This window comes from Talpa occidentalis, unplaced genomic scaffold, assembly GCF_014898055.3.
Source record: "Talpa occidentalis isolate TD23 unplaced genomic scaffold, MPIMG_talOcc4v2.1 talOcc4.11, whole genome shotgun sequence".
Taxonomy (NCBI): Eukaryota; Metazoa; Chordata; class Mammalia; order Eulipotyphla; family Talpidae; genus Talpa; species Talpa occidentalis.
The window spans coordinates 48,320,083-48,464,261 of record NW_023601104.1 but is presented as its reverse complement, the minus strand read 5'-3'; the positions used below and the strand labels follow the sequence as shown (position 1 = coordinate 48,464,261).

General features: G+C 37.0%; 2 protein-coding genes and 2 non-coding genes across 11 annotated transcripts in view; 1 reads left to right on the top strand and 3 right to left on the bottom strand.

Annotated features, from left to right (window-relative positions):
* The window catches only part of AKAP6 (A-kinase anchoring protein 6), a 529,429-nt gene extending 506,217 nt beyond the window's left edge, over positions 1-23,212 (bottom strand). For all 3 annotated transcript variants that reach the window (XM_054689765.1, XM_054689756.1, XM_054689754.1), the window contains exons 1-2: positions 23,007-23,212; positions 19,594-19,643 (exon numbers count right to left, since the gene is read on the bottom strand). The gene's annotated coding sequence lies outside the window, so the exon portion shown is untranslated. The remainder of the gene's footprint in view (positions 1-19,593; positions 19,644-23,006) is intronic.
* Positions 23,213-23,524: 312 nt separating this feature from the next.
* LOC119239709 (U6 spliceosomal RNA) lies at positions 23,525-23,631 on the top strand. Its single transcript, XR_005123975.1, has one exon. It is a non-coding gene; the product is annotated as a U6 spliceosomal RNA (small nuclear RNA).
* A 988-nt stretch (positions 23,632-24,619) lies between these two features.
* Positions 24,620-24,726, bottom strand: LOC119239708 (U6 spliceosomal RNA). Its single transcript, XR_005123974.1, has one exon. It is a non-coding gene; the product is annotated as a U6 spliceosomal RNA (small nuclear RNA).
* Positions 24,727-40,486: 15,760 nt separating this feature from the next.
* Positions 40,487-106,868, bottom strand: ARHGAP5 (Rho GTPase activating protein 5). Of its 6 annotated transcripts, none has more exons than XM_037503191.2 (8): positions 106,821-106,868; positions 91,344-95,231; positions 70,097-70,244; positions 52,682-52,759; positions 49,125-49,256; positions 47,638-47,743; positions 44,231-44,547; positions 40,487-41,075 (listed from the first exon to the last, which is right to left on the bottom strand). In XM_037503191.2, exons 2-8 carry the CDS (start codon positions 95,061-95,063, stop codon positions 41,020-41,022), a joined length of 4,557 nt encoding a protein of 1,518 aa, XP_037359088.2. In that variant the 5' UTR covers positions 95,064-95,231; positions 106,821-106,868; the 3' UTR covers positions 40,487-41,019. The 6 variants fall into 6 exon arrangements, with proteins under 6 accessions (XP_037359088.2, XP_054545698.1, XP_054545711.1 ...); XM_054689723.1 differs by lacking the exon at positions 106,821-106,868 and adding an exon at positions 106,444-106,545; XM_054689736.1 differs by lacking the exon at positions 106,821-106,868 and adding an exon at positions 106,444-106,545 and having other exon boundaries at positions 70,097-70,241.
* Positions 106,869-144,179: the final 37,311 nt, after the last annotated feature.

Sequence of the window (144,179 nt, the reverse complement as noted above, 5' to 3'; positions counted from 1 at the left end):
TTAACGCTTAATCAGCACTGTGGGGAGTGGGATGTTTTGGGAAAGAGGACCTTCTTGAGACTTGGAATTTTCTCTCTTTCCTCCGCTGGGAAAGCAGGCGCTGATGTTATAGCACCCACCTATAACCTCTTATAGCAAGCTTTTTACAGCACCCGCTGCCTATAATAGGAATATAAGTTTCCTGATGCTTCTGCCATTGTACTCTTCAGTGGCACTCTAAATAGACTTGAAATAGTACAACCAATCACAGCAAAGAAGAATCTGCTTTCCGAAGAGTAAAAGCAGCACCCATTACTTCATTGTCAAAAGGTTTTAAATGCACATCAAGATCATTACTCGTCAAACATCCCCTATGGGAACAGATATCTGCTTCTCTTTCTAAGGTCAAGGGACTATATGCTACCTTCCATTAATATTGCCTGTCACTCTTCTGTTCCATTTTCACCATGTTAGACCACAGCCAAAAGATAACTTTTTAAAAAATGCACTTAGTTTAATGTACTCAGAGTATTTATAGGTCAATTTCCCTGCTGGCTCCTTTTAATATAGATGGACAAAGATGATTTCTTATTCTTTTAGCATTAGGTAAAATCCTTGGAGGAATCAGAGCCTGTATGTTTAAATGAAACAGAACAATGACTGGACTATATCACTCATATTGCAGTAGCTAGGTATGATTTCCCCCTCCCCGCCCCAGCTAGGATTTATTAACCAAAAGTTATTTGGGATATTTGAGAACCTCTAAATCGAATAATTTAGAGGTGAGGAAGTTTCTGTAAATTTTAATTTGCTTTAAATTCTCTTTTCCCCTATGTACAACTCTTAGTGTTTCTCTTCCACCTCTCTGACCCACTCATTGTTAGGTTACTTCATGAGCCTCTCTCTGTCTTAAATGTTGGTATTTTCCTGAATAAACTCATCTACTCTGATGTCTACATCATGTATTCCCAAATCTATATACCTGAACTGTTATCTCTCTTTTGAAATTAAGATTTTGAACTTAAGTACATAGAAAGCTGAACTCATTGTCTCTCTCCTCTACCTTCCCACACTGATTTCTCTTTCTATGTTCTCTGTCTTGTCAATGGCAGCACCTTCTATCACTGCTCAAATCAGAGTCCTGGTAGTTATCCTTCATGTTTTACTTCTCAGTTTACACAAGCCTTGTATCCAATCAATGTCAATGGCTGTCAGTTTCTTCTGTTGAGTTCATCTAACTTTCTCCATTCTCACTGCCACTAGTCTAGTTCAGTGAGAAATCATCATTTCTCGAGTTTGAGATGTCTACCAACTGATGCTCCTGTCCCTATCTGAACTCTCCCAATTAATTCTTTATTAAATCCAATGCTCTTTCATTGCTCATTTCATATATCTATCTATCTATATATCTATATCTATATCTCACTATATATATATCAAAGCATGTTTTATACCCCACGTTAAAAAATTTTCCTATACCCCTTTCTGCTTTTAGGATAAAGTCCAAATGCCTTAACCAACTGAAGTTGGTTAATGCCTGAACCAACTGTATACCTGAGCCTCCACAAATTTCTAGCCTCATCTCTCACCAAGATTCCTTCAGGTGCCATGTTGCACACTGAACTCTTTTCAGATCGTCAAACCTGCTGCTTTCTCTTGCCTCCCAGCCTTTGTAGAATCATAGAATTGTACAGATGACAGGGATCAGGAAAAAAACAAACAAACAAACAAATCAGGGCTTCCATTAACTTCCTCCTTATCTTCAAAAATCTCAATCTAATTCAAAGCATATTTATTGAGTACCCACCAAGGGTAAAACACTATCTTCCTAGCTGCAAATCAACTAGTAAGACATAGTCCATTGCTTCTCTTAAACCTGAGTTTAAACGTTCAATTCCTGAACTTTAGTTCTTTTCCTCAAACTTAAAGTTCAGGCCACACTAAGAAACTACCTGTCCCTGATACAGGTAGTTTTTAACATATGTTCATTTGTAAAAGAATATTCCACCCCATTCTCTACCAAACCAGGGTTCACATATCTTTTCCCAATCTCTGCACTTACAGGAAGCCCTAACTGGCTGCTTATGCCTAGACTAGAAACTCTGAGGTTCTGTTGGCTTTCTCAGTTGTTGCTTAAGGCACTCCAATTGGCATTGATCGCCAGGGATTCCCAGAAGCCAGAAACCATACTTTTAGTAGCTATGTGTAACTATGTGTAATACTGCATCAGTCAGGACACGATTTTTAAATTTAAGATTCTGGGGCCCAGGAAAGGAATAAATGGAAGAGTCATCCTGAATAAACTGCATAGCCAGCATTTCTAGATTACCCCAGTCACATACAGAGCAAAATGATGACGCTAGGCAAAAAACACCTATGCAGAACTTAAAGACAAACTGTTTGTCTTTGCCGAGTTAGGAATGTGGTTTGATAATGGAGACACAGACCTTGGCAAAAGTTTTTCTTCTTAATAGGAGGCTAGACTAAGGGCTTCAGACCTACTTAAAAAGAACATCCAGAGGATGACTAGAAGGCTTGGTATTACTAGAATTGCAAAAAGGCATCCTGTCTGGGAAATGATAAAATGATACCACTTCCTCCTGACTGATTTCAGGCAAGTTTTATGCAGGGCACACACCGAATGTCCACATGCGGTTGGCCTTGTGTGGCACCTCTTTGCCTACCAAACACATGGCTATCACTGCATAAATGTGAGGTTTCTCATCATCCAATCCTGAATAAGAGGAGATCTACTTTCCAAAGAGAGAACATGGCTATACTACAATTTTCCACAGTTCTTTACTTGGAAACTCATGTGAAGTTTCCTAATACCTTGAGTACCATCTCTCCCACTGAGGCAGAAGTTTGAAATGTTCTCAAATACAACACAAATAGAATCCTTGGCAACCAGAGTTTTATCCAGTGACAGTAACTGAAGCATAACCATCCCTGGCTGACCAAAATGAAAGTGTCAACTAGGTTAGAGAGCATACTACAGCTGAAATGAAACATTAAGTAATTCGGAATAGGGTTCAGAGAGTCAAATGAATATTTGTCCTGTTTTATTCTCTATTTCTTTAGATTGGATCAACTCCTGTCTAGTTCAAGTTGCGGCACATACTAGCCTAATTTGATTTGGTAGCCAATAGAGAATTCTGGGTGCTCTTTTCAAGTAGGTCTCAAGTTGAAAATTCTGCATTTGGGATACCCAAACCTCCCCACAGGATGGCATATAAAATGACTTTCATATTTTCCACAGCTTTGGCATGGCCTTATTACTCAAAAGTGTAAAGACATTAACCTCTGCATCTATCAGTTTAGAGGAAGCATAAAATAAGGAAATTACTGATTTACAGCTCAAAGGTACTTGTTGTTTGAAAACATTTATCAATTAACTTCTCCTCGGAAAACAATGGGTTTAGAACTAGGGAGAGGTATGGGAGGGTAAGGGAAAGCTTAAAAGATGACAGACACAAGAAGCTTCACTTCCAAGGACCTTAAAAATGAATGAAATTGACATTTACATGAAATAAATAACACAAAAGAGAGACAGAACCCAGGTGTCTGGGGTTGTGCTTGCTGAAAGAGAACCAAATTTGGAACTTGCCATACCATCAACATCTTTTAAATATGTTTTCATTCCTCTCAAGTAAAATCTTATCATGTCTGCCAAGAGGAACTACAATAAACAGAAATATACTCCTTGGGGGAGATTTGTTTATACTCTTCTGCTGTTCCTGAAACAGAGGCCTATTTTCAAGTTAAATTGATTTCGAAGAGTATGGATAATTTGGTCAGTATGATAGTAAGATAGTTAAATAGATCAAAAGAATTAGAAAGGCACACTGAGGCAAGATTATGATTCATTCACCAGCAAGTATCTGAGCGGTGCAGCAAGGTTGGGACACAGACCGACCTACTGATCCAAGTGGATACCACCAAAACTGTGTGCCCCAAGGGCCTTTCATATCCTAGGGAGATAGTAATTGTGGTCCTAGCAGGCAGGTCTGTAAAACCAACTGCAGTGCTCCCCAGTAAACACGGTCAAAATAGGAGGCTTGGCTGATAAAGAGAAGTGGAGCATTAGAAAAGTAACTCAGGATACTGAAAATGCTCAGTCAGATCCACTTCAGTTTGATTATAATTCTTGACTCCAGGCCTATTTCTGAAAGACATCAAACAAACAAAGAAAAAAACTTTGAGAAAAAAACACAGCTTCTTCCATTTGGAGCACAGAGTATGAGACATGTAACAGATGGGATGGGGAAGGGCAAAGGGCTTAATAAGATTCACTACAGGATTAGGCGTTCATTTGATTAAAACTAGCATATGCAGAGCAGAGGCAGAACAAAATCACACCACTCTGACTCATCATGCTTCAGGGTGTGTAGCCACCACCATACAGGCAAGACCAGGTGGAAGCCGCATACACACAAGTCCTGCTAGGAGAATCATAATTGGTGAACTGGACTGTGAAGGTCTTGCCTTGCTCTTTGGTATCCAAAAGTCTCAGCCACAGAAAGAATGACTCATCTGGTACAGAAACAGAAGGGCTCAGGTTTGTATCCAAAGTGTCTAATATGGCGCCAGACACATCAGCGCTTAGTAACTATGCTTGAATGAATGAAAGGGCTTAGTTATGTCCATAAGAACTAGAAGAAATATAGGTACAATCCCTGAGAAAGGCCTGATAGTCCCAGTTTACTTCTACTGTATATCAGCATACCATATAACCCTTTTACTTGCAAAGGGTATCAGTTTAGACAGCAAATTATATTTTACCTTAGGTAGACAGTCTATCGTTAAAATGAATGTTTTCCATTAGTTAGATGATCATAAATAAACAGGGGGCCCCCTTTATTTTTTTCACTCTTCAGTCCTTGCACAGCCTCTTTGGTGAACTTTGGTCTCCTTTTCTCTCTGGTCTCCATTATTTTCTCTTTGCCCATGTCTCCATTATTTCTTCTATCCCTACTTTCCCTCAAAAGTCCTGGCTATACCCTGGAGGAAGGCATGTGAATAAATTCCCAATATATTTGTGTCCTGGTCTTTTTAAGTCTGTCAGAATCTCAGAAGAACATAATTTAAAACACCAACTTTCCTTGCTAGTATTCACCAGTTTTTATCACATAGCATCAGTATCCTAATTTGCTAACAAGTCTGTCACTATTTTTTCTGATTGAAAAAAAAAAATACCTCTCCAAGAATGAAAGATAATAAAGGGATGGAGGGACTCCCTGGTGGCACAAGGGATGCTGGCCAGGGATGCTGGCCAGGGGGCTGATCCACATGGCGCAGCAGACCTCTCCTGTCTCACCCGCTGCTCCCCTCAGCAGTCTATTTCAGTAGATCTGCCTGTTCTGCCCCTCCACCTCTGGCCTATACCCCGGTTCTTGTATGCACAAATAAATAAAATAAATCTTTAAAAAAATAAAGAGATGGAAAGAAGGAAACCAGAGAGAAAGGAAACTGTCTTGTAACAAATGAATAAATTAACAAATAGCTTGAGTGAGATCCTACAAGGGCACGAGATGGACTTTTAGCCTGTGGGTTTTTCTTACATGCCAGAAAGAAAGGACTAAATTATGTGCTTGCTTTTTTAAGCAAGAAGTCTGATTTATTCTTGGGGCTTATATTTATTTCCATTTACTTAGCTTAACGTTTGCACCAGCAGGATTCAAAAACAAATTCTGTTTTGTTCAAGTTAAATCATCATTCACTCCAGGAAGCCCAGAACCACCATAAAAATAAAAAGAAATAGGAAGGAAAATGAATGCTAGCAAAAATTGGATCCATCAACGACTTCGGGATTTTGATATTTCTTTATGTATCCTTTTTTCAAGAGTTCTCTCAGACCATGAGGGCAAGTTAATTATCTGGAGTTCAAACTTCTTATGAGCTTCCGACATCACTACTAATAAGGAAATAATAGTGGACTTATTGTCTCTTCCTTGATTAAAGTAAGCAAGAGATTCATTTGGCCATATCAGGTGCCAGGACTAAATTAGGAACCTTAAAAAAATAAATTCAGTTTCACAGAGTGTGATATAGAGTGTGAAAACATGAATTGTAATTCCATTCCTGTCCATTCCTAGTTGTGTGGCCATGGACAAATTTCTCATCTACACAATGAGGGACCTGTTTGCTAAAGCTCTACCCACCACTCCAGCGCTATGACTGTGACTTGATCATTTGGTCATGGAGAATTTTTTTTTTTTAAAGATTTATTTATTTATTTATACAAGCACTGGGTATGGTCAGACGCGCGGGAGGGTGAGAGAATTTACCAAAGCCAGAACGGGGAGCAGAACAGGCAGACTGATGAAGTACATAGCTGAGGGAAGCAGCGGGCGTGGCAGGAGAGGTCTGCTTGCCACGTGGGACCCTCACAGGCAGCCGGGGATCAAACTGGTGCTGCAGAGGCTGCGGGCAGCTTCGCAACCCAGCACTCAACCGCTGTGCCACTGGGGAGGCCCAATGGAGAATTTTTTTTCTCTCATCAGTGCCATGTGAAGGGCATCAAACTTCACTCCATCTCCTAGTCCCATATCCCACTAGGTATCTTCTGACATCCCTAACAGGAGTCCCTGGGACATCTATACTCCCTTGCTGCCAACTTTCCCTGAATCTGATGCTTTCAATTCTATAACTTTATGAAGGGTGAATTCTTTTTTTTAAAAGATTTATTTATTTATTTATTTATACAAGCACTAGGTACAGTCAGAAGCACGGGAGGGTGAAAGAATTCACCAGAGCCAAAGTGGGGAACAGAACAGGCAGACTGACGAAGTACACTGCTGAGGGGAGCAGCGGATGCAGCAGGAAAAGTCTGCACACCATGTGGGACCCTCACCAGCTGCCGGGGATTGAACCAGCGCTGCAGAGGCTGTGGGCAGCTTTGCAGCCCAGCGCTCAACTGCTGTGCCACCAAAGGAGGCCCTGAAGGGTGAATTCTGATAAGTAAAAAATGTCTCTGTCAGAGGAATAGTAAAGAGCAACCTCTGAACTGGTAAATGACATCCTCAACAGACTTCACCCCCTGCCATCTCTCCACCCTCATCTCAACACCACAAACATCTCAGCACCTCATCCCACTGTATGTGGCATCACAACTTCTAGTATGCCCAGAATAGACTTCCTGAACTGGGGGCTGATGGCAAGGAGGAAGGTGCTGGTGGCCATGTTGAATGGAGAAAGGGAAGGAAGACATATCTGAGTAGAAGAATTTCTGCCCAATTTCTGACTTGGGAGTATTGCTGCCAGGAGGGAAGACCCAAGAGGCATCTACAGGGTTTCCACAGCCAGGATGGGGACCCCAGTTCTGAGACTCATACTCCCACTTGCCCCATTCAGCTGCCCTCTTCTGTGGCTGGCAAAAACCTACACTAATTGCTGGTAGGACAGACTGCATCCATACACAGACCGGAAAATAAATATCCTTTTTTCTTTCCCTTTCTCTCTCCCTCTTCCTGCTTCCTATGTAAATAAACCCTTTCATTAAAGTCCGTTTTATTTCTCTGTTTTGGGGTCTTTTCCATTGTTTTTAAGCATACAGGTAAGGACTCACAAAGGGGCTTTACTCCGTTTACTTCCAGTTTTGCTCCAATTCATCTCTGCTAACAGTGCTTGGCTGTCCGTTGGCTGTTAACTCTCTAAGCACAGCAAAACATTTCAGATCAAAGAGTCTACCTCTCTGTAACTGGAAAATAGAGTTTGAATAACCTAGTTTGCTACAAATTGGCCAGCTCAGGTCCAGCACTGAGAAATCAATTGCACAGTCTTCCATGTTTCTTCTGAACCAGTGTACATTCAGTGGATTCAACAATAAAATAATTTCAACCTCTGCTCTTCCTTGGCAAGGAATGTTATTTCATTACACCTACCTAAAAAGGTACCAACATTCTCTTACTTGCAATTGACCCATACAGGGTACCTGGATGTGTTTATTAAAAAGAATATAAGCAAAGCTTGTGCTATTCACTTTTCCCTTAGTGAGAAAACATTTTTGTAGGACCTTCTTGTAGCAACCCTTATAAATCTGATTTTAAAGCAGTGATCACAATTCTCTAGTATCCTCTGTTCTTAAGAGATGGAAACACCTTTACATAGTCAGGTACAGATGTCTTAAAACTCATTTGGAAATTTCTTAAACATTCCTTGTAATAACTACCTCTTGGAATTGCTGGAATCATGAAATGACATGATACATATGAAGGGCACAAAGTCCAGCACATTAGTAACTCTCTCCTGTGGATAAAACAAATGCCTTAGAGGAGGAAGCATTGCAGGTTCTCTGTTGATGATGGTAGGGAAGAATTGCTGTAAATAAGTGGTCAAATGGTAGGGGCAATAGAGAAGGAATGGATGCAGAAATCAATAGAAAAGTTAAACTGATGTAGAGTAAATCATGAGCACAATGAGGGAAAGTTTCCCTGGAATCTGTTTTTCTGGTTGGACACATTCATGGAAACCCTGTTTTCTGGTGGTTCTCAGCTTCCATCTTCATTACAGAGTCTGTAATCCACCTAAAAACTTTTACTTCCTGTTCTCTGAATGCTGCAGTCATAAATACACTCTCCCAATACTACCACTGCCATTCATATATGTATATTTATTTCTCATGTCTCAATGGAAACAGGTACCTGAGAGTGTGTCTTACAAATAATTTGATCAGCTCCATGATATTGGAAACCATGCCTATTCATGTATCTAAGAATTTTATCTTACCCTGCTCTCCTGTATTTAAGGGTTCATGGTTGATATTTTCTTTACAGCAATCACAGAAGCCATATATAGACTTCCAAATGCACTTAGTGCCTAACAGATCCTCACACAAGGAAGAGTGTCCTTCACCAAACTGCAATATTACCCTCCCACCACTCACCTTTGGTCAACTCTGTATAGCTTATTAAAATGTTTCCTAAAAGAGAAATTTATCAAAAGCTTCTATAGTTCTAAAGCTAAATCTTGCTAAGCTGACTCCTCTACCCCCATAGCCTGTCTGCAAGACAGATTCCTTGTAGTCCCTCAATTGCATTCTTGTGTCCCTGCTAGTGGGTTCAGGGACAGTGGCTGGCATGAGACATTCTTGAATTGAGATTTCCAACCCACATCTTCCAACCATGAATTGGACTTGTTTCCAGTCTTGATCTGATTTTCCTTGATTTGCTTTCTCTAGCTTCTTCTGTCCTTTTCATAGTTACTACTTTTCCTCTTATTACAAATGAACTTCTCCTTTCTTCTGTCATCTCCTAAACCTCCCTAAAGGAATTCTCTGGCAAGTTCTAGAAATTATAAAATGTAGTGAGAATGCTAAATACCAGTCCAAAAAAGAAAAGAAAGAGAAAAAAAAGGAAGAAAGGAAGCATGCCTTTGGTTCTGGAAACCACATGCTTCTGTGCTATCTTAGGCACTAGTACAGATGGGTCCCTGAGGAGGAGTCAGACTATTGTATTACTTAATATTGAGTATCTCAGCAGGTGATATTTATCATGCCTTTAGGGGGAAGGGAACTGGATTTCCAGCAATTCCTCCCATGGGGCCATTTTCTAGACTGGAAGTTACTGCACAGCTGTGAGGGCTGGGCTAGGGGCGGGAGCATGAACTAGACTCAGGCTCATGGGGTCAGTGGCACTGTGTCCAAGAAGCTGGCCCATGGAGAAAATAAAGGCCAGTTGGTAATTTGGGAGTGCCACTAGATTTAGAAAATGTCTGAGGCCTCAACTAGATAAAAGAAGAAACTGGTAGCTCATCTGCTACTACTACACTGAAATAAGGAGAAAAGCCCAGCCTCTAGAACTTCTTGCAGCAGTCAGTGGGAGGCACAAAACCTGGTGCCTGTTAGTAGGGCCCTAACCCTCCATTCAGCAACACTCAATTTATAAAATGACAAACAAGGGGCTTATAGCCTGGCCATCTGAGCTGAAAAGAAACCTAGAGGAGGCTATAGATGTGTTCTTGTATGGTGACCACAGTCTAATCAATGTCTTTGTGTAAATTAGAAGGTCCTTGCTCTAGGTAGACACAGCCCAGTGGGTATATAGCTTGGGTAGAAATCAGGCTGGATTTCAGCCTTCACTGCTTCCTGTGCCCAGGAACAATGCACAACACAGGTACACAGAGTTTTCATAGTCCATAGCTCAGGAGCTAGAAGTAATTAGGTTCAAAGCTCAAGAGTGTCAGAAAAGGTGGCAGTTATCATGTCTGGGTGAACCCAAACCAAAGGCAGCCTTCTTGTACCTCGCTCCACACTGGGATATCAGTCTATGGCAGACTATCTGAGGATAGAGGTGCTAGAAGGAGCAAGGGAGAGAGAACATATGGCTTTTTTTAGGGCTCACATGCAAGGCAGCCATGTCCTAATCTCACTTGACAAAGATACTAAGACCCAAAGTGCTGCCAATGTCAAGTCTACCTCTGAGGAAATTATCAAGAACAATACTTTCTTGCTCTGCGTGCACTTGAGGATCCAACAATGATATGAGGTGTCAAAGTGGATCAAGCAATGTGGTCATGAATGAAGGAATCAGAAAATGGAAAAGAAAGTTCTCAGATCAAGGTGGATTGATTTCTAAAGGAAAAGGAAAGGCCACACTTCTCTCACCATTACCTCAATATAAAAATAAAAAATATAAAAAGGAGATATTAAAATGGTGGGCTCTAAAACAAGATAATGAGCTCCTTGGACTAACAGATTTAAGCTTCTGGGGACTCAAGACTAGAGATGTTCCATATATGGAACCTGAACCAGGTTCACCATGAAAAATCAAGGCTAAACAAATACTCCTAACAACCCTACCCACGGCAGGAGCTACTGTAACTGCTTCCCGAAATTAAGCCTCTTGTGAAGTTGCAAACCCAGGGAGACAAGAGGAAACTAGCAATGCTGACACCAAATTGACCTGAGCAAGGCTTCCCATAAATGTAAGGATTGGACCTATGACCTATTCAATAGCACACAGGGCAGGTTTATGCATTTCACAGGAAAAAAAAAAAACAAAAACAGAAGGAATAACATTCACTCAAAAACAAAACCAGGCACAAATAAAACTAAAGGTGATGAAAAATATAATAACAAAGAAATGAAAAACGTAATGTATGAGATCACTTCTATACACATTCAAAAGAGTCTTAAGAAATCGAAAAATTGCATCAAGAACACACCGTTGAGGGCCTGCCCGGTGGCGCAGCGGTTGAGCGGTGGGTTGCGAGGCTGCCCGCAGCCTCTGCAGCACCGGTTCCACATGGCGCGCAGACCTCTCCCGCCGCCCGCTGCTCCCCTCAGCAGTGTACCTCGGTCCTTCTGCCTGCTCTGCTCCCTGCTCTGGCTCTGGTGAATTCTCTCACCCTCCCGCGCTTCTGACTGTACCCAGTGCTTGTATAAATAAATAAATAAAAATCTTTAAAAAAAAAAAAAAAAACTCACTGTTGAGGAGAAAAATATTATGAAAGAGCAATTAAGAGACATGGAGATTACATTGAAAAGTCACAAAATAGGGCCTCCCCGGTGGTGCAGCGGTTGAGCGCTGGGTTGCGAAGCTGCCCGCGGCCTCTGCAGCACCGGTTCAATCCCCAGCTGCTCCCGGGCTCCGGAGGAGGGTCCCACATGGCGCGCAGACCCTTCCCGCCACCCGCTGCTCCCCTCAGCAGTGTACCACGGTCCTTCTGCCTGCTCTGCTCCCGGCTCTGGCCCTGGTGAATTCTCTCACCTTCCCGCGCTTCTGACTGTACCCAGTGCTTGTATAAATAATAAATAAATAAATCTTAAAAAAAAAAAAAAAAATCTGAGCTAGTAGAGCATTAAAAAAAAAAGTCACAGAATATATCTAAGCAATTTCATAAGAGCAGTGAGTTAATGGAAGTGAAGTAACACTTAAAGAATTAGTGGCTAAAATTTTTCAAGTTTTTTAAGAAATATGAGTTCACACTTTGAAATTTGAGAAGGTAAGTTAATAAAAATAAATCTACAACAATAGTATGTAGTCAAATTATAGAACATGATAAAAGTTACTAGAGAAAAAACAAATTTCTATGAGGATGATAATTAGACTGACAACAGACTTATCCGCAACAATCAATGACAAAAGAAAATTGAGTAATATCTTCCACATACTGAGAGAAATAATTAACCACCTTGAATTCTACACCCAGCTATTCAGGGATAATAGATGAGGGAACTTACCACCCACAAACTCCCACTGGAATAAAAAAAAAGCTAACTGAAGAATGCACTTCAGCAAGAAAGAATGCAGGACAATAATCACAGAAACTGATAAAAATATAATAATGGTATATTTCATTCCTAACCATAAAAATAATTACTATTTTTGTGTCTTTTTTAAGTTGACATAAAATTCAAGATCTGAGATGGGTGACAGAGAATCTTGAGTGAATGACATGATGAAAATAATGTTTGTACAAAATGGTAGTCAACTATATGAAAGTGCCATTAGAAGTTAGAACACTCTGGGTAGCCCAAGTGTGATGTGGTGAGGGACAACTACAGGGGTGGTCAACAAGGAGATGTGAATGTAAAAGAAGACTCACAAGGAGGAACCAAGTGGACTTAGCAAATGATTAGTTGTGTGGAGTGTTGGGAATTAGGAAAGAGGAGAGAGAGTTGGGAAGAAGGGTGAGCAAAGACTATGCTGATCACATGTGCAAAGTTTTGGTCCAGGTGCAGGACGGGAAAAAGAAACTGGCATCTGTCTGTGGAATGTTAATCAGTTTTATGCTCATTGAATTTAAAAGATAAAAGCCTGGCCTCCCCAGTGGCGCAGTGGTTGAGTACTGGGTTGCAAAGCCGGTTCGATCCCCGGCTGCTCCCCGGCCACTGGAGGAGGGTCCCACATGGCGCGCAGACCCCTCCTGCCGCCCGCTGCTCCCCTCAGCAGTGTACTTTGGTCCTTCTGCCTGCTCTGCTCCCCGCTCTGGCTCTGGTGAATTCTCTCACCCTCCCGCGCTTCTGACTGTACCCAGTGCATGTATAAACAAACAAACAAACAAATAAATAAATAAAACATGCCTCTATAAAAAAAAAAATTTAAAAAAAAAAAGAGAAAAGTCAAAGAGAAAAATCAGACCAGAGATTCTCAAATACTAGATCACAGAGCCCTGATTCAGAAGTCCCCTGGATGCCGATTCAAATGCATATTCCAGGGCTCCTCCCCAGGCCTGCTGAATTGCAATCCCAAAAATCTGGAATGAGTTCAGAGAAGGGAGGTACTGAGCACAATGGTGTGAGTCCTCCAGATGCACAGTCTATAGACTGATCCACAATTAGCTGAGTTTGCCCCTGAGTTACTTAAAAAGCAGCAGGAACAGGATCCAAGCATTGAGGTTTGGGGAGGATCTGAACAGTCAGGGGTCATAGACAAAGAGTAGCCAATAAAAGATACAAAAAAAAAAAAATCTGTAAGCTCAAAATGTACCAGAACAATATATTATCACAAGAATGAGGGATTTTTTGGCAAAAACACTATGGGGTCCTTGGGTTATCTTTATCCTCAGAGACCCTAAACAATGGTATGCTTATAGCTGACCAAAAATATAATTTCAACTGACTGATACCATCCAGACATTAAGAAAAACCAATAGGATAATAGGTACAAAGTAGATACAAGTAGTAAAAGACTTTTTAGTGTTAACTTTGCCAAAATGACAACATATCTTATCTCTCATTTTCATCATGTATTTAATAAGAAGGATCCAAATGTATATGGCCTTTGGGTTTAAAAAAATGATTAGGAAAACATGTTTAAACAGGTGCCTAATATGTTAAGCTTTGGAGAAAAAAAAAAAGGTGATTGGCCCCAAGTGTTTTCTCCCAGTTACAGTTTCCTTTCCAGTGTTGTTTTTAAATCGTCCTAGTTTCCACGGTAACAGTCAGTGGCTATTCCCTCACTCAAGAGTTATAAGCAGGTGCTCTTCAGATGTAGTGAGGACCTCTAATACAAATATCCAAATGTTCTTCTTGAATTAATGAGTAAAACAGCTAACCTTAAAGTTGAGAAAGCTTCTCATGGCAACAACAGTAATGTACATGCCTGCAGAGCTCTGCAATGCACAAGCATTTTCCCAAGCCTTTCTCACAGGAGGGCAGACATCATTATCCTTATTTCACAAGATGGTATGGGTTGTCCAAGGGAAGGGGCTGAGATATAAGCTCTGACCATCAGACCCAGGGGTCTTTGCATGATACTCAAAACACACAATTTAAAAAGATGCGGGGGGGTGGGGAAGGCTACCACTTTAGAAATAAATCTGAGGGAGGTTTGATAAATGTTTTATTTACAGTTTACATTATCAAATATTACAATGGGGCAGGCTGTTTTTCTGGTGGATTTGAAACTTAAATTTCTTGGAGAAAAAAATACCTTCAGTTGTATAAAAGAACAAAGCTGATGGGGGAAGTGAAACCACAGTGTGGATCAGGAGATACAGAATTCAATTGCTTTGTGCAGCTGAGGTCTTCACATTAAAAAAAAAAAACGTCAAAGTCTTGGCGTGTACCTTACCTGGCATAAAAAACCTCCTACTCACCTTACAATCCAGAGATATATAGAGATATTCCTAGAAATAGTGAGGCTGGTCCAAACAGAACATTCTATATGTGGGTCTAAACAGCCTCCTGAAGGAGGAAGGTGTTTATAACAGGTATCCAAGGTGAGGTACTAGGTCTGGGTGTATATGGCTCAAACTCATCATTCTGGAATGATTCATGACTAACTCCTAGATAAATTAGAAGTGGCCATGACACAAAGAGCATGTTAAAACAAAGGATTATCTCATTAACACCTGCCTCAGACTCTGAAAAGCCAAGGCAACAGTTTTGTGGTACTAGCTGTGCTGAAGGGCAGCATAATAGCACATTGGGGTGTAAAAGTTATACCTGAAATGGCACCAGTGTGAGTTGAGGTCATCTTACTGAAAGAGTACCAAAACAGTGCAAAAGAGTACTTAAAACAATGTTACAATAGTCCTTAGGGACAGTACCAAGGTGTGGAGACAAGTCAATGTCAGTGGGTTCTCATCCACGTGCACAACTGAAAGACCACTTAGGCGCAGGGTCAAACAACAGGGTTTATTTAACAAACAGGGGATTGGGGGAAAGGAGTTTTTAAGGCCACAAGTGGCCAGCTGTCTCACCCCAGAGAGCATCCACAGAATCCCTAAGTACCAAACAAAGGCTGTACATGGAGGATGAGGTGACACTGCAGCAGCCCACAGCAGCAGTCTGAAGGCTGGGCTGGACAGACCAGACAGCAATGGACTCTACAACACCAGAAAACAGTGCAGGAGAACCAGAAGCTCTTTGAGAAGTATAGCCCTACTATGCTCTTTGCAGGCCAGGTCAGAGGCAGGGCCAAAGGCAAGGCCAGAGGCAGATGTGATGGCCAAGTCTCTGCGAAGGTATACAGAGGTCTGGAGATCTGGAAGTCAACTAGAAGTCCTATGGAGACTGCTAGAATCACACAGAAGTCAGTGCTTCTCTCTCTTCAGAGGCTGGAAGCAGAATCCTTCAAAGGCGATCCAATAAATCTTTCTTTCTTTGGAAGCCAGGAGCAGAATGCTTCTTTCTTCAGAGTTCAGAAACAGGATCTTTCTTTCTTCAGAGATGGGAGCAGAATGAACTAAGCTGGTTCTTTCTCTGCCTTATAACCCCTTTGGGGCCTCCTACATTATAAGCCTGATTAGAGCATTTTCAATCCCAGGCATCTGATTGGACCATCTGCCATCAATCAACTCATTTTCCATTTTCAATCTAAATAAACTAAAGAAGTGTGTTAGTCTAGTCACACCTGATTGGCTCATTTAGCTCAAACCAGATTGGTCCATTTAGAATCCTACAGCCAGACACAAAAGGGGGCAAAACTCAGCCCAGCCTATATACAGGTCAGTGCATGCTCATGGGGCCTGTTGGCTCCAGGGAGCCATAGCTGGAGCTGGCCTCACTGGGGCAGATGGAGAGAGAACGTCCATGGCTGGTGGGCTGAGGCCAGAAGGCCTCAGTGCCAACAAAGCCACCTTGCCCTGTAACCTCTGGGCACTATAAGGATCCAGTTACATTACCATGGAGTAAATAGGATAAGTCATGGAAATATTATGTTCTTATGGCTATTGTAATTTTATTATACATTAATCCAATTCAGAATGTATTTACTGATGTCATATTTTGGACAAGTAGTTGGGATACAGCTGTGAACAAAATAAATCTTACTCTTTGTAAGTTTTATTCTAGTGGGGGAAGAGAGAGAACAAACTTTGTTGGAGATAGATGCCATGGTGGAAAACTAAAGCAAGATAAAAGGAATGTGGCCTTGGCAGACACAAGTATTTCCATTTTAAATATTTTCATAAATTATCAAATATCCATGTGATTATTTTAAGTAGTTGTGATAATTGAGGACTATTTCATAATGGTAACAGAATCAATTCCTCAAGATGGTATAGCATTTCTAAATGTATTTGTATCTAAAAACAGAACTTCAATATACATGAAGCAAATACTGCTGGAACTAAAAGTTCAAACAGAGAAATTAATAATAATAGCTAGATTTCAACAGTCCCTCTTAATAATGATGGGAGAAGTACAAAAAAATCAGTAAGAATATACAATATTAACGGCAACAACCACACAATCTGTTACTGTGCACATTAAGTATTCACTAGACTTACTGTAACTTGAGCTATAAAACAAGTCTCAATAAATGTAATCAAAATTGTACCACAAAGGAATTAAACTAAAAAAATATATAGATACCTTGAAAATTCCCCAAATATCTGGAAAGTAAAATAAGTTCATGAGACAAAGGGGAAAAAAGGTAAACAGAAAATTAAGTATCTTGAACTACATGAAAATGCAAACACAGCACATTAAAATCTGTAGACTAGTGGGGGCCTCCCTGGTGGCACAAGGGGTTAAGACACAACCTATGAAGCTATCCGCAGCCACTGCAGCACAAGATCGATCCCCGGTCAGGAAGCTACCAACCTAGTGCAACAGACCTCTCCTGTCTCACCTGCTTCTCCCCTCAGCAGTGTATTTCAGTCAATTTGTATGTTCTGCTCCCCACTCTGTCTCTGGTGAATCCTCTCAACCCTCCCCCATCGCTGGCCTATACCCCAGTTCTTGATGCATAAATGAATCTTAAAAAAATAAAATAAAATAAAATCTGTAGACTAGGAATAAAGCAGTACTTACAGACAAATTTATAACTTCAAAGGTTTCTATTAGAAAAGAAGAAAGGTCTAAAATTAATAATATAAATTTTTGCTATAAGGAGCAAGAGAAAAAAGAGAAACCAAAAGTAAACAGAAGGAAATAACAAAAAGTAGAAATCAATAACATAGTAGTAAACAAGCAATACCAAAAAAAGTGGATTTTTGCAAAATACAATACAATTGATAAAATTCTAGTCAGGCAGATAAAGGAAATATGAGAGAGCACAAATCAACATCAGAAATGAAATAGATCTCACTGCAGATACTAGAGATTAAAACAAAAATAAGGCAATATGAAAACTTATCCTGCTGCTTTAAGACAAACTAGTTTTTCTGTGAAAAAAAATATATATAATTAAAAGAATAGAAACACATACAGTTCTATTTCTCTGAAACTGTTGCTTCTCAGTATAGTCTCAACCATTTGCAATAATTACTTTTAACCAAAGTAACTTCTAATTTGCAGAGAAAACTGGGGGACAAGGGTTGTAATATTGTAAACTGTCACACCCCAACACTTCATCAGACTAACAGAGTTTATGAATAAAGATACTATAATGTTCTACAATCACTAATATTTTATATGAAACTTCTTAAAGTGGCAAAAATGAACATGTTCACCTACATGACTCCAAGATACAGCATTTCTAGAGTATATAGAAATAAGAGCAAAGGTTTATAAAGTTAAAATTATATTTAACAATAATTTACCAACCTTACTTAGAAATAAACTAGGTAACCAAAGATTTTCCATTAATTAATTCAATTTAATACCAATGCAAGATTTTAAGTTACTAAAATCTTAGAAATGTGTCTTTATGCAGACATATTACAAAACAAATTACAAGAAATAAAGTTCATCAGAATAAGGATTCGATTTGGTGAAACACAAATTTACATTTATCATAATAAGCAAGCAGTAACTAGAGGTAATGCCAGTTTATCTGTTCAGTAAACCTATATACGTATTGAAAAGTATAGCAAAAATGCACATTTGGGGGCTCCCTGGTGATGCAAGGGGTTAAGTGTCAGCACTATGAAGCTATCTGCAGCTAATACAGCTGGAGTTTGATCCCCAGCCAGGAAGCTAACCCACATACAGAGCAGCAGACCTCTCCTATCTCACCTGCTGCTCCCCTCACCAATGTATTTCATTCAATCCGCCTGTTCTGCTCCCCACTCTGTCTCTAGTTAATCTTCTCACACACCCCCACCCAACATCTCTGGCTTATACCCCAGCTCTTATATGCATAAATAAAATAAATCTTTTTAAATTGCACATTTGTAATATGTAACATCAATAAATCAGAGATATCACTGTTTTTATTAAACCAATTTTTTTAAAGATTTATTTATTTATTTATACAAGCACTGGTATTTATTTTTTTATACACGCACAGAAGCACAGGAGGGTGAAAGAATTCACCAGAGTCAGGGCGGAGAGCAGAGCAGGCCGACTGATGAAGTACACTGCTGAGGGGAGCAGTGGGTGGCAGGAGAGGTCTGCTTGCCATGTGGGACCCTCACCTGGGGGCTGGGGAGCAAACCGGCGCTGCAGAGGCTGCGGGCAGCTTCACAACCCAGCACTCAACTGCTGTGCCACCGGGGAGACCCAGTTTAAACCAAATTATTAAACTAGGTTAGTTCACTTAAATTATATGAACTTGAATTCTTAAAATGTTTCTAAGCTGGTTTATTTAAAAATACTTTTTAAATCTAGCACATTTTAAATCTTAGTTCTATTTCCTTACTATCTATGAATTACAGGAATATTTTATTTATATAAGCACTATTTCTCTCATAACCTAATCAGAATAGGGCTACTTTAATTTAGGAGAGTTTATACTCCAATTTATTAATACCACATGGATTTAGGAAAACATTACACATTCATATAATTAGAGGGAAAGACCTTCCTGAGTTATAGATAAACAGACATACAAACATAGTTGATTTCTTCAATTCTAAAACTTCACTCATGGGTCAAGAGTAAACACAGAAACACAAAAATGTGCAGGTTCAGATATAAAATGCTATTTTCTTTCTTGGTAGCACACAACATTCTTCATTGATGTAGATGCATAAGCAATCAGGACTAACTGGTTTCTCTCTTGTCCCTCACCCAACAGAGTCTAGAACTCTATAATTCGATAATCTATTCACAGAGCTCACCAAATGCTCAGACCATACCACCAAACTCCCAATTATTGCTTCTGACAGTAGGTAATATGTTTAGTGGTATAAACAAAGAAAGACAAGTCACAAAATTAAGAGAAAGTATTAAACTTATACAAACAGAGTAAGCAAAGTTCTATTGTCATTTTGAGAGTCAAAAAGAGATATATCTGGGCTTTCAGCAGCACATGAACTTTACTGCTCTGGTGAAAATACCTGATTTTCTTAGGTGAATCCATTGGTCATTGCAGTAGAAGATCTCAAAACTGTTGAAAGAATTTTAAAAATAAATAAATAAAAGTCATGCCTCTCATATAGATATAAAGTGTGTGTTTAAAATGTTATTAAACATTGATCAATAAGGAATAAGAGAGATTTATCAGCTCAAAGGTGAAAGCAAAAATCACAAATGCGTAAGAAAAGCGTATTTGCACATATGAAATGAATGTGCAAATGGAAGCAAAACTAGCTTCTTCTACAGTGGTAAAGAACAGTCCACTGAACCTCTACTGGTCAGGACAGATTGTGCAAACCTATAAACAGTAATTATTTTGCATTTCTATCAACTTCAATTGACAGAGTCATAAGATAGTTTCCATAAAATTGGAATCAGATAGGGATATAAGGGGGGTATTCTCTAGAGTCTAGGCAAAGTAATTCTTTACCCAGACCCAACTTTTTCCCTTATAAGGGACATCTCTTCCCTGAAACCAGAAGAGAGAAATAGAGATGTGTGTGAATAAGGCTAATTTTGCAGTAAGGACAAGAAAATAACAAGCCTATCTTTGATAGTCTCTCTCATGCATTTTGTTTTTTAAGTCAAGTAAAAAATGTGGTTATCTGGCACAAATTAAAAGAACTAACTGGTTGCTGTGAAAGGGCTCCAAGCACAAAAAATATCTCACAACAGCCTTATCACAGTGACTTTCTCATTTCATTAAAACACAGATAAGTCATCCAGGAAATATGCCAAATCATCCTTTGAATGTCTTAGCACCAGCCAATCCTCTAGACACTGTAAGAGATGGATCTGAGACTAGGCAAATTTGGGAAACAGTGCTCTAGCATATTCTAGTTTATGGGGTTAACTAGCAGAGCCCTGAAGAAATAAAACTCAGGAGTGGTGAGTTTCAATCCTTGGAGTTCTTTCTAGCTAGAAGGAACACTTAGGAGGAATGTGTTCCATCAGTATGGTCACTCAGTGGGACAGGAGGGAAGGGGATATGACCATAAAAGGAGATGGCCTGGAAGGGAACTCAAGACAAGCTTCCCCAGATGCATAATGTGACTGAAAAGAAAGAGCAGAGAAAAGAAGGGAGGGTGCTTACAAGCATCAAGTAGATGTCTGAAGGCTACAGAGGAGGGCTCGCCTACTGTTATTTCGAAAAGCTCTCAGTGATTACAAACTGCAGCCCAGGTTGATAATCTGTTACCCAATAGATCACCAGTTTCAGACCAGGTAAAGATGGTCATTGATGCTGTAGTTCTAGTGACTCATCTTTTCCTTGCACAAGAGGATGTGAGAATTTTTGGTTGCGTTTCTTCTTTTCAATTACAGCAAAATTCCTGAACAGGAAATGACTTGTGGTTTTTGCCTGTTTCAATTATGCTATATCACTAAATGTTCCCTTGCTGTGAAGAAAAGAAAAAGGTAGACTTTCCAGTGTTTACTATCTTACTGTTGCAGTCTAATGAGCGGAACTTAAAAAAAAAATTGTAAAATGTCAGTCTTAAAGTCTTTATTCTTATCTTTTTAACTTACTGCAAAGAGTATGAACTTACTAGTAACACCACAAATGGTACATTGGAAGAGCAATGGATTTGGCCTCAGAAGTTGGTGGGGCCAGTGCCAGTAAGGTCCAGGGAAGTCGCTACACAGTTTCTTTCTCTGAAAAATGAGATACTGTATCTCTTTAGATCTAAAGTGCCATTGATGTAAGATGCATAGTTTTATATATTACTAAGATAGGTAACAATTTTTTCCAATGCTAATTGAAATCACTGGAATGTTGGAGTTTTGTCATTTACTGTTAATAGAACACAAGTGTTCCAGAATATAAAAATAATTTTTTTCTTGTTAAGTAACCAGAGTTGAGACAAATCCTTTAAATCAATCTCTTCAGTCAACAATGTCTTTTGAGATTCTATCTTCTTCTGATAAAAGCAAATATCAATTCAAACACAAAAGATTATCTAACTAAAAAGTCACCTATCTAACTTTCCTATGACTTCTAAAAGATGTGATAAAGAATGCTATCACTCCCCTCCAAGAAAGTGATTGTGGAGATTTACACATACTAACCAGTGATAAGAGCAAGCATTGTTTTTGTCAAAATGCAAATACAGGATCTTGAGTATTTTCTAAGTTAGCAGAAGCCAATAGTGTTTTAAAGTTGCAAATGTGTAGTGTGAAGACATGAGTGTGATTACAAAGACATAAGGTTAACTGAGTATGTGTGTTTAGTGAGTTATTCAGTGTAGGTGGAGGGAGGTGCAGGATGGGGAGAGAAGAAACAGGAGGGAAAGACTGCAAAGAAACACAATTTGGACAAATTAGCATGTGTAACAGAAACAAAACAGAGTAAGGAAACCCAAGGTGTTAAATCTGAAGGCCTAGCGCACACTGTCCTTTGGGATGAGGGTTTCAATAAATGTCCAGCCTGACAGAAAACTACTTTCAGAAAAAATCCAGCAAAGGAATATCAGCCTGCAATCAGAGATGGGGGAACGTGGAGCTAATTTTGCTTATCAATTGATTCTACACAAGAACATGTAGCTAAAGCATAGCCGACCGTGAGGGAGGAGTGGACTGGAGACCCTGCATCCAGGGTCAACATTAAGTGGCTTGGGAAGATCCTCAGAGCAGCGAAGAAGACAAAAACACGACTTCGATTTAGCTGACAGAGAACAGTAACTTGTTAGCTCGTGTAATCAAACCATGGAATGTACAGAACGATCCATATTCTCAAACGACATGGACACACTTCATTTCTTTTCCTGGTTTTATTAACTTTTCTTTCTTGGGGCACAGTACTTGGACACCAGGGGTCTTGGGTTGACATCCTTACAACTCAGGTGATGGGGGTTAAAAATCAACCAACAAAAAGCTAACTACCTGGGCAACTTTCATCAGTGTATTCTAAAATCATTAAGTGTATCTTACTGTTGTAAGATTTATAGGAAATTATAATGCAGAAGTCAGGCTGCCAACCTCACCTGAACCCAACTGGCTCGGCCAGAACATCACACGCCTCCAGCTGAGGGGGGCAATAGTCAGCGCGCGCCCTACAATGCACCTCACAAGCCCAAACAATTGACCAGGATCTAATGAGGCCTCCATAGCTAACTATACATTTTCAAGAAACCTGGAGGACAGAGAAAGAAGTTAAAAGACATTAACATTAGGAAAGGAGTCAAATGCGGGAATTTTGCCATTCCCCCAATAAACCAACTACATGAAGAAAAATGGAGCGGAGGCCACTGGACAACAAAGACCTAAGGGTCATTGTGGCCAAATACAGCGTGAGACGGGGACTTTGTGGGTTACAATTCAACAATAAAATCCTCTCTCAGCCTATGTAGGAACTTCTAACGAAAAGCGAATAGATTAGGTGATATTAAGGAGTTACCTTCACTTTTCGAAGTGTTATCGGGACTGGAAATTACTTTTTTTTTTTAAGTACTAATCGGAGAAAGTTTAAGTGGGAAACCACACAGTCTAAAAGTGTGGCCCGGTCTTGCCCTCTGCGTACCGAGTCCTTCCCACAACCTCAGCGAGTCGCCCCGTCGGCCCTTCAAGGCGTAGCGCGCGCAGAGGCGTCCGCAGGGTCGCCGCTCCCGGCATCCTCCGCGGGCTGAGCGCCTCGCCCTGAGAACTCAAGGGCCCTGGTCTGCGTCCCGCGGCAGGGTCCCTTACCCAAGGTGCCCCGGGCCCTCATTTGCATGCGCCAACCGACGGGTAAATCCCGGGGGTCTTCGCGGTCCGGCCAGCACAGCACCAAACGTGAGAGCCTCGTGAGGTGGTTGCGTGGTGTCAACTTTTCTTGAGCAGTCCAAGGGCGCCGGAAGGGCGCGCAATTCGGTCACCCTAAGTAAGAGAGAAGAGAGGCCTCCGTGCCTTATATATCCTGTGGGCGGAGGTAGTAACGTGCTCGCTTCGGCAGCACATATACTAAAATTGGAACGATACAGAGAAGATTAGCATGGCCCCTGCGCAAGGATGACACGCAAATTCGTGAAGCGTTCCATATTTTGCCCCTTGCTGAAAGATTAGGAAAAACGTGAGTCAAAGCACACAACCCCAGTATGAAATAATATTAGTCTCACTAGAAAAATATTTGGTGAACCTATTTACCTGAATTACGTGCAGGTTTGTAACCCAATGTTATCTCGAGAAAGGGAAAAAATGTTTTTTTAATTCATGTGTGAATTGATAACGAAGGTGAGTTACACCTGGAAGTTTAAGTCCAAATAAATCGTTTCCTAAATACTAAGAAATGAGAAAAGGTCAGCTTGCTTTTCCGTCATAGAACTTAAAAATTCTGAAATCGACTGACTTATGGTATTGTCTCCCTCAAAAATACAAACTCTCCAGAGGTCTAGGTGAGTTGGTTCATAAGAACACAAGGTGCCTGGCACATCAGCTGCTTGTTCCTTACCAAATGACTTGCAAATTACTAATGATCGCTAAAGCAATGGATCCTTACGAAGGGAAGGCAGGAACATTAGGGATCATTTATTGAGCCTACTTTGTGATATCCTCCGGGTATTTTTAGACCTAGGTGGTCACACTCTTACACTACTAACTGCACAAAGGCAGGGCCTGTTTACCCAGGCATGGTTATATCCGAAGAGATCAGTATCAGCCAATATTGAATATTGGCTGGAAGTAGGAAGTCCATTCAGATATGCCTCCAAATCCGCCTGAGACCGGTTCTGCAATACCAGTTTTCATTTGACCTTTAAGGAACAGTCAGAACTCGGATTACTGAATCGGACGAATTCTGTGATGGGAAATTTGACTTAGGAAAAACTGCTTGCCTGCACCAAAACCAGATACTAACCAATGACAAGAAACATTCAGATTCCGATAGAAGGATCGCCTAGATAATGTACCCATAGGTTTTAAGGCAGCTGGGCGCTCGTGTGATGCCAGGGAGTCACGTACGTTCGCCCGTGGAAGCCTTAGATACCGTACTAAAGGGAAACAGTAAAACCACTCCAGATACTTGGGGGAATGGGACAAAATATGGAACGCTTCACGAATTTGCGTGTCATCCTTGCGCAGGGGCCATGCTAATCTTCTCTGTATCGTTCCAATTTTAGTATATGTGCTGCCGAAGCGAGCACGTTACTACCTCCGCCCACAGGATATATAAGGCACGGAGGCCTCTCTTCTCTCTTACTTAGGGTGACCGAATTGCGCGCCCTTCCGGCGCCCTTGGACTGCTCAAGAAAAGTTGACACCACGCAACCACCTCACGAGGCTCTCACGTTTGGTGCTGTGCTGGCCGGACCGCGAAGACCCCCGGGATTTACCCGTCGGTTGGCGCATGCAAATGAGGGCCCGGGGCATCTTGGGTAAGGGACCCTGCCGCGGGACGCGGGACGGGGTCCTTGAGTTCTTGGGCCGGCGCGCTCAGCCCGCGGAGGATGCCGGGAGCGGCGAGGCCTGCGGGCGCCCCTGCGTGCTGGGTGCACTGGAGCTTCGGTGGGGCGGCTCGCGGGCGGTGAAGACGGTGCACAGTGGGCCGGGCTGGGGCTGACCCTACCCGGGAGAGCAACTGAGGCTGCCAGGGAAGCCTACCTTGGAGCTGGCGTCTGGCGGAAATCTGAGAGCTCGAGAATTGGTTGCCCTGCTGGGTCATCGGGGCCCTGAATCGAGCACGGGGTTCCCCCTGACGTAGTGGACGTGCGCCAGCGCAGGACGCTTTCTTGGAAGTAGCCCAGTGTCCAGCCCGCCCGGAGAGTCTTCCCAACCCCTCGATCACTCAGTGCTGCACTGTCCGCACTCTACGCTGTCCCTGGCTCTGGCGGCCTCCTCACAAGTGTCTAAGGGCTGTGTCCATTCTCAGGGGCCAGAGGGGTGGGCCAGAGGAGCTCTGCGGCGGTCGCGCAGACACAGGTGTCTTCCTTCCAGGCCACTTCGTGCCAGCCCTCCGACTGGCAGAGGCTGAAGGACTTGCCCAAACCCACCTTTAACCCGAGAGGGGTAGGTCGAGGAATAACACTATTCATGTGGCGTTGACCTGAAGACTTGTTTTTGCACATATCTTCGTACTTTCCCGGACACTACCCCTAATCCTGTTATGACGCCAACATGCCCGACTGACTTGCAATAAACGCTGAGATGTTAGTGTCCAATAGTCAAACTAGGCAGCACTCTGTCTGCCCACCTGTGACTATGCAGGTGCTTCTTTTCACCAGCTCTCTTCCTCCGCAGGGCAGCAGCCTTCCTGCCTGCCCATGACCTGTAGCATGCCGGGGCTTTTCTTCTCTGACCTCCCTCAGCAGAGGCTGTTCTTCTCAAGGCCGCCTGCCTGCAACCGTGCAGGCCTCTCTTAGCAAACCTGTCCCTTTCCCTTTCCCTAATAAACATGCCCTTTAAATATAAAAAAATAAAATAGTCAAACTACTGCGAAAACAATGCTGGCTCGAGTCAGAATCTTTCATGTTAGGAAGTCAGGGCCAAAGATCAAAGCCTCTGGTATATAAGCAGTTAAAGTATTTCATATGTTGAAGGACATAGATTTGCCTGCATTGTGTTAAAAATGACACGCTGAATAAGGAATAGGGTATATTTCTAAAGTAAGTGGAGTTTCACTTCATTTTTCTCTTTCCAGTGGTCGTTCTACCTCTTCTCTGAAACTATCACACAAAATTTTGAAGTAAAAAGCTGCTAAAGATCAATAATTTTAAGAAAATTGGAACCCAATTTACTGATGTAGAAAAAGGAAATTGGGTAAAACTATAAAAACTTCTGGTGTTGCCAAAACAAAAATAGAGTAAGGAACATACAGCTCACAGGGATTACTGCTAAACCTATCTTTTACTGTGTTTATGATTATAATTCTTTCACAGCTTTTGAAAAATAACAAAAATACTATGTTCTTCCTTCCCCCAAAATATTTTTGGCAAAAACGACATGCCTATTAAGTAGCGCGATTACAAATAAAATATGCTTTGAAATAGTTCTTCCAATAAGCTATTTGTGTTTTTCCAGTAAGTCATTTCTGACTTCAAAGCTATGAAGAAACAGTAAATTGATGTTCAATTTTATGATTTGAAGAAATATATCAAAAGCTCTTCATGTTCTTGGTCTCTTTAGAAATTTTACAACCAAGCAGTTCATTAAAGAATACCTGGTTAGATAAATCTGTACTTGGAAAGTTGGTCAGAGTTCCAGGGTCATGACCCTGATGTCTCTAGGACTTACAGTGCCTACAGTCAAGTTGCATTCCTAAACGATCACTTTTAAACCCTTTATATTCAGAAAAGAGGAAAAATGGTTACCACATACAGAAAAAATACGAAGGTTGATGTATCAAATCCTTTGGTGAAAATAATTTTATAATGACTTTAAATTATGAGATATGTACAGAAAAGCAAGAGTATAATTTTACAGTTATGGCGCCACAGAACAATGTGCTGTTAAAGAACTCACACGTGATTTATGTATGACAAGGCAAGAAATTCTAGGCTTTTAAGGCAAGAAATTCTAGGCTTCCAGTTCGGCTTAAATTTCTTCTCTTACATTGCTCTTTAAAAATGTATTAAAATGTATACACATAAAATGTATACACATAAACTCCCTATTCTTACAGCTGTTACAAAATCCAAAACCAAAGCAAATTTATAAATTAAATACAAAACTACATACCCATACCATTCAAATGAGCAACATTAATGTACTGCAGTAGATGATATGCTTGGCTAAATTATTATTGTTGGGTTTCATAGTGGAAAGATGTAGCCTCTGGTTCAGTTCCATACTTAATCTGTACCTGTGTTTTCACTAATGCAGAGAATACCAATTCACATAAGTATGCTCTAAAAAATAAAAACTCCATTATTACCATATTACATAGATACTGGAATATACTTCCCCCCTCCCCCTACATTTTAACATCTTTGAAATCAGAACATAGTGCACAAAAGATGGGAGCTTAGAGGCTATAGAATAAGGTAGTTTAGTAAAATCAGTTCCCATGTTTAACACTGCTAGGGAGCAGGACTTAAATGCCAAAACATTTCTTGATGACTCTTTACAACTGTGTAATTTACTTTAACATGGACTTGGCATAACTTCATACTTGAAGTTAAATATATAATCAAATTTCATTGAAATTTGAAACAAGATTTATCCAAAAATTAGTCTTAAATTCTGAAGATTTTTTTGAAGTTATTTTCTTTTTTTAGTTTTAGCCTTGAGCTCATAAACTGTTGAAGGTAAAGATGGGACTCTGTCTAACCAATAATTCAACAACTTTTCATGTTCACAAGAAAAAAATTAATGGAGTCTGTATAATCAAAAAACTTCTACCACCCCAAAACAAGGCAGACAGTTTCCTAAAGGGAAACAAATCTGACATAGGTATCACAGGCCTTGTGGTTTTTCAGGCTCAGCACCATGTTTGCCATGAATGAGTCTTGAGAATGTAGAATTTCACAAAGGCAATTAGTAGATACTAAAAGTGACTCATTTATACCATTCCAAAATTGATGATAAATCATAATTTATTATTTCCTATGTTTTCAAGTTAGAATATTCAAAGTACCACTAAATCTTTCTTTGTATCAAATAGTCTAAAAACATTTGACACTCACTTGGTGTAAATATATCATTTATATTATTCACTCTGCCTCTGTTCATTTCTCACTCTGCCTCTGTTCATTTCTCACCAGTTAATATACAATAGTATATTAACATGACATGTCATTTCATAATGTGAAATCAAAGTGTTGATTTATTACAAACATAAGAAACTAAAAAGTCTTTGTCATTGAAAATGTTATTTGCAAGTGTATTAACATGAGGATATAGAAATTTTGCCTTTATAGACAAAATGAGTAGAGTGACATACACTGGCTATTGCTGTCATGTAGACAGTAGGACATGTCAACTTAATAGCAACTGGTTACCCATACATTGCCACCTGGATACTCTCTTAGCTCAATAAGATGAAATTATAAATGTAAACTAAATTCATATTGAAATCTCATGGCAATGCTTAGTTATAAGGTAAATATAACTTATTGTGATGTTACATACTCTGCTGGTTTCATTATTTTAAGATGATCACCCAATAAAATCATTTTAAAAGCCCTGTAGAATATCCTCTCACCCCGAAGAAGATGTCTAAAGACTCCAAGAGGTTCGAGATCCAAGTTTGAGAGACACTTTATAGACTGATACAGAAAACATAATATTTGAAGTTAGTGTAGCTTTATATGTGTTCTTTCCTGAAAGGGTAACTCAAAAATTGTTAAAACGAAAACACAGTGTTGGGGATAATATTTATTGAGGACCAACCATTTGAGAGACATTTTACCTACAAAATTATGTTTAATATTTGCAATAATTCTTTTTTTAAAATAAAAATTTTGTTTATCTTTGCGTAGAACTGGGGTGCAGGCCAGAGATGCAGTGGGTGAGAGGATTCACCAGAGACAGAACAGGCGGAGCAGAACAGGCAGATCTACCAATATACATTGCTAAGAGGAGCAGTGGGCAAAGGAATTATGTGACTTGTTAAAACTGATGTAAGTAAAAAAGATGGTTGAGGGAGAGAGTGCATTCACACTCAGGATCCTCAGTATCAAAACCTATACCAATCCTGTATTCTGTGATTTAAGAACACTAGAGACTTTCAATATAGCTTTAACCAGGAAATTCTTTAAAAACGACTTTGAAATTCTTGAGGAGTCAATGCATAAAACAGAAGATGAAAAACTTCAGTCAACTCTAGGTGTTCTGTTTCTAGTTTATTGAGGGGGAAAAAAAATTTAACCTCAGACCAGCTCACATCTATCTTCCAAAATGCTCTGGGTTACCATTTTTCTGGGCCTATCGAAATGTACTTATTAAAAAGCAATATATTTGTTATAGGAAGAAAAAAAAAAAGGAAAAAACATATGACCATAAAAACAGTAATAAAATGACCCAGCCAGGACATCTGAAACCATCTTGCCCTCCATTAAAACAAGTGATTCAGAAATGCCTTCAGTGTTGCTTTTTGAATAATGTAAATTGTTTTCTCACCACATGAAGGAGTAGACCCACAAATTGGCCAAGGGCCCGGCTCCCTTACAAATCGGTGTGATCCTAGCTCCATTATGATTTCAAAGATCAATTCTCAAATGCTTTTGTTCTCACTATATGATGAAAACACACTTTCAGAACATAAGAACTTGGTGTCCTGTATCACTGTGCACATTTTTGTATATTTTATTTACTCACACATGCTTTTAAAAATGACTGATAGGGTCTCCCCGGTGGCACAGCGGTTGAGCGCTGGGTTACGAAGCTGCCTGCAGCCTCTGCAGCGCTGGTTCGATCCCCGGCTGCTCCCCGGCCACCGGAGGAGGGTCCTGCATGAAGTGCAGACCTCTCCTGCCGCCCACTGCTCCCCTCAGCAGTGTACTTCGGTCCTTCTGCCTGCTCTGATCCCTGCTCTGGCTCTGGTGAATTCTCTCGCCCTCCCGCGCTTCTGACTGTACCCAGTGCTTGTATAAATAAATAAATAAATAAAGATAAAAAATTAAAAAAAAAAAAAAAGTTTATAAAAATGACTGATAGTTCACCAGATCATTAAACACAAACTAACAGCATATGGACTGTGCATTTAAATAAAGCACACCACATTGTTAAGATCCACCACCATCCCTCAATTTCAGTGGACACTCATTTTCTACTCAGGGCTTGAATATTTAAGGAGCCACACAAGTGACTGGAGATACTAAAAATCTGACTTTAAATGTGCCATGAAAATCAGACTGCATACCAACCCCTCATTCATCATATCACGGATGGTATGGGGAGTAAAGTTTCAGAATCTAAACTTCTACTAAAACCTGGTACATTGGAATCATTAGGGGGTCATAAGGTAGACCCACAGGATTTCACCAGTTTAAGCAACTGTTACTACATAATAGTAATAGTATTGTTGCTTTTGATCTGTTAAAGTTTATTTTGTTTCTCATCAGTGGAAGAACAGAAAGAGTCTAGCCATTAGTGTTTTACTTTGACATTGATGAAAGTTGAGTTGTAGTAGTCTCAACTGTGGCAGATCAACTCTTTTTATAAAATCAGCTTTTTCAAAACCATGTAGGCCTGTGGAAGCCAAATTGTAGTCATACTGTTTCCTATTATTTTAACTTCTACAGTGACTTATGTCATTTTGAGAAATGATGTTACCATTCATTAGCAAGCCCATTAGTACTTCTGGGAAAACAATAGGTGACAAGCATCTTTAGTCAAGAGGCAGTATGGTCTGTGCAGTGGCTAACTGGCAGAACTGGAATTAAACCAAAGAGCCCTGAATTGTCTATTTTAGTCTAATCTTTGCTGATAGTCAACTGAGTATACACATGATAAGCATCTGTATTTATGTTTATTCACTTTGTGGCTAATGAAAACAACAGCAATGAGAACTCTTGAGAAAACATAGAGCAGATATTCAAGTAAAAGCAAATAATTAAAGAGGACAACTTGGGCTGCATTGTGACCTGAACAAAAAGATAATTAAGAATCAAAATAATCATTTTATAAAAAGTAGTGAAAATAGGGCCTCCCTGGTGGCTCGAAGGGTTAAGACGCAACCTATGAAGCTATTTGCAGCCACTGCAGCATGAGTTTGAGCGCTGCCCAGGGAGCTACCCACATGGTGTAGCAGACCTCTTCTGACTTGCCTGCTGCTCCCCTCAGCAGTGTGTTTCAGTCAGTCTGCCTGTTCTGTTCCCCACTCTGTCTCTGGTGAATCCTCTCACCTCCCCCCACCCCCACACCTCTGGCCTGTACCCCAGTTCATGTATGCATAAAATAAATCTTTTTTTTAAAAGTAGTAAAAATAAGAGGGAAAAGGGATGGCCCCTACAATCAGTTTCATAGAAATGAAATTTCTTACTATTTATATAATGAGATTGAGGTTTTCTTTTCCTATTTTGTGAAAGTATATCCACAGTGTTGGTGCTCATAGATTTAAAAAAAAAAAAACTCAATTTCTTTTATCTTTTTAATAGCAGAGTTTGAAGTGATGGTAGAGGCAGAAAAATGTCTGTTGATCAAATCTTGCTCCATGCCTTCCAGCTGAAGTACTTCACATTTTTGGCTAAGAAAATAATTCTAAATTATCCTTGGGTGGCATATATAATGGAGTCTGAGGTTATCTTGAAATGTTTTATTCTCTTTATTCCTTTCTCATCGCTCCAAGATACATGGAGAGTAAAGGACCTCTTTTTGATAGATTACATGACTCAGCCTTTGGGGTTGCTAGGAACACAAGCCTTTGGGTTAGGCATAAATGAATTTGAATCTCACTAGTGTTGTTTACTAGTGCAATCCTGGGTTCGTTCTTTGTGCTTATCCCAAAATTCCTTGAATTGGGAATGAAACCAGCCTCATCACATAATTGTAAGACTGAAATAAGATAAAATATGAAACATGCCTGGCATATGAAAGGTAGCCAAACATCTATTGATTCATTTCCCTTCTGTTTATTTCTCATAGGTCTTATTACACATTATTCATACACTTAATCATCTGTTGTGTCTTATTGTTTATCCCTCTTTAAACTATTACCTCTTTCATGGTAAGAATAGCAGATCACTCCTCTGTGTCCTTAGAGCCCACTACATGATGCCTTAAACAGAGTAAGCACTTTGAAACACTGTATTGAATTTCATTTGTTGTATGTCAGCATATACTCAGCAATTTAATGAAATAAAACCATAGTCAAAATGCCCATCGATGTTTCTTTTCTCCAATATGCTGGCTGCCTTATTTTTAGAAGTGTCTTTCTAGAGCATTCACTAAGACTGATAGCCTTTTACTTCAAGCAAGCAGAGTCTTCCCAGGTTAGATTGGGCTATCTATTTTCACCATTCAGTTGAGGCCCTGCTTCTGTCCTGAATTACTTTGTGACGTGCATGTTTAGAAGAGTTTTCCAGTGAAACTGGAGAAGCCCAAGGGAAGTAAATCAGTCAAACTATTCCACCTTTTGTCAATTAAACATGCATTAGGAGCAATTTATAATATGACTATGTATAAATAAATACATTTTTAATAACATTCATCAGAATTTTAGTGACCCCTAAATGTATTCAAAATACTTTGATCCAAGGATTTTTTTTCAAATTCTCCACAGATAAATGACAATATATAAATACTTCAAAGAAGCAAATTCAAATCAGTCATACCTTGTCTTGGGTCATAGCGTATGCATTTTACCTTAGTGGGGGGAATGTAAGTAAATTAAAAGTCTTGGAATCTATGAAGTACAATTTTCCTTTCTTTTACCTTTCTCCTGCTCTTTGACCATAGAGAGGCTCAATTGTCTCATCTCATAGTGCTATTTTGGGATTAAATAAGACAAGATGTGGTGGCTGGTCAGCCATATTGTCATTCCAGGCACAACCTACATCTGGGCCTCTGTTCAGGAGAAATGGTAGTTCTCAACAATCCAATAGGGAATTTTCAGTATCCGCTTCCAGTTCCCATATGGAATTGGTGATAAGTGGAGCCTATCATGCTAAGGCCTGCCAGTGGGGCTTTGTGGAAGATGGACAGCAGGATTCCTTAGCGAATCACCAATTTAGCCTTGTGATTACAAAATATCTTTGAATATTGATACTTTTAAATTTTAATAGACTAAACCTACCTAATATCAATATGACTCAAATATTAATTTGTCAAATACAGACTATTTATTGGTAGTCAGGCGTTGCATTTCCTACTAGGAGAGATATATCTTTGAAGATTTAAAGCAGGCCAGTCTACAAAGTATCTTTCCATACATTTATACACATGAATAGGACACCAGTAACACCTTGCATTGGGCAACCAGTCACTTCACTGATGCCTCTATATCTTATATTGTCTTCTTCCACAGCCATTTCATAAGCAGGACATACTCTTTTATGATACTGTCACAGACCAAGAAAATACTAGCAAGTCCCCTAGAAAGTACGATGAACCAAAAATGCAAAACTTCTTAAATTAAAACTTTTGGTCCAAACAAGGACTATAGGACTATTAATGGTGATATTTAGAAATTACTAAACTAAATCCTAGGAAAAGCATTTTTGCCACATGAGTTATAGCTATCCTTAGAAATATATTATCCCCTCCAATATTGAGAAGGGATGGGAGAAAAGGGGTGGAAATAAGAATCATGTCACAAAGCACCTATAGGCTCTACAAAAAACATGTACTATAAAACTGTATACACACATATCCACACTTACTGTATCGGGCCTACTAACTCTTTCAATGATCCTATTTTGCAGATGAGAGAGCTGAGATATGGTCATCTAAGCGTCCTCAGGGAGGGGAATGCTGAGGATCTTTATTCTTCTTGTTCCATAATGTGATGATTCAGTATCTCCCTTACTGTCCCATCTCCCTTCCCTTCTATGAAACAGTAGTATGTGGCAGGAATAGCACAAGCTTTACCATAAGAATAACCTGCTCACCCTCTGGCTTTAAGACATTCAGCATGTCACCACATCCTGCTTGGCCTCCATTCCCTTATCTGTAAAATATAAATAACAGCTTATGAAAGATTAGTTGGAAAATCACCTTGTGCAATAATCAGTATTTCCATCTTTACTTCTCTAACCTTCATCTTCCCCATCTGCCAGGCTGGGAAAGTTGACTTTTACTCTCCATCTTCCCATCAACTGCATTGGGAGCTCTGAAACTGATGTGTCCCTTCAGAATTATTACAAATTGGGGTAGAAAGGCTGGGAATTTATAAACTACATATTTACTAGTCACTAGATGCAGGCTATTCCCGGGAAAGGCATTACAACATTCAATAAAGGGATTCTCTTTAGTCAAGGGAAATTCCTGGAGAGAATTGACAGCTGAAGTCTGACTTTCAGGGCTAATGTTAACCAGCAAAGTGATTCTAATGGGATTCTGTGTCTCTTCCACAGAATATGCTTTCTCTGTTAGGCATTAACATCCAGCAGCAAGATTTTCACATTTTAAGTCCATCTACACATCTCTACCCCAGACATCCTTGTTTCTTCTAATATTCTGATCTTTCTCCTCCAAGCCCCTCGATCATTTGCTGCTGCCCACAGGTCTGTATATATGCTAACTCTGAGTTCCTTCTCTTTCTGTGAATGATTCAATTTTTGTCCACGGGAGCATTTCCTCTCACTGCTGTCTAGTAAGGCCATGCCTAAGTGGCTCTGAGGGTGAAGCTACAGCCTATTTTTGGTTTGCAGCTACATATCAAGATAATCCACTTATAAAACAAGTCTATTTTTTTCTCTTCCATCAAATAATCATAAGTGACCCTCCTATGCAGCCTGTGTTAGTTTGCATCATCTGGAAAGCACACACCAAGACAGAGTTAGAAATGCAAGGTATTTATTGCAGGTATCCCCTGTGAAAGATAAAGAAGGGAAGAAGCAAGTTTAGGCAGAGAAAGCCTATTAGGAAAGTATCTTCTGGGTGTTATGTGATAGAACTAATACATTCCATGGCACATGCCCACTCCTACCCCTTATATTTATGCTATTTTATATGGTATTTCTTGACTCTGTCTCTTGACCGGATTTCATATCTCTTGACCAGGTAGGTACTCCTTCTCCATCTAGTGGTGCTATTGACGCTCTGGGTATAGGAAAAAGCAAACCCACAACCAGAATTGATGTCTATTCTTGAAAGAATGAACTGCTGACTCTTCTAGGACAAAAGAGGCCAATATAATCAACCTTTAACCATGTGGTTGATTGGTCTCAAGGAACGGTGCCTATTGGCGGCTCACTTTTGGTCTCTCTTACTGGCAAATTGGATATCAGGTAGTTGAGTCATCTGAATCAGAAGCTAGATCAGCCATATTAAATGGGAATTATCTATTGGGCCCTTACATAGTCTCCAGTGGCCACTCTGTTTAAGTGCTCATTGTGCAATTGGAGTGAATGATGACAAAGTTTGGCTAATGTCAGTGGCCAAGTCATTTTATCGATTTGATTGCTTTGTGTCTCCTCAATGGCTGATGATTTCTAATGGGCATTATTATGTAATGAAGTTCATATTTCACACCTATTTTTCCTATACCCACTTATATATCTCTATCCCAGTCCTTATTTCTGATTTTCTAATTCATTGTCTTCTAGTCTCCTGATCAGCCAACCAGCCTATTCACCACTACTTATAAATCCATAGATTTTCCTACTTCAGATGACTTCTACGCAAAGCGGATGGCCAGGAGCATCACTCATTTTCACCCATCTGTAATCTTTTCTCTCACCACTGTCTTTCAAGGCCATGCCTGACGTTATAGTGTAGCCATATCTATTTTCAACTTGCATGCACTTACTGAGCCATCCCATTTATAAGCCATGCTTTTTTCCTCTCCTCCTTCAGCTGGTCACAAGAGGCCCCTCACACAGGCACAGGTGTGAGCTTAGGAGGGAAACTGAGGGAACCATAGTGATGCTATAAGGCTCTGGCTTACTTGTTTATGGAGCTCACTTGTGTCTTCTAATACTACTTCAGTACAATCCCAAATATTTTATTTCTATCTTACAATGGATTGCTCCGGGGTGCCCATTTTTAAAAATATATTGATGGGTGTGACAGAACCCACTCATTATGGAAGTCCCAGATGTGTGGTCACTTGGTATCCAGTTAAATGTTCCTTTCTCTGCTAGAGCCCAGGACATGCCAAGAACTGTTTGTCACAAGACAGTAATTTTTACTCTACATGGAGTCGCCTTGCTCCAGAACCCCAGAGGCCAATATTATAATTGTCCATTTAGGGCTTTCCATAAATGTTACTATTTTTCCCATTATTGACACCTCCAACACCGTAAATCCTGCTGAGTAGTATGCATACCTTCTTTCATTTTATTTATCTAACTGCATCTTTTGCAGACATCTTTTCTATACTGGAGAATCCTTAAATGTGGCAGTTTTTTTTCCATTATTTGGTTGGTACTTGGGTCATAGTAGAATTCATAGGAATATAACAGTGGTTCTTTTTTTTTTTAACTTCTACGTGTTAATATTCTTTTTTATTGTATTTTTAAAGGAAACATCGGTTTTCAGCACTGTCCAGGATTCAGAGGCATAGGTTCACACCTCTTCCAGTGTAGGCTACCACATAACGACGTTTCTAAACAAAGGATGATTTTGCTCCTCAGTAGCCATTTGGCAAAGTTTGAAATCATTTTTTATTTTCATGACTGGAGTAGGGAGAGTGCTATCAGCATCAATTTGGGTAGAGGCTAGGATAGTATTTCCTACAATACACAAGACATCGCCCTACACAAAAAATTATCTGGACTAAAAAGCCAACAGTGCTAAGATTGAGAAAACCTGTTGTATAACCACCTTTAGAACCCCGAGAGACCTACAGGCACTGTGTCTCCTTATGGTAGAGTATGCAAGTTCCAGCATTTCTCTTTGGAGGGGATATCCTGGTATGTTCCTGATCACTGGATCTCTAAAAACTCTACAAAAGTGGCAGCTACCTTTATAGGATTTATCTACCTCCTCTTTGGTATATCATCTTATCAAGGACGCCAGCATACTAATTATCTCTAAGTTAATCTACCTAATTGGCAACACATCAATCTAGTGGATAAAAGGGATGTTTTATGAGATTTCCAGACACTCAAGAGATCTACCTTCAAAATGCATTGTAGGGCCTCCCCGGTGGCGCAGCAGGTTGAGCACTGCGCTGTGAAGCTGTCCACAGCCTCTGCAGCACAGGTTCGATTCCCGGTCAGCAGGAAGCAACCCACATGGCGAGGCAGATCTCTCCTGTCTTGCCCACTGCTCCCCTCAGCAGTGTATTTCAGTCCTTCTGCCTGTTCTGCTCCCCACTCTGCCTTTGGTGAATCCTCTCACCTTCCGCATCTCTGGCCTGCAATCTAGCTCTTGTATGCATAAATAAATAAACCTTTAAAAAAATATATCAGGTCTAACATTGTATCTATTATTAGGACTACTGATGATTGAACTTCTACTAGTCTAGTCATTTTCCTGGGTCTAGAGACAACCACCATTTGTATGTTTAAGGGTGACACTAATCTTACTTCCACCCTGTGATGGGCTAACGTAACTGGTTTACTGTTGTGGCTGGAGGTTGAAGATAAGTTTCATAGGCTTTGTTTGGCTTTCCTCATTATGTAGCTCTTACTCCACAGGCCAAGAACCAAGCAACGGTTACTCAACCCACTCCAAATGTCAATCACAATTACACACTTAGGAGTGGCCAAATAACCATGAGTGCCCTGTGGAACCAGTAGAATAACTATAAGCTGGACTTTGGACAGAATTCCATTTATTACATGGCCCCCATTTTAACAATGGGGTGATGCTGATTTTGGGGGTCTCTAGATATCAAACATCAACTCAAAGAGGGTCCCATACGGCGGGCAGACTTCTCCTGCTGCCCGCTGCTCCCCTCAGCAGTGTACTTTGGTCCTTCTGCCTGCTCTGCCCCCCCCCACCCCCCCCAGCTCTGGCTCTGGTGAATTCTCTCACACTTCTGACTGTACACAGTGCATGTATAAACAAAACAAATAAATAAATAAAAACATGCCTCTATTAAAAAAAAAAAAAAACTCAATGGCAAAGCCATGGAGATCTATGTGTAAACTATGTCACAAATTCAATTATAAATTAAAAACCCATGATTTTCCCCCTACTCTTTTCATGCATGTTTTGAAACATTGTGTTTGGGGAATTTTGTTTCCAAGTTTCAAACATATTGGCACTCAAGTTGTTTACAGTACCATCTTTTTCCTTTTGATCTTTCTGTATTCTGATATATTTTGGTGAGGTTCTTATACTTTTTTTAAAAAAAAATAAAAGTATTTATTTAGAATATTTGAAAATTCAAAGTATTTATGTTTGGGTCTAAATTTATATTTTCTTCTATTGTCTGTGTCATTTCCTTTTCAATTAAGCCTTTATTATTCTTGTCCTACTGGTTACCCACTGTTATAAATAAATCTGGGTTTATCCAGATATTTTTCACTCTCTCCTACATAATCAGTATTCATTTAGAGGTTTTTTTTCCTGCAGCTTTTAGTATAAGAGGTACTCTTTTAAAGATCTTTTTCCTGTTTTTTAACATTGCCTGCTTTCTAAGAGCTTTATGGTACTTAATTGTTGGTTTCCTTTTCTTGCTTGTTTGGGATTTATTCATAAATCTTGAATGGATTCCCAGTGGGAAAAAAGCTGGGAAGACTAAATGATAACCATCATCATCTTTTTTAAAATTTCATTTTGACATATGCCTTTTGACTCAATCTATCATAAATTATTCTATATGGATGAAATCTGAGGATTTAATATTACCAACAATTGAAGAGATCAATCAACTATTGTCAAACTGGTCAGTTTCCTGCCTCATTTTTTGTAAACGTGGTTTTGTTGAAAAGCAGTCATAATCCTTCATTTCATTGTGATGGCTTGCTGGCATTACAAGTGTAGAGTTAAGTGGTGCCAGAGCTCACATGGTCTGCAATATCTAAGATAAACATTTACTATTTATTGTTTACTATTTTGTTCTTTCGTAGAACAAAAGACCTACATCATGAAAAGAACTGAAGATTTCAAACTTACAACCATCATTTTGTAGTTAAATAACTAAAGTATTTTAGTTTCTATTTTAAAAGTATACTGCTCATAATATTGTAGTTTTCTCTCTGCAGCCAGGACATTCAGCAACTATACCTCTGCCTACCAACAAAAATGACAAATCTGGAAATTTCCAAGAAGTTAATCTGAGACTATAGTCTCTTATGGTAGCTAGGGAATTTTTAAGTATCTTTTCATCTACACATTAAAAATAACCAAAATCATATACAAATGGAATCATATTTACAGGATGATGATGTTCGCTGTAGTATGCACTACTTCTAATTTTAACCATTTCAGGGTATTTAATGTAAGTCAGCTTCCTTGAACTCCTGCAAAGACATTTTTTTTGGATAAAGTGAGATATTAGAAAACAGGGCAACTAAAGGGCTCCAAATTTAAAACTGGTAAGATATTTAAAAATCTGTTGAATACCTAGAAAATATTAAATGATTAGGACAAGTTCAAGAAAAAAATTGAGTAAGTACAGGTACATAATTAAAGTTTGGATGAATAATTCAGTTGTTAGATCTACTTATATTGGAATGAGATTATAATGCAAATCTTGAAGAAATAGATACTGAGATTCAAGAGCCATTATTAAATTGTTCAGAGTAATTTATGCCATTTGAGGCAAATAAAACTGAACAGAAAATTTGCATTACGGAGATAAACAAGTTATTGTTTCTGAACTACAATTTCCTTGACAACTACTCAGTCAAATGCATATATTGCAAGTCTTACTGATTCCTAACTATTGGTAAAACGAGTAAGCCAGAACTTGCAGGACTATTGATTGAACAGTTTAGTTTTACTCTTACTATTAAAACAGTGATAACTGAAATCTTAACTGTATTATTGATTGGCTTTTTACTGCCTGCAAAATTTCTATAGAAGACTTGTATTAAACTTTTAAGACTTGAACAAGTGTGAATCCTCTCCCCCAACTAATTTCTTGGGGTACAGGGTGGGCAGACAGGAATCATGTTTACAGGATGATGCTCAATTGAATAGCAAATATCCCCAAAGTTCATGAATTAATATATCTTAATTGTTTTTAAAAAATGGTAATTGGATCACATTTAATGACTGGATATTGGATATATTAATGCTTGTACAGTCTTCTCAAGTACAGATGCTATAAGAAAATTTCTTAAAGAGTAGTTTCTTACCTTATTAAATCTTAGAAAATTTTATTTTCGGACAATTGATAAATTGAAAAGGCTGCGAGAACTTCAGAAGTTCAAATACAGTAAAAAAATTAAATTAAACATGACCCTAAGTATAGAAACAAATTAGAAATTGCTCATCCTACAAATTAAAAGTACTTAATTAAAAATGACTAAAGATTAACACATACAAAGATTTAAGTCAATCAGACCTCACAGAATCTGACAAAATAAATACCAATAATTTGGCTTAATAACCATAAACCATGGGAGAAAACAAAAATACTATTTTCTCCAATGCTAGCAGCTTTGCTATAAAGTAGAATAGGCTTCAACATATTTCTAGTGGTTCAAAAGAATGCCTTTCCACTCCAAAATTGAGATCCAGTTAACAAGTATCTGAGTTATGCAATCTTGTTTTTGTGAACATTATTAAACTGAACTATTCTCTATAGACACATCCAGAATGAATTTTGGCTCTCCCATCATGATACGGTCAAAGCTCAATACACCTCCTTAAAAAAACTTTCATCCTATTGAGGTAAATTTTATTTTCCAATTTTATGCAAAAAAAGCTGATTTTTACCAATGAGATGGTAAAATTAGAGGCAACTATAACTTAAAATTGCACAGCTTCTTAATGTTTTATTCATAGCACTCTTTATACAGCAGAAGCTTCACTGTTAATTTACCGCAGCATCCTGTAGGTGAAGCACAAAATTACATTAATTATAAACAAAGCACTTTTGACTTTTTAAAATTATATATATTTATATCCAGTTGACAAATTAGCATCACAATTATTACTGTATAAAAAACTAAAAATCACCATGGAAGCTAAGGCCTAAGTTCTTATTCCAATTGTTTCTTTTTTATATCTATGATATCAGAAGTTAAATTCCATTACCTCAAAAAAGGTCTACATTATTTACATAGAGTATGGAAAATAAAAGCTGCTTTTCAGTTAGGTTGCTGTTACCTACAGTATTTACATTGTAAATGTTAGGGGGAAAAAGCACTTTTCCAACAAATGCCATTTCAAACGGAAATATATTGTGCCTGGAATTTTGTCCTTAAATTGAATATCCTAGTAAGTATTTCTTGAATAAAAATTGACTTTCAATAAATCTACTGAAAATTTGAGAGTACCATTAAGTATGCTTCTTCATATTGCTAATCTATTGATAGTGTTAAGTACAATATTGTAAAAACTGTAAGCACTGAAGCTTAAATGAAACAATGGCAACATGTGAATATGTGCGTAGATGGAATTTTATTTAAAATTATAAAATATAATGCCTTAATGTTTACCCATAATTATGAGACTAATATTTTTTCATCATTTAAGAAGTCTCATATGTCCCTAAACAGTGAAACCTTCCAGTAACTTACCAGAAAAAATTTAATTATATTATTCTGTTCTTAGAATTATTTTTCTAATATTTAAAAACAGCTAACCCCTTGGCAAAAACAAATGTAATCAATTCAGTGTAACAGACTGAACTACTGTACTTTAATTTTCAATTAAGGTAACCTACTGGTTAACTGAACCAGATGTAGAAATATTTAAGTGACCCACTAAGAAGCTTGTCAAATCAATTATAGAATGCACAATGTGGAGATAAGTTTTGGAGGTGTAAGGTAGCTAATGTGGAAAATGGTAAATGCTAGTTTTAATAACAAAAATGGTACTAAATGTACAAGAAAGTTAAATTAACATAGTATAAAAGAGAATAGCTTAAATAAACTGGGATTCACATATTACAACAGCAAAGTTATGACCGAATGAACTGAAGACATGAACAGTTCTGAAAATTCTCTTTTCAGTCTAGTTCCAAAAGAAATAGTCAGGCTTTTTTCCTGTACATAGTTTTGAGCTTTGTCTATACCATATATAGTAGAAAAATAAATTCTTTAGCAACCTAGAAACAGTTTATAAAACTCTTAAAGTTTAATTTTCTTTGCCAGACATGCCAATGTTAAACTGACAGCTATAAATTAAAGCTATATAGACAATAGGTATAATATAGAACAAGTTAAGAATACTACATTTACCGGATTTTTCTTTTTAAAAATTACTGTACTTTCTTAATTCCTGTGTGCTTTGCAATAGGAATAATAGGGATTTTGTTTTCTTAGAAAAGATAATAACATGTAAGAGTATAACACAAATAAGATAATTTATAATATACATGTACTTCAAACAGCAGCCTGGTTCATGTCAACATCTTGATTCTGAAGTTAAAATTAGAAGTACAATACCTAGGACATACCATAACTGTTGGGAAAGACAATATTTATTATAGGAAATAATGGAGCAAATCAAACTCTTAGGAGCCTCAAATCTCAAAATTATCTATTTACTATAATACACATAAGACAACCTTAAAATTGCAGTATGAAGATTACAATATGGACCACAGAACCTTTTCTTTACTAACACAAAAGATAACCTAGAAATAAAAGGAATGCCATTTCCTTCATCTCCAGAAAAAAATGGCATAGTTTGATAATGAATGGATTTTGAATGAAATCTAACTAAATTTACTGATGCCACCTATTCTGAAAATTTTTCACCCATAATTTAATGTTCTGGTTCTATCTTCACTAACAAAATGCTTAACCCCAAAAGCAGCAGTCATTTACAGCAAATCTGGTACCAACATCAAAGGAAAAAATTTGTTTTAAAAAATGGTGCAAAAGCCAGTTTGGATTTAGTACAACATATCACAGAAAAGAGTATGAATACAAGTTTGTAATTTATACATACACACTTCAAAGAGGCTGTCAGTACCCAAAGTATTTTTATTGCTATATTAGCAATGGATTTTTGGATATAGTTTTAAGGGCCACATAAAAATAGATTCAAGGAACAGATTAAATTGAAATCCTAGATTAAAATGTTTGGTTTAAAGAATTTTCTACAACAAATTTTATGTTTATGTATGAAAAGTTATATAACCTTATATGAAAATGTCATGAAGTATTTTCTACACTATACTAAATGTATTTCCCAAGAGGGAAAAAATTAAAATATCTAAAATATATTAGATTAAGAATACAAGACCATCAAAGATCTCTTGAACATGCATCTGTTTACAGAATTAACAGTATACAAGATGTTTATTTCATTATGGACCATAAAGAAATGAGTTGGTGACGACTATCCTTTGCACAACACTATCAACTCACTTTAGCCACAAGCATGTCGTTGGTATGTGTGTACAAGAAATATGTTTATTTACCCCTCTCATCAAATCATCCACAGGTTTACTTAGAATATGATGGTGCAGAAATATGTTAAGTGTTTATTTCCTTTCTTTCAAACAACATCCCAAGCATGGCATAAGTAGCCTGAAATTAAAAAATACTTAACTGGGCTTTTAGTTGTCTATACAGAGTGCTAAAGTGTAAATTAAGTTGCCCAAATTAGCACATCAAATAACAAAACCAGCCATAAAGCAGGCTGAAAAGCATTAAATGTTTCATATGTGAGTTTTTAAATCATTTAATTTCTATAGAAAAATTTTATTCACAATATAATGTGACAGAAAATGCCACAGGAATGATATACTGATTGCAATAAGGTTGCATGCAACAGCAGCTTTGTATTTTATAGCTATTTTTGTTTATAAAAATTAAACCTCTCCAGTCATGCTTATCACATGGTTTTAGATTTTGAATGTAAATGAGTTAGGAATACCATACAGTTCAAAGAGAAAATGTCTCATCATTTTGAATGTGAATTATCTGTAAGAAACATGAAGTATACTACTGAACCCTGAATCATGCATGTCTAGATTTGACTTTTATCCAATTTTGGGCTATTTGCAATCAATTCCTAGTTATATAATACCAAGAGGATCTGTCTGTAATTGTGGTTGTATCAACTGAGGTTGCAATGGTGGTGGTAACTGAAGCGGTACCATTGGTTCCACCAACTGTCCCGGGTTTGAAGGTGGTGGAGGAGCCACTGTGTTTGCAGTTTCTACAATTTCTCCGTTGTAAAAGAAAAACTGACACTGTTGAATGAATGTTTCAACGACAGACTGATGGATCTTAGTGGTAGACAGAAACTCTCGATTTTCAAAGTCAGGTCTCATCAAGGTTGGCCAAAAACAGATGGACAAGTTGTCAGCTGTCATAAGGTTGATTTTATTTTGCTGACTAACCCTGAAGTACAAGGAAAAAACAATTAGAAATCAATCAAAACATTACAACGAAAGAATCTTAGAGCTGGAAATTATCTCAGATGATTTACTTTTACCTTTTATCTTAGTCTCAAATTTAAAAAACATTTTTCTTCTTGTGCATTTTATGTTCAACTACATTCTAATAAGAGACAACAGTAAAATCTATTCCTTATGAGAACCAAAGACAGTCTTTTTAAAATATACCCAGGGGTTTTATAATTTACTTACAAAAGCCTCCTTAATTTGTGTGGGAAAAACCCTTTCTCTGAAAGTAAAAAGACCAAATGATGAATTTTAATGATTTTCTGGTAATAGAAATAAAATTCTAATTGCCTATCAAAATTTCCTGACTATTGTGTGAGACGAAAAGACAAACTAAAGTAAATAAATAATTAAAAAACAAGACCAAACCAAAAAGACCCAAGAGTAGAGGCAGCAGGTCTGTTGAGTCAAAAAAGGAAAGATACCCAGTCAGAGATGGGGTAACCACAAAACAAGCTTGCTTTAAGTAGTAATGTCTAAGTTGAGTCAAGGTTGATAAGTATTGGTAAAATGGTAGGAAGGGAGGTTAATTCAGTCAAAATTGTGGTTCTCAACCTCAGTGTATTTCGGAATTTCCTAGAGGGCTTGTTAAAACAAAGACTGATGATTATGTTTGGCGTGGGGCAAAGATAATCTGCATTCCTAACAAGTCCCCCAGGTGATTCTGATACTGCTGGCTTGAGGACTGCATTTTGAGAAAAACTAGATGCACTTATAAGATGTGATGAAGGATGAGGCATAAACTGATACTTCAAGTGCTATTAGTTTCATAGTGTAGCACTTATTTGTTGTATGCTTGGATGAAATGAAAAAGAGTAACTGAAGAAGTCAAAACTAGAGCCCTGAATGTTAAAACAGTCTGAATTTTATTTTCAGGATATAAGGTATTATTTAGGAAAGTTTTTTTATAGAAAGATCTTTGAGAAATATCATTCTGGCATCAGGATGGAAAGGGGATGACGAGTAAACAATGGCAGGGAGAGAGGTCAATTACAAAGACATCAGATTTCCCTAAATGAGAAATGGTACAACCTGAGCAGTGGCAAAATTAAGAATTGGGAAACAAGAGGAAAAAATTTGACACCATAACTCACTTAATATGGAAGGTGAAAGAATATAAGCAACAAATAACTCCCAGGGTTAGTTTTTTATGTACATTTTACATTTATTTATCACTTTATCTCCTGTATTATAAGGTTCCACATAACAGGTGACTGTTTTATTCACTGCTATATCCTCAGTATTATGAGTACCCAGTATTCACAGTACCCATTATTGTCTAGTTGAACATTCCTTTTAAAATGTAAGTTTGATGTTATTTCTCTGTTCTCCAGTGGCTCTCCCTGCCATTCAGAGTAACAGACAGAATATATAAATCATACAACGCTTTTTTCATTGAGAAAGTCTTGTTCCCTAAATCCCATAAATGTCAACTTACTCAACAATGTGCTTAGTGACTTGTAATTTATAGATTATATTCTGAAGCAACGTTCCCCACCTTGTCAGTTAAACTTTTACGACAAAAGCTAGTCAACAGGCTAAACTCAGAGTACACTTTCCTCCCCTTTCTCACCTTAGTCTATCCATCATATACTCCGCTTAAATCACACAGGCTTCTCTTTGCTGTTCTCAACACATCAAATGTTTTTTTGCCAGTGTTGCTAACTGTTGTAGTACCATAGTCAAACACAATGTCTAAACGAATATCTATGGTAGATCTGAGGCATACAGCAGGGGAGGAGAAGGGTTAGGGGTCAAAACAGGGCGCGAAGAGCACAAGGGACTGTGGCGATAGTGCACAGGTGCTGTTCGTGGTGGGAGAACTATGGCGACTACACATGAAGGGAAAAATCTAATACTGTCCAAAAAATTAACAACGTAAGAAAAGAGAAAAAAATTATAAATGTTTTAATGTCAAAAACAGGGTCTAAAAAATATCTGGTAGACCAGCACTGTTAATTCTTTAAATATGCTCTTCCTTTTGTCTTTTTCCTATTCCTTTTAATGAATTTCAATTTTTGCTGTAGCACTTTTTTTTATTTTTTATAAATTTATTTATGTATTTATACAAGCACTGGGTACATTCAGAGCGCGGGAGGGTGAGAGAATTCATCAGAGCCAGAGGGAAGAGTAGAGCAGGCAGATTGACAAGGTACACTGCTGAGGGGAGCAGCAGGTGGCAGGAGAGGTCTGCACGCCATGTGGGACCCTCGCCTGACAGCCTGGAACGAACCAGCGCTGTGGAGGCTGCGGGGACCCTCGCAACCCAGCACTCAACCGCTGCACCACTGGGGAGGCCCAGCACTTTAATTAGGCAAGACAATGTATGTTCATAAACCATGCCTACATTCCATATAGGGTGAAGTCTCCTATAGTATCCTATGCACACCTATTATGATTCCATAAGCCACTTGAATGGTAATTTCTGAAAGGAAAAATTCCACTAATTATGGTGAAAATACAAGGTATACAGGTATTTTTGCAGGGAGGGAGACTTCAGAGGAGGATTACTAGAAATACTAATATAATTATAGGGCAATTAATACAAAGATTAATGTTCTGCATTTCAGGTAAAATGGTAGATAGTAATATAAATTCAAGTTTCTGATAACATTTCACTGTGGAATATCCAACAAAACATGTAAGATACACAAAGTCAATAGTGTGATAGAAAAAAAATGGAAGCTTTTAATAAGACTTATGTTCTAGTCATAATATGTTACATTAATTATGTGACATTGGATATATATAATTTACTTCTTTAAACCTCAATTCTTCCAATTTCAACAGGTTGGATTTGGTTAATTACCTGTCATTTCATACCTAAAATTTTAAGTCTATAAAGGAGTTGTTAAAAAAAAGTGATAAAAAAGAAAATTTACCACATTTTAATATAATCATAGTATAATTTAATATAATCATTACATGTACTAAGAGTAATATAACTTTCTGTAAAACTATTTGATGAAAAATCCATTTTAAAAATCAAAAAGACACTTTTTTTAAAGATAACCAAAAATTAAAATACCTGTTTAGATGTGTTATTACATATCTGAATACATCATAGTTTACAGGAGGAAATTTCTTAACAATTTCTTTCAATGCATGAAGACGCTCTGTTTTATCCGGGATTTCTGTAAAAATTAACAAGGAATTTGTGTGAAGCTTATTTATTTAAAAATATTTGATAAAGCCTACTGTTATGCTTATTGTAAGGGACAATGAAGAATGTATTTAAAATATATTAGGAGGTAAAGAACCTGCTAAAAACATCATCTAATACAATAACCTCTCGTAAGTAAAGCTAACCATTGAAAGATCAAAGTGATTCAGAGATGATAAAACGTGAAATGGTGTATTAGTAACATAATCAAGCAATTTATCTAACTAGATATTGATTTAGGATTTACTAACATTGATTTAGAACTTACTAACACTTATATGTAGACTCTTAATAGCCAAGCTACCGAGAGAAATTATTTTAGCCTTTGTTGGCACAACTACTCAATTCTGAAGTTGTAACAAATGAACATAGTTGTGCTCCAAATAAAACATTCAAATCTGAATATCATGTCATTTTAAATGAAATTTAAAATTTAATTCTTTTCACCATTATCTACTTGCAAGCCACCCAAAAAGTAGTGGCAGGCTGAAATGAACCTTTAGGACATAGTTTGTCAACATCTGATTTAAAAGGTCACCCAATACTTATTTAGAATCCATGTTGTTTATCAAAAATCTTTCTTCATTAGTGGTACTAGCATTTAACTCAGTTACTCTCCAAATATATGCAAATTATGGAAACAGGACAACAATATGATCCTACCATAAATGGGAGACAAGAGAGTGCTACTGCTCCTCCTCATTCATTCCTTTTTCCCAACAGTTAACAATGTGCTCTTTTAGACTAGGCCAACATGCATACCGATTTAAGTAGTATAACCAAGAACTAAGAGATTCTGGTTTGCCAGATATTATTTCTAAATCAGTCTTCAAAAACTTCCTATGTGAGAAAGTTCTGAAGCTATTGTTTACGGTCAAGAAGAAAATCAAAGCTACCAACTGAACCATTTGCCCACTTTACATGAGAGTGTGTGTGTAAGGCAACTAAACATCTTGTAAAAGTATACTGAAATGATTTCTAATAAAAGAAAATTAAGAATTTTAACACACTCAAAATTAGAAGTAGTTCCACTTTAATATTCTGAAGACTAGTAATCAAAAGAAAATAGAAATTTAGAAATTACATTTATTTTAAACATTGAGAACACAATGTGGATTAAGCACTAAGTTACCTGATATTCAAATAGACCTTTTGTCTTATTTTTCAGAAATAACAAATATTCCTTTTATAATAAATGCATTTGGATGAATTATGCTGAAGGAGGAGTAAATATTAAGTACTATTTGACTGCTTTACTTTTTCAAAAACTGGCTTAAGGCATGACACCAAAGTTAATCTGACTTAAATTATCATCATTCCCCTCAAAGGAAAAAAAAAAGCTTTATACTTACTTGCTGCTTCCAATAGCTCTGGATGAAGAGAATATGGAATTAAAGGATCTGGCAAATCTGCAAAGAAAGCTTTAAGAGCTCCTGCTACAGCATTTACTGTTACTTCCATCGATACTAGACTGATAGCATGATCTACAAGACAAAAATTAAAATTTTAATTTATATGTATATAATAATTTTAATTTATTACAGGAGAAGTAAGCTAGGCAGGTATTTGTAGGTCCAAAGATTTTTTTTTTTAGATTTATTTATTTATGCATTCAAGAACTGGGGTACAGGTTAGAGGTGTGGGGGGGTGAGAGGTTGCACCAGAGACAGAGTGGGGGGCAGAACAGGCAGACTGACTGAAATACAATGCTGAGGGGAGAAGAGGAGAGGCAGGAGAGGTCTGCTGTGCCATGTGGGCTGCAGAGCCTGCAGATAGCTTCATGTGCTGTGCTTTAACCCCTTGTGCCACCAGGGAGGCCCAGGTCCAAAGATCTTTATTTAAATCTTCTCGTCAGCCTCCTTTCTTTATATTAATCCTTCCCCCATTGTTTTAATATGTTTGTTTAACAAACTATGAAGATGAGGAAGAGAATCAAGCAATAAGCATGTTAAATTACAATAAAAAATTGTTATATTTATTAAAATAGTAATCATAAGTTTTATGTTATCTACCTCCTTTTAAAATATTTTGTTTTTGATAGAGCTTCCATATGATCCAGCAATTCCATTCCTAGGTATTTACCCAAAGGACACAGAAACATCAATTCCAAAGAGCACCTCTGCACCCCTATGTTTATAGCAGCACTATTTACAATAGCTAAGCTTTGGAAACAGCCCAGATGCCCAAAAATAGATGACTGGATCAAGAAGATATGGTACATATATACCATGGAATACTACTCAGCATTTAAAAAAGATAAACACATGTAATTTGCAGCAACATGGATGGCGCTGGAAGGGATCATGCTCAGCAAAATAAGCCAGAAAGAAAAAGAAAAATACTGGATGGTCTCACTCATAGCAGGAATCTAGAAAACTTAAATAAGGGACCAGGAAAATGAATAACTGTAAGAAAGTGAAAATCAAAATCAACAAAAATCTATGAACCAGAGACACTTTTGGGGGGGTGGGGGCAGGAGGGGAGGGACTGGGGTCAGAATGGGGGGGTTGAAATTGTATGGGGAATATAAAAATAAAATTAAAAAAAAAAAATAAAATAAAATATTTTGTTTTTGGGCCTCTCCGGTGGCGTAGCGGTTGAGCGCTGGGTTGCAAAGCTGCCTACAGCCTCTGCAGCGCCGGTTCGATCCCCGGCTGCTCCCCGGCCACCTGAGGAGGGTCCCACATGGCGCGCAGACCTCTCCTGCCGCCCGCTGCTCCCCTCAGCAGTGTACCTCAGTCCTTCTGCCTGTTCTGCTTCCTGCTCTGGCTCTGGTGAATTCTCTCATCCTCCCGTGCTTCTGACTGTACCCAGTGCTTGTATAAATAAATAAATAAATCTTTAAAAATAAAATAAAATATTTTGCTTTTTAAAATTATTTGAGAGGCCAAAGACTAAAAAATTGTAAATAAGATTGCGTTTAGATCTTTTAATTTATACTTATAATTTTAATATAAAACAGTATGAATTTAAAGTTATCAGTGAAGTTCTAACTTAAAAAGCAAGAATGGGACATACTAAGGAGCTATCATTAGTTTTAATTACAATAAAATTCACCCTTTCCTTATATATGAATGATTGCTTATGACAGAAAATAGAAAAACAGACCAATAGAAAAAAAAAAAATACCCCCATCACCCTCTGTTTATACTTTAAGAATGTTTTCGTTCAGTTCTTTTCTGCTCATTTAAGAAAAATGATAAATCATAAATACATTTTATATTGGACTTCATTTTGGGGGCATTATTCAAGGTAATTAAAATTTCACAACCAATTTCTAAAAACATTTTTTTGGGGACAGTAACTTTAAATTTCAAACATGCTGAATATATGCTAAGAAGCCAACATATATCCCTAACCCAGAATCACCAAGTTAATATTTTACCCTATGTAAACAATTTTAATAGCTACAAAATATTGTTGCAGGTAGAATTTACATAATATTCTATTACTGAACATTAAGATGGATTTCATTTAAAAATATCATAAAGATGCTGATAAACACTTCTGTACTAAACTTTTACTTTCTTGTAATAAGAGCTACCCAGCAAACATTTAATATGGTGCCTGGCCAGAAAACTCTTCATGTGCACTCACATTAGTCCTAACAGTCTTATATCCCAATTCTAGATATGGAAAAGTTGAGACTTAGAAGATTAACCTCCCTAGGGCACCAAAACTAAGTGGGAGAACTAGAAAACAAAACCAAGGAGTCTAATTGAAGAGGCTGGTATTGACTACCATTACCCTTCCACCCCTTCGTTACTGGAGTGAAAGTGTACCATTTTGATATTATAAAGTCTAAATAGTTTTTCTAACAAGATATGTATTTTTTTTTAAAGATTTATTTATTTATGCATGCAAGAACTGGGATGCAGGACAGAGGTGTGGGTGGTGAGAGGATTCACCAAAGACAGAGTGGGGAGCAGAACAGGTGGATCCACCAAAGAAACACACTGCTGAGGGAGGCAGCGTGTGTGACAGGAGAGGTCTGTTGTGCCACGTGGGTTACCTTCCTGGTGATACTTACTTTTGTAAATGAAATACTATACAATTATATAGTATATAGTAAGGCATACCTACACACAAGTAGTACTTCCCAAAGCATACCTACAACCAACAGTTTACAAATATATTCATTTGCCTATATACTACCACAAAGATATTTTTCACTCAGATGATAAACAGTAAGTTTTTGTTTTAAATTTTTATTTCTTTGTCATTGATAGAAATTGAGCACATTTTCATGTATTTGTCAGTCATTTTCTTCTGATGTGAATTTCTTAATCTAACACAAGTATTTTACAATCTTCCCAGGCTTACAGTTTGCCTCCTCATTTTGTTTCATCTACTATCATACAAGGGCATTACATTTTTAGGGAGTCTACTTCATCCATTTGTCTATGCTCTCTAGGTTTCACATCGAGCTTAGGCCTTTTCATAATCTAAGATTATAAAAATATTCACTCATTTTACACTCTAGCACTTACTTTTTTTTTAACACTTAAAACTTTGATCTCATATAGAAGGTTCCTTTAATATGAGTAGGGAATATAACACTGGTCCAATGTTACTAATAACAAAAAAAAATTTTTTTAAATTGCATCTTTAAACAGGTGCCACCTCTGATATTCAAAAATGTTAATGCATTTCATAAGTCAATTTATTTCTTTCTAATTTTGGTATGGATTTATAGTTTCCTGCTTGACTATGGTATCTACTTATTCACTTTTAATTCCACCCAAAACTCTCTCCTGTCAATATTTAATATCCTTAGGTTTTCATAAAAAAAAAAAAAAAAAAAAAATCGATCTTACCAATATCCCTAGCTTTTCATATAAAAATCAGTCTTACCAGCAGGAAACTTTAAAAAGAAAAACAATGATTTTATTTTATATAATAATCTTACCTTGATCAAACTGCTTCTGAATATTGTCTTGATCAGTTTTGTTTCCACTAACACGGTAGAGTCCTTCAGTACATAATCCTGAAATAATAAAGAAACAGACACATTTTTACATATACATATATATCAACAATAAATATGTTTAATCTTAGTACACTGCATGGCTTACAAAAATATAGTGGTAAGATATTTTAAGAATGTCTTTGCGCATCTCATTTTAAATATAAATTCTTATCCCCCTCCCACCCTTCCTCATTTTAAGTAAGTTCTTTATGAACTGCTTTTTTATATTAAACCATTTAGGATAGTCAGGTCCATGCAAAATATGATACACTTCTCCCCTTTCCCCCCTCACTAAATACAGCCAAAATTTCTGAAAGCAATACAGGGGGAGGAGGGAGATCAATTAAACACTGAATGGTGGCGAGAAGAAGGTGGGCAAGCTAGTAACCTCAGAACTTAAGGAACAACATCACAGTGAGTTCCTGGGTTTTCTTTTGGCCTTTTCTATACCCTACACCAGGCAGGAGAAGTATATAACCCAAGATGCCAATAAAAACAAAACAACACAGAGAAAACCAACCAGAAAAGTCTGTGCTCTACAGTGAAAGGATTGGGAAAGGAACAACAGAGTGAACATAACAAAATATTTTTGACTATAAATGTCTATTTTAGCCAAATACTATAAAACCATTTCTCTTACATCAGAAGAGACAAGTGGGGAAATTAGAATTCAACCCCTATACAGCAGTAACAAAGATGTCCCCATTCCCACCTTGGAATTGCCAGGAAGGGCTAAGTGGAGAGTATGAACTTTCATCCCCCCCACCCCCCAAGTAAAAGGTATCCTCGTCTCCCCACCATGGTAGAGTTAGTGGAGACTAAATGGAGTGTCTGGAATTCAACCTCCACCTTGTAGTAATGATGGAGCTCCTCTGCTGCTGGTGCAGTGTCAGAGGAGGCCTGCTAAAATAGAACATTTAAATAAGCTCCAAAGTCTCCTACCATGATTTTCAAAATGTGCAGGATATTCACACAAAGAAAATCCCAACTTGAATAATACAATTAACAGACACCAACACAAGGCCTCCCTGGTGGCGCAGGGGTTAAAGACAGTGCTATCAAGCTATCACTTGCATGAGTTCACTCCCCTGTAGGAAGGGAGCTAACCCACATGGCACAGCCTACATCCCAATTATTGTATGCATAAATAAATAAATCTTATTTTTTTTTAAAAAAGACACTAAAAAGATGATAGTTGCAGAGTTATCTGTCAAGGAATTCAAAACAGCTATCATAAAATATTTAACTGAGCAATTATAAACACACATTAAATAAATGGAAAATCTCAGCAAAGAAACAAACATAAGCAAACAGAAATATAAAGAACCAAACAAATTTAAGAACTAACAAAAAAATATAGACAGAACAATAAATTGAAAAATGGGCTCAACAGCAAAAATGGAGATGAGAGAGTAATAAATAAGTGAACATGAAGATAAATTAACAGATCTAAACATAAAGAAATTAGATTTAAAGAAAGGAAGAGGCTCAGGAACTTGTGGGACATATCAAAAGATCCAATACTCATGTCACTGGTCAAAAGTTTATACCTACACATCTCTGTGGTCAATGGAAGTTCCTCAAAACATTCTTAAAAGAGATGCTATTTGATAAGACATTGCACTCTTCTCACCACACAAAAAAAGAGCCAATAGAAAAGCAGATTCTATCAAGTTTATTCCTGGACCAATATGAAGACCTTGGCATGGAGAAGCATATTAGTTCTTTCTAACTTTTCATCTGGTTAGAATTTTATTCCTTTCAAAGAATACATAAGGACATGAAAGTGGAACAAAGTGTATGTCATACAAGGGATAAGAAAGTCAATATCCATAAATGCACATATATAAAGGGTACATAAATCTACTGGTAAAAGTTCCATGGGCAAGTTATAGTGAAATGTTTCACTAACAGTCAACATGACTTAATCTCACAGCTACTCTAATAAATGAAAGAAACCAGATAGAAAAGAATTTATTTAGCACGATACAATTTCATTTAAATGAAGCTCTAGGGCCTCCCCGGTGGCGCAAAGGTTGAGCGCTGGGTTGCGAAGCTGCCCTCGGCCTCTGCGGCGCCGGTTCGATCCCCGGCTGCTCCCCGGCCACCAGAGGAGGGTCCCACACGGCACGCAGACCTCTCCTGCTGCCCACTGCTCCCCTCAGCAGTGTACTTCGGTCCTTCTGCCTGCTCTGCTCCCTGCTCTGGCTCTGGTGAATTCTCTCACCCTCCCGCGCTTCTGACTCTACCCAGTGCATGTATAAACAAACAAACAAATAAATAAAATAAATAAAAACATGCCTCTATTTAAAAAAAAATAAATAAATGAAGTTCTAAAACAATTTACAGTAAGAGGAAAATGAGAAAAAAGGTTGCTGTGGTAACTTTTTTTACCATATCTATTTAAACAGTGTGTCAGTTCTTCCCAATGTAGATGATAATATATTTTTTTAAAGATTTATTTATGCACACAAGAGCTGGGGTACAGGCCAGAGATGCAGGGGGTTGAGAGGATTCACAGAGACAGAGCGGGGAACAGAACAGGCAGACTGACTGAAATACACTGCCGAGCGGAGCAGTGGGCAAGTCAGGAGAGGTCTGCTTCGCTATGTGGGTTTCTCTCTGGCTGGCCAGGGATCAAACTCATGCTGCAGAGGCTGCGGATTGCTTCATAGTGTGGTGTTTAACCCCCTGCACCACCAGGGAGGCCAGATGATAATAAATTTTTTTTAATTTATTTTTTTATTTTTATATTCCCCATACAATTGCAACCGCCTTATTTTGACCCCAACCCCCCACCCCCCCCACCCCCAAAGTGTGTCTCTGGTTCATCGTTGTTTGTTGTTTTTGATTTTTTTCTTTCTTATAGTTATTCTTTTTCCTGGTCCCTTATTTAGGTTTTCTAGATTCCTGTTATGAGTGAGACCATCCGGTATTTTTCTTTTTCTTTCTGGCTTATTTCGCTGAGCATGATCCCTTCCAGCTCCATCCATGATGCTGCAAATTGCACGTGTTTACCTTTTTTGAATGCTGAGTAATATTCCATTGTGTATATGTACAACAGATGATGATAATTTTTAAGAGGGCATGTGAACAGATTGATTCAAGTGATTACTGGGAACCAGCAGGATGATAAAACTGATTCAAGAGACTGAATTAAAAGTCAGTGAAGTTAATGTCTCTTCTACCTCCCCCTTATTGAGATAACACTGGTTTATAACACTTTATATGACCTAGGGGAATAGGTTCACACAAAAAATTTTGGTGGCTGGAAGACTAATTGAGAAAGGACATAAAAGGTGATGAAAATGTTCTATACCTTGACAAGTACATGAATTTAGCAGGTGTATACATTTGTTGAAACCTAACTGCACCCTTAAATTTAGTGTGCTTTGTGTAATTGGACCTTAAAAATAAAAGAATCGTAGGTAAATATTAACTCTAGTTACGTCTCCAGTGTAGAGTGGTATGAGTATTTGTGTATTCTAGATTTGGGCAATATATTGAAGATAAGGGAGCAAGAATTCTCACTTTTGGAGAACGGAATTACTAAAAATGAAAGAACTAAAATGTGCTTTTGGTACTGGATTATAACTGGAGATAGCTTTAAGAGGGTACAGTAAAAACTATAATACTGGTTTCTATTTTTTTTAAAGATTTATTTATTTATGGATATAAGAGCTGGGGTACAGGCCAGCAATACAGGGGGAGGAGGTGAGAGGATTCACCAGAGACAGAGTGGGGAGCAGAACAGGCAGACTGACTAAGGGGAGCAATGGGCGAGACAGGAGAGGTCTGGTGAACCATGTGGGTTGCTCCTTGGTCAGCCAGGGATCGGGAATCCAATTCATGCTGCAGAAGCTGCAGATTGCTCCCCTGTGCCACCAGGGAGGCCCTAATATTGGTTTCTAAATCTCATTCTCACCAAAACAATTCAGACCTTTTAGGAAAAGAAAGCTACTTCTGAAGTTGGATCAATAAAAGTACATACCAAATCAAACCTGGTATATTTTAAGCCAGAAAGTAAGAAAAATAATTTTTTTTAAAGATTTATTTGTGTATGCAAATAAGAGCTGGGGTATAAACCAGAGATGAGGGTGTGACAGGATTCACCAGAGACAGAGTGGGGAACAGAACAGGGAGACTGACTGAAATACAGTGTTGAGGGGAGCACCAGGCAAGATATGTGGGTTTCTCCCTGGCCGGCTGGGGATCGAACTCGTGCTGCGGATGCTGCGGATTGCTTCATAGTGCAGTGCTTAACCCCGTGTGTCACCAGGGAGGCCCAAGAAAATGTTTAAAGAACAATGTGGACATATTTTTTAAAGGACACAGACGTCCTTTGGCCTAAGCTAGGCCTAAGCTAGGACAATATGAATGTAAGATACGGACTAAAACTCACCAAGCTTTAGAACACACAAGTCCATACCAATTACAATACAAATAAAGTTATTAAATCCAAAGTCTTAATTTCAGTGAAGAAGCCTGACAGACACTGCCAAATGATCACAATTATTATCATCTACATTGGGAAAAACTGACACTGGTTAAATAGATATGGTAATACGCTTAGAAGGACATAGCGTGGTCATTATGGTGGTATGTCTAACAAGAAGAAATAATTTAAACTTAATCATGAGGAAACACTAAATTCAAAAAGGAGGAAAAAGTTTATTCTTACAGTAAAATGTCAATCAGGAAACACAGGAGGAATGATAAAAATAAAAAAAAAAAATCATCAATGGAGGCAAAAACTAGGGGCTAAAAGTCTGATGATAACCTGAAAGTTAATAAAGACAAAAGAATGAGGAACTCTTCTGAATTAAAGGTGTCAAAAAAGACAGGATCATTAAATGCTAATGTATCTAGATCTGATTCTGGATTGCCCCATATAAAAAATGGGCCCAAAATACTGAAGTTGACAAACATTGACTGAAGATTAGCATTTATGTGCCAAATGAAAATCACATGGTACTTAATAATCTGTGCTAAAAACCTTACCTTTCACTAACTAAAAATTAAAATGATATAATGCAAGCAAACAAAAAACTCAACAACTCACTGAGCTAGATGTTAATTATTCAAGCTCAATTTGGACTTAAAACATCCAGAGCATCTACTATCCTAGGACTCCAAGCAACAAAGGTATTAGAAATCTACCAATACCCACAGCTAAATATAAAATTTAGAAATTTAAAATGGCATCTATAATCAAGTATCATAATCTTTTTTCTTTTACTAGAAAGGTAATTAACCCTTGGACCTTACAAAACTATTATCTGAAATTTTAAAATGACATAAGTTCTATCTGGGTTGCTAATAGGTATAAACTAGGTTTCACTACTTGTTTCTAATATACATTTAGGTTGAAATTTAAGTATTATAATGGATTAGAATGGACAAGGGAGGAATAAAAATGTGTAGATAATCCATATATTAAATAAGTATGTTCAGAAAGAGTGACAATAGCAAGAGATGAAGAAGGAAATTTCAGTGCCCAGCTCCTTACAGAAACAACTACTGAGCTGCCAAAAATTGTCAGAATTAATTTTCGCTAAACTCTGGGATACAATAAAAAACTTACAACCACTAGAAGACTTGGTGAAGACAAAAGCTTTAAACTGCCCACCTATCATTCCCCACACCCAACTGGAAACAAACAGGACATCAGCCTGCATGTGGAGTAGGTTGCAACTGCCCGAAGTAATTCAGATCATATTCTAAAAAAATTGTGGTTGTGGATTTCCACTTATATGATGGGTCCTAGAAAGAACAGCACAAGGGCTTGCTTATGTTTCACTTAATTTGAAGTGTTCCCAGGACTGGGATGGCTTCATGGACATTTAAAGGCATAAGTATTGATTGCAGCAATCTAGAAAAATGAGTAACAATCAGGATCAGCAATAGATCAACTGAAAAGTATAGGAGAGAAATGCTGGAAAGGAGATTATGGGGGAGTAAGAGCTCATAAAAGCTTTTACATACACTGGGGAATTGAGAAGCCCATATACATGCCCTAGAGTGCACGTAGACTCAGAAAATGCCTGACAAAATTCGAAGCTTTCACCTCTGGCTGGCAACAGGCTCTGCCCAAGCTCGAAGCAAAGGATGAAGCAAGAGCTATAAATGGTTTGTTTAAGTGTGGAATGAATGCCCCAACACAGTGTCAATCACAAAGATTTAGAAACATTTTTCCTACTGTGGCTTCAGGTTTTGAAGCAAACTGTCAAGACACTAGCTAAACAGTAAGTTAATGTAATACAAACACCAGTGGCCATAAATGACAAAGAATACATGTTACAAAAATAAGTCTAGAAATGTAACTAAACAAGCAAATATAATCACCAAATAACAACAATATATCCAGGAGAATGTGATCTCCAGAGATTTCATATTATAAAATTAAGTGATGGTAAGGAAGAAAATATTGTGGTCCGTTTAAGGCAAAAACCAGAAACAGTCTGTGAGAAACACAATTACTGCACTACCTAGACAAAGACTTTAAGTCAACTTTTTAAACATGCACCTGGATTTTTGGGGTTTTTTTTTGGTGTGGGACCCTCGCCGGTGGCCGAGGATTGAACTGGCGCTGCAGAGGCTGCGGGCAGCCTCGCAACCCAGCGCTCAACCACTCGCCACCAGGGGAGGCCCAACGTGCACCTGGATTTAAAGGAAACCATGAATAAAGGAGCCAGGATTAATAAACAGAAAAATATGAATACAAGAAGTTATACAAAGGAAACTCAAAATAAAATATGAAGCTTAGAGTATAATATTAAAATGAAAATTAAACTTTACTAAACAAAGGGTTAGACAAATACAAACTTTAAAACCAACCCTTGAAAACTGACCATAGATCTTTGGCTTTCGGAAGGGGCACAGGAAGGAGAAGGGTGAAAACAGGCAGTTGGGAGAATAACGCAACAGACTACAGTGGAGGAGCAGGGAAGATATGGAGGTAGGAGGGCTACTGTGATTACACCTGGGTGGGTGGGAGGGTGGGGAAATCCTATACTGTTCAAACACTAACAATGATATAAATAATGGTATTTCAATAACAAAAAAAAAATTAGAAAACTTCACTAGAGGTTTTAACAATTTGTGCAGTCAGAAGAAATAATTTGATTGGTTAATTGAGATTATCAATTCTAGGGAAAAAAAAAAATGAAGAAAAACCTAAGTCTTGGAGACTTCTGGGATACCTTCAAGCATATTAACACAGACATGGGCAGTCCCAGATGTATCTAAAGAAATAATGGATAAAAACATTCTAAATATGGGAAAGAAGCTGACAAAACTACACACCCAAAAGGCTCAATGACAACATAAACAGATACACACTGGAAACAAAAAAAAAAAGAGACTTGATGTCTCAATAGGAGTTTACAATTAGACTAATGTGTATTTCTCTTCAGAAACCATGAAGGCTTGAAGGCAGTGAGATGACAAAATGTCCTGATAAGATACTAGCAAAACTATCATTCAAAAACGGGAAATTTAGATTTTTTCAGATATGCCCTAGAAAAAAATGATAAAGGAGTCCTTCAGGCAGAAATGAAAGTGTGTAAAGAGTAACCTAAAGCGATTAAAAGTTTTAACAAATAACAAAGGTAACAATAGCTATCTAAGAGGGTACATAAGCCCAGTAAGTAGTATTCTACATCTTTTTGTTCCAATATAATTTAAAAAAGATACATAAAACAATTTCAAATGTGTTAATGAGCATTTAATGCATAAAGATATAGTTTGTAAAAATAACATAAAGGTGTAGGAAAGATGTAAAGGAGAGTTTTTCATTAATATTGTAAGTGTTATTGGAGCCTCCCTGGTGGTGCAGCAGGTTGAGTGTAGTGCTGTGAAGCTGTCCACAGCCTCTGCAGCACGGGTTCAATTCCCAGCCAGCCAGGGAGATTCCCACATGGCATGGCAGACCTCTCCTGTCGCGCCCACTCCTTCCCTCAGCAGTGCTTTTGGTCCGACTGCCTGTTCTGCTCCCCACTCTGTCTCTGGTGAATCCTCGCACCCTCCTGCGCCTCTGGCCTGTACCCCAGCTATTGTATAAATAAAAGTAAATAAATAAATCTTTTACAAAAAGAAAAGAAAGTGTTACTATTAAATGTTAATAATAAAATATGATTGGGCTTCCCCTGGTGGCGCAGCACTTGAGCGCTGGGTTGCGAGACTGCCCGCAGCCTCTGCAGCGCCAGTTCGATCCCCGGCCACTGGCGAGGGTCCCACCAGACAAAAAAAAAAAGATTGCTGTAAAAGGATGATATTAATTTTAATCACCAGGGTAACAAATAAGAAAGCAATTTTGAAATCTACAGGGAAAAAAAATAAATCAGAAAGGCACATTAGAAAAAAATAACAAAAGAAAGCAATAGTGGAAGAATTGAGAAAAAGAAATTGTCGAAGATATAAAATAAACAGTAAAATGATTTCCTTGGCCGTGATTACTTTAAAAGTAAATAGATTAGGGCCTCCCCAGTGGCACAGCGGTTGAGTGCTGGGTTGTGAAGCTGCCTGCAGCCTCTGCAGCGCCGGTTCGATCCCGGGCCACCGGTGAGGGTCCCACATGGTGCGCAGACCTCTCCTGCCGCCCACTGCTATCCTCAGCAGTGTATTTCAGTCTGCCTGTTCTGTTCCCCACTCTGGTTCTGGCGAATTCTCTCACCCTCCCGCACTTCTGACTGTACCCAGTGCTTGTATAAATAAATAAATAAATCTTTAAAAAAAAGTAAATAGATTAAAAATCTATGAAAAGAGATTGGTAGGGTGAATTAAAAAAAAAAAAAACCCACCATGACTAAACTCTATGCAGTCTATAAAACACTCATTATTGATAGAAAGACACAAATATGTTATATGTAAAAGGATGGATAAAAAAACATAGTCTTTGCAAAAGACAACTTGGTGGCTACCCTATTATCAGGGGGGAAAAAAGAAGACATTAAGACAATTATAAGACATTAAAGAACCTTACACAATGATGACAAGCTGAGTCCCCCAAAATATAAAGCAAAACCTGACAGAATTGACGGGAGAAATATCGAATAATTCAAGGATAAAAGTTGGATATTTCAATACTCCATTTCCAATAATGAACAGAACTAGAGAGCACATCACCAAGGAAACAGATAACTTAAACAATACTAAAAACCAATTAGACCAATAGAATATTCCATTCAATAATAATACAATATTCATTTTTCTCCTTAGAGAAAGAATGTTCCTTCTCCTAGGGATGACAAGTACTTTGGTCACAAAGCAAACCTAGACAAATTTAAGTTTTGAGATAATATGAAGTATGTTATTCAACCACAAAAGAATGAAATTTTAAGTAATAAAAGGAAAATTCACAACTCTGGAAAATAAACAACAATTTCTCAGTTAATGCATCAAAAAAGAAACTACAAGTACAATTAGAAAATAATTTGAGATGTATAAAGGAAGATACAACATACCAAAGTCTGCGAAAGGTAGTGCTCAGAAGGAAATTTGTAACTGTAAACATCTAACTCAAAAAAAGGAAAAAAAAAATCTCAACTTTAAGATTAGGTGAACCTTAAAGAAATAGCAAAAGATCAGGCAAAACTCCAAGTGAGCAGAACAAAGGGAATGATAAAAAGAATATAAACAGATTAGAAAGTAGAAAAACAACAGAAAACCAAATAGAAATGGATGCTTATTTCTGCAACCCTTAATAATCATTGCACTAGAGGGTCTAGCAAGAATAATTTTGAAAGAAAGATAGCATTACTAAGTAAAGGTAAGCGCTACTAATATAAAACTCTTAGAAGGAAACAAGGAAACACGGGTAAATTTTCATGCCTTGGTTTTGGCAAGATATGACATTAACAGCTTAAGCAACAAAAAAAAGTGGATTTCATCAAAATGCAAAACTCTTTGCATTAAAGGGGGTTATTTAGAAAGACAATATATAAGATGGGAAAAATATTTCAAACCATTTATCTGATAAGAGTCAAGTACCCAGTATATAACTCTCATAACCCAAAAATAAACCAATGTTAAAAATAGGAAAAATAGGGCCTCCCCTGGTGCCGCAGCAGTTGAGCGCTGGGCTGCGAAGCTGCCCGCAGCCTCTGCAGCGCCGGTTCGATTCCCGGCCGCCTGCGAGGGTCCCACATGGGGCAACAGACCTGTTCTGCCTTGCCTGCTGCTCCGCTCAGCAGTGTATTTCAGTCTGCCTGTTCTGTTCCCCACTCTGGTTCTGGCGAATTCTCTCACCCTCCCGCACTTCTGACTGTACCCAGTGCTTGTATAAATGAATAAATTTTTTTTTAAAAAAAAAAAGGTAAAAGAGTTGAGAAGACATTTCTCCAAAGAAGATTAACAGCTAATCTCAAAAACATTATTCTAAAAAAGAACCTTGCATAAAAGGTCACAAATTTTTATTTTAGGTATATGAACTAACCACATTAGGCAACTCTATAAACCTACAAAGCAAATGGCCAGGGTAGGGTGAATGAGGAATGACTGCATAATGGGTATACAATTTCCTTGTGGGGTTATGAAACTGTGAAATTAAACAGAGGTGATGGTTATACAGCACTGTGAATGAACCAAATCCTTCTGAACTGTATGAACACTTTAAAATGGTTAATTTTATGTCCAGAATTTTTACCTCAAAAAATTAAGTTTAAAAAGCTAACATAGAAAAAAATTGGTAGTATATAAACTTATTCAAGCCAAGATGCTACAGAATTTAAAATGCATTTTGATTGCTTGATACAAATGTAAGAACCAGAGGGAAGCATGAATAAAATCATACTTCAAGAAAACAGCACAACGTGATACATGTATTTAAACATGAAGACATTCTACATTAATCAATTACAAAAATGTACTTGATTATTTATTTGGCAATGGTAAATGAATAACTCACTAGTCAATATACTATACTATCCTCATCAGGTCCTCCTGAAAATCTGGAATTGGGAATTCAGCCACATCTGATAAGACTAAATATATAGTTAAAATAGACATAAAAATCTAAGATCTGTGAACAGACAAGGTGAGTCTAGAGAGAAAAGACACATGACAAAACAGATGAGAACATTAACTGGGTTCTAAACCCACTGGGAAATTTGATGCTTCTGGCTTCCAAAAGATACTCTTCATTCCAAGTAAATGCATTTTTTTTTGCATTTGGTTTCTTGTCACAAAAATAATTTACATCAAAAAAGTCATAATCCCCAAGGCTATGGAATTTAGATTTTTTTTTCCTCCTTAAGCACTATTTTTAAGTAGGAGAGACACGTGGGGGCAGGGATACAACAGAATCAGAAGCAAGAAACACAGACTGGAAAACAGATACAAGAAAATTATTGCTGGGCCTCCCCGGTGGTGCAGCGGGTTAAGTGTTGCACTGTGAAGCTGTCCACAGCCTCTGCAGCACGGGTTCAATTCCTGGCCAGCCAGGGAGAAACCCACATGGCGTGGCAGACCTCTCCTGCCTCGCCCACTGCTCCCCTCAGCAGTGTCTTCAGTCCGTCTGCCTGTTCTCTCACCCTCCCACGCCTCTGACCTGTACCCCATTTCTTGTATAAATAAATAAAATCTTTAAAAAAAATAAAGAAAATTATTGCAAGGAAAGGACATGGCTTAACATTTAATGGTATGTGGACACAACGGATGAAAAAGGAGTCAGATTAATGAAGTACCTTAGAGCCTGCCTAACTGGGAAGAAGATATTGGCATTATAAGAAACAGAAAAATCAAAAAAAGTTTAGTGGCTTGGAGGAAGATGAATTGATTTTTAAGCAAGACCAAGATCTCATATCCAAGATGAAGTTCTTAGTAGGCAGTCAGTCAGGAATATAGAAAAATACTAGGATGTGAGAAATAACAATCTATGAGTTATTCTCATTAACGTGATGGCTTAGGAACAAAATATAAAATACATGAAAACATGCATAAGTGAGACCAACAATAAATGAGATGGCTGTAACTTTTTCAAATTAATTAAAGGTATACTTTGTAGATGTAAAAAGACATGAACATGAGGAGACAATCGAAGTGTTGGATTTGAAATAGGATTTAATGCTGCTTAATAAAATGCCTATACCATATGCTGCAGATAAGAATATATATGTGTAATCTAAAACATTAAGTTGCTTCTGATATTACATGGTAAATAGTTAAGCATTGGTAAATGACCAAGCATCGGTAAATGACCAAGTGGCATTTATCCCAGGTATGATACAAGGTTGGTTTAACAACTGAAAAATCAATTGATGCAAATCCATCAACAGACTAAAAAAAAAAAATCATCTTAAGATCACATCAATAAATACAGAAAATGCATTTGACAAAATAAACACTTCCAGCAAACCACGAATGGAGGGGAACTTCCTCACCTTGACAGAGACTACAAAAAAACCTAAAGCTAACATCAAAATTAAGAGTGAAAATTCAAAACTTTTTCACTAAGATCAGGTAACAAGGCAAGGATGCTCCCTTTTACCATCATACTGAATTTTATGCTAAAGCATGAGGAAAATGGAAGAAAATCAAAGTTACACAGATTGAGAAAGAAAATATAAAACTACTGTTTTCCACAGGTGTCATGATAGCCTGTGCAGAAAATCAATTGGCCAAAAAACACATAAACACAAAACTGGAACTGACCATACAGAGGGGAAAAAAATAAGATTTTCAAAAACAATGTTAAAAGTCAATTCAATAGGGGCCTCCCCTGGTGGTGTAGAGATTGAGTGCTGGGCTGCGAAGCTGCCCACAGCCTCTGCAGCACCGGTTCGATCCCCGGCCACCAGTGAGGGTCCCACATGGTGCGACAGACCTCTGCTGCCGTGCCTGCTGCTCCCCTCAGCAGTGTGTTTCATCGGTCTGCCTGTTGTGCTTGTATGGATAAATAATCTTAAAAAAAAAAAAAAAAAAAGTCAATTCAATAAAAGGTGCATGGCTTGTCTGACACACAAAAAAAACTCAAAATGGAGTATAGACCTGAGGGTAAAAGTTAAAATGTAGAACTCTTTTTTTAAAAAAAGATTTTATTTATTTACTTTTGTGTAGAAGAGTTGGGGTGTAGGCCAGAGGTGCAGTGGGGAAGAGGTTGAGAGGATTCAGCAGAGACAGAGTGGGGAGCAGAACAGGTGAATTTACTGAAATACACTGCTAATGAGCAGCGGGCGAGACAGGAGAGTTTGGCTGTGCCATATGTGGATAGCTCCCTGGTCGGGAATCAAACTAAGGCCACAGCGGTGACAGCACTGAGACTTAACCCCTAAACCACCAAGGAGGCCCCCAAACGTAGAACTGTTAAGATAACTCTTTGTAATACTGGTCTAGGCAAAATCTTAAATATGATACCATGTACACAGGGACAAAACAGAAAAACTGTAAGTCATCGAAATTTACCACCTTTGTGCAGCAAATGATACTTTTAAGGAATTATGGAAGACAATTCACAGGATGAGGAAAACATTTTGCAAGTCACATTTGGAACAGCTTCCATTAAGAATATATTAAGAGGGCCTCCCCGGTGGCGCAGCGGTTGAGCGCTGGGTTGCGAAGCTGCCCACAGCCTCTGCAGCGCCGGTTCGATCCCCGGCTGCTCCCCGGCCACCGGAGGAGGGTCCCACACGGCGCGCAGACCTCTCCTGCCGCCCGCTGCTCCCCTCAGCAGTGTACTTCGGTCCTTCTGCCTGCTCTGCTCCCTGCTCTGGCTCTGGTGAATTCTCTCACCCTCCCGCACTTCTGACTGTACCCAGTGCATGTATAAACAAAACAAACAAACAAGCAAATAAATAAATAAATAAAACATGCCTCTATAGGAAAAAAAAAAAAAAAGAATAAAAAAAAAAGAATTAAGAGCTCTTAAATTCAACAGTAAGATGAATAAATCAACTTAAAAATATCTATATAAAAAAAACTTAAAAATACCTGTTTGGATATATTTGTCCAAAGAAGATATAAAATGACAGATACTTGAAAAAAAGATCAGCATCATTTGTCATCAAGAAAATGTAAATCAAAGCAAATAAAACACCACTTCAGAGTGAATGGTATTTCAATAGTCATTATGTAGAACATTAAAAACATAAGAAAGTTACATTTCAAAAATGAGGCTAATTACCTGTTTAAAACAAAATTATAAACATATACTATGGGGCCCCCCTGGTGGCACAGGGGTTAAAGACAGCACTATCAAGCAACTGGCAGCCACTGCAGCGTGAGTTCAATCCCCAGAAGGCCAGGGAGCAACCCACATGACGCAGCAGACCTCTCCTGTCTCGCCCACTGCTCCCCTCAGCAGTGTATTTCAGTAGATCCACCTGTTCTGCTCCCCATTCTCTGGGATCCTCTTACCCCCCTATACCTCTGACCTGTATCCCAGTTCTTGTATGCATAAATAAATCTTAAAAAAATAAACATATACTATGATGTTTAAAACACATTTTAAGAATTAAGATGTACAATGGAACACAAGCTAGAGGGTTAAAAATATTGATATAAGATTCTTAAACTATCTATCATTGTGATATAACATTATTTGAATGTGAACTATGGTAAGAATGTATATTTCAAATTCTCCAGCACCACTAAAAAATGTTTAGAGAGCATTGCAATAAACTGATATTGGTATTAAAATATAATCAAGAAAATCCAATTAATACAAAAACAGGCAGGAAAAGAAAAAGAATGATCATATGGGATAAAGCAAAATCACACATGTATAAGGTTCTAAGGAACAACTGTCTGTCTATATTCCAGGATATATAAAGTAAGTCTCAATAAAAGCATTTCTAATAACCAATGAGTTAAAAAATAAAGCAGAAGAGAAATACAAATTATTCTAGACTGAAAGTAGAAACATTAAATTTATGGCATAAAACTAAAACAATGCTTAGAGGAAAATTTGTGATATTAAGTATTATGATAAAAAGAATAGTCAAAATCAATAATGTAGGCTTCTGCTTTTAAGAACCTATAAAGAAACCAAATGCAGGCATAAAGGAAATTAAAAAAATGCAGAATTCGAAGAACTAAAAAATTAATGAGAAATCATTAAAATTAAAAGTTGGTTCTTTGAAAAGATCAATACAACTGATCAATTTCTAAAAAGGGAAAGAAAGACAAATCTGTAACACCAAGAACAAGAGAGAAGACATCACTATACATACACTATAGACATTAAAAGCATGAGAAGAAATTTTATAAATAACCTTATGCCAACTTGAACTTGGATGAAATGGACAAATTCCTTGAAAGATATAAGCAGCCAATGCTTACTCAAGAAGAAAGAGAAAATCTGCCATCTTATTAAAGATATTTAATCCACAGTTCAAAATTTCAGGTCCAAATATTTATACTGGTATATTCTTCCAAAATTTGAGACAGAAATAACAATTTCTTTTCACAAACTTTTCCAGAAATATACTCATTCCATGATGTCAGTTTTGATACCAAAACTAGACAAAGACATTGCAAGAAAAGCAAAGTATAAACCAGTATTGCTCAGGATGAAGAAGTCTTTAACAACTCAATTTTAGTAAATTGAGTGAATCCAACAATATATAAAAACGATACAACACTATAACCAAGTGGTGCTTTCCCAGGGATACAAGGTGAGTTTAACAATTAAAGATCAATTAATATAATTCACCACAAATCATGTGATCACGCCAACAAATGTAGAAAAATGCAAAATGTAGACAAAATCAAAAGGCAACTTGTATAAAAACTCAGTTAACTAGGAATAGCAAGATACTTCTCAACTTGATAAACATAGAGTGAGCATGAGCACGCACACCAATACATGTGTGCCCGCACACACACACACATACCCAAAACAAAAACAGTTAGCATCATACTTAATGACAAAAGACTACTGTTTTTTGTGGTGGTTAAAATTCCTGTATCTTGATTGGTGCTGCTTACTAACTATAAAATTGTAAAAACTTATGCTGTACAAATAAAATTGGTGAATTCTACTATATATAAATCATACTAATAACTGATTTGAAAACTACAGTAGACTAGAATTCATTTTCAAGAAACCTAATCACTCAACTAAGCATGAAAAGATTCAAGAAATGGGAATGTTTAATTATGAACATAAATGTACAAAATGCTATCCATTACTACTTTATTGCTATTTTGTGATCACGAAAAGAAAATTATTTCCCTAATGTCGTCTAATTTTACTGCTAGAGAAAACATAAATTCTTAAAGCTCAAAGCAGGAAGTTAATATTACAAGGGCCTTTGCTAGAAATCTACTATGATAAAAATGAAGAGAAATGTGGAAGAGAAATTTGTCTCATATATACTTTGCTGAAGGAAAACCCAAATGACTAAGGACATAGCTAAGTGCAAATTCTGTAAGTTAACATTTAGTTATTAAAGGAAAGATACAGGCTATTTAAACTACAATACTGGTAGATAGCAGGCACTGCCCCATATTCTATTCCTTTGCTAAAACTCAAAGTCAGCACTTCTCAGACAGACAATCCAATATACACAGAATTGAGCTGATAACTGAAGTAAAGGATAAAGCGCAGATCTAAGTAAAAATGACACTGAACCTTTTTTTTTTTTTTGAATAGGGCATGGACATCCTAGTTTGTTTTTAAAATCATGTTTGTATGCCAAAGAAGCTCATAAAGAACAAATAAAGACAAAAAGGAGTTAAGCTCATATTTATAACCATTCAATCACTAATGTTTTGCAGTTAACTTGTATTCATTTTAAATGTACATAAACGTAATATTCGGCCTTTACTACCCAAGTCTGAATTGTTCAATCCTCAGGTAATAGTTTACAATGAACTTAAAATTAACACAACAGTGGGTTTGTTTACAAATAGTAATGTTATCTATATACTTCTTAAAAATACCACATAAACCAAGTCAAGCTAGAGCTGCTGAACAAACAGCAACATCACAAATAAGATGTCTTTCATACACTCATAAATATTGCTATGAATTTTACAAGAAAAATTCACATATAAAATGGGTAATAAAGATTAACAGTAATACGCTTTCAAATTAGCTACTGAAATCATTGCTACATGATTAAACAGTAGCAAATTAATTATGTCACCTAAACTCCAGAGTAAGGTAACATTTGGGATTCAAATTAGCCATTTTATTAAAGAGAAGTACAACAAAAAAATTACTAGTCAACAACAAAACTTCAGTTATCAGACGGTTAGGTCTAGAATTAATATTCAAGCCAATCAATCCTAACAAGGAGAACTATGTAACATTTTCAGAATTTAGCTTTACTAAATCACAAACATTCGACTAACTGTTGACATAGCAAAAGTATAATCTTAAATCAAATTTCTTGCAATGATACTCCATCCTACCTGTATCTTCAATAAATTCCACACATTTTTCAACAAATAGTGGTATGGGCTTCTCAGCTGTAACCAGATCCTGGAGGGGCATCCCAAAGTAATTACTTTCCCAATTTCTACGTGTTGGTGGATTGAAGTTCTTAGTTTTCTTTTTCTGCTATAAGAAAACATATTCATGTTAAAACTATTAGAATTCAATTTCTTTAGTACATTAGTATTAGGCATTGTAAATACATATTTTGTATGAAACAATATACTTAAAAGCCACATTCAACCTAAATGTCCAACAATATGGGAATTATTAAATAAACTCTGCTAGTAGCAGTGACCTGAGAAACAGACCAACTTTGGAGGAAAGGTAAACACAGAAAAATGGTAGATAATCGTTCCTTAAGAATAATAAAAAACTAGACAGATGGGGGATTAGAAAACATCATTTTTCAATGTGAATGCAAAGGAAAAACAAGGAGCAAACAACGTTCAATTCAGTTCTGTGGTCTGTTAATTTTATCTGGTCATTCAGACAGATCTAAACGAGGTTTTTGTGCATAGCTTGTGCATAGCTGTATTTGTAAGAACATGCTATAGCTTTAATTACTGATTTATACAATGAAGCTATGTAACTCTATGAACCTTTAGTCCCATCATTTGTCCCTCCTTATTTTCTGAACTATTTCTCAAATGTTAGGTACTTCTAGTAAGTAACGGACAAAGCATTTTCACAATAGTAAGAAGCAAAATGAAGTAAGAATTTTCAGAATTTAATTCAGAATTAGTCTCAATCAAGAATGGAGTAGCTCAAAAACCTAAGAAAATACTGCGTGGAAGTCAACCATTAAGGGGATTCTGAGTCATTCTTTCTAGAATAAGGAGTAGTAAGCATCTGCATAGGTGATTTTATTATTGTGCATTCTTAATTGAGAATCTCTAGCCTATAGGAAGAAGAGGAAGTTTTTCAGAAAATCAAAGATGTTAGAGCATTTTTGTTGATAGCCTTTGTTTCTTTTCAGTCTAATTTTATCTACAAACTTTTTAACAATCTTCTTTGGTGGAAATAAAATTCTAGTCATATTTGTTTTTAGTACCATTACTGACTTAAAGAGAATAAAAACATACCCCATTTCTTATCAGCAAAGTGTGTATGTGAGTGGGGTGGGGAGCACAAACCAAGCATTCAATGCCTAAAACAATCTTCATCTTAATTTCTCATTCTTTTTGAAGGAAATCTCTCCTTTGGATGGTTCCCTTCTATTCTTCCAAGTCTAAAGATATCTTGAATGATGAAGTAAATCTTTAATTCAATTTCAGGTTGTTTCACATAGCAAAACTCAAGTAATTCAACTTTAAGTCCTCATATACTATTCATTCTCTGGTGATACAGTGTTTATATACTACTACTACTAGTATGTACAGATTACATACATATATAACTAGGTGGCTAGAATGTTGTCAACAAGGCATTGAAGTGTCTGATCTGGCTCAAGATTTAATCCACCAAGTCAAAAAGTATGGATTCTTACTCCTTAATGATCCTTCCGTTATCACACAATCGCCACTACGTCTCAGTCCCTATCATCACCTTTTCTCAACATCAATACTTTCCCTTCTTGGTAATGTCATCCACACACAGACAACCCAAAATTGATACTTTCTGTCTAGTTCTTTTCCTTGAATTCCAGGCTCATTTGAAACAACAGAAACATATCAATAAATACCTTAGGAGAAATTTCCTTCTTAACATATACAAGATTTCTACACTGACTATTCAATCAACCCTAACTCTACCACCTTTCCCTACAGACCACTCAACAAAGTAGCCAGAATAACACTAACTCCTCAAATAATGGTCTGCCAAAGTAATCTATAATCTGCCTCTTTACATTCTGACCTCATTTCCCTCTACTTTCATTTACTCACTTCCTCTAGTCACATGACTTCCTAGTTTTTTTTTTTTAACATGCAAGTATGCTCCTGACTCAGGCCTTCTGCATTATCTATATCATTATTACACGTTAAAAACTGAAATCTTACTACTTGTCTTTTTTGAGCGCCTGTGCAGTAACTCCAAGGCCCTCTTACACTGTTGTTGTTTTCTATCCACAATACTATATACTCATGTATTATTATTATTATTGGTGTCTCCCTGCTATAATTTAAGCTCTACACAAGAGCAGAATTTTTATCTGCTTTCCAAAGATCTGGAAAACTGCCTATGAAAAAGGAGAAAGTACAAAGAGATCTCTTCTGAAATAATAAACGTATTTTGTAGACTGAATAATTTCACTGAAAGGTAAACAACCAATAGGAGTGAACCATCAAGTTACAGAAATATCATACTAAACTCACTAAGCTTCAGAGAATCTTGAACGCATTCAGGAAGAAGAAACCAATGACCAACAAAAAAAGGAACATATTGTGCTAGCCCCAAAATTCTCAAGAAAACTGGAAAGTCAAAAAAGACTTAGCTAAAGGAATGTTCATGGGAAAAGGATGTGTTTGAGTCAGTGTGTCATTCAGGTGTGTATAACCAGCAATGACAGATTCTTTAAAGTTCTTTAAAAATGTGGTAATTACAGCATTCTCAAATGCATTCTGAAAATCTTATAATACATGCTGAAACAGCATCAGAAATAAAGAATTTATATTTGAGAACCTGCACTTTGAAAACCTAATGAACATAAAAATAATTGTTATAATGGCATGGTTATTAAATAGGATATAGTCTACAATTTTGTGGATAAAGCTAAAAATTAAAAAAAAAAAAACAACAAAAAACGAACACCAAAACTACTGACAATGATCTACTGTGTTTGGAGGGGGTGTAGAGGCAGAGAGAAAGGGGGTGGAGGAGAATAGCTTTAGCACATGGCAGGTACTCAAAAAAACTAACCAAAAAGCAAAATTATAAACAGGAACCAGAGAAAGTCTTTATCATGTAAGATTTCTATTAATAAATATGCAAAGTAATGTTGGTTTAATTACCCATTAATAGAAAATTTCATTATACCTAATTGCTCATTCCTGTGGGAGTCACTATATGGGTGTGTCTCAGCTTAGGCATCTTATTACCATAATGAAATCAGGATTCCTAAAAATAATGATTGCTTGTAAATTTACAAGAAATATTTTTGACAATAAGAACAGTAAGAACTGAACATACCAGATATTGTGATGAGGACAAAAATCAGTGTAAATAAAGGCAATGCCCTTTAGATTATAAAGGAAAAACACTCATTACTAGTCAATTACCCGTACATAGTAATAGTATATGACTTAGTGTCAAGAAAGTTAGATGTAAGCCTTAAACCCATACTTCAAAAGGTAGAAGGTAATATAAAGGAAAAGATGAAGTCAGGGACATATCAGGAATTTAGAGGATTTATTCTGTAAATCACTTACTCATCAAAACATTTATGGCAGCACGCGGTCTGCACACCTGTGCCTATGCAGGTGCTTCTTTTCACCAACTCTCTCCTTGCAGGGCAGCAGCCTTCCTATACCATGCCGAGGCTTCTCTTCACTGACCTCCCTCAGAGAAGGCAGCCCTCCTCAAGGCTGCCCGCCTGCAACCATGCAGCCCTCTCTTAGCAAACCTGTTCCTTCAGGGCAGCTCTTCCTGCCCGCTTGTGTCTATGCAAGTGTCTTTTACTCTTTTGTCCCTTTCCCTAACAAACCTGCCCTTTAAATATAACAACAACAACAACAAAACATTTATGTGCCAATGATATGGTATCATAAGCCCTCAGAATCACCAGAAACTGCCATTTATTCAGTACTTATTACATTTTAGGTATTTCAATAATCTTAATCTTCACTACAGCTCTTAGAAAACTATTATCAATTTCAACACACTTGGAATTAAAAGTTCATTTAGGAATGAATAATGAGGACAGAAAAGCAAGAGCAACAGTGCAAATGACTTTACAATGACATAAAAAAGGAATCTGAACTTCATACAGAGACTACAAATGTATTCACAGGCAGAGGGATTAGGCACCTATAGTTTAGTGATATCCCAGAAAGCAACAGATTCTCCTTCGTTCCCCTGCCCAAGGGTGAATAGGTGCAACAGAAACAATTAAAACGTTATTACACCATTACACCACCATACTGGTAAGGATACAAAAGAACTGACATACACACATACTTTACTGTTTAAAGCAACTTTATTCATTATGGTCCCAAACTGTTTCTCTTAAACTGAGTTTAGTGCTAGTCAAAGGTTTTATGCTTGTTTTTTGTTGGTAATCTCTCATCTTACATGCCCTTCATATTACATGCTCTCTTATTTCTCAGACTGCATCTCCATAAGGGACACGTGACTATGACAACCAACTAAATGAACTCAACTAAATGAACTCAACATGTTTCACAGCAAAATAACAGCCAAGTAGGATAAACAGAAACAGTGTATAGCTTTGAGCCACAGTAGTTCCTTCCTGAAAATATATTCTTACACAATCTTGTTGAGAATAGGAAAATAAAATCTATGTCCTATGAGAAAAAAACTGTCATTCCTAAAATGCAGGTACAAACCTGCCTTGTACGACTTACTTCTAGAATCTCACAGGAATTTCTGCTACACAGGGCATCTCAACTTCAGTATTATTGACATTTTGGACTATATAATACTTTGTTGTGGAGGATTACTTGTGAATTGCAGGATGCTTAGCATCTCTGGTCTCTACTCAATACATACCAACAGCAACTTTCCACAACAGTTGTGATAGTCAAAAATGTTTCTAGACATTGTCAAATGCATCCTGGAGGGCAAAAATGACCCTAGATGAAAATCACTTTGCTAGGCTAATAAAAATAAGAAACAAGAACTCAAGACTGGAAGACGGCTATATAAATATATACTGGGAAGTCTGAGAATTTTAATTAAAAAAAAAAAAAATCAGGGCCTCCGAGGTGACTCAAGGGGTTAGACGCTGGCCTATGTGGCCAGCCAGGGAGCTACCCACATGGTGCAGCAGACCTCTCCTGTATTGCCCACTGTTCCCCTCAGCAGTGTATTTCAGTCAATCTGCCTGTTCTGTTCCTGACTCGGTCTTTGGTGAATCCTCTCACCCTGCACACCTCTGGCCTGTAAACCAGTTCTTGTATGCATAAATAAATAAATCTTTAAAAAAATAAAAATAAAAAAGATCAATACATAACTTGATTGAAAACTACTACTACAGGCCACACAAAGATGAACGGTATTCATAATTGTCCCCAAAGGTTTACAATGTAGTAAGAAAAACAGTAGTTATTTAACTAGAAAGCAACAGTACTACAAGTAATTAGAAGGGGAGGAATAGATACCACACTGTAACATAAAATATCAGTGTAAGGAAGAAGCCTTTAGTGGGAGCCAGGACTCCATGAAGGTTTGCTTAATTTTTTTTGTTCTTTTTTTAAAGTAAAGTCTAAAAATTGTAGGTGCTGGCTGACAGTTGAAATACACTTTGGAAATCAGGGATGCTATGAGGGTTCTTTCATAACCTTTAAGCTAACACTAGGTGAAAAGAGGGAAGAGAAAATAACTGAGGGTAAATATATGTGGGTCTGACTTCTTGTATTCACTAATCAGACAAACTGGTTCTACAAGTGATTCATCTCTAAGATGACATCTTCCTATTAAGCATTTCAACATATACTGTCTACCTGAAAGGTATCTTATTAATACCATTAACAACATCAATAACAAAAAAATAAACCTGGAGTCACCTAGAGAGTGTCCAGTAAAGTATCTAGCTATTCAAGTGAATTATGAATGGGTGGATTTCTTCCCAACATTCTCAAATGTATATACATCTAATTATATTCAAATGAAAATAAGTTTTTATTATATACAGCATTTCATTCTTAGAAGTACTGTCTCTCTCTCTCTGCTTTTCATCTCACTTGTTAGGTATTTTCTGTTACCCTAATGGTTGCCCATCAGAGCTTACCAGTTCCATGGGATTAGAGTCATGAATTTTACTTTTCAATATCACACTGTAATAAATATCAGTATCAGTGTAATAACTATTTTAAGTCTTATGGTTTGGATATTTAAATACTGTGTTACTGTTACACATTACTGTGTACCTCAGGGTGGTATGGTTGGACAAATGGGTTGTATAAATACAGAGAGTGTGAAGCTTTGAAAAGTCAAACAGATGAAAGACAGTGAGATTCAAACCCAGGTTTGTACTATAGAGAGGTATAATGGCCTACTGAAGCAAGGACTAAGAGCCACTGTCCCCACTCAGACGCTCGCTGGGTGGAGCCGACGTCTATGGGAGGTGTTGCAGACATTGAATGAGAGGAGCAGGAGAGGCGGCCTGGCTCCAGTGGAGGCATTGCTACATCGTGCCGCTGCTCCCATCCAATGTCTGCAACACCTCCCAGAACACAGTTGGTACAACAGAGATTAGAAGAATTATCCAGTTGAGTGTTATCCAAATCCCTAACCCACAAATTATGAGCATAATAAGTTGATCATTTTTACCAACTAGATAACCATAAAATGAAGATAGAATTTTAGGTATTTAAAATGGGAGTTCTGTTTTTAGAGTATTGCAGACTGCATGTCTTGAAAAACTTCTTAAAGCATAACACTATAAAATACTGAATAAAACATTTTTTAAAAATTTTAAATGCATAGCTTAGGTCACAAAGAATACAGAAAAATATCAGTGAGGTTCTTCCTCCTATCAACAGAGATTCTTAAGCTAGGGTCCACAACTTTAGCAAATACATGAAACCCCTCTTAAGCCTCAATAAAACTTCGCAAGTTCATTTTTCCTGGGAAAATACCCAAACCTTTCCTCAGATTTTCAAAGATTAAAGTCTCCAAAAAGTAATTTCCAAAACAATTAACTTTATACAAAGTATGCAAAAAGTGTACCTTTTATTTGGACAAAGTTAAATACAATCTAACTTTTGTCAAACCCTTACTTACAGTTTGTCCTAAAAATTAAATATATAAAAAATTACTACTTGTGAAAAAGAAGTTCTCCTGCTGGGGTTTCTCTTAAATAGTCAAAGATTAAGACGGTTACCTGAGGACTCTTTCATATCAGCTGAGATGACAAAAAAACATTACAAAGTTAGAAATCATAAAAGTCTACACAGAAGTAACTCTTCTAGGATTGAGTGGGACATATTTTGGAATATATAAAACTGACAATCTTATAAACTTAACTGTAAGTCTTGCAATAGTAACAACTATTCACTAATATAAAATTAAAATCACAACAGTCTGTCACAGGAGTTAATTACCGCCATCTACAGCAGAAATAAGAGTAATTTCTATAATTGGTGTGATGCCAGTCTAAGTGAAACATTCAGTTTACTGCTATGTATGCTAAGAGAGTCACACTGAAGAAATTTTATGTGTACTTTTAGCAAAAACAGAACACCACTGATACAATCACTTAAATTCTCACTAGAAACAAATGAACAGAAATATACTTTAAAACTGACCACCTAATTTTACATTCTGATGTGAATTTGAAAAGTGATAAGTCACGGTTAAATGGACAGCATAAAACTAAAAAAATTAAAAGGCAAAAAACAAAATATAGGCAGAAATACACTAAATACCTACACTTACATAACACCATTACTGAAATAGCTAGCACCAAAAATGCTAGTGAAGAAACCAATTTTAACTTTATGAGAAATTTTAGGAACACAAAGAACTAATCAATAAGAAATATAACAATTAAGTCAATTAGCCAATTAGAAAGCTATAGGAATTGTTACTATTCTAGGCCATAGAGATCATGGAGACCATGGAACTAAGATGAATCTTGCCTGAATAGATACTTTGGTGTTTGTCCCTTAGAAACTACCCTAATGGGGGGGGGGGGGTGCTGGGAGCCAACCTCACCCAGAGTTCTAGGGATAAAGGCTCAGGCTTAAATTCAGTAGCATAATTGTATTCCCTGCTACAAATTTACTGGTTAGAAGTGAATACAGGATGCAACTCAAGGCAGAGAATGGAAAAGATGCTGGCTGAGGGGTCTGGCAAAGCCTTTCTATTCTTCTGAACATGCTTCTTTTCCAAAACACCCTCAGTGTCTTCACTAAGGAAGTGTCTTTAAGATACTACTGTACAGTGAATACCCTGCATATATCAACTGTCAAATATAACTAATACATTCCCCCCAAATAAGCGAAAAATAGAAAAGCTAAAACTTTTAAGTGATTTAATAGTTTGTTAAATTACCTTGTTCCAACAAAGTACAACCAACTCCATCTGGTCTGTATAATTCTATAGGTAAAATTTTTAGTATTTAATTTTAATTTAGCCTCAATTAAAATTATTTCTAAACCTTGATTCCTCTCAGATGTGAACACTTATTCTTAAATCCCTGTCAAGAGGTTAGGGGATATACACTAAAAATGAAAAACAAACTTACCCTATAAGTTATACATTTTGATATAGACAAACAACTGTTCAATACAGACATATTTTCATGTATTTCATTACTTTTACATCTGAAAGAACAAATTATGGATCAAGACAAAATGTTGGTTGACACTGTTTGGATAATAGTATTCTTAGGCGGCACTTTACTTAATAAAGACTAAGATTCTGGAAGTCAGAAGTCAAATAATTCTAAACTTCAGATTTACTACAGAGTTGTATCCAATTCCCTAATTGCTAGCATTAAATAAACATCCTGTGACTCATTATATACACACATCTATTCTCGGCAGTTTTTTTTTTTTTTTAAGATTTATTTATTTATATAAGCACTGGGTACATTCAGAAGCCCAGGAGGGTGAGAGAATTCACCAGAGCCAGAGCAGGGAGCAGAACAGGCAGAAGGAATGAAGTACACTGCTGAGAGGAGCAGCAGGCATGGCAGGAGAGGTCTGCGCGCCATGTGGGACCCTCGCCAGCAGCCGGGGATAGAACCGGTGCTGCAGAGGCTGTGGGCAGCTTCGCAGCACAGCCCTCAACCGCTGCGCCACCGGGGAGGCCCTCTCTTCAGTTTTTTAGAGAAAACATTGCTACTATTTGGGTATTCTTCCTCAAACTTTATAAAAGGCACCAAATTCTATTACAATAGCTAAAGTAGAGGAATCTTCTAAGACATCAAATAGTGGTGTTTAGGTAAGAATGGAGCAAAAAAAAATAAAGAGAAAAAACAGGGACTGATGGTGTATTTGAGAATAGAAGTTGGTACGTGCTCATATAAATAAGAACATAAAAGATTCAGGACATGGAAACAAGATAGAAAAGCAATTAAAAAAGCAGCTAAAGGGCCTCCCTGATGGTGCAGCGGGTTGAGTGTAGCACTGTGAAGCTGTCTGCAGCCTCTGCAGTGCAGGTTCGATCCCCGGCCGGCCAGGGAGATACCCACATGGCGCAGCAGACCTCTCCTGTCTCGCCCACTGCTTCCCTCAGCAGTGTTTTCCATCAGTCTGCCTGTTCTGTTCCCCACTCTGTCTCTGGTGAATCCTCTCACCCTGCATACCTCTGGCCTGTACCCCAGCTCTTGTATAAAAACAAAAAAATTTTTAAAAATCTTAAAAAAAGCAGCTCAAAATGAAAAAAAAAAAAAATCAGCTTGTCGTAATACACTATATAATTCACCAAGCATCTCACTATTTACAATCTTAAAAGAGTTGACATCACTGGAAAAAAAAAAAAAAACTAACTAAAATACATCCTTAAATAGACGTGCTAAAAATGGGCAAGTTTATCAATGTGAACCAATTTTCTCATTCCATTAATTTTCTTAAAGCATGTTTTTTCCAACACTAGGCCACGAAATCAAATTAGGTAGTCACAAGCAGCACTTCTTTTTTCATTGTTAATAGACTGAAAATAAAAAATGTCTCCCCTTTTCTGGGCTCTCTTTGGGGCTTTTTTTTTTTTAGGTATAATTTACATGGGACTACTTTTTTTTTTTAAAGAGGCGTGTATTTTTATTTATTTATTTGTTTGTTTGTTGTTTATACATGCACTGGGTACAGCCAGAAGTGAGGGAGGGTGAGAGAATTCACTAGAGCTAGAGTGGGGAGCAGAGCAGGCAGAAGGACCGAAGTACACTGCTGAGGGGAGCAGCGGGTGGCAGGAGAGGTCTGCGCGCCATGTGGGACCCTCCTCCCATGGCTGGGGAGCAGCCGGGGATCGAACCAGCACTGCAGAGGCCACGGGGAGCTTCGCAACCCAGTGCTCAACCACTGCGCCACCGGGGAGGCCGGGACTACTTTTTTTTTTTAAAGACTTCTTTTAGAGGTAAAGGACCTATACAAAGAAAACTATAAAAGACTGTTAAAAGAAATAGAAGAAGACACAAAGAAATGGAAAGACATCCCCTGCTCATGGACTGGAAGAATAAACATTATTAAAATGGCCATCCTACCAAAAACAATCTACAGATTCAATGCTATTCCAATCAAAATTTCAACGTCATTCTTCAAAGAAATAGAACAATTATTGATGAAATTCATATGGAATCACCAAAAACCCCGAATAGCCAAAGCTCTGCTGAAAAAAAAAAAAGAAGGGAATGGAGGCATCACACTCCCAGACTTCAAACTATACTACAAAGCCATAATCATCAAAACTGCATGGTACTGGAACAAGAACACACACACAGACCAATGGAATCGAATAGAAAATCCAGAAATAAACCCACAGATTTATGGTCAACTAATCTTTGACAAAGGAGCAAAGAATATGCATTGGAGCAAAGAAAGTTTGTTCAATAAATGGTGCTGGGAAAACTGGGTTGCTACATGCAAAAGAATGAAGCTTGACTACTACCTCACACCATACACAAAAACCAACTCAAAATGGATTAAAGAACTAGACATAAGATCTGAAACCATAAAATAGGGCCTCCCCAGTGGCGCAGCAGTTGAGCACTGGGTTGTAAAGCTGCCCGTGGCCTCTGCTGCGCCGGTTTGATCCCCGACCACCGGGAGGAGGGTCCCACATGGCGCGCAGACCTCTCCTGCTCCCCGCTGCTCCCCTCAGCAGTGTACTTCGGTCCTTCTGCCTGCTCTGCTCCCCGCTCTGGTGAATTCTCTCACCCTCCCACGCTTCTGACTGCACCCAGTGCATGTATAAACAAAACAAACAATAAAAAAAAAAAAATGCCTCTATAAAGACCTGAAACCATAAAATACATAGAAGGCACATCAAAGACATCTTTACAGACACATCACCCAAAGCAGTGATAGTGAAGGCAAAGATAAACAGCTGGGACGACATCAAATTAAAGAGCTTCTGCACAGCAACAGAGACAGTAACAAAAACAAAGAGAAACCCCTCAGACTGGGAGAACATTTTTGCACACAACACTAATATAAAGGACTGATCACAAAAATCTACAAAGAGCGGATGAGACTCAACAAAAACAAAGAAAATAATCCAGTCAAAAAATAGGCAGAAGAGCTAAAAAGAAACTTCTCTGAAGAGGAAATGCAAATGGCCAACAGGCATATGAAAAAATGTTCAACATCACTTGTCATCAGGGAAATGCAAATCAAAACTACCATGAGATACCATCTTACACCAGTGAGAATGGCACATATTAAAAAAACTAGCAACAACAAATGTTGGCGAGGGTGTGGAGAAAAAGGAACTCTCTTGCACTGTTGGTGGGAGTGCAAACTGGTCCAACCACTATGGAGAGCTGTGTGGAGATTTTTGGACCTACTAAACATAGAGCTTCCATATGATCCAGCAATTCCACTCCTAGGTATTTGCCCAAAGGACAAAGAAACATCAATTCCAAAGAGCACCTGCACCCCTATGTTTATAGCAGCACTGTTTACAATAGCTAAGCTTTGGAAACAACCCAAATGCCCAAAAATAGATGACTGGATCAAGAAGATGTGGTACAGATACACCATGGAATATTACTCAGCATTCAAAAAAGATAAACACATGCAATTTGGAGCAACATGGATGGCGCTGGTAGGGATCATGCTCAGCGAAATAAGCCAGAAAGAAAAAGAAAAATACCGGATGGTCTCACTCATAGCAGGAATCTAGAAAACTTAAATAAGGGACCAGGAAAAAGAATAACTATAAGAAAGTAAAAATCAAAATCAACAAACGGCTATGAACCAGAGACACTCTATGGGGGTGGGGGGCGGGGAGGGCAGGGATTGGGGTCAAAATAAGGGGGTCGCAATTGTATGGGGAATATAAAAATAAAATTTATAATAAAAAAACAAAAAAAAGAAAACTGCGAAGAGAAAAAGAGAATAAAAAGGAGGAGGAGAAAGACTAGGCAGAGAAAATAATTAGCTAATGGGATGGATAGAGGTTTATCTTTCCTTTCTACTTCTCCCTATGGCAAAAACATAACAGTAACAAAATAAAGAAATCAAACCCCCCCCCAAAAAATAAAAAAATAAAGACTTCTTTTAACTGTGGCTAACTAACTGTTTTGTACTAGTCTTCCAAAAAGGGCCTTTTTTTTTTTTTGAGTCACTTCTAGTCTCACACATTCTTTAACTTTGGGAAATACTCTGCATATGAGTGCTAATACAAATTTAACCCCAAGTAGACCTCATCACATGTCACTGCATAAATGTTAACAATGTAAAGAATACCATATAATATCAGTTCTGGAATGTAAAATTGGGGCAGAAAAATCCCTTTTTTGCATAAATAGCTAGCCAATTTCATTTATCAAATGAACATATTACTCCAAAAAAACTATACATCTCAATATTAATCCTCAATATTAAGAAAAATGGGGTGTGGAATTCCCTTGTTGACTTCAACAGAAGAACTGAACAGTGTTAATTCAGATTCAAGAAATTATCTGGATTTTGATGTGTGCAGATTTATAATCCACATGCAATATGTTAACTAAATCAGGTAACGTTGATTGCTACACAAGTATTATATAGGCTTTCCCCACCCTTTTCAACATCCGTTAGTTACTGAACTTTATAGACTGGCAAAATATTACAACAATGTTTTGCTGCGCCAATTTATAAGCTTTTAAAGTGCAATACCTGTCACTTTTCAGACGTTAAACCAAAGGTTAATTTCTCAAGATCACTGATGTCTGCTTTAGCAACATTTGATGGAGGAGCTTTTATATTCATTTGTTACACATCAGAAATGAACCAGATTGCAAATCCTTGCTTTTTAAAAAGCTTAAATCATGGGCCTCCCCGGTGGCGCAGCGATTGAGCACTGGGTTGCGAAGCTGCCCACAGCCTCTGCAGTGCTGGTTCGATTCCCAGCTGCTCCCTGGCCACCAGAGGAGGGTCCCACATGGCACGCAGACCTCTCCTGCCTCCCGCTGCTCCCCTCAGCAGTGTACTTTGGTCCTTCTTACTGCTCTGCTCCCCACTCTGGCTCCGGTGAATTCTCTCACCCTCCCGCGCTTCTGACTGTACCCAGTGCTTGTATAAACAAATAAATAAATCTTAAAAAAAAAAATTAATTAAAAAAAATAAAAAGCTTAAATCATGTACCAAGTTTTTGGTTCAAATTATATAGGATAAATTAAACCTCAATTGCATTCTATTACTTTTCCGTAAGCATGGTTATTTTCTGTAAGCTTTTTGAATGTTTTTCTGTAAGCATGGTTATATATGCTGAAATATTCTTACAAAGGGAAGAAATATAGTACAGGTGTTTGTGAGATATCATTTATGTAGCAATATTTACATGTATAATGGGTCTGATTATTATAAACTCTATGCTGATGGTTGCAATTAAGAACTACCTAGGGGTTTTGCTCCTACAACTAATACTAAACTCACTTTGGAGTACCTAACAAAAGACAGTTAAGCATAAAACCTTTGACTGGCACTAAGTCCAGTTTAAGAGAAACAGATCTGCACCTTCTTTAGATGCCACTAATGCCCAAAAGTTATGTTTTGCAGGTGCCAAAGAATCAGAGAAAAATATTCCTAGATTATAGGAATTCTACCATTTTAGAATCAAAGAATGAAGGTAAACAGTAACTTTTCCCCTGAAAGATTAAAGCAAAAAAGAGGGCCTTCCTGGTGGCGCAATGGGTTAAGACGCAACCTGTGAAGCTATCCACAGCCACTGCAGCACCAGTTTGATCCCCAGCCAGGGCGCTACCCACATGTTGCAGCAGACCTCTCCTGACTTGCCCGCTGCTCCCCTCAGCAGTGTATTTCAATCATTCCACCTGTTCTGTTCCCCACTCTATCTCTGGTGAATCCTCTCACTCCCCACACTTCTGGCCTGTACCTCAGTTCTTACATGCATAACATAAATCTTTAAAAAAATAAAAAAAAAAAAAAAGAATAAAGCAATAAAGTATATGGACTCGGGATCAGAAACCTCATGACTCAGGAAATTAATCTAGCAAATGGGACAAAGGACTGTTCTGAAACACAGAGTACAATGGGATATTTCAGTCCTGATACACACTATGAAAGTTTTTATTGAGCACTGCTGTATGCCAGGTACTTGAAACATAGTTCCAATTTCTACCACAACTACATGGAAAGCATTACAATTCCTAATTTACCAGTGTGAGAATCAGTTAATAAAGGGTAAGTGATGGAAGTCTTACTATCTACCTTCTGTACTGACCATTCAACAGTGGCACTTCCTCAGGATGTTGAACATTCTTCCCTCTTGTATTCACTCCCTAGATCATTTTATGTACTGCCATCTCTATTTCACTGTCCCCCACAAATGTATTTTTTTTTAAATAGAGGCATGTTTTATTTATTTATTTGTTTGTTTGTTTTTTGTTTATACATGCACTGGGTATAGTCAGAAGCGCGGGAGGGTGAGAGAATTCACCAGAGCCAGAGCGGGGAGCAGAGCAAGCAGAAGGACCGAAGTACACTGCTGAGGGGAGTAGCGGGCGGCAGGAGAGGTCTGCGTGCCATGTGGGACCCTCCTCCGGTGCCCAGGGAGCAGCTGGGGATCAAACCAGCACCGCAGAGGCCGCAGGCAGCTTCGCAACCCAGCGCTCAACCGCTGCGCCAGCGGGGAGGCCCCCACAAATGTATTTCTAGCTATCTCTTCTCTGAGGCCCTGTGTACCTACTACTTGACATCTCTACTTGAACTTAAAAAAACAAAGTTATAATTTCCACTTCCCAATTCCAAAGCAGATAAATCGCCAATGCTGTCATGAATAGTATTACTGCTGATAAAAGTTGCACAAGCTACAAACCTATCTTTTGTATCTCATTCATCATCTTTACCATTCCCTCACATTCACACCACCATATCATCAAATCAAATGGATTAAGTATTTCTTGGGGCCTCCCTGGTGGCACAGGCGGTTGAGCACAGCTCTGTGAAGCTGTCCGCAGCCTCTGTGGGTCCGGTTTGATCCCGGCAGGCCTTGGAGCAACCCACATGGCGAGCAGACCTCTCCTGTCTTGCCTACTGCTCCCCTCAGCAGTGTATTTCGTCAGTCTGCCTGTTCTGTTCCCCACTCTGTCTCTGGTGAATCCTCTCACCCTCCTGTGCATCTGGCCTGTACCCCGGCTCTTGTATAAATAAAATAAAAAATCTTAAAAAAAAAAAAGCATTAAGTACTTCTCAAATCTGTCCCATTCTACCCATTGCCACCATTCCCTCTCCCCAATCCAACTACTGTGGTGATCTCTCATCTTACACTCCCTTCATATTACATGCACTCTTATTTAATAAATTTACCCGGTGCCAGGCACTGTTCTAAAGAATTAACTTATTCTTATAGCAGCCCTAAGAAGTATGAGCATCTCCATTTTCCTAGATAGAGATACAGAGAGGTCACATAGCAACACAGCTAGTAGTAAGTGGCAGAGCCTGGATTCATATTGAGAAGTCTGGTTTTAGACTGGTGCTTGTGCTTCCTTTTGTTGCCTCAACCACAGGACAATATTGTCTCTCAAGCAAACATTTAAGCTCTTTAAGGGATGCAACTCTTCAAATTTTTATATCCTTCAATAGCTTTTAGTATAGACTTAAGTATTGAGTGAGTTTTTAGTGACTGCTTAGCTTACTGAATTGAAACTTAAGACAGCTTCAATTATTAAGTTCAGCTTACACTATGAAGTTTTTAGAGAAAGCTATACCAGTCTTGATGTAATGCTTAAAGGAAAATTACCAAGGATGACCTACATGATTAGTTAGCCTTAACAGAGATCAAGAGCATTTCATGGGTGCATATATAAATGCAAAGCTCTAAAATATAACTAAGGAATAAAACCATCTATGAAGTTGCACTGTAAACTATGTTTACCTTTTCAAGACCAGAGACCCAGAAGCCAAACATTTAAGTGACACCAGATAAAAACTTAAGTGTCTAAAATACCTTTTCTCCAATTTTTTAAGAGCTCAAGTATAATTCATGAATCTAAAAATTAATGTTATAGAAACGTGCAGGGCAATTCCAAAACAACTCTAAAAGACAGCTGAGACTATTGTGAGCTAAATTATCTGAAAACACAAATCAAAACTAATTCATCACCTAAATACAAGTGAAAAAAGATTGACACCAAGAAAAGACAGGTACAAGAATACTATTGGAATAAAATTTTAACAGTTTTTTGGCTTAAATAATAGGAAATCACTGTTAAATTTCCAGATTTAGGTAACTATACTACTGCTATTATGCCTAGGAAATATACAATAAAGCTTCAATGGTAAAAGCCCAACATCTCCCAATTTAATCTCAATGGGCTCAAAACAAACCAATTCTCTTTCTCTCTCTCTGACATACACACCCCCTCTTGCAAGTGGAACAAATTTGAAAACAGTTGGTAAATCTGAGTAGAGTTTGTAAACTTTGTTTTACTACACCTGCAACTATTCTTTAAGTTGAAATTATATACAATAAAAAGTGGAGCCTGGCAAGATGACAACAGAATGAAGACACTGGGTTCACCTCCTCCACATAATCACAACTAAACTGCTGCAGAACAAAGTCAACAACCCCCAAAAGATACATGGACAACTATAGCACCTATCAGGAACAACGGTCTCAAAGAAAAGGGTAGGAAAACTTTAAAAGAACTGTGTTTATGGGCAGTGATATCGGGCAGTAAAACCCAGGAGAGGGAGAGGTGGCAGCTGTGTGTATCATCTCAATAACTGCTGATGATGGCACATACTATCCACATCAGGGACTTTGGAGACCCAGCACTGCACTGCTTAAGGGAATGCAAAGAACTGGTGCCAGGACAGAGGATATACTGTGGAGAACTAAAGGAGCAGGGGTGCAGAGTGATTACTGGCATGAGCCTGAAGCTCTCGATACAGAAAAGTTGGAGTTTGAATTGGCAGGGAAAATCTGGTTGGATTACCTACGTCTCTTCATAGAAGTAGCTACTACTTGCAGCCTGAAGCTGTGCCATTTAAAACACCTGCCACTCCTCAACCCAGGGATATAACTGAGACAACAAGTGGACATTTTTATTAAGCACTTATTAATGACAGGAGCAAACATCCAATTGGAAAAGAAAAGAGAACAACTCCCAGCTTGTGACCCAATCTCAAATACAAGCTGTGCACAGTGCTCAAACATAATCTACTGGGTGGAAGCTGACACAGATTATGTGAGACACAAAGAATAAGGGGCTGGCCCAGAGAAGCACAGTGGATCATCACCACACAACTGATAACCACAGTACAGCAGAATGCTTGAATTTCTGATGCTCACTGGATATGATCCTTTGGTGTCCCACCACCTCAGTTTCTTTCTACCCATTACCCTTTGCAGAAAACAATTCTCCAATCACTTCAACAGATACAGGGGAAGCAATGTGAAAATCTATCCCTATTACAATCCATAGAAATAAAAATGAAGAGACAGAAGAACATATCATAAATGCTGGAGCAAAACAATTCTGAGTGAAGTCTCAATCCAGCAGAATTATGGAATATACCTGAAGAGGAGTTCAAGGTAACAGTATGACAATACACATGGAACTCAAAAAAACAAAAACAAAACAAAACAAAAAAAACAAAAACCCCAACAATGGATGCTATAAAACAGAAACAGAATAAAGACTGAAAAAATACATGAGACAGTAACAATCAGAACTAATGGATCTAAAAAGCATTATAGCCAAATTAAAAAATAAAAGGCCTCAAAGCAGACAAATGCAAGCAATGCAGAGAATCAGAGAGCTTAAAAGTAATGTTGGAGAATTCCAGAAGGAGAAAAGAAAAAGAAATGCATCTCAAGAGAAAATTTAATTAAGGAAATAATTGCTGAGCATCATCTCAATCTGGGAACCAAATCAGACACTGTGATACAAGAAGCCCAAAGAGTTTCAAAGAAAATAATACCAGACAGACTCCAAGACACATCATAATAAAGTCACTGAAAGTGACTGTAATAACAGAATATTAAACATCTTGAGGAAAAGAAAGTAACCTAATAAGGAATACCAGACTGTCTGAGGACTTTTCAGTAGAAATCGTAGCGGCAAACAGGGAAGAGCAGGAGATATGTAAAGTACTTGAAGAAATCAAGTCCTTATAGACTCCTTTACCCTGTGAGATTAACATTCAAGACTGAAGAGTAAGGGGCTTTACTGAAAAGCAAAACCTGAAAGAATGTGTTAACACCAAGTGCTGAAGGAATTATTACAAAGCAACAAAACAACAAATAAGTAGCAGCAGACACCCTAATTATACAATTTGGAAGAGGAGAGTAACAAAGTAGCCTGTCAGGACAAGCTTGACACCAGAGTTTGAGATCAGACCTGTCAATGTGCAGCATAAATAGTCTTGTCATATAGTAACCTCAGCAAAGCCTTCAAACAAAAATCAATAGAAGTAACACATAAGGCAGTGGACAGTGGACATGGAATTTAAACAAAATACAAAGATGTAAAAAAAAAAAAAAAAAAGGAAAAGGTTAAAAGAATATGGCAGTGATCATTTATATGTCAATAATCACTTTAAATATAACTGACTTGAATTCACCAGTCAAAAGTTATAGTAGAGTGGTTGAGTGAATTTTAAAACAAGGTCGAACGTTCTACTGTTTACAAGAAACCCCTTTGCCTTACCAGCAAGGACTAACAAAGGCTTAAGAGTTAAAAGCTGGAAGGCAATCTGACAAGTCAATGGCAATCAAAAAGTCAGGAACAGCTATGCTTAGAGAAGATAAATAGACTTATAATTTAAAAAGGTAATAAGAGATACAAACAGACACCAAACAACCTAATACAACAAGAAGAAATAACAGTACAAATTATATGACGGAGTACCAGGATACATAAACCAATTACTAACAAAAGTAAAAAGACTGAAAACAATGCAATACTACTAGGGGTTTTAACACTCCACTTACAACAATGGACAGATTTTAGGGCCATAAGGCCCTAAAAGCTAAAAAAAATCTATTAAAAGGGGGGGAATTATAAATGCGTAGAGATGAAAGAGTATGGTGCATAATAGCTACCAAACAAAAGGAAATTAAGACAAATCAAGAAACAACTTGAAACTAATAAAGTGAGTACATAAGCTACCAGAATCTATGGGATGCAGCAAAAATGGTCTTAAGAAAGGAAAGGTAATTGCAATGAAGGCCCACGTTAAGAAGCAAACAAAACAACACTCAAACAATCTAATGGTTAAGCAACCTGAAAAAGAGAAATAAAGAAAGATACAAAGTCAGTAAAAGGGAGGAAAAAATGAGTGGAAATAAAACAAAATAGACATAAGACTACACAAAAATCAATAAAACAGACAAGAATCTAGCTAGAATAACAAAAAAGAGAGAAAAAACTTTAGTAAGCAGAATCAGAAATGAAAGAGAAGAAAACACCATAGACAACATAGATACACAAGGAATCATAAGAGAGTATTATGAACAACTATACACCAGTAAATTAGATAAACTTGAAGGACAAATTTCTAAATTCATACAATTCACCAAAACTAAACTAAGAAATGTGGTATATTCACCCACTGAAGTAGAATTCAGTCACAAGGAAAGATGAAATACTGCCATTTACAGCAAAATGGAGGTAGTTTGAAGTAATTCTGTGCAGTAAAGCAAGTTAGAATACTGGACATTTACATAATGGACAATTTGACCAAGTAAAATACTCTTGGAGGACATTAATCAACTTAGTGAGGGCTCTAAGGTCAAGAGGGAGAGAAAGGGACAAGGGGATATGAGGGATTGTGATAGGGAAAAAAAGTTAACAATCAAAAGTTAGCAAAGCAATAAAGCAGACCTGTGACCAAAATTAGTGAAACTAACACACAAAAAGCAATAAAATGTAGACTGTGAATGCCCTGTATTTCTTAATAAGCAGTGAGCAGTTTTAATAAAAGAGCAAATTAATAGAAACATATTGAAGTCAATCTTGGCAATATAATATGTAGCTAGGACTATTGATAATAGTGGGAATGATATTTTTATGGGTCATTAGTTAGGAGTTAGATTAGTCTTCATCACAGGATACATGCCTAATTCAGAGAACAGTTAATGATAATATAAGAAATACTGCATCTCACACTTAGCAGACAATTATTATATATGGGGAAACTATTTTAGAATAAGTTTACTAAAAATACCATATCTTTAAGTGGGCTTGATAAAACTAGCAGTCAGCATGGAAAATACGTGTCAGTTAAAACAATGGACACCTAACTAATGAATTACCAATATGTAGATAAAAACCAAATGAATGCAATTTTAAGACCATAAAATTCTTACAGGTTTGTATACAACCAAGTGTCAATATAGGTGTTAGAATTGAAGGCACAAAAGTACCACTAAAAAGATCTAATACAAATAAAGTACAACTTCAATGACAAGCATATTTAGGTTTCTAATGCTTAATACTATCAAATAAATGAATATTGAAAATATGGAAGACAGAAAGTTATTTAGTCAGGATGCTACAATTCAAATTTCAGATCTTTCTGCATGCGGTTAGACAGCATACCACCATTTACAAAGACACTGAAAACTTAATGTTTCCAAGACTACCAATGGTCAGTTTAATTGCACTGTTAGTATCTTTGAGAGATATGAAATTAATAATGCAGAATGAGAAAAATCAGACAAATGGGAAGCTTACAAACAGAAAAAAATCACTTTGAGTTTTTGTAGAGAATTAACACATTCACCTAGAATTTTATGCTGAATGTAAAACTTCTATCCCAAATAAACAAAATGCAATGAAACAGAAAGTTTGCCTTCAGAAAATTAAAGAGCTAGTTATATTTACTGAACGACAAAAGGCAGCCTAAGTTCTCACTAACATCAAGTCTATTATTTTTAAAAATTACAGATCTTGAAAAAAATATAACCATCTTTATAAATATTACTTACCTTTTTATCTTCTTTCACTTTGTGGGTTTTCTTCTTCATTTTTTTATCATCTAACTCCTGGTCAGAAGTGATTGCAGGATTATCAATACCACCTTTCCAAGTTTCAACAGGAGAAAGAAGTGGATCTTCTTCACTTCCGCGATGTCTTCCCTTTCTTTTTGTTTTAGAAGTGGTGAAAGCCTCATCGTCACTTGCATCTGAATGTGTTCTTCTATAGTATAACTTGGCTTTACTAAACAGGGTTTTAGATTTATATTTGTATTTTGAAGGTCTCCGTTCCCCATGACTCTTTGAGGTTCTATCAGAAAATCCATTTTCTTCATCTCCTTGGGTGTTATTTACAAATGAGTTTCGAATTTTAATAATGCGATTCTGACTATCATCTGGGACAACATATATCTCATCAGAATAGCCCTTCTGTTTGAAAATTGTGTCGATGGGTTCCGCATAGTTATCTGAAGGATCCATATCTTCAGGATGTGCCAAAGGCACCCGGGAAGTCTGTTTTCTTGGATTTTTACCAATACCAGCTTCAATTGTCTTTAACAGGTTTGGATCCAGTTTTTTCACATTTGTCCTAGGTACAACTGGTTTAGGTTTAATAGGTGGAGGCACTTTATGGTTGCGTTCATGGTCATGACAGTTTGGGGTACTATGAATAGGATATTCATTTCCTTCCAAATCTAATCTATACCTGGAACGGTCACTAGGAGTTGGAAGCAACTGCACATCATCCCCAATTGGACTATATGGAGGTGGTGCTTCTGTATCATCATCTGAATCAGGGTAGTTGTTATAGGGAAAACAATCTCTAGGAGACGGCAGAAAAACATCCTCACTTTGATGGGTTGATTCCCTTGTATTGTCAGACAAATAGGAATTTTCTATCATATTTTTTTTCTCTAGAACGTCACTGAAAAATAACGTAAAGACCTCGGTTTGCCGATGATACTGAGATAAAGAATACAAAGCTGTAAATTTAGCTGTGATCTCAGTTGCAATGTGTTCTCCTTCAGTCATTAACTCCTTGATGGCCTCATTTTCAAAAAAATCTGCTTGGCTATCAGTAACAGCCACTAGCTGTACAGGAATGGTGTCCTGAACTTCTGACAGAAATGCTCGAAGCATTCCCATTGATGCTTTCCGTTTTGCAGAATAAACCAATATATACCCATGAACCAGTTCATCTTTCCTTACCCCAATTGAGGAATGATATGACAATATTGTGATCTGTATTCGTCTCCTCTTTTCACCAATGATTTTATCAAGCATTAGGGAATTATTCTGTCCAGCTTGAGCAGCACTACAGGAATGAGAATCAAGGAAGGGTGAAAGAATAAGATCCACACTAAATGGATCACCACACATAGCACACATGACAATTCTCAAGTCAGCTTCTGCTACATCCTTATTGATGGGTACCGGGCTTACCACATCTAAATTGTGTTTAACTGATTCCAACACTCCTCTTAGAGCTTGCTTTATTTGGGTTTCATTAAATTTACGAGGATATGTACCAGTAGGTACATCTACAAAAGGACATTGTAACTTATTTGCCAACTGTTGCCCTTGATGCCTGAGTATTGGAAGATTCTTACTAATAGAATCTCTCTGATTAGCCAGAATTAATGTAAATGGTAGATTAGCCATGTATTTATCTTTTCTGATCTGAGACGCTTCAGTTCTTATTTTTCCAATAAATTCCCCAATAAAATTCAGTGACTCGATGGAATTAAAAACACAGAAGCACCCATGTGGTTTAAAGGCGGCAGTCCATAACTGACTTAAAAGGTAAGGCGACTTGGCATCAACTGGCCGAAGATCAAGTTCATAAATTTTTCCATCTAAGGCATACTCATCATCAGTGGATTGTGTCCTTATCTCATTTGCTAGTTCTTGGGCAAGGCCATCCTTCCCTAAAATGAAAAGGTTAACTTTATCTATATTGGTACTATCATGATACAACCGTAGGCGACCATGATCCAACTGCAAAAGACTACTGGCAAGTAACTGCTCCACTTTAATGTCTGTACAATTTTGGCCACTAAGACAGGTTTCTTTAGTGGGATGATAAACAAACCCTATATGCTTAAGCAGAAGAGACTCCCTGTCAGGTGCAAGTTTCTGTAAAGCTTTATATCTAGGTTCTTCACTCAAAACAGTGTGAATTTCACTCATTTTATCCGAACTAGGTGTTGCATTAAGATCTAAATCATAAAAAAGTTCAGAATGTTCAAAAAGCATTTCCTGAAACTCTTCTTTGGCTTTTTCTACTATTTCTCGCTGATGCCTACCATACACCTCTTTGCTATCAGCCTCAGTGATGTATTTGAAGGCTTCATCCTCCATAACAAAGCACATGACTTCCTCCCATGGCTGCCCAGGTGAAATGAACTGAATTTTTTCCAAAGTCTTTTTAAATTTTTCCTTCATTTCTACCCTCCTCTTCTCTGATATTAGATGTTGCACATGGTTCTGATAGACTTTTTCAGCTTCTAAAGTGCTCAGAAGGTCAAATGGGATTCGTCTATCATTAATTTTGTCTATATGGTCAGTTTCATCCCAAGGGGTTTTTTCCAGCACCACAAAACATAACTGAAATTCTGCTCTCTTTTCCATTAACTTCAAAGCTTCTGACCAATTCAAATGTTCAATCTCTTCCAGATTTGGCAAAAGAGTGTTAAAAGCTCTTGGTAAAGTATTGATATATTCTTCTCTCCTTTTTCTTATATGTTCCTGTTTAAGTTGTTCTATATGTTTTGAGAATGTATTTCTGGCCTTTCTTGTTCCTTCTAAATTGATGTATTCTTCATAATCAGGATGATTTTTCAATTTATTACTAACAGTTTTCCAAGTTGCATGATAATCTCTCACAGTCTGCACAAGTTTTTCAAACTTATCTGTTGCTGTGACAACAAGTTGTCTCTGTGTTTTATAAGCATCCAAATAGGGAATAATTTTAGGCTTGCCACGAGTTTTATCCAACATTTGTACCAGCGCAGTGAAACATGTCTCAATGTTGACATTAAATCGTGCTGATGTTTCCACTACAAGAAGGTTCTTTTTGTTTGAAGCAAATGCCTGAACTTCTCTAAGATAATGCTCCACACATTCATCACATTTAGTGGCTGCTATTATTACAGGTTTTTTTGATTTTGATAGTTGGACAAAAAGGTTATTCACAAATTTAAGCTGATCATCAAACTTCCTATTGCATCCCTGACTTACGTCAATACACAGTAAAAATCCATCTACATTGAGCTTGCCTTCAGGCATTTGCTTTTGTTCAAAGTCTTGCTCCAAGCCTAGCTGATCAGTGCAAATGTACATTAATTTTTCTGCTGACTGCAATTTAGAGGCAGCTGCACGTTTTATATATGGTTGCAAATTTGTACTCCGATGAGGCAAGAAAGTCTGGTCATCAATGAACTCTGTTTGTTCAATGACATGAATTTTGCATTCTACTCCATCTTCACCATTTTGTATTATGTCACCCCAGTATAAAAAGTGATCATTGTTAACTACTCGTCCTCCAAAGTCAATGGTGCTAAGCACAGAAGTATGCTCTGGATAATATTCATCTGCTTTTGAACGCACAAATCTATTGCACAGACAAGACTTTCCAACTCCACAGTTACCTTTGTCTTTTTCAGTCCCAGAGAGTCCAACTACACTGATGGTATAAGATGGGGGACGAGGTTCTTTGTTTTTTGCCATCATAACTCTCTTCTCATGTCTCTACATTCATAAAGGTAACCAGATATACTTCTCATTCTGAAAATAAAATTATCTCAAAATACAGATTCTGTATTTCAGAACTATATTTGGTTTTTTGTACTCCTCTCATTTCTGTGTAGAAAGGTCTTCAAAATCATACAGATCATCTTCCTAGAAAGAGCAGAAAAAGGATAAATCTTAGTTATGAATTTCACACATCAAGTTGTCCATAGTAAAGATGTTCATAACAAAGCACCCTGCAGGTTAGTAACAATGTTATATATACTTTAAGAAGTCACCATAAAGAGAGTATGCAAGATGACCTCAAAAGTTAAGGCAAATCTAATAATAAAAGTAACTAAACATAAAATTGAATGTAGTGTCTCATGAATTTGAAAACAGGCTTCTTTTAACCAATGCACATTTGTACCTATTCCTTCCTATGTGCTTTAGGAAACAAGCAGTCCTTTCTCCTTCCTCAATTTTCCTGCCTTTGGTATCCAGACACTATATAAATTTTACTAGTTGCCATTAACAACTCCCTCAAAATTTATAATAACATTTCTAATACATGCTTCCCCAAAACTTGTTCCTTAAAATGGAATTTCATATGAATTTAGTAAGATCTGACAATTAAAAAAATTTTTCAGAAAGTTTCAACATACTCCTGTTAAATTCTTTCAACCTGTATGCCCAAAACAATTACGCATACTCAAATTCTTACACAGGGAAATAAAATGGAAAGTTAATACAAATAATGATGGTACTTACATAGAGCAATTGTTTCTCAAACTAAGGTAAAGGATCAATTTTTATTTTATATCTTCAGGTTCACTTTTGTAAAATACAATAAATGAAAACTTAAAAACCTCAAGAGACTTTAGATATGAGACATAAAATTTGTCCAATTGTTTCTTCTACATTTATTTCCTCTCCTAGTACTTACAAAGAGCTCAAGGGTCACATTCTGATAGTGCTAAGAGTTGTATTAGGAGTATATATTTGAGACAGTCTCAGAAATATTTGATATATCAACAACAATAAACAATTTGTAAGAATTGCACTTAATTTTGGTTATTTATGTGGAAGCAATGAGTCATCACCTCATAAAAGTTTTTAGATATTCTTCACACTCTTTTGAGGCTGAATTAAAAGTAATATATCATTTCCACCACCTCAAAATTTCACCAGACAGGGGAAATATCCAGTCATGTATATCAACATACATAAGAATTATCTTCAATCCAGGCAAAATAAAAAAATATAAAGAATATTAAGAAAAAAGTAAAACAATTACTACCTGTCCCAAATACTAGGCTTCTTCTCCTCAATTGCAGTTAAGCATCTATTTAGATTATTCTGCACATTTGCTATCCTAACAATAGAGAAACTTCTTGTAATTTAAATTTTTGACTAATATTTCTGGTAAAATAATATTTAAAAATAAAGTTCACTTATTCTTATAGCCTAGAAGTTTATTCCATCAGCTATGAATTTTAAGATCAGCCATCTGATATTCAAACAACTTATTAGGTTCACTTTTATAATAAACAAGACATTACTATGTTGAAGCAGCAACACAAGTAGAAAACATGAGCAGATACAACTGATCTCAAATCTGACTTCTATTATTTATTAGTTCATGACAATGGTAAAGCCCTAAACCTTGAGACATAATTTCCCCACTTAAAATGGGGTCACATATTTACACTAATTTAGAAACTATTTTTAAATGTTAATTACATGGCTTGCAAACAAAAGGTGTTTTATAAATATTAGCTGTTTCTTCTGGTTCTTGGAACCATAGAAACCATTGAAAATTTATGAAAAATGCCATGATTAAACTTGTGACTTACAAATCTTTATCTAGCAGCAGTATATACTGTAACTTGAAGTAAAAGTAACAAGGATAGTCCTACCCAATAATACTAACTTTTTTATCAAGTAAGAATTGTAATCTGGTCAAAGAGAGTATTTGCCATCTTACACAAGTTTAATATTCTTTACCTAAACAGTAAAACTGTGTGACAGAACAATTGGACAACATAATTTACAGATATTTACCAAAAATATCTAAATATATATACAGAATTAAGGGTAATAAAGTTATACAGTGATAAAAATAGGATGATTCCACAACTTTGTGAAAATAGGATGATTCCACAAGGAAAAAACTGAAAACACAATAGAATATGTCTATTCCTCTTTATTGAAAAAAGCAAAAATCTGCAAATGATATACTTTAAAATGGGCATCAAAAGCAAACTGATCTAGTGATTATTTTGGGAATTTTTATGTTAAATAGAACAAGCACTAAACTACCAGTAGATCTTTATTAAATTCTTCATTAAACAAATATATATATGCCAAAAACAAAGCAATTCGAAGATGTGTAAGACTGTCTCCTGCCTTCTAGTTTGGGAAACACAAAGCTATTAATGGAAAACCAATAATTGAACATGCCAGCACAAAATGTACTTTAAAAGTTTCTGAAAGACAAGGGACTTAAACAAGGATGAGTGGAGGCATGAAGTCATCACCCCTTCACTAGTCATTGAAAGTGAGGCTTTTTATCTAATAGAGAAATAAAATCTACTACATTAAGGTTAAATGTAATACTTAGGCTTCAACACATCCTAATTAATTTGATAGTGGCAGTCGATGAATCATGAATATTAACGTTTAAATTAAAAAACAAGGTAGCTTTGCACGTTTATGGTTTTCTCACCAAATTCACAGTAAACTGCTAATTAGATACAGTGAAGAATATCCATATCCTTCTTTCTAACAATGCTCAGGCAAGCTAGCTGCTGTTAATTTTATTTTTTTTTTAATTTTTTTTATAGAGGCATGTTTATTTATTTATTTGTTTGTTTGTTTGTTTTGTTTATACATGCACTGGGTACAGTCAGAAGCACGGGAGGGTGAGAGAATTCACCAGAGCCAGAGCGGGGAGCAGAGCAGGCAGAAGGACCGAAGTACACTGCTGAGGGGAGCAGCGGGCCGCAGGAGAGGTCTGCGCAGATTGTGGGACTCTCCTCTGGTGGCCGGGGAGCAGCCGGGGATCGAACCGGCGCTGCAGAGGCCGCGGGCAGCTTCGCAACCCAGCGCTGCGCCACCGGGGAGGCCCTAGCTGCTGTTATTTTAAAGTCAGAGCTAAAGTCTTCGTTATGACTCAACATACAATGATTTTAAAACTATGATGGAAATTCTTTAACCATAGGTGGGAAAGAAGGATGTCAGGCAAATATTGCTCTTTCCATCTCTTTCATCATAGTAGTGCCTTCTTCATATATGATTTACAGGTTTACTTAACTCAAAACATTAAGTTTTAAAAAATTATTTTCAGATGTTAAAAGTTTGAGAAGCCCTAGACTAGGGGAAAAAGATCTCATGAGGCTGGTTGTAACAGGTTATAAGAGAATTTAATTTCAGATGCCTGGACAGTTATCCACTGGATGAACTATCCACTGGCCTCAATACGTAGTTCAAAACTGTCTTCTATTAACTAACCAAAGTAGTTTTTCTTCTGTGTAGAGAACCGAAGAATCCCTTTTCGGTCTTTGTGCTCTCGCTAATAAACTAACAAACAATCCCTAAAGTTATTTAACTTGAAAATCCCATTCAAGGGCCTCCCCAGTGGCGCAGCAGTTGAGCACTGAGCTGCAAAGCTGCCTGCAGCCTCTGCAGCACCGGTTCAATCCCCGGCCACGGGTGAGGGTCCCACATGGCCCGCAGACCTCTCCTGCCGCCCTCTGCTCCCCTCAGCAGTGTACTTCAGTCCTTCTGCCTGCTCTACTCTCTGCTCTGGCTCTGGTGAATTCTCTCACCCTACCGCGCTTCTGACTGTACACAGTGCTTGTATAAATAAATAGATCTTTAAAAAAAAAAAAAATCCCATTCAAATATGTTTAATAATATTATCTGGTTATGCTGACTCACAGTTTCATTCTGACATAACTTTACTTTCATATCATTTGTTTCTGTTTTCTCTTAATATCTTATATGCTTGAATTTTACTCATGAAGAAATCAAAGCACCAATGACCTCCTCAAAGATCACAGGATTAGAGGAGACTCCTGATACCCAATCCTTAATTTCTTAAACATTATTGCTGTTTTTAATAGCCAGTAGTGCAGTGCCATCTTGCCTTTAAGATTATCTTAGAAACTGCTATTCAAAAAAAATGTTTAGATTAAGCATTTTTACAGATATTAATGACAATGTATAACTGACACTGTGCTACAAATGTATGCTGAAATGAACTCGATCACTACAACTAAGTCTTCTAATGCATTTTTTACCTCAAATCATTCAAATACTACATGCTCTTTTAATGAAGTTTTAATAACATGAAGTGGTGCTCTGGGGGGGAAAAAAAAAAAGTTCCATAGAGACTCTAGGACACACAAAAAAACAATTGTTTTGTAATTCTGGATTTAAATATTTTTGTTTTGTACCTTTCCCAAAACTGTCACATTCATTTAAAGACAAGAAATTTTAAATTTTAGTTTCAAATTATACTGTCCAGAAATTTCTATTGGCTCTATCTTCAAAATATATCAATATATCCAAACTTTATCATTTTTCTCTATCTTTAGTACCATAACTGATCCCATCCACCATTACCTCTTGCTCTAGAGATTATTCCAATGTTTTCTAAAGTAATTCCCCTGCTACACTGTTTTTTCCCTTTCTTAGTCTGTTCACATCTGAGCAGCTAGAGAGTTTCTTTTAAAACACAAGTCAGAGCCTCCCATCCTTCTGTTCACAACTCTCCACTGGTTCCTTAAAGTAAAAGCCAAGTCCTTTCAAATGATTTACCACATGATCTGCCTTCTCCAATTATTATCCTCTGACCTACTCTTACACTCGTCTCCCCATTTTCATACTCCTTCATCCACACACTGAAAAAAACTGATTTGTTCCTCAACAGGCTAATTAAGTATGTTCCTGCCTTTGCTTTTATTTTTTCCATGCCCTCCCCAAATCCCCTTTTACTACTCCTTAATTCCTACCTTACTATACAACTTATTTATCATCTATCATAACCTATCCCTGCCTGTCCCTCTCCCCACCCCATTCCAGATTAAACACAAGAGCCAAAAGCACAAATATTTCATCAAAATATCCAAGAGCCTAGAACAGTGCCTCCCACATAGCAATTAGTAAATGCATGAATCCAAGTAAATATTAAAATCATAATGCCCTTAATTCTTAAAAAGAGAGGAAAAGCCTATTATGGCTACTAATGACAGAAATTATTCCTCTAAAACATTTTCTAAAGCAATTTATGGAGGAAATCTACATGTATTTCAAGGCCCCCAAAACATAATAAATATTAAATCATCAGAATATCATGAGAATGAAGGTTAACTATTATCTATGATAATGTACTGAGTTAAAATAATCATCTAAATTTCATGATTATGATCTCCTGACACTTCAAAAAAATAAATTCCAAATATGAAAGTGACTATAACCATAAGTACAGAGCTGATTAAAAATTTGGCTGCTTAAAGACCTAATTTTTTTAAATGACAAATATTTATTATAGGAAATTACATGTGCAAGACCTAATTACACAGAAGGAGCTCTGTAATTACATGTTTCATCTTCTTCAAGTCAAATAAATAAAATATCCCTCACATAAATAAATACTCAAGAGGGAAGACAGATCCAAGCTCAAAGATTGTCACATATTCCATAATCCTAGGTAAACTTGTCTAGAATAGTTTGAAACACATATATCAACTATATAGTAAAAGAGATATAAGGTATGATATTGATATATTATTTGTCTGAATGTGTTAATTCTTAATGACAAATTGATCAATGCTGTGAAAAATTAGAAGAGGAAACAAAAGTCATTTGAAAAGGAAGTGAGCATATTCATAGCACAAGTTTTGTGGACTTCTGACATCAGAACTAAGTAATTACACAATGTAATACCAGTAGAAGTCAGTTATATTCCATAATAATTTAACTTTGACCAAGGTTTCTACCACATAAGCAAGCAAACCTGACTGAAAGAAATAATAAAGTCATGATTCCTATGAATTAAGTCATTAGACACTATGATCAGTTAATCAAGAGAGAACCTATTTAAAATTTCAGTAATTTATGTAGTGACTAAATATGCTGGAAGTATGTCTTGGTAGGATTGGGATGGAGATTTTGTTGTCGTAGTTTTAAACCATATCCCAGGCACTCAATACAGTGCCTGACATACATACTAGGTGCTCCAACCTTTGATGACTAAACAAAAATCAATCTTCAGACTAAGATCCTAAAACATGAAGCAATCTTAAAGTCCTATTTGGAGTAACAAATTAAGAAAAATTATATACTGTTATGGTCTCATAAAATCTAGTGTAACAGATTTTTCTAATATAAAAAGTCCAGTTTTTTCCCTAAGACCTATAGTCTACTGATTAACACAAACTATGGGATTATGATTATTAATAGATCTGAAAGCTCAAAGAGAGTGCTTCCAGTTCAGTCCAATTTGGCATTACTCTGGGAGTTCTTTAAGCCCTACTCAGCAAAGGTAATTCTGCTTTTACCCATTTTTATCTTTGGATATTTTAAGCAATTATTGTTTGAAAAAAATTTCACTGCTTAAAATATTTGAAAACCAATGACTTAAACTATCCCCAAAAAGATTAACTGCCTACCTTATTATTGAGTCAGCACTTTCCTCTAACAAGAAGTCTCTGAGGCCTTGGTGTGAAAGCTATTCTAAACTCTTCCTAGTGTATTTCCTTACTTTGTGGTGGAAACAGAAGATCCAAAGGTCATCTCATTTTATCAATCTATATAAACAACCCCTAAGTACCTACTGTGCTTAGCTATCTACTTAGTTCTGATGTCAGAAGTCCACAAAACTTGTGCTATGAATATGCTCACTTCCTTTTCAAGGTCTGAGTTTTTTCTCCTCAACAGATGGCAAAATCACTTCATTTTCAGGTGACAGTATTACAGAAGACAAGTGAAAACTCAGCAATGAAATGAGACAATGCTAAGATCAGTAACAAATTTCAAGATCATAAAGTTTAGAAAATTATTTAAGAGATCATTTGATATAATACTTATTGGAAACAATGGAGGAATTATATATTTGGTTTTATTTATTTTTTTGTTTATTTAAAAAAATTTAAAAAGATTTATATAAGAACCCGGGTACAGGTCAGATGTGCAGGAGGGTGAGAGAATTCACCAAAGACAGAGCGGGGAACAGGCAGACTGAGCAAAACACACTGCTGAGGGGAGCAGCAGGCCAGACAGGAGAGGTCTGCCCCGTGTGGGCATCTCCGCGGCTGGCGGGTATCGAACCGGCACTGCAGAGGCTGCAGACAGCCTCACAGCGCTGCACTCAACCACCTGTGCCACCAGGGAGGCCCTTTACTTGGTTTTAATAAAGAGCAGAAATACTTTCAATTCCCCTTAAAATAAAAATAATCTATTATCTTAGTTCTAAAAGGTAATTCCAGAAACAACCACAAACTTTTGGATGAGAAAGAGTAGATGATCAAGGAAGGACATAAACTATACCCTAGGTACAAGTTTTTCCAAGGCTGTATGACAGTGCCAGATACAGTTAACAAGGATAGGTAGTAATGCCCACATACTTACTTCCTTACCACTCTATTACCTTTCTATTACTACTTTTCCCCCAAATCTAGACTTTTGGCCAAGAAGGTACAAACTGATGTTCTTACTTTTTAACCTTGTACTTCCTTCTCATCTGCCAATCCATCCAGCACTTCCCTGCTTTTGTTCCAGTCATTAACTGAACTAAATGTCTTTTTCCCACTTATGCCACCCCTGTGTAACCTCTAAGTGCTGACTGACTTCTTTATCTAAATTCCTTTAGGTCCATTTTTTCAATCAGTATGTAATGCTATGTATATGACTCTTCTATGATGAACTGCCATTTAACTATTCCTAAATTTTCCAGCTCTTCCCCTACCAAAGCTATGAACTCTTTTAATACAGTAATATCTTATACTTCCTTGTATCCCTCACAGTGTCTAGCTGCTAAATAAAATATTGGTCAGGGATAACAGAGCAGGTTAAATCAAATCTAATATGAAGTAAAAGGATGAAAATTCACTCCCAGGTAACAACTAATTCTAAGGAGTGAAACACAGACATGATCAAATACTAACAACCTATTTTATATGACTGCAAATCTAATGTATTGTGGACAATTAACCTCCAAAATACAGTGAAAAAAAGCAACCCTTGTTTAGTCTTTTATATTCAAAATCCTACTTGCAATGAAAAAGTCCTAATTCGTAAAAGATTCCTACAGAAGTCTGATATAAATACTTGTTCTGTTTTCTGCAGCATTTAGTACTTGTAACTACTAACTTCTTTATAGTTACTAATCTAATTAATGCTTGAGTTATACCCCCTCTAACTTATCTTGGTATTCCCAAGGCCAGGCACACAATAACACCAATCTAAATTAATGAGTAACAAATCAAAGGCTTTCATTTTTTTTTTAAAATTCAAGTATTTCCCAAGAATTCTTATATTTAAGTACAACTGAAGTACATTTAACAAACAAAAATAGCAGCTCCCCTGGTTTCAGAGGGTAGGTTGTCATATAGTAAGTCTCAAGACCTTAAGGAAAAATCCACTGAGGGGTCTAAGGAAGTTACAAAGTCAGTTGAAGTTCATACTTAAAATTCTTAACATGAACTATTTCTTGACTTCTAAATGTGTTTTTTTCCAAGTTTGATAAAATGACAACCTTCACTGAAACAAGTAAGAGATTGATAAGTCACCAAATGATTATCACTTTATGGAAGTTTCTTCACAGTTCTTTAAAAAACCAAATTCTCTTAGTATACTGTAAAGGTATTCTACAATCATCTTTTAGGAATACAGATACTATTACTAAAACAGCGCACTACACAATGCTTCTTGAATCAATTATATTATCTGCATTACTCTTGGTGTGCAAAGAAAGAAATCATGGCTCTAACAGCCTGAATAATTTTAAAAATAATATATATGTAAACCAAAGTTGTGGCAATTAAAACTTATTCTGTACCTATCAAGAAAACCTCTATTATGCCATTTCATATTTAAGAAGTGAATACTAAACATTTATCTCAATCCTGCTGTTGAAAAAGTAACAAGTTCAGTGGTCTTCATAAGGCAACTTTCTTCAATTTAAAAAAGTGAGTTACAAAACCATTACTGCAAGCTGTGTCACAATTTGAATTCCAAAAAGAATGCAAATGCAGTATTCTGTTCCTTTAAAAACCTTAACTTTAGAGGTCAAGATTATTTTTTCTAAAGTGTACTAAAATCTGTCTTTCAAACAGGAAAAGAGGAGGAGAAACGGTTTCAAAACATTTCGAGTAACCAGTGTGTGACCAAATTAAAACATTTTGCAATATAGCTTTTTAATCACCAAATTCAAGAAGGGGGAGGGATTCTATAAAACTGGTAATTCCAGCACTCTGTGACAATTTCTTTTATCAATATGTAACGCATCCCGTTCCCCAAAGCTTTTACAATTAATGTACAAAAAAGTAGTAAATCACGCTGACATGGGTTTAAAAATGCAGCCATACACATGACCAACAAACAGTCTCAGTCATCAGATCAATAGCATTATTTCTTGAAAGTTAAAAGCACAAGTATACCCAGCTTTTCCATCTTGTCTGTTAGTCACACAGTGCTCCAAGGCCTACCTAAGTTTTTGGTGATCCACCCTTGACACTCTTATCCTCTGCTCTACTACAGATACAAGAAATGTGGGTCAATTACAAATAATAATAAGCCAAAAATGAGACAGCAATGTAAAATGGAAGTAAAATCTTCATCTGAAAAGTGTCCAGGAAATGGTGTGTGTGTCTATCTATAGAGTCAGTAGATACATCTAAAAATACTAAATAATAAGAATACAGTTTTATCACATTAAAGTCAAATAAACTGGAAAGAAAACATATCCAGACACATAGACACATTTTACTAACATATCACTTACAATTTTTTTCTGACTAGTTGCACCTAAGTCAAAATTTTGTTAAAAGAATGACAAAAAAATGGGATTTAGAGAAATATTTTGAGTGCAAATAAATAACCCTCTACATTGGTTTTACCAATTACCCTCAAATTCAATATTGGTTTTGAATTTAGGTGAAGCCAGCAACCTCCTCCCCATCCAACACCTGTAGAAGGCAGCATAAGCCAAGACCAGCAGACACAGCCACGTATTTCACTGTTTTACAACTGAACATTAAAAAAAAAAAAAAGACATCGTTTCCAACCTATCACAAAGGAAAAAGCAAATTTTCGTCGGGGACAGAACTTCCTTAAAAATGCACGCACTCACCTCTGCCCATTGGGGTCTAAATTCAAAAAAAATTTAAATTCCCAAGCGTTAATACGCAAGGACTGAGACTAGATTTCTACCTTATGGTAAAAGTATCCGCCTCTCCCCCACAACTTTCTGGGAATTACTAAACGTCCTAACAGTCAGCCTTCACTTCCCCAGCACCTTTCGCCTCAGCTCCACCTCACTTGCATTTCTATTAACGCCGTGGAGGGAGGGTGCGAGTGTATTTGTGTGTGGGTAAGTGCGCGCGCGCTCCCGCGCGGCTCCCCACCCCCACCCCGATACTTTTCTTTAGTGGCCACGGAGCATCTAGAGGTTATTCTAGCGAAAGCTCAGTCTCCAAAGCTCACTCCAGGCGCAGACAACCCAAAGGACTCTGTGTTTTGGTTGTGCAGCGCAACTTCTCACCTCCCACCCGGGGCTTCGGCAGCAGATAGGAAACTGGGGCCGAGAACCACCCAAGGAGAGGGGGCGATCAGGGAAAAAAGTGAAAAGGGCCGACCCCCCCCGCACCCCCCTCCCGCAAGACGCTTAAGTTTGCAATCAAGCTCGTGCTTCCTCGAAGCTGCTTCCACTCCGTCTCCCCTTCCAGGTGGAAGTCGTTAGCAGCGGCACCCCGGCCGCGGCGCCGCCAGCTTCCTTCCCCACGCACCAGCCCAGGCCAGGGCAAGTGCGGGCGGCCGCCGGGCGCGGACGCCGGGCGGGGGCGGCGGATCCCCGGCCAGCACCAGGCCTCCGCCGACCCCGGCCCCGTCACCTGTGGAGAAAGCGCCCCCTCCCCCGGCCTCTCTGCCCTTCACGCCGACCGTGTCCCCCTCAGCGCTCCCCCCTCCGCGGCAGCCGCTCCCCAGCCGGCCTGTGAGGACCGAGCGCGGCGCCAGTGCCCCCTCCGAGCCGCGGGGCCCCAGCCCCTGGAACTGGTTACAACCGGCGGCGGCGGCGACCCAGCGGCGGGAGGGTCCCGGTCGGCGCGGGGCGAGCACGAGCGGGCAGGCCCGAGGAGCGGGGGTCGCGAGGTCCTACCTAACACCGTCGGTCTCCTCCGTCTCCTCCTCAGCGGCAGCGGCCCCGGCGGTGGCGGCGGCAGCGACATTCCTGGGGAGCGCTCCCGCCGCCGCCGCTCCTCCTCCACTCTCGGCTCGCCTCTCTTCCCCGGCGCGCTCACTGGGCGCCGCGTCCCTTCCCCACCTCCCTCCGCCCTCCCCAACACACACGCCCCGAAACCCTCAGCCCCACGGCTCCCGCCGCCGGGTAACCCACCCACCCGCCCTCCCCGCCACCGGCGGCGGCCCCGTCCCTCCCCCCTGCCCCTGCGCCCGCCACCGCGCCGGGCTCAGTAATGGCGGCCACTCGGGCTCCCTCGCGCTGACGGATCTCGCTCCCTCTCTCCCGAACTTTACCTCAGCATCTCTCCCGGCGCGCACCGCCGGAACGCAGGCGCGCGCGCAGCCACACACCCGGCCGGGGAGGAGCGGTCGCGCAGCCTCGACGGGGCGCGCGCCCGCGCGCTCGCTGGCGTCGCCCTCCCCAAAGCCCCCGCCCGCGCCGCCCTCACCTCGCGACGCCTCCCGCGCCGCGCGCCCGGCGCGGCCCCGCCCCTGCCCTCTTCTCCCGGGAGCCGGGCAAGGCGCGGGCGCCGGATCCTGAGGGAGGGGAACGAGCGCGCGGGGCCGCGTCCTCGCGCGCGCCCGAGCTCCCCCATTGGCTTCTGCCCCTCCCCCTTCTTCCTCCGCCTCTCCCACCCATTGGTTCCCACTCCTACTCCATTCCTTCTCACCTTTTCCCTTTTACCCATTGGCGTGAGTATTTTTCCTCAGCTTTCCCCTTTCTCCGTATTCTGCCCCTCCTGCGTCCCATCCTCCACGCACTAGAAGCTGCAGACCGTGCAGCTCGGAGCACCGTCGTTGCCGAGCCTTCCAGCTTTCTCCCTCGCCTGCTGTTCCGGTTTCTGGCCGTCACTGGGAGAGAACCACGGTGCTGCAAAGGAAGGAACCTAATGCTGTGTTAGGCGTTGCAGAACATCGCGTGGGCATTGACTGATCAATGCCCCTGTGGTCTCTGAGCATAAAAGAATTCGAGGGAGGGAAATATGCGCTCCGCCCAAGCTCGTTCGCAGGGACATGTTCGCGTGTGCTCCTGTGTGTGCTGCCTGGGGATCGCTCGCCAACTACAGACATCTCCCGCCCGGGACCTGATGCCAGGCTCACCCAGAAGGCAGAACTCCCTGGGAGCTAGAAGAATCCATCTCCACATGGACACAACACAGGGACGCAGGCAGGCCCTTGGTTCAGTCCGTTGTTAGGAAAGTTGAGCAAGATGCCGAGACCTGGGACAGTTTTTTAGGGTAGCCCAGAAGACCCTGCTCACACCGGCTACCGGCCCAACTTTAGGACCCATCGGTCACCTGGCTTTTATTATAGTGCCTTTAAATAGATTTAATATTTTTGGAGACTTCTGAAAACCTCATAAGTTCGGGGATACTGGGCTTTAGGTTTATTTCTCACGTGGGTATGGGTATGCAAAGGTGGAGAAAGAGGATGGGAGATACCACCGCCTTTACTTTTACCATTGAAAAAACTGAAGTCTGTGACTTTCCCAAGGTCATCAGAATCTGCCTTGCACCGAAATCTTAAAATAGTTGCCAGCAGCTGAAAGAATGAGCAAGGACATGAATCTACTACATTGTTAAATCCGAAAAAGAAAAATAAGTAAATAGATAAGAAAGAAAAGTAATTTGAGGGAAAATTTGTCTTTGGTGAAAGATATGTTCCTGCATTGAAAACAGGTTATCATCAGTAAAGTTAACATAAAAAGTCTTACATACAAATTATTCTTTATTTTTTTATGTTACATAAGGTGCTAAGTAAGCCAAAGTTGCTTTTACGTTGTAATGATGCAGCTGCTGCCATCCATAAGTACATTTGCGGTCTGTCAGTAAAGAATAACAAAGCTGCCTTTTGGTAAAAATCTGTTAAAAAATATTCATCAATAAATCTGCCACAGTATTCAGCAGGAGTTCTGCTGGGTTGTTTCATACCCTCGCCCCTCTCTTCTCCACATTTCTGAAAGGTAAACTTAGTAGACAGAAGCAGAACAGATATTCTTCATCTCTCTTTCTTACTCAGGAATTTTAAAAAGTCATGATTAAAATTACTCTACTCTCTCCCTTGTACCTGACTGGTACCAGATAGGTTAAGTAAGGTGTGTATGCACTTCTTTCTTTCAGTTACAAACGGCAGGGAAGAAGGATGCTAAGAAGATTTGCAATAAAAGTAAACCTGGAAGGAAGGAAAGAGAGAAGGAAATGGAGTTTGGGGGTAATGCATCCTAGTGTGCTATAAGGCCATAGGTACCCATACTACTTGTGTGGGTTGGAAAGTTCATGTATTTCTTGACCTGTGTACTGAAAGTCCTTAAAAATATGTGAAGCCAATTTCAAGTGTTCAGTGGAAATCAAGTACCATAGGGTATCTTCCCTAAGAACAATTTTAAAATGTAATTCCTAAATAATTAGGAATTTTGATACGGACATATCTCAACATAAATCAATGTCAAAATAATCAAGACTTTTAAAGGAAAAAGGGAGCTGTAATTTTCACCTTTCTTATATTAATATTTCCTTTAAAATAGGACATAATGGTGGCATTTAAAGAAAGACTTGAAATCTGATTTTCTCATAATCAAGATAGAAAATAATGATTTAAAAAAGCCAGTTTTCAAACAATTTTTGATCTATTTTCAGTCCTACATTATCCATCTTGATTACAGTTCTGGAACTTTAAGTCTTTGCTCCTTATTGGTACTAACAGTCTAAAGGTCTTTACAATACACATAATAAACCTTTGTGATTTTTACATCACCTGCTCACCTCAAAATAATAAAACACATGGTTTTCCGTATAAATGAAAATCTGAAAATAGGAATTGGGAGTCAAAGTTCTATGGTTGAAAATGCCTAGACTTCTCCAAATAGAAGGCAATAAATAGCAAAAATGAAGCAGAAATTACATCTTTAAGAATTAATCAGGAGTCATAGCTTCAGAGAAATAGCTTTATATACCCATACTCCCCAACCAAACAGAAAATTTTTGAGAAAATAAGCAATTGATTGCTTCAGAGAGAGAAAGTAAATATTACTTAGTTCTTTCAGATCAAATTCTTTTCTTACCTAAAACAAAAAATTAAGCCCTTGTTCTGCTGTACTGGATAAATTAAAATCAACCGAGCTTTGTTCTTCATTTGATTTGGAAAAATTAGCAGAATAAGATCAGAGTCAAGCACTTTCGGTTTTGTATTTAAAGATTCTTCTCCACAAATTTCTAGTTCTTTAACACATCCTACTAAAGTATTAACATGCATAGTTTTTTACAGATCAAAAGCGATGACAGACAGTAAAAAATGTTATCATAATTCCAGCTTCTACCACCAGCCAGAACATTACAATATTCAGATGTTTGATGTGACTTGGCTTCAAAAGAACTTACCCTACAGGAGCTGCTACACCCCCTGCTGGAAATTGCTTATCATAACTATTTAAACTTTTACAGACTCAACCAAAATTATTGGAAACACCAAATAAAGGGCCTTCCATTCAGTGACAAAATTGACCTCTCTGATACAAGATAGGCTTTTGGAGAACAAATTACCTCAAAATATCTACTTAATTACGGACAGTGTACTGCACAGATGCCAGAGAATAAGGCAAATAACTAACCGAAGTACTGAAAAATTTACTGTCTAATTTCCTACAGATTTTCATAACTCATTTCTGTACTACTGCCATCCTATATTTAATCCCTAACTTCTGATTAGATTTCTCTTTTTCTTCTTATCTCTTACACTTAGGTTATTGGGAGAAGCAAAGTCAGGATTAGATGGGTGTTATGCTCACTAGTAGGTGAACCATGATATACATATAACCACCCAGTAACCATTTGCTGAGTTAAAGCTCTAAAAGGCTTTCTCCAAATTTGTTTTATGACTACCAATGATATTTTCAGCATAAAGAAAAGGTGCTAATTATGTCTTGGCTGTTACCATAGAAAATATTTTGACAAGAGTTAAGATAATTGTGACCAGAACAGTAGGAAAGTAATACATTGACCTTCCTGGCATTTTGTTCCACAGAGGCTTGTTCTCTTGGTTTTCCAGATTTGTATTTTCAGGCTAAAATCCCAATGATGGCATCAGAATCTAGCTTCAAAATGTCATGCTCATGACTTTTTAGAGCTAGGACATAACTAAAACAATGAAAGCAGAAGTCTTTTTTAAAAATAATTAGTGTCTTATAAAGGTTATTTGTAATGCAGGCTCCTTTTAAAGGGATAACAATTCATTCAGGTCCCACCAGCACATATAGTTTAATTAGACAAAAATCTTCGAGTTACTTCCTCTCACAAAAGGAGGTATTGTTGGGCCATCTGGACCCTCCATTGAGTTTTTATGAAAGTTCGCAGCTTGAATTTAATCAACCCTAATAAGGTTAACCCTAAAGTTAAAAAACAATTGCAAAGGTTGCTAACTGAATTCTCCATTTGAGATTATTAGCTCTGTCATTTGTAAATCATTACAATGGGAAACACCAAGTTATTTTTGCCTGACTCTTAACCACAGAACATAATTGTGAATATCTATTATTCACACTCTTTAGATGAAATTTAGATTGTGAGGCCCTCTAAGGAGGAATTACAAATGCCTGTTTGGCCCTATACAATAACTAGAATATCATTAGTAGAAAACTCAATAAATGTCTGATAATAATGGTATAAAACATTTTTGGTTTTATGGATTTCTGTGGATTTATTGCTAACAGAAGGTTTTAGATAATATTGTGAAGTACCAGCTGAGATAATTTCTATGGAAAATAAAAATCATTTAAAGTAATTGCTGAATTAGTCTGTGAAAGTTGAGTTAGTTGTCTTTCCCCAAGTATAATCCACACCTCCACACAACATCTTTCTAGTAGTAAATGTGAATTACTAGCAACAAGTAACCGTGGATCTGAAACATCAGGGAACATTCTAAAGAATGGAGTAGCATAGGGGCTTCGGAAATCAGTAACAAGGGGACTGATTACTTTACAATTAAGGCTTTGTCATTTTTTCCTATTATAAAGTGAATTGTGGTAATTCTTTTGCTTTGCCAATCCATGCTTCTGCTTTTTCTACAAAAAGCTTCTCAAATTACAGTGTGATTTTTCAGAAGGACACACAGTTTCTTTCATACATATCTATTTCACAGTGAGAAATAATAATAATCTCATCTTTCCCCAAATATGGTTCTCATCTTTTTCAGCACAGTCTAGCACACAGGACAGCAGCATCTGCTTCATTTGTTTACAGCTTTGTTTCCCATAGCAATGAACATTAATTAAAATCTTTCCCCCCAAAAGTATTAGGAATTCTGAGATTTTTACAAATATGGTAGTAAAATAATATGATAAAAAGTCATGTGCCCTATATGTCATTTTCTTAAAATTTAAATGAAGGCAAACCTTTTTAAAGTACGTATTTGTTGAAGCACAAAAAATCCATAATACTTTCTGTGGAAAAAAAAATCACTCTACAAAGCAATGAAGGTAATATGATTTCGTTTTTGTAAAAAGAAAAAGTTTTGAAAACAAGATGACAATGTCATTGACCAACATGTTAATAGATTTAATTTAGAGTATGGGATTAGAGGTTAGGTTTATTTTCTTCTTTTTGCTCTTCTTTATTTTCTAACTTTTTATAGTGAACATACTATTTCTGACACAATAAAATTTGCAATTGTATGGTGGCTGATACAATATAGACTTTTGGTGGTGAAACTATGGATGTTGATTTATAATGCTGTACGCCTGAAACTTATATAGTGTTATAAAACAATGTTACTTTAATTAAAAAATTCATTTGAAATATGCATGCAACATTTTTTTAAATTTGGACCATGGTGTTGTTGAAAATTGAGAGAGAAAATATATAAGGCAGATAAACTGTTTCAAAGCAATTGAACTGCCTGCTACATATAATCTACTTTTTCTCTTTTATTCTTCCTTTTCCTTATCTCCTTATCCTCCCCTCTGACTCCTACTTTAGACATTTCTTCCTCCTTCCTTTATTTTCACTTTTTGATTGTCCATCTTCTTTTCCATTTCCCATAATTATCCCTGGATCTTTTATATTTTTACTTAAGCATTGCCTGTTTCCTTCTACAGTAGCTTCTGAGGGAATGGAATGAAATGGTCTAGGCAAACATAATAGAGCTGCCATTGGATTGGATTGTCTTAAAAGAAATTCTTTCAGACTAACATATATCAAGCAAAGAGCATACAATTTCTATATTTAATGACTTGATTTTTGATTACGTAAATCTGACAATAGCATTACCAGTACTGCTGATGTTATCATGGCATAGATTCTATTTTTACACTTTGTTTCTACACTGTGACCGTTCGGAAGCTTTCGGGTACAGATAGTAGATAACTTCTATAGTTCTGATAAAGCTGAGTTGATATTTCCACATGCTCTGGTATTTCCCTGTGGACCACACGGTTTATGATAAAATGTGTTCCATTTGGATGGTTTCCCATATGGATTTCCTGACACTTAAGTTACCTTTGGCTTCCATTACCCCCAGGGAACTGAAGGTTGCTTTTCTAAGGCAGGACATTTATCTTATAGAGCCCCTCCTCCATTATATCCCACACAGCACAGCATAATCAATTACCAATTTAAAGAAAAGGTAGAAATGTTCTTACTACAAGTGCAAAGGAATACTGGGGCACAAGTTAGTCTATGGTGGGGAGACTACCAACTGGAATTTGTATCTCAGGTTTTACTTACTATATGACCTTCATAAGTCATTGAATCTCTGAGCTGAAGTCTGCACCCGCGTAGAGGTCCCTAACATTTGGTTTGAAATCATTTTGCAGGGTTAGCCCAAAGACCATGCTTCACTTCTTTCTGGTTTATATTGGTTTATACCATATTCAGGATAAAACTATTACTCTGAACCTTCTTTGGCAAGAGGTTGCCTTGTAGTTTCTAGGTCTACAGTTCTTTTACTTTCAGAATTTATTCATTAATTTTTGCAAACCACCCCCACCATTAGCTGTACAGTCCAGAGCATCCAGTAGCCAATCCTGAGTTCCCACAATCCTGTTCAATAATCCATTCAGACTGCCTATGCTCTTAGCTGTCTTCTCCCTTGTGCCCATTTACAATCTTGTTTCCACCTTAAGTCTCAGACAACCATTACTCCTTTTCCTGTCACTAAGGATTTGCCTATTCTAGTCATATGTCTTATCATATAGTATGAACACAATCACACAACATGTGGTCTTGTGTATCTGGCTTCTTTTACTTTGCTTAGTAGTTTTCAGGTTCATCTATATTTTAGCATGCATCAGTGATTCCTTAGTATTCATTGCTGAACAGTATTACATTGTGCAGATATACCACCTTTGTTTATCAATTCACCTGCTAGTTGATACTTACATTGTTTTCACTTTTTGGCTTTAATGAAGAAATGCTGCTATGAACATCCATATACAAATATTGGCGTGGATCTATGTTTCACTTTCTCTTGGGTAGATACCTGTAGGGAAAATTGGCGCATCATACAATAAATTTACATTTAACCTTATGAAAAAATGCCAACATTTTCCAAAGTGGTTGTACCATTATGCATGCCTACCAGCAATGTATGAGAGTTCAAGTTTCTCTACAACATGGCTAATACTTGTTATTGTTATCTTTTTTATTATAACCATTCTAATGAGTAAAGAGTGGTATCTTACTGACAAGAGACGGTGCACTTATTAGCTGTTGGTATTTCTTCTTCGACAAGATGTCTATTCGAATTTGCCCAATTTAAAATTGGATTATTAGCTTTGTAATTGTGCTCAGTCTCACTAGATCTTAAATTCTTGGATTGAATTTATCAAAAACAAAATCTTTAAGTTTTTTTCTTAATCTAATGATAACTTTAATTTTAATATTTTCCCTGCAACACTTCCCAAGAATCATTTCCTTGCATGTTTGAATACTTCTCTTTCCCAACTAGTAAGATACAAGAGCATTGAGTAGTAATACTTTCTCTTCTAGGGCATTCTTGCAGCCAGTCTACTTCATTGGCAATATATAGTTGTTGTTTAGACTTTCTTTCCCCATAACTCCCTGCTCAAACAAAATATTCATGCCAGTTATCCTATTTGATTCTGTTGTAGAAACAGTACACTCACTCTATCAAAAATCTGGATGACAGACTACCGGATAGTGAGTAATATGCTCCCTGTTCCATGACAATTGGAATCTCTACCTCAGTAATTTGAGGGTTGAACAGGACTTTCAAAGCACTTCAATCAAAAGTGCATTAACTACAATTAACCTTTTCCTTGGTGCCTAATTCATTTTCAGCTAGTATTTTGAAAGTTAGTTAACTCTTTTAAGCCAAGGGAGTAGGATTTTAGAGCACTTCAAACTAATTTTTTCATTCGATACCTCAAAATACTGCCATGCCTTTTAATATTTTATAGTACAAGGCAACTTCTTGGCTCCAAAGAAATCATGTACCACAGTGATTTAAGGATTAGAAAGAAAAGAAGCTACTCACTTTTGATTTACTGTGTGTACATCTGCAGTGTGGCCTGTGGGTTCATGTTATTGTGGCATACATCCTGAGTGCCATCCTAATTTTAATAAAAGAACTTTGGCTTTGACAGTATTCTGCACGTGTGTTGAAACAGGCTTCTAACAATTCTTCTAAATTACCTGAGGGTAAAACTCTTCATCGTCCCCAATCATCTCATCAGTTAACTTGCTATAATCCACTGTCACATCCACCTTTCAGGTAAGTGCTTTTAGTTAGATCAACACAATAGGTAATTGCAAAAGTACTTTCAGATCTGATGCCACTATATACACCTGCAGCTTAGATGGAATGCTTGCCAACCAAACTCCTCAAATATAGAGAATATGAGAAAATGTCCTCATTTGATAATGAAAAAACAGTCATAAAAAGTAGAAACATTTTAGGAATGCTGACAACTTGAAGATCAAGCTACTCTCTTCAGTCCTCCTAATCTTATTTCATTTTAGTTGTTAGCTTAATTTTGCTGAGAATTCTTACTGTTTGAAAGTGATATGTATTACATATAAGATCATTATAAGGTAATTTTTTACTCAGTTTTGAAAATATTTGAAGTATATTTGGAGTTTTATATTCTGAATATTTAATTTGATCCCAAATTTGTTCAAATATAAAAAACTCGTAAGTTCTTAAATAGCCTTAAATAGCTAATGTAAAAATATTAGCAGTAGTTATATCTGAATAATTTTCTATAAACACATTCATCATGTATACTTTCTTACATTGTTATCTACTTTCTCATATATACGTTCTTATATGTCTGTATACTTTCTTAGAATTAAAAAGAAAAGAGGATATTGGGTCTTTCTGGTGGCGCAGGCCTTAAGTTTCAGCACTATTATTTCTACGACCTGAGTTTGATCCCTGGCTGGGGAGCTAACCCACATGGCGCAACAGACCTCTCCTGTCTCACCCATTGCTCCCCTCAACAGTGTATTTCAGTAGATCTGCCTGTTCTGTTCCCCACTCTGTCTCAGGTGAATCTTCTCACCAGCCCCCCAACCCCTGCACCTCTGGTTTGTACCTCAGTTCTTCTATGCAAAAATAAATAAATAAAATATTTTTAAAAAATAAAGTGAATTCTGCAATTACAGAATTTTTTTAAAAAACAGAATAAAAAATTAAAAAGAGGATATTTTTTAATGTTGCACATACTAATCACATCTGCTCATTCACAACTTTCCTTAAAATTACACTGACTGAAACAAAGAGAAACCCCACCAACTGGGAGAACATTTTTGCACACAACACTAATGACAAAGGATTGATCACAAAAATCTACAAAGAGCTGATGAGACTCAACAACAACAAAGAAAATAATCCAGTCAAAAAATGGGCAGAAGAGCTAAAAAGAAACTTCTCTGAAGAGGAAATGCAAATGGCCAACAGGCATATGAAAAAATGTTCAACATCACTTGTCATCAGGGAAATGCAAATCAAAACTACCATGAGATACCATCTTACACCAGTGAGAATGGCACATATTAAAAAAACTAGCAACAACAAATGTTGGCGAGGGTGTGGAGAAAAAGGAACTCTTCTGCACTGTTGGTGGGAGTGCAAACTGGTCCAACCACTATGGAGAGCTGTGTGGAGATTTCTGGACCTACTAAACATAGAGCTTCCATATGATCCAGCAATTCCACTCCTAGGTATTTACCCAAAGGACACAGAAACATCAATTCCAAAGAACACCTGCACCCCTATGTTTATAGCAGCACTATTTACAATAGCTAAGCTTTGGAAACAACCCAAATGCCCAAAAATAGATAACTGGATCAAGAAGATGTGGTACATATATACCATGGAATATTACTCAGCATTCAAAAAAGATAAACACATGCAATTTGCAGCAACATGGATGGCCCTGGAAGGGATCATGCTCGGCGAAATAAGCCCGAAAGAAAAAGAAAAATACCGGATGGTCTCACTCATAGCAGGAATCTAGAAAACTTAAATAAGGGACCAGGAAAATGAATAACTATAAGAAAGTGAAAATCAAAATCAACAAAAATCTATGAACCAGAGACACTTTTGGGGGGTGGGTGGCGGGAGGGGAGGGATTGGGGTCAAAATGGGGGGGTTGAAATTGTATGGGGAATATAAAAATAAAATTTATTATTAAAATAAATAAATAAATAAAATTACACTGACTGGCAGAATACAATAATAAGAGTCTTGAAACTTAGGTAGACCATCTGTTTGGATACTATTTTGATATATTCTTTCATTCATAGCTATCAATGTAAACCTGTAGTGTGCAAAAAACTTTGCTCAAGCCAGAAATATAAATAGAAAAGATATGGTTCCTGCCTGTAATAAGTTCATTTTCATTTCTGAGGATTGGATCTTTTTTAATTTCAATTAATTATTAATTTTAATAATTAATTTTTAAACAATATTTGTTAATTTTTAAACAATATTTGCTTCCTCCCAACCCCTGCAAGGATTGGATCTTAACTGAGAAGTAGATCCACATATTACATCTTTTAATGAAGAACAAATAAGTCTTTCAATTTCTATACAATCTTTATTATTTACAATATTTCATTTTAAGTAAGACAAGCATGGATTAGAGAGATAGATAAAATGAAGATTGATAATTTTAATGGGCAATAATTTCTTATTAGTCAAACTAACCACCTAACTTGCTCCAATTATTTTTGTAATGAGGGTGTATTTGAACTCACATTCTGAATGCTAGAGGTACTCAATTTTCTCTTCTATTATAGTCTCGTGGTTTTGTATTTTACAGTCTTTTGGTGAGTAAGTTACCACCAAATGACTTAGACACCATTCCAAGACCAAGTGAAGTCTTGTTTTAACTGGCATATAGCTGTTTTTATTTGGGTTTCTGTGGAATTTGGAGGTCTGCAGCTCATCCAAAATAAGGGCATTCCACAAATTCCATCTCATAAAAGCAGTCCCTCCTTTATATACTGTTTCCATTTTCTTCAATGTAACTAAACTTGTAACAGGACATTCCAAGAAAAGTTATGAAGGGAGGTGTTTTAAGACAAGTCAAAGAATTCTTACTCAGCAAGTCCTCTTGCTAGTTTTAATAGTAGTAGCAGTAGGAGCAACAGTAATTGTAGTAGAGAAAAATAATAATCTTAATATGGTTAAATATCAATGCTTTATTAAAATTTTAGAAAATTTTTCAAGAATTAAAAAAATCAACATTTTCATGTATTAGCCACAATTCTTTAGCTCTGTGCACTATTTCTCAATTTAAATAAAACTGGATTTTTCTGGGTTACCAAATTTTTAGCCTAGAAATTTTAGTTTTTCTTTTAAATGCAAAAATTTATATGACCTCTAAGAACTTTAAACACAAAGGGAAACAGGGACAGATTCTGCTGTTGCAAGGAGGCTGTAAAGGACCTTGGCCATATGCCAACATATGACTACTATGGTACTTGTTTCTTGAGAAATATAGCTTATGGCAGCTCCCCACCTATTAGGGTCAGTCTCTTTTGAAGTCCAAGTAAAACTTATTACAGTTAAGGAGAATGAGGTGCATACATCAAGGCAAGGATGGAACCCAGAGTATATAACAGCAAAGCAGACATGTATTTATTTGTTCTTCCTTTATCATAGTAACGCTGATTTACAGCACTGTATATGATTTAGGGGAATAGTTTCACATCTAATTTAAGATCTATGTCTCCACCATACCCACCACCCAAGCACCCATAGTCCTTTACCATAGACTATGTTGCTTCCTGCTCCCATAGTCCTTTACCATAGACTGTGGTGCTTCCTCCCTCCTTTGTTCTCACCCCTACCAGCTTTCCCTCTCTAGTAGCCTCAGTTCTCTCCACAGAACATTCTGACTGTAAATACACAGAGGGTTTGTTAAATTGTAATAAAGTTTTCATTTCAGGTCCTTATTTCATCTGGGAAAGCCTGGGCATATTTTGTTCTGGAACCCTACCTTTGTGCAGTCCTAATGGCAGAGTGTTTTGTCCTAGTAATGTGCTGCTCAGCTCCCCTCACACAGCACAATTTAACACAAATCCTTCCAAGTACACTAATTTATGGGAAATATGTTCCATAAGAGTTGCAGTAACTTGTATTATTTTGCTTGAGAAAAGGAAAACTATTTTTAAGCATATAAAGGATGCAATGAAGAATGAACAAAAGGAAATAAGCTTACACTGCCATAGCTTAAAAAAGACTTGACAATGCTGATTTTAAAAATTAGGTATCATAGGGTTTTGTAGGATTCACTAGAGATGTTTAAAAAAACCAGAGAGAGTCAGGTATGCCACTGGTATGTCAGGATGAAGGAGTAGATGGATCTTCCTATGATAGTACTGTTGTCAAGTGAAAAATGGCATTAAAATAAAATGCCTTGTGCATCTTAGCGTGTCTATAAAACAGGGAGATTAGCTTTTGTTTAGTATTAATACATGGTTAATATTGCTCCAGTGACCTAGGGTACATGCTAATATCAGGATGTTTATCATCTCACATAGTTTTATTGGAGTACTTTTCTGAGTCCTTGGTCTTAGATTCATCTTTGCAACAGAACTGCTGGTCCTCTGTTCCCACAACTCATATTAATAACAACAAATGAATAAATCATTATTCTTTTCTGATGTCTGTGATTATTTTTTTGAATCATTCAAAGTTTTATAGAAAAAAATAGAGGGAATATTGTATCATGGTTTCCAAACTTTTCATATTCACTTCAAAATTGGTTTCCGCATGACATTTGTATTTTGACAATCTATTGATGAGAAAAATATAAAATGACAATACCACAAAAATACTGAATTTTTTTGTCTTTTAAAAATGAGTACAGGGGCTTCCTTGGTGGTGCAAGGGGTTAAGTACCACACTATGAAGCAATCCGCAGCCTCTACAGCGCAAGTTCAATCCTCGGCCAGACAGAGAGCAACCTACATAGCGAAGCAGACCTCTCCTGACTTGCCCACTGCTCCCCTCAGAAGTGTATTTCAGTCAATCTGCCTGTTCTGTCCCGTACTCTGTCTCTGGTGGATCCTCTCACCCCCCGCATCTCTGGCCTGTACCCCAGCTGTTGTATGCATACATAAATAAATCTTTAAATAAAATAAAAATGAGTGTATTTTGTTAATCCTGTGCCATTTTCTTTGTACATTTGAAAAATTGTACCCGTGGGACACTATTGCTAAGTTTCAAGACAATGTTTGGCATGTTCTTATAAACATTTTTGTTTTTAAATAATGAAAATCTACTGAGAAAAATATGGTGGCTACCAGAGGGGGAGTGGAAGGAAGGCAGAGTGGGAAGAATGGGTACAAGGGGTCAACCTGATAATGGTGAATAGCACTAGAACTATAGTGGTGGGTGAGGTGTGGTTTGTACACGTATTGGAGTGTGAAGCCGTACTCCTGAAATTTACATAAAATTGTATACCAATGAAATATTTAATAAAAAAAATTACTGGGAGTCAAAAAATTACTGGGGGTCAAAAAGCTCCTACCAAAAGTCAGCCCTCTGAGGAGAATAATGACCTATACCAAGGAGATCTGGGTCTGCAATAACTCCTTGAACACATGAGCAAATGTCCTCTCCTTTCTGAGCCTCAATAACCTCATCTATAAAATGAGATTGGAATAGCTATTCTTTAAGAATCCTTTGAGCTCTAAAACTTCTTTGATTATATCAGGTTCTTTATTTAGCAACCATACACAATTGGATTTAAATGTCACATGTGGATGTAAATGTCAACGTGTGATAATATTAAAAAGCTCTTCATGCTAGGGAAGTTGTTCTTATAAAAATTTATCAATATTCCCATATATTTATATTTAGTGAACCCATTGTAAATATCTAGCATGCTATTCTTAAACACTGCTTTATTTTTTATATTTCATTTAGTCAATAGGTCTGAAAAATTATATTTCAACATATTTTCCTTACAGATGGAAACATTGAAGTCTGTCCAAAAGATCACATGGTAAGTGAGAGTGACATAGTTTAGAACAGAGATGTCATTCGGAGATGATTTCTGCAAGAATGCTCAAAAATCTGTTTATTCTCTCTTCATAGTAATGAGTAAGTTATTGAAAAAAATCATGATTTTATTCTCCAACATTATCATTTTCCTAATTACTAATGACTGTTAACTCAGTTTTTTTCTAATTTATACTATTTGATTGTAATTGATTAAAAGATTGTGATGCTGCTCTTTCAGGGTTTGTGTATGTTTTTTAAATGTTAAAGTAAAGTTATACCTTAAAATATTTAATATTAATATTTAATATCAATAAATATTAAAATATTTAATATTTAAATATTAATATTAATATTAATTTAATATTAATTAAAATATTTAATATTTAATATTAATATTTGTTTTTAAATAGTATTATTGCTTATATAAATAGCATTTGCAGGCAGAATTTGAGAGTGAATATGTCAGGGAAATTCTAGTAAGTGCTGCCCTTAGTAAATTTCAATAAATTATTACACTTTTAAATTTTAAAACATCATATTTTCATCTTAATACCTATAGACATACTTGATACGTTTACTTTCTTCAGTAATATGATTCTTTGTTAACTCTTTTGGCCATGTTTTTCCTTAAGCGAGTTTATATACAGAACTAATATGACAATATAAAAACACAAATAGAATATTTCAGTATTTCATATACATATCTCTTCCTTTTCTTGATCATTTGAACCATCAGTGGATATTTTAGGAAGCTGCAGAAGCCACATTTATTCATAACTGTACCATCATTTTAAAAACCTAATAGCAGGAAAACATATTTGTTTTTAAATAATGAAAGTCTACTGAGAAAAATATGGTGGCTACCAGAGGGGGAGTGGAAGGAAGGCAGAGTGGGAAGAATGGGTACAAGGGGTCAACCTGATAATGGTGAATAGCACTAGAACTATAGTGGTGGGTGAGGTGTGGTCTGTACACATATTGGAGTGTGAAGCCATACTCCTGAAATTTACATAAAATTGTAAACCAATGAAATATTTAATAAAAAAATTACTGAGAGTCAAAAAATAAAGAGATATCTACTCCATAAAACTTGGGTAAGCCAATGTTATAAGAGTGACTGAACACCTACTGTCCTGGGAAGAAGAGTAACTTTCAATTTGAAGCAATAGAACTGCTATCCAGAATAAACCAGGACCTGTTTAACAAGGATTTAGTATGTTTACATTTCACCCAGGTATAAAAAGTAGTATTGAGTAAGAATCTAAGGAGTCATGTCAAGATAAACATGATTAAAGTCCAAGAGTTTAGCTGGCAGTGGAACGGAGAATAGAGTTGAAAGCACAAGGAAGTTCAACGCAGGAAACTACAGAGTATGACATTGAAAATTATGTCACCTCCACTCTTTCTTCTTTTTAAATTTCCCATTCTTGAGTGAAGTGGGATGTCTGTACCACATGGCAGGCTCCTATATTGGACTGACCCCCATCAGAGTCTTGCACTATGTGGATATAGGTGTATTCAAGGAAGCAGGCTCTCCAAGCTGAAGTTAGCTTTGCACTCTGATTAAGCACTTGAAAATTTAAACTGCTGAGCCATTTCTTTATGAAGATTTCCCAGGATTGCTTGACGGGGTAAAGATCTTCCTCAAAAATATACTGATTAGGAATGGTTCACATACAAACTGAAAAGTGCTACATGAGATGTCAGGTCAAGTAACTAGTTAGAAATTCATGACCATATAAATAGGCCCTTGACAGGCCCCTGCAAGATAGGAGGACACAAAATGGGAATCAAGACACAGACTCACATGAAAAGTTGAGAAACATTACTATAGTTTCAAGGCTTTTATAAAAAAGTTCAGAAATTAATTTCAGCTTTACATAATCACACAGGAAGCAATTAAGTGAAACAAGACAACCTGTTTGTTCAGAAATTAATTTCTATGCTAATCCTGGACCCTAATTTTTTGCTAATCCTGTTTCAGTTTAATCACTTTTACAAAATCACACTTAACCATGTTTCCCAAATGCTACTGTTCAGCAGTTTTCATAGCATATTTTGTTTTGATAACAGGTCTTGTCACTCTTGACCTCATTCTAACAATTAAAAAAAATGCAAACAACCTAAACACATTCACACACACATTTAGAATGCTTCTTTGCACAAATGACCCTGAAAAATTCACATTTTTATAAGTCAATCGATCAGAGGTTTCTACAACAAATCTCTGGAATCATTTCCATGGACTGAGTCAGAATTCAGCAAAACAAACAAATGATGGATGGACAATTGTCATGATGCCTTTGGCACATTAACTACCAAACCATGCAGTAGACATTTTCCAAAGGTGGTTATCACCCCTACACAAAGAGATCAACAAATCTAAATGGAATGATTATAGCTTTAATATGAACTCAGAAGAAGAAAGGAACCTTTAATCTACCCTTTCTCTAGTTTGAAATATGCTTTTACTATCTAATAAAGAATTGTTTGCCCAGTTGTTTAGTCAATCAAGTGTTTACGTATTTATTCATTTAACCATCATTTTCTGAGTGCTGGATATTGTTCTTGGTGCTAGAAAGATAAAGACAAATCCCCTACATTCACTGTTTAATGGGAATAATAAACAGGAGGAGAATAATGATCAAACTTTAGTGATGTACATGATAGAAGAATGCAAGTTTTTGGGAGTGAGGTGTACCAAGGACAACTTCCTTGGGGAAGTCATATCAGAGTCTGAAGGAGAAGGAGCTGTAATAGTGACAGAGTAGGGAAGGACCCAGGAGAGGGCATGGAGAGGGAGGAGTTTAAAATGACCAATTGTTCCCATTAACCATCTTATCTTTTTAAGTGAGGGGGGGAAAAGGTGGAAGAAACTCAGTAGGAATCATTTGGAAAGACTGACCTGTGAGAACACTAGTATGCAGCTCAGAGTTTTATTGCTTCAGGGAAAGAGACAGGGTCAGTTGTCTCCAAGGACTCCTTTTCTACTTTAAAATTTTCTGATTTTGGAAGCTGTGGCAAGGCTGAGCAATAAAATAATGATCAACTTTCCTTTGAGACCACAGCAAACAGAATAGGGGAAGGAGGACCCAGGGAGAACATGGGAGGAAATCCAGGAAACCTGGCCAAACAACCCTTTTAAAAGGCATCTTAAAAGTCACTCCTAGTCCCCCAAAACTCCATGGCCCTAGTTCCTCAGTCCTCTTTGAATATTATTCATTATTTCCCATTTGAGAAGCTGTGATGTCTCCATTCTTAGAAATCTCCATGATCTTTATAGGGGATTGTTCAAGACTCTATGGCCCTAGTTCCTTGATCCTCTTTCAACATAACTTACTTATAAGTTCTCATTTGAGAGTCTGTGATGTCCCCATTCTTAGAAATCCCCACAAGCTTTTTAAAAGTTTAAAATGTAATCCAGTAGTTGTAGATTACATCTTTTCATTTTAACACTTTAAAAAGTCAGAATTCCTAGATGCTTCCCTTTCTGCACTACAAAGGAAATAATGGAATCATTTGTCCTAAGAAACTAACAAACAAAGAAGCCAGAAAATGTGTATTAAATTTTACAGTAATCATTTTGTGGGGCTTCAATAGAACTGGATTGCAATTGTCTACTGAGAAGCACTTCATTCCACATTTGCCTACATCCCTTAAATTCATGCTATGGGATAATTCTTTAAAATGACTACTCATTTACATTGTTAAACTCCCCTTGGATACAGTATAAGATAAAATAAATATAAAACTTAAACCAAATTCAACTTCAAAATCAATCTTGTTATGGTAAAACCCTCCCCATTCAAGCCATTATTAAAACTTTCTAATTAAATTAACACACATGGTACAATTTTTCTACCCCCCACCTTCTGTGTAAGAACCTAAAGTTTCTTTTAGCTGACATCTCAATGTATTTGAAGGATCAGTTAAACCAGACCAGAATTCCAACCTCATATGAAACAGGGAATAACCAAATAACACACAAAGAATGGTGTACCCTTTACATAGCACTCTTTTTAGGATGCTGTGAAAGGTCAATAGTTGGGAATGTTCATTCTGTACTGTTCATATGGTAAAAAAGAAAAAAAAATAAACTATTCTGGTTAAAAGAGGAATGGATAAAAAAATTATGTTAGAATTATGATGTGAAATACTAGCAATCATCAGAAAGAATGAGGTCTATTTATAAGTACTAGTACTAATATGAAAAGATCTCTAAGCCCTATTAGTGAGTAAAAAAAGCCTGTAGTTTAATTATATCTATTTATCTATCCATCCACACGGCTGAATATTTATGTGAAAAATTGTATGTGTATCTATCTATCTATCTATCTATCTATCTATCTATCTATCTATCTAAATTTAATATACGGGAAAGGTTTGGAAAGATGCATACTTGTTGAGGAAAATGAATATAGAAAATAATGGAAGGGGGTAAGGAAGTGGCAGACAGGAATTTGCTACTTCATAGGTTGTTTAAATCTTTATACTAAAAATTTCTAATTATAAAGAGAACAGTGTGCATCAATTGGTAACCAAGAGAAAAGAATGCCATCTGCTATTAGAAGCCTAAAATAAAGAAAGTTAGGGGCCAGAACACACATTGGAGAAGGTGTCTTAGAAGTATGAGAAGAATGAGAACTATCTTGGTAGTAGCTTCTTATTCTTTTCCTGGTATCAGGTAAGGTATCTTCAAACAGTATGTTACATAACCCAAAAGCATACCATCTCTGATTGGTATGCACAGCAACTTTATACCATACAGATTGTATCATTTCATAATATGTGTCAAGCATATCACTAAAAAGGCATGAAACATATGCTTTTTACCAGTGATAAATCACCTTGACTAGGTCATAGAACGAGTAGATTGCAGACTGCAGAGTTTTCTAAGTGCCACATAAGAGCTCTGAAACATGGTGACACTTCTCTCATCTTGCTGGCATAAATGACACATGCCATCAAAATCACAGTCCCATCTCCCATTTGTTACATTTTTGACAAGCAATTTTCATTCAGTAGTGCTTGTTCATGTATATTGGCATAAAGCAAAAGGAACTACATATCAATTTTCTTCATTCCAAAAATATGATGGAGTATTGAACTATTAATTTTTATGAGGCTGGTAATTTTATAGATTTATTAGAATTAGTCTGATGAAACAAACATTTAGAACACAATAAATTGAATAATTTTATAAGGGAGTTTCATCGTACCCAAGTTTATCTACTAAGCTTTCTTTTCTTGTTTCCTCCCATCCTTTCTTCCAAAACTATGTATTAAACATCTGTTACAAATAACAAAAGAAAAACAAAACAAAACAAAAAGAAAAAAAATATGTTTTGGGTCAAGCAGTATGCTGTGTGCTAAGGATCCAAAGATGAGTATGACAATTTCTGCCTTGGCTAAGTACACTGTAACAGACCCATCTGGAAACAGATAAATCTCAATGAAACATGGTGTTGTAAACAAGTTTTCATGAGAAAGAAAATAACATTTAAAATAACATTTATTGGCATGTACTACATGCCACTACCATATTAGACACATTAAATACATAATACATTTAACTTCATACCTTCACATAAATCTTTTAAACTTGTCTTTGCACATGAAGAACTTGGATTGCAGAATAAATAGTGCTGAAAATTTTCAAAGCATCTTAGAAATAATCAGTATTGCTGTTAAACTGGCAGCTTCTAAACTTGGCTGGGTTTTGATTTGTCAATACCTGTTTCTGAACTGGAACCTAAAAATGTTCTATTCACTGTCAAATTTCACTTGTAGACAGAAATGGGTTGCTGTAGTTCATTGCAAAGAAACACAGTGTTTATTTTTAATAATTGGGTTTTGAGTTTCAAGAATAAGAATGCAGCATATCATTTTATTAATAATTAATTAAAAGTGAAAAGATAAATGGACAAGTGAATTTTCCTAAAAACAAACACACTGACACTATATACAGAAAATGGAGAGTTCTGGAAATGCTTATTTGTACTCCATTTTACAAGTTCTTTAATTTCACAGTTTGTAGATGCATTCTTATAATAGGAGATAATTTTTCCCCTTATTTGGGACAGTATTGGCTCAGTTTCTATATCTAAAAGTATCTAGAGGACTTAAGGCTGTGTAATTTTTACATATTTTATCATGGGTTTTTGAGGGGAGGAGGAAGTAGGCATTTCATAGCTGGTGAAACTGAAGATTCAGGAGATTTAACTGAAAATTGAGTGAAAGGTCAGCATATAAACCTTCCTCACAAATGCAGTTTAATATTTTCTGTCTTCTCTGTTGATATAGATGAAAGGTAGTATATTTGCTCCCTTCTCTCTTTCCAGCAAACATATATTAAATACTTACTGTGTTCCATGTTTTTTGCTAAGTACTGGGGATACAGAAGTGAAGTAGCTCATAGTTGATAGATCTGAAAAGAGATTACTGTATTATAGTAATGTGGTACTATTGAGCAGAACCACATTCTAGGCACTGTACTATGAGCTTTCCATGGATTATATGATCCAACACTTACAATAACGCTGCCAGACAGGTGCTAATATTGTCTTCATTTTGCAAACAAAGACAACAAGGCTAACAGAGGTTAAATACTTGCTCAAGGTCACATATCTAGAAACTGCCATTGCTAGATATGTTTGAATTTTAATTACTACGTGACACTACTCTAATAAAGATACAAACAAAGAACAATGGTAGCCAGAAAGCTATAAAGAGGAGTGGCTGGCTTGACTTCAGGCAGTCCAGAGATGCTTTATAGAGGATATAACACTTGCACTTTACCGTGAAAGAAGAAATAGTGGATATTTAGGGATAGTCTAGGCTGTAAAAAAATATATGCAAAGGCACGGAGGTGTAACAGGGCATGACAAAGTTAAGAAATAATTAAGAATCAGCAAGAGATAGTCAACAGACCTAAAGCTAGATGAAAAAAAGTTTGATGTTTTAACAAGGAGGTTAGGCACCAAAAAACTAAGAAAGATTGTGTGTGTAATAAAATATCACGTGTGTAAAATAAATGCTGTGGCAATGTAGAGAGTCAGCTGTAGTACATCTACCTGCAGTTGCAATAGTCTATGAGAGAAAGATGGGAGGATCTAGTTCTGGGGATGTCCAGGTATTCAGGCAGCTTAAACTGTGCAGGATGCTGAGGGGGTTAATATAAGAACATAAGTTGTCAGCCACTCCTCTTTATACCTTTCTGGCTGCTATTGTTCTTTGTTTGTATCTTTATTAGAGTAGTGTCATGTAGTAATTAAAATTCAAACACACTGAGCAATGGCAGTTTCCAGATATGTGACTTTGAGCACATATTTAACCTCTGCTAGCCCTGTTGTCTTTGTTTGCAAAATGAAGACAATATTAGTATGTATCTGGCAGAGTTATTGTAAGTATTGGATCATATAATCCATATGTACACACTTTATAGACTCCATGTTATTATACAAAGCACTTTTACATGTATCATTCACTTGATCTTCACTCACAAACACCTTTAGAAGTTTTTTCTGCATTTTGCAGAGGAGAACCTTTAAGAAAGCAATCTAAGGCCATATGGGTATTATTGGTAAAGCTGGAATCCAAACCACCAAGGCTCCCTTCCTCCAGTCTATGACCTTTCCCAGAGGACACATTCAAGGACATTACAACTTATTCAATGGTTCTATTTATTCCAGTTTGCCTTTACTGAATTTAAATGTAGAGCCTCCAAGAGTCAAAGTGTTCAAACAGCAAATGACAAAATAAGAATCTATAAAATACAGGTTTAGTTGAGAGCTCTTTTTAAAGTATGCTCTATTTTGTTGCTGATATTCTGCCATTAGTCTAATAGGGAAATTTCTTGAGATGCCCATGTTACTTGTATTTGTGGTTTTGGAAATTTTCCAGAAATCTTTGCTCTGAACAAAAGAATTTGGTGTGAAAGGTGAAAATTATACTTAGTTTTACCTAGCAACTCAACCTCCGGAATCAAGGTTATTAATAAATGATTTTGAGTAGGCTTTGTGCATTTAGTTGTACACAAACACACACACACACACCACCTTGCTTTTTGAGAAATCAAGTTATACTGCTGCCATTAGCACATTTTTGTAACGTCACATTCCAGTGATTAAATCTCCTTGTTACCATGTTACATCAGAATACACATTGCTCCAGCAAAGTACCATTATGCTTTTATTATCATTCATTAAGCATTATAAATGGATCAGAAAAGATAATCCATATGCTGTAAGTACTATATAAATGTTAGTCGCTGTTGTTGTTATGCATGATTATGATTTTTTTTTTCCTAATCCACCCGGTCACCAGCGTTAGTACTCTCAGGGGTACATCCTAAAAATTTTTGGAGGTGATAGCAGTAGCATAAATCTCATGCTTTTGATCAAAATAAGTATCTTCCTTTATCTGAAAAGGAGTCTCTTCATGCTGTCAGATTGGCTCAACCAGATCTCATGATTTTCCTCTTTCATTTCCCCCCCTCTTCTTTCTGCTACATATATTAACCATACTGACTTATTCATTTATTCAACAATTATTTATTGGGTGTCTACTCCATGCCAGTCCTATTTCTAGATGCTCCATTCCTTTTTCTCTCAACCCAAACCTTTTACTAATAGTAATAGTAATAACATGAAGAAAATAAAGTTTTTAGTTGAATTTCTGTTCCCTCTTTTCTCCTGGTAGAGGTGACTAAAGAGCAGTGAAAAAGCAGACAAAAATACCTGCCTTCAAGAAGATGCCATTCTAGTGGACTGGTCATTCCACACATCTCAATCAGATCACTAATCTACCTAATCTACCCAAAATCCAGTATCAGACACTTTGTTAGGACCTAGGACTGGCAACAGGTGAGGAGTAGGAAGAATAAAGAACCAAGCTCCAGACAGCTGCTACTCTCTGCCCTGTGTGCCTGTCAAAGTCTGGCTGTCTACTGGTAAAGCTAAGGAAAAAGCCCCACCACCTCTGGAACCTCACAGTCTCTGCTGCTAAGGTTGTGGTTCTCCTTTCCACATCCAACACTTGCTATTGGATGTTTAACACACCAAACACCCAGGATACAGAGTTTTTATGAGGAAACCCTGAAGACCTGAAGGAAAGAAGGGTATTTTGCATGAAAATAAAAAATCTTGAGGCCCTGCATAGATACCTTCTTATTAGATCCCAAGTTGCATATGGAACTCTGCAATGTAGGAATCCATCCATACCCATGGTCCACCTCTGCAGAGTTAGCAACCCATATCAACTATGCCTGAAGGGCATGACAAGGGAGAATGAATTTGACCTACATTATACTCTGGCTCCTTCTCTAGAGGATCTTAATGAGTTTCTTTTCTTTCTTTCTTTCTTTTTTTTCTTTCTTTCTTTCTTTCTTTCTTTCTTTCTTTCTTTCTTTCTTTCTTTCTTTCTTTCTTTCTTTCTTTCTTTTTTAAGATTTATTTATTTATTTATACAAGCACTGGGTACAGTCAGAAGCGTGGGAGGGTGAGAGAATTCACCAGAGCCAGAGGGGAGAGCAGAGCAGGCAGAAGGACTGAAGTACACTGCTGAGGGGAGCAGTGGGCGGCAGGAGAGGTCTGCGTGCCATGTGGGACCCTCGCCCCAGTGGCCGGGGATTGATTTTTTTTTTTAAGATTTATTTTATTTATACAAGAACTGGGGTAGAGGCCAAAAGGGCGGGAGAGAGAGAGAATTCACCAGAGACAGAGTGGGGAGCAGAAAAGGCAGCTGGACCGAAAACGCTGCTGAGGGGAGCAGCAGGTGAGACAGGAAAGGTCTGCCGTGCCATGTGGGGAGCTCCTTGGTGGGCTGGAATCGAACCTGTACTGCAGAGGCTGCGGATAACTTCACAGTGCCACACTCACCCCGCTGCACCACCAAGGAGGCCCCCTTAATGAGTTTCTTAAGCCAAATCTTGGTTTCCCTGAGAAGTAAGGAAGGAAACAAGATACAAAATGATTCATTTAGAAATAACCTTTTATCATGCAATGTTAATTAAAATGTCTTTTGCAAATGAGGGCATGTCAAGCAGATGACTACTATTTATATGTTTTATAAGTGCAGGAAAAGAAACTATCTAAAAAGTAGGTAAATTAACTCTGAGAAAGTGAAAAAATGTTATTTTTGCAAGTGACTCAGCCTTTTTCTCTCAACCCAAACCTTTCACTAATAGTATTAGTAATAACATGAAGAAAATGAATGTTTTTAGTTGAATTTCTGTTCCCCCTTTCTTCCTGGTAAAGGTGACTAATGAACAGTGAAATGGCCAAGAGGTAGGTAGGAAGCCACAGGAGGAGAGCAAGAGGAGGAGCAAAGGACAGAAATAATCCACAAATGGTAGCTATGTCTGAAACAATATAGAATTCATTGTACTTCCACTTTACAAGGTAAGGAGACAGGTATAGAAACTAAAAGTTATGGTAGTTTCAGTAATGACAGTAATTAATAGTTATATGCCTCTACTATGCTAGATCCTGTGCCTGCCAGGTATTTTTTATCCATTATCTCTCAGCAATCCTGCAAAGGTGGCACTATTCTTATTTAAAAAAAAAAAAAAAAAGGAGACTCAGAGAATTAAGTAGCTTGCTGAAACTCACATGACAAGGCAGTGGAGACTTGATTGGAAGCCCAGCTCAAAGCCCTTTCCATTCACTACATATCTCTGCACCACTCCTTAGAATCCACTGCAAAACTTTGCATATTTCTCAAATGGGAATATATTGTGTTATTATGCCAATTTAAAGCATATTAAATAAAATTCTAATGAAACATACAAGCTATCATTGGACTATGGAAAGCAAACATTAACATACAGAAAAATTACCTAGAGAGTTTGTTTAAGTTGCATATTCCTGGGTCCCTCCCCTTGGACCGCTGTGATTCAATAGACATGGGGGAAGGTCCAAGAATCATTATTTTTTAACAGGCATCCAGGTAATTAAGGTAAGTGAACTCAGATCATACTTAGAGAAAATTTTGAGACAAGCCATAGGCTTTACCAAAAATTTCCCATTTACAATTTACTATTCCTTTGCCTTTTCATCCACTTTATTCTAACATCTGTGGAGTTATGCCAATGAGATATTAGTTTGGTGTAGCAGCGGGTAAAATGCAACATACTATGGAGAGGCCTGGGTTCTTACTATAACTCTGCAGCAAAGTAGTTGGATAAATACAGACAATCTATCTCCCTCCCTCCCTCCCTTCCTTCCTTCCTTCCTTCCTTCCTTCCTTCCTTCCTTCCTTCCTTCCTTCCTTCCTTCCTTCCTTCCTTCCTTCCTTCCTTCCTTCTTCCTTCCTTCCTTCCTTCCTTCCTTCCTTCCTTCCTTCCTTCCTTCCTTCCTTCCTTCCTTCCTTTTTCTTTCTTTCTTTTTCTTTCTCTCTCTATTTTATTCTTTCATAACATTGTTTTATAGCATTATATAAGTTTCAGGCGTGCATCATTGAAAATCAATATGTGCATATACTGCATTAAGTTCACCACTCAAAGTCCAATTCTATCCTTCATCATACAATTTACCCCTTTTATCCTACTTGCCTACTCCTCTTCCACCTTCCCTCTCGTGACCACTAATTTTTTTTGTCATTTACTTCACCCATTTGTTTGTTTTCTCATATGTAGACTACATGTGAGTGAATTCATATGGTGTTTGTCTTTTTCTGTCTGGATTTTTCACTGAGCACAGTATCTCCTATGTCCATCCATCTTGTTGCAAATGGCAGGATTTCAACTTTATATGTATGTAGCTGACTAGTTTTCTGGGGTGTGTGTGTGTGTGTGTGTACCATATCTTCTCTATCTAATTATCTATCACTGAGGACTTAGGATAAAGGTGTTATACAGTGCTTGGTTATTTTAAATAATGTTGCTATAAACAGAAGGATGTATATATATCTCTTTGAATTTTCCAACAATTCTTTTTAATGTTGTGAGCCTTTGGCTTCCTATATATAAAATGAAAAATTTCTAAGATAATCGATTATTTTTTTGGATGAAGAAAATCAAATTTTTAAATAATGATTTATAGAGCCTAAATACTTCAGTGGTGAAATGTAAGAAACAGATGTACTTTTTTTGTAAATTTTCTATCAGCACAATGCCTCCAAATATTATGGGTTTAGGGGAAGTAATGAGAATCCAAAAATGGAGTCAGGGCAACTTTAGTTATATATTTAAGGCAATTCAGATGCTTACTTAGCAACCAATTCTTCAGTCAGGTAGTTTCATCTGTACTAAGAAATCTTCAAGCATACAGTATTTCAAGTCTTAAAAATTAAGTTTGCAGCAACATGGATGGAGCTGGAAGGGATCATGCTCAGCAAAATAAGCCAGAAAGAAAAAGAAAAATATCGGATGATCTCACTCATTGCAGGAATTTAGAAAATCTAAATAAGGGACCAGGAAAAAGACTAATTATAATAAAGAAAAATCAAAATGAACAAGCAGCTCTAAACCAGAGACACACTAACGGGGGGGGGGGGGGGGCGGTGTGGAGAGGAGGGATCAGGGCCAAAATAAGGGGGGTGGGAATTGAACGGGGAATATAACCAAAATGAAAATGCATACACTGTGCAAAAATGAAAAATGATGTAAGAATTATATAAAATAAAATATTAAAAAATTAAGTTCTTATACAATCACTCATTCTAATTTTAGTAGCATCTTGAAGTCCAAAGAATTTTGAGTTTACTTTAAAAGAACTAAAGCTATATCTTCATTTACATCAACACAACCCTGACTATTGAAAACACAGGTTGAGACTTGCTTATCTGTATCTTGCTATAAAATGCCCCAAAAATCATTTATTGGATGGTTAGTGTCCATGGACACAAAGTTAATGAGAAATGACTTGCACAAATGAAGTCACCAGTTATAAGAGAAGGAAGACCACTGGTGAAAGAGCTCAACTTCCATCTTAAGGAGGAAAATCATGAGGCAAACTTGTTGCACTTTCAGAAAATTGTATATATATATTTATTATTATTTATTATATATATATATAATTATTTATAATATATAATTATATTATTTATAATATATAATATATATAATAATATATAATTATTATTTATTATATATATTATTTATATATATATATTTACCTCTTGAAATATTCCTCTTTGCTCTGTGACTTATTAACACCTTCCAAGGAGGCACTAATTTGCTTATTCTAACACCCTAGTCTAGCAGCAGAATTTGGTTACAGAAAGAGACAAGGGAAAGATACATTATTATATGGAAAATCTGAATCACCAGAAACAAAAGAAACAATTCACTCAATTATGAACTAAGTTGAGATGTACTACTTATAGCAATGCTGAGGGAGACATTCATTTCACATTTAGAAAGCGTGTAATATTTTCTCCAGCATTTTGCAGTATAATTTAACAGCTTTTATTTAAAAAAGAACTTTTCAACTCAATTGATGGTAGTTTTATCTCCAAAGCTTTCAATTATGACACACTCCCAAAAGCATCATAATAAGTAAACTCAATGCATTCATAATCTTACATAACTTGCATAGCATAGTAGAGTCACTTAGGGAAGTGTTCTGAGATTACTGTGCATGTATCATAAGGATAAATACACTTTTTGTATGTATTTTCTAGCTATTTCCTTAGTAAGTTCTTGGAGAGTTCATAAATTGACTTTGACTTCTTCAGTTTATGATTTTGTAGCATTCTAGAAAGATAAAAGGTTTTCTGTACCTTAGGAATACAGTATTGCTACAGTCTATTTACTTGTAGTGCAAGGCAAACTGAGAAGTTAAAATGAAAAGGTTACTTTCTTAAGTGAAGATTCTAAAGTAAATGGGGTTTTATACTAATCCTTAATAATTAATCCTTAATAACATTCATGAATGCCAAGACATAAAAAACCAATGTAACTTATTTTCTGACTTAAAAAAAATTCTAGCCAATAACCTCTAATTAAAATATCACCTAAAACATGAGTTCCAGAAAAAACATTACCAATAAGCCCTCAAAGATCAAGGGGCACCAGGCTATGTATGTGCTCAGGCATCTTTTCCCTTTACATTTACTGCATCTTCTAAAAGACAAAAACAGTTCTATGAGTCTAGAAAGGGCTGGTGGAACTACAGAACTCTTCTACCATGACAAATGAAGAGTAGGTCCTCAGTGGGCCAGGAATTTCTATAATCATGACTTTCAGAAACCATTGGAATGTTACTTAGACTGAAAAATTTGTATTTGTTTATCTAATTTCTTAGGGGGTTTGGCTCACTTAAATTACTTCAGGTATAATTTTGGCCAAAGGATATCCTATTAATACTGAGGAAAACACAGAAAGACAAGTCTAGTTGGAAATGCACGCTTTGTACCTTAAGAGTAAACAGTTTTATAAAGAATTGTTGCTCAGGAATTTCAGAATTTTGGTAGGCTAAATAATTGTCAATAATAATTTTTTTAAAGATTTTTTTTAATGCTGATTTATTTTTACGTAGAAGAACTGGGGCCAGAGGTGTGGGTGGTGAGAGGATTCACCAGAGACAGAATGGGGAGCAGAACATGCAGATGTACTGCAATACACTGTTGAGGGGAGCAGTGGGTGAGACAGGAGAGGTCTGCTGGGCCAGGTGTGTCAGCTCCCCAGCCAGGGATTGAATTTAGGACTGAGCAGTGATAGTGCTGAGTCTAACTCCTACACCACCAGGGAGGCCCTCAATAATAATTTTGAATAACAATAGTTCTGAATAATCCTGGGGTCTAAAAGGTTAGAAGAAGGAATATCAAAGTAGGTTAAACAAATTAATAATAACGGCCGCTAAAATTTATCAAGTATTTGGCATGGGTGATTTTAGTTACTCAGAGTAATCTTTTACTACTCAGAGTAATCTTTTGAGTAGTTATAATTATATATTCTATTTTACAAATGAGGAAACTGAGGTCCTCAGAAGTTAAGAAACATGCTTAAGGATTCATAGCTGGTAATGGTTAAAAAAAAGAAAGAAAGAAAAGAATTTAACCCAGTAATGCATTGTTAGTTTAATAAAATAAATACATCTATAATTTTTAAAATTGGGGAAAAAATTTAACCCAGGCAGCTAGGTTCCAGATCTGACATATTTAAAGAATATGACACACCACCTTCCAGGTCTCTTTCTCGTCCGAAAAATATAGCTCTATAATGGTCAGCTTGTCTTGCCTATACGTCATTAGCTGTCAGGGAAATGAGACAACTCTAAGGTGGGCAGCATAAAATTTTCAAATGAAGAACTTTCATTTTTATTTATTCTACATTGTGCTATACTAATGGCAATTTATTTCATTCAGTACTTTAGAAGCCATATTATTAATTTTGGAATGTGATACTAACATGAAGATTTGCCCTATCTAATCTGCTACTCCTTTTAATAGGAATTTTTCTGGCATTACTTAGGGACATGGAATTATGGACTCTGTGAACATGTTCCCAGTTAGAGAACTCCTTGCAATGGTTTGGGGAAGATGAGGCAGTTCTCTACTTAAAATTTGTGGGACGTGGCCATAAGACAAATTAAATTCTTACTACTGTCATTATGACTGGGGAAAGTCCACTGCCTTGAAGCTTGCGGAAAAAGCTTGTTGCCAACTCGGAGGATGGGATATTCCAGTAGTACCTCTTCAGCAGTCAACCCTTACCTCTTGAGGGATCAGTGGGTTCCTCAGCCTCAGTAAAGGTGCTAAGGAATCCCAACAACACTGCAATTCTTAACTTCTTAGGGCAAATGGCTAAATAGTGTCCACAGTTTTCCCTTTAGACTTTCTATTCTGAATTTGGGGACTCTGTGTTATCAGTACTCAAACAGATTCCATGCCTTTGGAAAGTGACATTGAACAAGCTCTCTTATCATCAATTTATTCAAAGTTTATGATCAAGACAGACAAGAAATTACTAGAAAGGGCAGGAGAAGCTAAGAAGGTTTTGGTAAATTATGTGGTATATTGAATTGCCTAAAAGTATACTGCCTTTTCAAAAGGCAGTATCCCAATTTGTAATCATACTCTTATTGTCCAGACACAAGTTCATCCTACATTTCATAGAACATTTTATTATTTCCTTATCTGGCAATGGTTATTCTTGACCCTGTGGTCAGATAAGAAGGCTAGACAGATGGTACTTTCAATTTAAATGGTTTTTTATGCCATTAAAAGGAATGTTTGCACTATCTAAGAAGAGTATTGACTATAAAAGTCACAGGCTCCAGGATCATTTCCTGTGGGATTTTTCTACTATCCTTCCAATTAGTCAGTCAATGTGATGTTTCTCTAAACATGATCATTTATATTTCTCTGGAGGGTTGCTCCCTATCCTGTTGAAGAAAGATGATCCTGGAAAATAAAGAAAGCTTTCTATGTCCCCCAGTGCACTATTTATGATTAATTGCAGCCCATCGTAATGAATGACAAAAGAAAAAAGCATTCAGTTTCCTAGCTCTTCTCATATAAGAAAGCATTTGTTGCAGTTTGAGTCAGCCAGCTCCCATTGTTTAAGCAATAATTAGTTAAATTATACCAATCACCAACAATCATAACAGAAATTATATAATTGTAATTTAGATCAATGACCTTGGACTTATGAAAATAAAATGTGGGCTATTTAATTGCAAAACGCGACACTACAATTCTATACCTATAAACTCAAGGGTTTCATATTTAATAATTTGCAATACCCTATTTCTTTACATTTCTGACAATGACAAAATTGTGCAAGTTCTACAAAACACAAATTGCATCTTATTTCAAACAAATTGACCCTCATTAAAAGTAAGAGAAGTCTTCATTCATATAAATAATGCCATCATAAATTTGAATGGACTTTGCAGCAAATATGTTTTAATTGAACTGTTTGAGGGAATTGTTTTAGTGTAAATAATTGAATGATTAAAACTAGTCAACATCTTTTCTAATCAGAGAAATGCTAAATCTGTTCAACTGTCAGTAGAGTTCACCTTAAGAAACAGAATGAGTTATGCATACCAAAACGTCAAGTTGGGTGTTCTGCATCAACAGAACGATGAATAAAGGACCCTTCCAGCACAGTAGGCAAATTTCCCCTTTAATAAGCAGTCAGGAAAAACCAATATTTCAATGTTTGCTTTCTTTCCTCTGAGGGAGAAGGTTTCACTATGACTTATTTTACTTCCTTTTTATTCTGTCCTATTTTCTTGGCTCTCACAGACAGCTCCAGTAGCAACATGACAATACTACTTTGCACTTGCCGAAAGCGCCTTTTCTCTAAAACTCTCAGCTGTGGTCTATGCGAGGAGAGTGTAAAACAGGGGAAATGATGCAAATGTTGAAGTTCATCTTCTCATGCAAATATTTGAGACACCCAAAATCATCTTAACTCAGACTGGGAAAGAGAGGCACCAGAAAAACCCTAACCCCTCCCACAGTTCATATTTAATATCTTTGTGGCCTTTGGCAAAATTTAGCATTATCTTGAGCTCTGCCTCACATATAAAACAAGGCAATGCCATTTTCTTTATGAGCATGTGAAGAGTAACTAGATCGCATTTTCTAAAATAAAACTTGAAAAAAAAGCATATTCTTGGAATTCTAAAAATAAGTCTAATGTGAATGCCTAGAGTGTATCAGTCTTGAATGCATGTTTCTGGAGTAGAAAACACATTTCTATATTATTTTAAATAAAAAACCTTACTAGCACAGGGAAGAAACAATTCAAAGTAAAAAATCCTTCAGAATAAAATTTAACAAAAGTTTGCTGATGCTCCTTTCATAGTTATATAAATGCATGTGCATATCTATGTCTACTTTGACACAATATTTTGTAATCAAAGAAAAACTTTATAAACATAAGAGGTCACTGTTGTATATTAGCATTATTTAAGATTAGTAGCATAAGACAATCATATTGGATGCCCCAATTTTCTGATTAGTACCTGAATTTCAGAGGTCCATGTTCATCTTTTTGCTCTCAGCATTTATAATGGTCTTCAAAACTTAGGGCAATTTTCTCTTCATATTTTATTAAAGATACAAATAGCTTTTTTCAAAGTTTATCAGCTAATTTGAAGAGTTCTTTTGTGTGGGTTGGAAATTTATCATTCCAGTTTTTAAATTTAATGAAACTGAAACAAAATATGCATAATTATCTATTCTTTCATGAAGAGAAAGCATAGCTAAATAAATCTACCAAAGCAGTCAAAAAGAATTTCTTTAATAATCTTGTATTTTGTGCATATTAAAGAAATTATGAGTTTTCAAAAAAAAGAATATAAATCATTATACCATTCTATTTTTTTATTTTTAAGCACACACATACACACACATATACTTAAGTAAAATATAACTGCATATAGAAAGAATAATATATGGCTAAGAAGGATTTATCCTGGGAATGCAAGGCTGGTTCAACATTAGAAAATCGATCAATGTAATTAACCATTTCAATAAGCAAAAAAGAAAAATCATATGATCATCTCACTATTTACACAAAAGCATTTGGAAAAAACCTACATCCATCTATGAAACTCTTCAAAAATTAGGAAATGAAAGGAAATTTCTTAACCTAATAAAGGGAACCTACAAAAAAAGTAAATTAGCATCAAACCCAATAGAGAAACAATGAAATGTTTTGCCCTAAGACCAAGAGCAACGGAAGGCTGTCTCCTTTCACCATTCCTATCCAACACCATACTGAAGATCTGAGCCAATGCAATAAGATACAAAGAAATAGAAGGCATACCAATTGGAAGAAATAAAAAATTTCTCTATCTGAAGATAAAGAAAATCTAAAGATACTTAACATCAGTTATTAGGGAAATGCAAATTTATAATCACCATGTTATTACACTGTACAGCTATAAATGTGGCTTAAAAACTGATTATTCTAAGTGCTACTTAGGATATAGAGTAACTGGAACACCTGTATGTGTTAATAGAAAATAAAATGGTAATTTTCTCTAAAAAATAGTTCATAATTTTTTTCATAAAGTTAAACATTTACTTAACACATCATCCAGCAATCCCATTACTAGGTATTTACCCTGGAAAACAAAAAAATTTTTTTTGTGGTTCTGTTCAAAATGCTAAAAACTAAAGACATCTAAAATGTCTCTTTGGTAAATGGAAACAAACTATGCACATCCAAACAATTGAAATATCACTCAGTAATAAAAAGAAATGAACTCCTCATTACACACACACACACACACACACACACACACACACACACGAATCTCAAATTTTCTGTGGTAAGTAAAAGAAGCCAGATTTAAAAGGCTATAGTCTAAATAATCACACTACAAGACATTCCCAAAAAGGCAAAATGATAGAAACAGAAAACAGATTAGTGGTAACCAGAGTCTGGGGGTGGGAGAAAGTGGAGAGGTTGACTTGAAGAGCTGCAAAATATTTTTTTTTGGAGGGTGATAGAATTCTATTGTATCTTGATTGTGCTAGTGGTAGCAAGACCATATGTACTCCTGAAAACTTATAGAAAAGTACACCAAAAGTATGAATTTTACTATAGACAAAAATGAAGAACTTAGGCAGTGAATTAACAGAAACACACACATAATCTGAGACGAACACCATCAGTATTTTGGTTGATTTTGATTTCTTTTTGTTATTTTCTGAAATTTAAAAATTATCACCCACCAGTATGTATTACTTTTGTATCTAGAAAAAAAAAATAAACACTATATCCTCTCATCTGTTGGGTATGAAGCCTCAGGTCTAGTTAAGACTGTAATTGCCTCTGGAGGCCTCTTTATCTAGTCTTCTTTCTTTTCCTTTCTATCCTTAACTCTTTATAAAAGTCTCAACAAGTCAGTCCTTAATTCAAGAAGCAGGAACAATTGACCAAAACCTACTCAAGCAAGATCTAATTTCTTTGCTGTCTTTTGAATCTACTTCTGATATAATAAAATTAGGAAAATACTTATTGAGTCCATATTATGTGCCAGACATTGCTAGGTGCTCCAAACATAGTATCTTACATAACTCTAGCACAATGGTCTTAAAAATATTGTAATTTTTCTGGTCTCAGTTTATAGATGCACAATAGTCACAAGCTAACAGAGACAGAACCACAATGATTCCAAAGTCCAAATTTCTAATCAGTGGAGTGGAGCAAAGTTATTAAGAAGCATGGAATTTAGGATTCGGGGTTCTAAAACTGGTTCATTGTTTTTTAGCTTGTGATCTTGCGGGAAATAACTTCCCTGTGTCTATTTCCTAAGCATAAGTTAAGGATAAAATAACAGCAGTAATTATTCATCAAGTGGTTACAATGATTAAATTATATTATACATGTGAAGTCCCTGGTACATAATAGGAATTCCACTGTGAACCCCTCTCCCCTTTCTAAGCTGCCACCCCTAGTTTTCTTTCCTTCTTCAACTCTAGCAAGAACTTTCACCTCTATCAAGGTAATCCTAACTGTTCAGTAATAGTACCAGTCTCCTCTTGTTTTTAGGCGATTGGGTTATTATTCTCTCAGCCCAGGACATCCCTTTCTCCTTTTCACCTTCAGTCTTACCATCGCTCAATTCCCCTCTGTTCAAGACAGCATTTCATTATATGCCTCTTTGTGGGTGGTCACAAATGAGTTTATGGTCATTAATTTTGTCTCTATTAAAATGGCCATCCAATAAGGTAGTCATTAACCTCATGTGGCTATTCAACTTAAATTAATCACAATTAAATAAATTAAAAATTTAAGTTTCTTAGTTACACTACCCACATTTCAAGTTTTCAACAGCTTTAAGTGGTTTGTGTTGACTATATTAAATAGTGACAATATATAGCATCTGCATTACCATAGAAAATTCTACTGAAGAGTACCTGTCTGAAATGTAAATCCTTGGAAGACAGGGCTTTAGTTAAGGTCCTGGAAACCCAGCTATGCCTTACACAGAGATTACATAGGATAAACATGATTGAGAAATTATGTTTTACTTTGTTGGGGAAACAAAGTAAAATCCAAGGGAACTCATTTTTGATGGCAATATTAATGTAGACGCCATCATTCAAGGTAGGTCACAAAGTGCTGATGGATTATTGATATAATTTCAACTTTAGATTTGAAAGATCAAAATTTCAAAAAGCCCAACCCATCTTCCCCTTATTATTCTGCCAGTGGCCACTTCAGTTAGGAGCTGATATCCTGTATGACACAGACAATTTTCACAAAATCTTAGATTGAAGTTGCCTATCTTAAGTAATCTTTTGCAAAACATTACCTAAAATAATTCTCTTAAAGTGAAAAGATTTCCTTGTGCTTAGCAAGTACTGTTCTGATAACTGGCAACATTTCATAAGAGGGAAATGCATATATTCACCTTATTGTAAAGATAAAGAATTAAGGTCAAGGTGTTTACCCAAGGTCATTATTTCAGTGCTACAACTGAATCCAGTTCTCTCAGACACCTGAGCTGCTGTCTTATTCTGTTCACTGAATGCCAGATTTCTAAATCACTCTCATGCCCTAGGATATTTTATGCCCACTAATGATGCCACTTATTCTGAGTGCCTACAATTTGTAAGCTCTCTGCAAAAGTGGCAAAAGCTGCGGCCGATAACACCCATACCCCTCAAATCATGCAAACATCTTGGCTCTATCCCAGCTGAGTCACTGCCACTGAGAAAAGGATTCTCAAAAAAGTCAGACAGAGCTTAAACCATTTCAGTGAAGCTGCTGCAGAGAAGTAGGTCATTAAGAAATAAAATATAAAATTAGCAAAACAGCACTTTTTCTACCATATGCTAAGAGGCTTCTCCAAATGATAACACATGCAAAAATACGTATATAAGACAAGAGGGCAAATTGAGAAAGTGGCTTCAGGGATCTGTTGATTGAGATACTCAAGCAAGATGAATTGCTTTTTGATAATTAGATTTGAGGAAATCTTTTTTTTTTTTGTTTTCTGTGACTCCACTGTTTTGCATATTACAGCAATATTTAACATTCCAAGGAGATAAAGTCTTTCCACATGCTTCATCTGTTTGTGCCTACATCCAAGACACAATGAAAACTTTTATAAAATTTGTGCACCTCAGCTGAACAAAGGGCAAAGAACTTATACAACTCAACAAAAAGAAAGCAAATAGCCCAATCAAAAAAATGGGCAGAAACATATTAAAAAACCTAGCAACAACAAATGTTGGCGAGGATGTGGAGAAAAAGGAACTCTCCTGCACTGTTGGTGGGAGTGCAAACTGGTCGGAGAGCTATGTGGAGATTTCTGGACCTACTAAACATAGAGCTTCCATATGATCCAGCAATTCCACTCCTAGGTATTTACCCAAAGGACACAGAAACATCAATTCCAAAGAGCACCTGCACCCCTATGTTTATAGCAGCACTGTTTACAATAGCTAAGCTTTGGAAACAACCCAAATGCCCCAAAATAGATGACTGGATCAAGAAGATGTGGTACATATACACCATGGAATATTACTCAGCATTCAAAAAAGAGAAACCCATGCAATTTGCAGCAACATGGATGGCGCTGGAAGGGATCATGCTCAGCGAAATAAGCCAGAAAGGAAAAGAAAAATACCAGATGGTCTCACTCATAGCAGGAATCTAGAAAACTTAAATAAGGGACCAGGAAAATGAATAACTGTAAGAAAGTGAAAATCAAAATCAACAAAAAACTATGAACCAGAGACACTCTATGGAGGGGTGGAGTGGTGGGGAGGGGAGGGATTGGGGTCAAAATAAGGTGGTTGCAATTGTATGGGGAATATAAAAATAAAATTTATTTAAAAAAATAAAAAAAATAAAATGCATTATGGTTTTACTATAAAAAAATAAAAAAAGAAAAGAAAATGAGAAAAACTACCCAGAAAAAAAAAAAATGGGCAAAAGAGCTAACGAGGCACTAATCCAAAGAAGACATACAGATGGTCAACAGGCACATGATAAAATGCTCACCATCACTTATCATCAGGGAAATCTAAATCAAAACCACAATGAGACACCACCTTACTTTTGTGCGAATAGCCCATATCAAAAAAGAACAGAAACAACAAGTGTTAGTGAGAATGAGGAAAAAATGGAATCCTCTTCACTGTAGGTGGGAATGCAGACCCAATGTAAAACAGTGTGGTACTTACTCAAAATATTAAAAAAATCTACCATATAACCCAGCAAGTCCATTCCTAGGTATCTACTGGAAGGATGAAAAACAC

Excerpts from the sequence above, each read along its gene's own strand:
- ARHGAP5 (XM_037503191.2), bottom strand. The coding sequence starts at position 95,063 with ATGATGGCAAAAAACAAAGAACCTCGTCCCCCATCTTATACCATCAGT. Across the intron at positions 70,245-91,343 it reads AAGTGAAAGAAGATAAAAAG|CAGAAAAAGAAAACTAAGAA; the intron begins GTAAGTAATATT and ends GTTTTCTTATAG. Across the intron at positions 49,257-52,681 it reads TCAGAAGCAGTTTGATCAAG|ATCATGCTATCAGTCTAGTA; the intron begins GTAAGATTATTA and ends TTTGTCTTGTAG.